The sequence below is a fragment of the Necator americanus genome, chromosome IV (assembly GCF_031761385.1).
Source record: "Necator americanus strain Aroian chromosome IV, whole genome shotgun sequence".
NCBI lineage: Eukaryota > Metazoa > Nematoda > Chromadorea > Rhabditida > Ancylostomatidae > Necator > Necator americanus.
In genome coordinates, this window is record NC_087374.1 from 10,194,437 (window position 1) to 10,326,613 (window position 132,177).

The following is a 132,177-nucleotide window of genomic DNA, read 5'->3' on the forward strand; positions in this document are numbered from 1 at the left end:
CCAAGACCAAGAAGCATTTGATCTTCATTCTTGCAGGTAAGGATAATTAATTGCATGTTGTTCTTCTTTTCCATCTGTTTTCAATCATTTTCTCAGCCATGTAGCTGCTCTGTGAGAAAGAATCCGCTCTGGGTTGCACGATCTCTTCGTTCGTCTTGACTTCCTGTGGAGTTTCGGGGAATTCCAAACTTTCTCCTCGGAGCAAAATTGCCCTGGCCCAACAATGACCCCGTTTGTACTCATATCCGGACTGACTGTCACTATATTGACTGCCCGCTGTCACAATGAGGAGCGAACCAATTAGACTGTAGCCGGTGCGAGCGCGCGCAGGGTCCACCGAACCAACAATTGCTCCGTTCCCGCTGCAACACAATGGAAACTTCCTTAAACCTATGCGATCGCCGAATGCCATTCCGTCCCGAATAAATCTAGTCCGTCTTCTTTTCACTTTTCAACTGACCCCACTATTTATATGACTCGTTGCAAGTGCACGACCTAGAAATATGAGTAATTCCTTCCAGTCATGATCAAAAGCTACAGTAAATTTTCATATTCTCTGCGTTTAAAAATAAAGTATAGATTTTCTTATCTTTTTCTTTCTTCTCCTTTCTTCCGCCTTTGTTACCTTGTCTGATCTTTTTTCCCGATCAGAATAATGTTGCACGTGTTGGACTACGTACTGAGCTCGCACCCTTTGAACCGGACCATTTTTAGTGACAAAAAATATTCGCGCTATGTCATTTTCGAATTTTTGATCACCGGATTGGCTCTGAACGAAAATTGCTCTGACCTCGACGGCCGTTCCATGTAATCGTTCTTATGCTGATGAAACAAACATTGTCGTGGTGAATTTATGGGTCGTTCCGGCACACGGGAAGTCGGCTATTGTTCATCGCCGACGTAAGGATGATGAAGACCTTTCGAATAGTTCATGCTTTCATGTCATCACCTCCTGTTTTTAATTTCATTCATGTCATGGCTTATTGTCCACTCTTCACAGTTCATTTCTTCTTTAGTTTTAGGAACGACTGCGATAGCGTACATGGCTGAATTTGAAATTAAATTTCTGGAAGAATCTCTTTTTTTTTGTTAGCAGAGCGACAATAGCGCAGCTATATAGACCGTTGCGGCTTAATTAGCAAACTCTGAACGTTTCTATGAAAATTCCACTAGCATAATATAGCTCACTTATTCTTATCCATTATTTTAATCATTGTTTTGAATACGAACAAGCAAAATGTAAATAAATAAACAAGCGAGTAGTAAGACAAGATATGCAGTAGTTAAAGTTCTGTAAACTTTCCACCGCTTCTAATAAAGGTCACATTAAAATTTTTACACAAGTATAATGTACGAACAAGCGCCTTGTTTGAGTATTTGTTATCGTAATCAAAAAAACTACCGCATTTTTAACTGTGTACATACATATATGAACTCTGGTTTGGCGCCTTCCTATGTACCTACTGTCCTCCACTTCACATTTAATAGAAAAGTATTCCCATTTGAAATTTTGTAATTGATTGGAAACTATATTTTTTCCGACATTTCTGGTATTGCGACTTTTTTTGCATTTTGCATTTCTTGCATTTTTGCGAGATTCCGAAATTGTACACTTAGTCGCAATTGAGCGAACTACAAACAAAAGTACGCAGCAAATATGTGTCCTGTACCTTTGGGTGTTCATTGAACATTTAGTACCATTCAACTCTTTCAAAATTTCTAACTAAGTGAAATTGAAATTTGGTAGAGAAAATCTCTCTTTTTTTCTGGTCCCTCTACACGTACATACTCATTTGGTCTTGAGATTGAAGTCGATTTCTATGAATTTTTATAAATTCTATTGATTCTTTCTTTGAATTTTTCGTGATGCATACTACAACACCGCTACTAACTCGTGTCCCAAAATCCGTCGCGAACCGTCGGAATTCTTGGAAGTGGGCAAAATTAAATTTTGAAAACACCGGTGTTAGTAGCGGTGTTGTAGTAATACATTAGAAACCATTCTGTTCTAAACCCGACACTTCTAAGCTTAAGTAATGTTTAATTTTAATTTTTCCAATTTTTTTTTATGTTTCTCTAAGTTGTAATTGTAAGTACCAACAAATGTGTATTTTTATTTCTCCTTCGTGAGGCGGTGTCCACCCGAAGAACTCCGAGTTTGCAAACGCAACAATGGAATAGACGCATGGACTAAATACAACGAGTCTAAGAACTTTTCTGTTCCAAAGCACACACTTACTTATTGAAAGCATTTACGTTCGTTTTATTCACACAACTGGTTCTACGAACAAAAATGCATGATGCCGAGTGCACAATACTGCACAATACTTTGAAAGTTTTTGAATTCCACGATAATTCTCTAAATAACCGTTTTTTGGAGACGCACGAACAGCTCAAAAAGAATCCTAACTCAGAAAGTTAAGAAATAAGACTTTTAACAAAACGAGAGCAGAGAAATTAGATATTTTAGAATTTATTATTTATTTATTAATATTATTTATTATGATTATGATTATATTAGAACGTTATTATGATTATTATTTTTACGAATTATTTTAGAACGTAAAAGAGCTAAGCAAGTGTTATTTCCCAGTTTTTAAATAATTTGCGAAACTAAAAAAAAGTTCTCTCCATCCTATTTTTTTCTGTACGTCCGACGTGTTAATAGATTGGGCGAATTTCCTTTTGTTGTTTAACGACCGACAAAATTATAAAACTTAAGAACTTATCCTACTATAAAATAAGATTTTGAAGTACATAGATACAGTATCCCGTGTTTCTACTCTCACCCGTAGCTGTGTCTGGAAGTGTTTAAAAGCAACATTATTTATCAGAGGCCAACATTATTTATTTGAATATATTATAGTATATCTATATATGAAAAGAACTTAAGTAGTAAGAACACTTGACTCATATGTATTACTTGATAAACCCACACTGCCATCAAAATGCTATATTCTCTTATCTATTCAACTCGTTGTTTTTCTAGAGTTGTCATTAACCTTGACTTCAGGTTTTTCTCTCTCAGTTCCAACTCTTGGGAATCATTCCAGTTTCTCAGCTGAGTTTTTTTTCTCTCTCTTTTAACACGAATGTTTAACGCTTTCAAGAGTGCTTCGCTTTTCACTTGATGATTTCATCATTCTATTATTAAAACACCACTTATACTTTTTGCCAGTATTATCTGTTCTCGCAGTCTTTCAAAAAAAGAATCACTTCTTTTCAAGTTATTCGTCTCTTTTAGTCTGTTTCACTTCTCGCTTTCGTGCATGCCGTTTCCTTTTAAATCTTCAAAGATTGACAAGTTGTCTCATTTGAACAACATTTCCAGATGTATTCGTTGATTGCTTGGATAATTACGTTATTAACTCTGCTCACGGTTCACGGCAACGAATGGCCGACGCAACCATCTGGTAAGCAAGATACAACCATTTGAAAACAGTTTACAACCGTTCGAGAAGAAAAAATAAGTAACAGAATATTGGAGTGTTATTAGTAGTCTCTCTCGTTTTTTTTTTTGTTCCAAAACCTCAACGATTACGAATTCCAGTAAAACGCGTTGGCGCATCCCAAGTGGATTAATACCCCAATGACTTTATCCTTTATCCTTTATTAGTAGTTACTTTTATTTTTTCTTTCGTATTTTTTGTGATTAATGTTGGTTCATATTACTACCGGTACTGCTAATTGAAGCAGTAAACATTTATTACAAGTATTTGTGACGTTGAAGTTTATTTTTTATTTTAATTCCATTTATGTATGACAGTGTCATTGTTTAGGAGAATATTAAATTTGATATCCTGGGAAAGACCTTGCTATTCCAGAAATCTAAGCACAGAAAGCTCTTAACTCTTCCAGAAATGCATGAAGCACAAGCACAAGCATCTCGTCCACAGCGTTTAACAGTGACGAGTCCACATCCATTCATGCGACAAATCGGACCTCCTTCACTCGGTGGAAAACGAGTGATCACACCTGTACCGAAAGGTACGTTTGCTTTTTTCTGTATGCTCGTAGTGTTTTTAAACTTTTTAAAGGCATGCTTTTCAAAAAAAAAAGTTTAAAGTTTATAGTGTTTCTTCAGAAAGAGACAAAAAATCCTCCATTTACTTTCTTAGGTATTAAAGGCATCAAAATTTATGTCAACCCAGCAATAAATCAACATAGCACTTAAACATGTATTTTGAACGGCAGTTATGCACGTTTGTGAAAGAAATACACTCAAACTTTAGTGGTTCTAATTTTGAATTTCATAGCTGGTTGCAGAATTTCCACTGTGAGATGTTTCCATAGCTGCGTTGCACTTAATTGTCCCCTGAAAAGTTCAATTAAGGTATCGTAAACAACGCTGTCTTGTCACGTTTCGTTTGTCAAATGAGGTAATTTGATTTGTAAACATGATTTTCATCTGAAAAAAGTGTAATTTTAGTGTATTAAATGAAAAAGTGCACCTTTAAAAGGCCAGGAAGGAGTAGAACTTGTTTCCTCTACAATAGAAAGGAAAAATTGCTTAAACTCTTTTCTCTACTCAGAGAATACTCACGAAACTTTACGAGAGCATGACCTCAGAGCCATCATGTACCGCTCAGAGGAAAATCTCCCAAATTTAAAGGAAAATCTTCCTTTAAAGGCATCACCCCACAAATCCGAGGTGGTACGGACTTCAGGTGTAGTATTCTTATAAGGGATAGTAGATTATGGAGAGGAAGGTGATTCCGCCCATTTCTTCTTAATTGCCGTAAAAAACGGCCCGGAAGATGCGCGCGTGCACAAGGCTGGCGCGCTCCAGTCGAACTCGTTATAGAAAATAGCGCGCCGGAACGCCTGAAGCCGTATCTTCCGGGCCGTTTTTACGGCAATTAGTAAGAAACGGACAGAATCACCCCCGTCTCCATAATCTACGATGGCGTATACGAATACTCCACCTGAAATCCGTGCCACCTCAGATTCGTGGAGTGATGCCTTTAAAGTAATACGTGTTCCAGCCTCGTACAGCGATTCTGTGAAGATTATCACACCGATTCTACTGCGATTCAGAACATCTGCAGCGATAGACTGAAAAATACAGAAATTAACCACTTTGTCTCGCGCATGTCGCAAGATAAACGAATACTTCGGCGTTTACCTATAAACTAGCGCACATCACACTTGAAACTGCCGGAAATTTATCGTATTTTCTAAAATTGTTGAACGTTGTGAGATGTAGCTGAAGAGATTCGCATCATTCCTCTTTTCTCTCTATTTCTTCCAACAAATACTTTTGACTAATCTTGTCACAAACAGCGCAAATCTACAAATCGTAGTAAGTTGCTTTCCAATTTTGGAATTAATCCCATACACGTTCCGTAAGAATCTCTTCATAGCGTTGTGTGAGAACCTTTAAAAGGCCGTTCGTAGAATCTAGTGCTTTTTGTACTGGTACATATTTTGGTAATTTAATATAAAGTGCTGAAATCAACATTACTTCTAATGTAATTGTCAGTATTTTGACCTACCACTGACTAACTAACTCTAATTGGATAAAGTCAAATTGGTTTTTTGAATGTATGAATTGTTCAAATTCATACGAATCCTTTGAAAATTGGATACGAATTTGAAGTTGGAACCCTTGAAAACTAAATTAGTTCAACTCATTTTCGACTTTTTCATCTTAACATGTGATTTCTCAACAAGTGAGTTAATGAGGAAGCAGGTGATGTACGCTCGTAATTGTCGTTTGTAGTTCGAGCGTGTCAGCATTGGGTTTCCTTCTCAAATTTAACCATCTTCTGGATATCGGTCAATCGAAATAGACTGAAGTCGAATAGCGCTGATCATGGATCAAAATTTTTTGGCTAACCGGATGTGGTCACGTCAGCAAACACTTTATGAGTACCAATCAGAAAATCGAAAGCGACAAGTGTTGCATTTACTTCATCATTTATTTATTTATTTATTCATTTGTTCACTTATTATACTCAATGGCGTGTAACATGAACGTTATCTAATTATAATTATTATCAGAAAGCTATCAGAAAGAAAGAAAAAACAGGGGGAAAGCAAGAACAAATATACAGCAAGAATAAACATAAGGAAATACAATAAATAAATAGCGAAAAGAAAGAAAGAGTATACAGCGAACAGCGTCCCGTATACGATTCCAGCCTACGTTTTCGTTTTTCTATGTGCTAACGTTTTCTGAAATCTGAGGTATCGAGATATCTTCATTTTCACCCACATATCTTACATTTCAGGAACGTTCCAATAGATCGTAGAGCGGACTGCTTGTGTGTTCGCCGAAGGAGAAAAAAACATTTTTTCTTTTACTATATTTTGAAGACATGTATTCTGTTTTTAATCTTGCGGGTATTCCTAGAAATAAATAAGAAGTAGTTGTGTTTTTATGGAGATGTTCAACGTTACTTTTATTTGCAAAGAATTAATATAATGTGTAATTATTTCAATGAAGGTGGTACGGAAATCCTGACAACGCGATCAAACATAATTCGTTCAGTGAATGTTCTTTTAGCTCTCCCCGCACAAAAAACAAAACACCTAAACGGCAATTATTAGCAATTTTCCTCCCGAGATGACCGACTTTGCCATGGAGATGGATTACATTCTACTAAAACGTCGCAGGGAAAGTTATGGATAGGCGTTTGAAAAGGGTATTAGAGCGGTACGCTCACGAGACGGAGACAAGTTGAAGTTATAGCCCTTCCGCCTTTCTGAGTGAACAATCAGTTCTACTAAACTGAAAGTACTACTTAACTGAAGTATTCAATTATTCGCTCAAATGTTTGGTCATTCATTCCTCAATTTATTTTGTTACTATCCACAAAGAATATTTGGAAACTCGGAGGTGAACGAAACACAAGGGCTTAAAAAGAGCAGTTAGATCTAGGACAATTTAGTCGGAATAGTCAGCCACTGTATTTTTATTTAACTGACCCAAATGGTTGTTGCTGTTAGAAGAGATAGTAATATAAAGGGAATATGTGACTTCATACGATGAACTTAAAATATGGCTCGCCATTATCAGTCACGATCCAAGAAAACAACTAGGATTTACCAAGTCACCAATTTACGTAGTCGTACTATTCGGATCGCTCCCGCACCGTATTCAAAACATCCCGCGTAATGTACGGGAGTTGTAGCAGTGTGCCTAGTCGAGTAGATGAACAACGAATATGAGGTACATCACAACCCCCTGGCCACCCTCGTTCTATCTATGTACGTAAGTTCGTATGCAGGAAAAACGTGGAAATATCGGGGCAGTTGGCACAAGTTAGATGAGTCTGCATATATTTACCTTTGTAGAGGTCTTGTATAAGAAGTTGGTCCCAGAGGTACACCGTTCTCAGAACCAAATACATAGAACAAAAACACTATGTACCAAGACTTCCTGCGATCATGTTCTGGTCATTTCCTCTGTGGCTTTCATAAATCTCACTGTAAGGATAAAGGATAAAGTCACTGGCGTATCAATCCACTTGGGATGCGCCAACGCGTTTACTGGAATTCGTTACAGTTGACGTTTTGGAACGCATGTTGGCCTACACAATGACTTGCGGGGGCCAGCCGATGATCAAGTCAGTGTTTTTTTTTATCCTCTCAGACAAGTCTGGTACCAATTTATCGATCCCGAAAGGATGAAAGGCTTGGTTTGCATTACGTTGGTTTCGAACCCTCGACCGTGTGGCTACAAAGGACCTCTAACCGACTGCTCCACACTCGCCCTAAAATCTCACTGTAAGATGATTAAATTGACCACGGAACCTCGTAACAACTATATTCTGTGAAACGTAGAGTTTTAGGGGTAAAATGATTTTCTTCCCACAGAAAACAACCGATAAGGAAACAGGAATGTGACTCGTCGAAAACTTTCTATTGTATCAGGCAATGGATAATGTTGAATAGTGTACTCATCTTCAGTGAATTACAGTCGGATCAAAACGTCTTGGCCTTGGTGCAATTTTGTCAGTCGGCTGCTCTCGTGATTAGAAGATCGCAAGCTCCAGTGAGAACTGAGCAAAAATTGCACTATCTACACAACTGCAGTACAGTTTTCAGCCGATTCTATTTATTTACATGACCTATAATGACAATGCTCACTCTTCATTAACTATTATTCGTTTCCGTTTCTCTTCTCATGCAATCATCTCTCAAAAAAAAAAAATCCGCAAGAATGGGGCTGGGAAAGCCCAGGTCTACAACTTATACCTATATATACCGCTCAGTTAGTTGCCTGTGATGCGAACATATGAAACTACTCTGTTATTGTTCGTTCGTTGAGACTCACCATGCAGCTATTTCTAGTCCCTCTCTAGTCGATTCTTCTAAGGATATGACTGGTCGGTAGATACACAAATTTCGAAATAAATGATGCGGAATGAAAATGGGATGAACTTCATGAACATCACACTTCAGGAGGCGCCACTAAGGTACTCTCTACTTGCTACCATATGTCTTACACGTAGTAACGGTATCGGGATAGCACAGCGATTAAAAGAGTGTCGAATTAAACAAATGGACGCCAGGTTATTTGCTCGTCAGTTGAAATCGTAGCTTCCAATGGAGAAAGAAATTGTTCGTCCAGCTTTTTTGTCTTATCCTATCTTATCTTATCTTAGTTTTTCAAGTCCAACTTCCTTCAAGTTTACGCAGAATCTAACGCGGTGTTCGGTTACCTAGAAACCTTCAACTTCCTCCTCCGTTACCGCAATCGGATCAGTCTAAGAATCCTTCCGTCCTGTTTATTCCCCATCCTACATTCTTCCGATTTACATTGATTGCAGGACGAGAACTAATCGATGACACTATCAGTGAAATTAGTGGATGTCCAGACGCTAACAATAAAACCTGCTTTTGAAGGATAATTTGCCCAACAAATTGGTGTTTGGGAATTTTGGAGTGGCTGTGACAATAATGTCCTTCCACACCTCCGAAATCCCACCTAATAAATCTGAGATATCAAAGATAAGAGCAAAAGGAGAAATTAGATTAGCAGCACATCCCTTGTACATAATCGATGGAATCCCACTACATCCGTCAGTTACCGACCGCACCTAAAATATTGCTGATGATCAGAAGAATAAAATAGCGTGTTACTGCAATCCTGTTGGACAAGAGCTACACCAGCAGTTTCTGGAACGGTGAAATCTGGTAAAATGACACTGGTAGAGGTCATTGCTAGGGTTTTCTAATGCTCTAGTGACATCTCCAATAAAAGCAGTTCCTGGCTGATCCACGAAACCTGAAATTGGACTTCATAATATTCCCTAAGCATGGTTGAAATGGCATAGCGGTTATTCCACGCAAAGGTGGCGCTCTGGATGAAAAAGGTACGCTCTCACATGGAAGTCTATGTCACATCATACGTTATCGTATAATGGTTTGGAAGGGTGGGTGTAGCGTAGTCGCCGCTACGGTCACATAGTCGATGGATGAAACCATCGTAGCGCCAACGAAGCCATTCACGTTTTCGGGTTCGATAAGACTTGCTTGGGAGGAAAAGTAAAACACTGATCATCGGCTGGCGTCCGTAAGACACTCAGTATAACAACACACATTCCGAAACCCTATCACGAATTACAGTAGAAAGCGTTGGCGCATCCTTATTGGAATGATACCCCTTAAACTTTGTTCTTTCTTATCTTCATAAAGCATTACGTAAAGGATCGTTGAACTCCTCAAAAAAAAAACATTGTCTCTGAGAGATTAAATGTCTCTGTTGACGTAGGATATCTGAGGAAAGCGGGAGGAAACCGAAAGCTCAAATTTTTCTTTAAATCTTGAAACCTTCTCCACAGAATGTGAAACAGATGGCCAAACGAAGGGAGTATTGATCAAATAACGTAAACCAGCCAACACTCAAAAGATAATTGTTCCATGAACTGTGGCAGCAACAAAATTCGGCATAGGTATTAAAGGTGTTGGGTCCTAGTTCGATGTACTTCAAGGTAGGTAATACCGTGGCGGATGAGGATGGAAGAGCACCCAAAATTGTGAGAGCAATGTGTAGAAATGACGTCGAGATTTCTATCAGTCTAGGTAGGGAGATTTATAATCTGTACAAACCCAGTATAGCAGAAAATCGACGAAGCGATGGAAATGAGTTGAAGACTTTTGAGTTGATCAAGCTCCGAGCAAATTAAAGCTGTTAGGAATAGTTGTTTGATGATTTGCAACATTAAGATCGCCCAAAAGCTTCTCTACCTACCGGAAGTAACAGAACTGCTCAGTTGACAGCGTGCGAGTGTAAAACGAACCTCCGACAAATTATCAAGACAAAAAACCTAGGCAAAGTAAGTCAGCTTTCACATCAATGGCACAAGAAGAGTATTTGGAGGCCGACAAAAGTGGATCTGAACGCAAACGTCATCCCTTCCTCGCACTTGATACGAACGATGGAAATCACAAGGTAGATTACCGACAGTTTAGTAGTCCAAAATTTCAGCTGTTAGCCACGTTTTAGAGGTAAAATCCGAATACACTTGTATTGCGATAAACATTTTCGCACTTTAGATGAGCATGATTTTAATGTCGCAGAAACACTTAGCAGCTTCATATGTTTCCCGACTTGCTTCTCAAGTCAGAGACGCGCTATGAGTCGCCACCGTAGACAATCTTCTCCTTGCCAACATCCTCCTAGCTTTTGCTTCTATTACGTTTGCATGCATACTATCATAGTTCATACTCACGTTTCCTTGTTTCCCTTAATCAGGTGTCATTCTCCCGTGAACATAAACACTGAGAAAACCAGCACTACTACGTAGGTGGCCATTAGCAAGTGCTTGACGCCAGTAAAACGCTGAAATGGAAACTACTTCTACCAAGGGTAGGCAAGAAGGGTTTTTTTTATCGTCGGATAAGGTTTGACTGGACGATAGCTCATGTTCTACGCAAGCTAAATGTTCAATTCTTCCTGAAATTCTCCTATCTTCGCTGAAGGAGATGACCTATTTCCTAACTCAACGAGGCCGGCCTCAAGAAGGAAATATTTGTCATTCTCCGCAAAACCTTGTGTGCTTCAAAATCTTCAAAAAATTCCACTTTTACTCTTCGGATTGCATGATAGACATTTGCTTGTAACTGTACCACTGTTTCGTTCCGCACCACAGCTGATCGAACCTGCTGCTGACGTTTCGTAAGTTACTACTGTCTTACATATTTCGCGGTCCCTATCTCTCTACCCGAGTTATCCTGTGACAAAGGTACAGCTTGGCCTCTTGCAGTGCCAGAATTTTACAGACATGATTCGACATAAATTTTACCAGCAAGGCCGATAGATTACAAAAGAAGCTGTAAAAGCAGAATAAAAGAACTTTAAATCTAAAGGATTTATGATATAGGTGAAATATGAACAAGAGACGTTAAAAAGTTCAAGGTGGAGGTATTTCAAATAATTGATTAAATAAGAATCAGTTGGAGTGCCAGGGTTAGAAATGGAACGATGAAAACATCATTTGTATAAATGATAATGTCGAAAGACCTTTGGCCAACGTGAACGGCAGAGGAATCAGTAGTCCACAATGGAAGACTACGAATTCGGCAAGTGCGTTAGCTTTTCCGACATCGGTTTTGATAAAATCCCATTGTCAGTCCTCAACTCACTCCAACCTTCTTGCTATCTCACTAAACTCAACCCTTTCCATAACCTTCTTGCTAAAAGAATTAAAGGAACACAACAACAGACAGTTGTGTTTTCTTTTAATTCTTTTAACAAAAAGCTTATGGATTTTTTCACACATGCTTTCGACAAACGCCGCTCACGATATGCGAGGTATTTGTTCGTGTGATAGTCAAGATCTGCACAAATTTCCAACGGAGAGCGTTGTTCAAAGCGTTATCGAGTTTATAGAAAAGTCGATTCTTGTGATCAAATACTATAGATTTCGTACATGCGAAGGATGAGCAGGGGCACAATTCTTCTTAAACTTCAGCGGTACAAATTTGGCTAAACAGTAGTACACTACTTGGCAAAAACCTCAATTCATTTCTCCAACCACCTGATAGATGTCGAAAACTTTAAGCCAGTATACAAGAGAGAGAGATGTTTCCGTAAGTCAGAATAGTTTACACGACTTAAATCTGGCAAGGAGATTCTTCGGTGGTAAAACTGAACTTGAAAGTAACAATATTGTGATCAGAAGTGGCCAAGGGGTAGGGAAAGGGGGAGGGGGGAAATTTCAATATCACTGACAATTGATCTGGGAGGACGAGATCGATAATGGCATGCAGACGGTTAGGAGTTTCAATGTTATGGGATAGATCACAACTTTCCAATAAAGTTTCGAAGCGTTCAGTAGTGAAGTTGGTCTGTCTGTTCATGTCTACATTAAAGCCGCCCACCATTACGATTTTATGATTTTGGATGAAGAAAGGCAGAAAATAGCATCAAGCAATGTATAATCATCAGTCCTAGTTAAATCTGGGGGTCAATAGACAGCAACAAATTTGAGAGAATGAGGTGCGAAGGGAAAGAGGAGTTCAACGCACAACATATCAGCAGCCATTTGATGTTAAGTGGAATAGGAATCGCGTGAAATTTGTCATTAACAAGGCAGCAGATAACTCCACTCTTTTGAGGCGGCCTGTCTGAGCGAAACACGAAGTATGATAAATTTGCGATCACTTCAGATTCGGAAATTGTACAGCTAAGCAATGTTTCAGTAACAGCTAATACATCAGATTGGTGCAGACGAAGAAAGGAGTAAAAAAGTACAATTTGCTTACTATGCTGCGAGCTTTAAACAAAATACATTTTGCTTTGGAGAGCGGTACACGCTGGATTACAAGTTTCCCGTTACTGGTTTGCGGGGACCGGGGAAGTTCATTGATGTTAGTTAACGCATCTTTGTAAACCACCCACTCAAGCGTAGATGGCCGTTTGTTTCTTAGACGAACCTCGTGCTTCAACTCATAATTCCGTCTTCGTTCTGCCGCCAGTATGCTTTTGCGTATGAATATGTTTGAAAGACTGGTGCGGCGTAAAAGGTGACCTGACAGATCCTTAGTTCAGTAAAAACAAGAAGAGAGTACAACTTTAACGACTTGTTGCTGTTGAGCTTTCCCAACATATAAGCTTCGTATATATACTTCGGGCAGGCAGTCAACTTCAAGCGCATCAAGGACGTTGGCCACTCTTCGATGTCCTGCTTTTTCTTTCGGAGGTATATCATCAACTAACTCGGCCAAGCTGGTGATCACAATACAGGGGTCCTCTTTTTAGCTTCGATTCAATCAACCACTTCTTGTGTGATTTTAGTCTTCAAAGCAAGAGCCATCTTCCTTATGACAGGATCACTGCCTTTCCTTCCAAAATTTCGTTGATGATTTCAGCACAAGAGATGTCGATGTCAATCTGATCATTTTTCGATTGACAAACGACTTGAGATGTGATCATAGCTTCTTTCGTTTTGCGGGAAGAACTACGAAGGGTGCGCTGAGTAGATCCGGGCATGATAACGGTGATCAATAATGACGGGTTGTAACAGAAAAACAGAAATTGGGTGCGAGACGTAAACTGAAGCAACAATAGCATATATAATAACAAAATAGAAAAATAAACCGATACAGGCCTTATATACCAATCAGTACATGCAAGTCAAGCACCTTGTTCTCGGTTACAGTATTTCCTTTTTCATTCACTGCACTTTTTCTTCATTGTCGGTGTTCCTTCCACATATACTATTAAATGGCCATCCATGTCTTGGTGACACTAAGTACCGTACACTTCCACGTAGCTTTGGAGGATCGTTCGTTCCTTTCGGCACAGTCCAGAGTCCAGATCGATATCGGCCGCATTTTCTTGTTTGCCTCCGTACTTCTTGCGCTTCTTTCTAGGTTTTTTTTTGTTTTTTTGTACTTTTGCTATGCCACACGCAATTTCTTTTGTTCTTGAGATCTGTATGTTCTAGGTTGCGCCACACATAACTTGAGGACGTAAGTTCTTGCTTGTTTCACTTGTTTTTGCTTTTGTTTCTTTCTTTTTCATTTTCTATGTCTCTTCTTTGTTATTTTTCACGTTTGTCGTATTTGTTTCTGTTATAGATATCTATAATGTATTTGCATTGTTTGCATGCTACTGTGTTGCTTTTCATGTTTTACTTTTGAAATTTGGTTGGAAATTGCATTTCTTTTCGACCTAATGTTCTTTTTTTTGCTTCCTCGCCTTCCTTCCATTACTAATGAGCACATGGGAGTGGCTTTTTTTGGTAGTTTTTCTTAGCTTCAACCTAAGGGTTACAGTGCAAGGCTGAAGCTACACAGTTCACTTTTTTTCCTATTTTATTTTTTATTTGATTTTGTTCCCTTACTGTGCACTAGTCTATCTTCCTTTTATGAGCAATTTGGTGTGACATGCTGTCTTTCTTGCAATTGTTAATTCACAATTTTCTTCTCAGTTTCAAAGTTTTCAAATTGGTCTTCTTTTTTCAGGCGTTCCTTGATATTTCAGGCGCTCCTTGATATTTCGTCTGCTCCAACTCTGTTATTATGATCCTGTTAAAGCTGGTTACCGTCTGCCTGTCAATTTCTTTATCTAAGCCTTATCGGACGATAGCGGTGAGTTTTCTCTATACATAGCTAGTTTTAATGTGGAGCTCCATTTTGTATTATCGATTCTCCCTCATTGTGCCATGAGAATAAAGTCTTAGTGACTTACTACGTATTATTATATTATTACTATTGTTGATCTATTGGTACATAACACATTCATTGTGCTTTCATTTTCGCCGAGAAATTGACGCCCAAAGTTAAGCATCAAAAATTGGGTGTTTTCAGTTTTGAGCACATTAGCTTATAGAAACACAAGGAATCAAAAAGGAGATAGCATAAGGAGATAGAGGAGAAATTTCTCTACAAACTGGTACCAAAATTAATATTTCACATTGACGACTAGGGAGAAAAAAAGAGGACCTGATAATGGATACTTGTGATCATCTGTCATATTTGGGATCGACGTTTCAGCTAACTGTATAACCACAGGATAGATTTCGTAACGTAACTGTTATAGAGAGTCACCTCTCTATGATCAGTTTATCTCAAGATTTTCCTATGTATTTCATTGATCAATATGGGTGTTTCGCAGTGGCAGCTCTCTCATTTATCTAGTTTTAGTTCTGCTCATTTTGATTTCACTTACCTTATGCTCACCATTGTTGCCCATTACACGTATATGCGTGTATTTTATCGTGCCTCGTGTTTATTGTTAAATATATATATATATATATATATATAAAGGTTTAAATGCCCAAGTTCAAGTTTGAGGTGTGGTCGGCCCCAAGTGGCACAGAAGGTTCTCAGACGGAAAGACCCGCGTAGCAATAGCTGTTGGTACACATTATACCACTCCCCATCTTTCGGCTTAACTGTATCTTACAACTTCGGGATAGATTTTGTAACTGCAGCAGTGACATCACATTTATTCGTCCTCTAGTCACTAATTCCACCTTTAGCTGGTTGTGTTAGAACTACTGCTCCACAATTTCATATTATCGACATTCCTACATATTTTAACTTGAAGTGTTGATAAAAAAAAACAAACCGCATAAAATTGGCAAAACAAATTTTTATAGATAGGCAGAAACCCATTGTTTCACCACCGTCATGTTCATGTTGGTCATCTTAACTCTTCTTACTTCATTTTGATTATCAATTATGAACTAATGGCCTTGTCTATTATTCGTGGCTGTTACAAAATATATTTTTCCTTGATTTTTCCACAGTTAGAAATTATGCGTTGCTCAGAAACCCCAATACGGAGAAATCACGCCGTATACGAATGATCATCACTATGTGATTACAATGGCAATTCACTTCCTGGCAATGTTTTTTGCCATGCTAACTATTTATATTTTGAAAATAAGTCCCCAAACTACCTTGTCCAATCTCTTCCGATGTTCCGGCTGCTGATATGCTGAAACCATTTTAGAGGTACGCTCTACCTTTGATGCAGAGGCTCCTGTGGACGGTCAACACAGAAGTAAGACAGAGAAACAGCTCAGCTAACTTTTGGATCACAGCCAAAAGTCCCAAAATGAAGAAGGATGAGTACATTGCGATCACAAACGAACAAGCCCCATATCAAAATCTGTGCGGGTTTTGATCTACGGGGCAGGCTGTCAGGTCCCTATAAAAAAACCTTTGTGACTCGTAGTTGTGCTACGTGGTGGTCTGTTCCGTCACCAAGTTTAGCTAATGAGGTAAGCACTTGCCAATGTGTTGCTGTTTGAGTTTGCTTACCGTTTGGATGCTTTATGTAGGTAATAAGGCGCCTGAGAGAATAAGTCACTAATGGCGTTGATTTTTCCAGGCTCTGACGAAGGCGAAACGTTAGCTGTTAATAAATATCAATACCAATCTTGGCCACAGCTCAAGCAAATCAATAAAAAAAGCTAACGTTGCCATTAGTCCTTAGCGAAGGAGGAGAAATGCCTTGCGCGGACTCAAACTGGTGGTCTGACTTTCGGCAACAATAAGCCTCCTCATCTACACGGTAGGTTTTTTGAAATCATTTCCTGCTCTTTTTTGCTTTACTGATTTTATTCAGGTGCGCTTGCCCAGTCACTTATGGAGAGTCTCTAGAAAGATAAAGAACCCAGTTAACACATGGATAAATTTATTGCCATGTAACGTATACGTAAATAAATGATGTTTTTTTTCTATCTTAGTTGCATTGCCGGCTCGACCACAATAGCTAATATTGATAATACCTGAAAAACAGTTTGAAAAAAGTGATAAAAACAATTTTGTGATCTGCCAACTCTTAATTAACACGACCAATCTCCCTATCGTAGCCTAGTTACTTAGATTACTTAGATGCATTTGGATATTCTTTTTTTGGTGAACACTTTGAAGCTCATTTTTTTTTCCATTTCCTGCCACTCTGATTTATTTCGTTTACATGCTGCTGCCAGTTCTACTATGGAGAAGGTTCCAACGAATCGCATCACAACCTTTATTATCAAAACTTACGTAACGCAATTTTCAAAGATAACATTAACATTTCTCGTCAAAGCGGAAAAAAACCACATTTTGTTCGTTCTCCGTTTTGCGATATAGAATACGCGAGTTGTAGAATACCTTAAATAAACAACGTATTAACATGAACACACAAAGAGAAACTTGAAATAGCGCGGAACAAAGAAGATACTAAACAACAACTAGTTACTAAACAACAAGTAGTTATGGAACACAAACAATACAAAAGAATAATATGCGAGATATAACATAACATAATATAACAGCAAGCTAGCTCGAAAAGAAATGCAATATCCAACCAAATTTCAAAAGCAAAACGTGAAAAAGCAACACAGTAGTATAGAAACAATGCAAATACATTATAGATCTATATAACGAAATCAAATAAGACAACGGTAAAAAAAACCAAACAAGAGACATAGAAAATGAAAAAGAAAGAAACAAAAGCAAAAACAAGTGAAACAAGCAAGAACTTACGGCCTCAAGTTATGTGTGGCGCAACCTAGAACATACAGATCTCAAGAACAAAAGAAATTGCGTGTGGCATAGCAAAAGTACAAAAAAAAACAAAAAAGACTAGAAAGAAGCGTAAGAAGTACGGAGACAAACAAGAAAATGTGGACGATATCGATCCGGATGACTTCACTTCACCTTACTTGACAAATTCCCCGGAAAGACCGTTCGTAGGCAGATTAGAAGCCGCTTTGCTCCAACCGCGAGCGCTTGTGTTACTACACTCGTGCTTCGTGTCGTACTGACCCTACCATACTTCCTCCTAGCTTCAGAGCACTTAATCCGAACGTTAGCTAGTGTTTACATTTACGTTCACAAGACTCAAAACTGTCAGAATACGTACACTTGCACAAAGCGTGAGCACAAATATACATATACCACAGTAGAGCTGACTTTGGCCTAACCAGCAACATATTAACAAATACACGCCTACGGACGTATGGACAGTCTGAGCATAAGAGCGTATGCTCTACGATGGGGGGAGGTCGTTAGTTACGCGCTGCCGATTATCTCCAGCCAAATAAGTGCCTTCACAAGAGGCTGTAGGTAGGCCAGAGCAGGCATATCTTAGGCTAGCTGTGATCACTAAATCACGCCCATCCATCACTACATCACTGAGGTCATGTGCCGTATTTGCATTGCAATTACTTGGTAGAGTTGGTTTCTAGGAGAACTGAAAGAACAAGAAGAAAATAACGTAGCAACGTAGAAAATGAAAAAAAACATAGAAAATGAAAAATGAGGCAAAAAAGCACAAGATTTGTACAAGAACAAAACAACAGAAAACATAAATGAAGCTGAAAACGTTCCGAAATAAAACGTAGATTTGTGATTGAAAAAACTATATAGAATATATATATATATATATCGCATTTATACAGAGTATTTAATGCACTAAGATTCTACAATAATTTGTAAACGTTTCGATTTGTTTGTTTTACACAAATAAAACACTTATTTTCTATTTCTGGGATTTCGTGTGCAGTCGTTCGATGTATCTCTATACGTAAGCGAGCGATATTCTGCACAGAAGCAATACAGAGCTAACGTGCTCCTGCAAGGGATGTTTCGCATATTATTTGACGATGAAGGCCAAAGATGGACGATGTGATGGGCGGGCTATAAGGCAAACGCAGCGCAATGTTCTGGTGACGCTATTAACTGTTGCGCAACGCGATTGACGATCACCGTTGCCAGTCATTTCCCCTAAGGAGAGGTTCTCGCGGAGGCTACGGGTACCTAACGAAACGCACCCTCTACGTTGCCGTGCAGTCCCGGGGACGCCGGTTACCTCCAGCCCGAGGCAGCTCCTCCTCTCTTTGCACGCAGGACCTTGTTGCGTCCGAACCTTGCGACCTTTAGATGAAGCACAGAACTGAGTCGCGACAGTCACAATACATGGTTTGCTAAAATTCTAATCAGCGTAAAACTAGTTACAGTATACTTTATCTACAGCTTTAAGGCACTTCTTTTAATTCAGTATATTTACAGTTGACTTGTTTGGCTTAATCGGCGGGCTGATATTATCTCCTGGCGCGACTGCCCGCATATTCGTCGAGGTATGGCGTCCTTGAAACATAGCTCTGCACAACCTTCTCGACTTCAACGAGAGCTTCCACAGAATCAATTCATTCGCCACTATTCCATACCTTGCGAAACTTTACGTCTCGCCTGAACTGCTTATCGAACCCGTGAAATCTATCGTGATATCTTTAAACACTTGTTAAAGCACATAATACGACAAAGTAGAGAAGAATAGCGTTCAATTACAGAGAAGTGAGGAAAAAATGGAGAAATCTATATTTTGTTCAATTTAATGACAATGGAACGACGCCGATTCGATACCCACTGAGTAAAATTTCTGCAGAAGAGTTAGAAACTTGAAACCACTTCGAATAGATGAAGAATTTAATATTGCATAGTTCACAGCAGTCTAAAAATGGGTGTAATGGGATTCAACTATTTAAAAAAAAGCTCAGATTCTGCGCTCAGTGTTAGTTTCATTGTTGGATACAGGAGATCGCGAATAACTTTGTTGTAAGAGGACCAGAAGAAAAAATTCAGGAAGTTTTTCAGAGAAAAGAATTTGCTCTAAAAAGCAGTCATATTGCTGTTCCCCCCCCCCCCCATTTGCTAGTCCTTTTCGAATTTTGTTCGGACAAAATCTAATATTTCGAATGATACTTTAGAAAAAAACATTAGTTCTGATAATGAATGTTCCCTTTTAGATTTACACATCTATGACTGCTATTGCTATTTTTTGACCTAAGTAATGTGATGGAACAGATTTATCAACTTTTTCTGTCTCTACAATCAGGGTAAATTCTCTACTTCACTTTTCGAATATCAAGAAAATGGTATTTTTATTCTTATTTTTATTTAACAAAAGCTATATGAACTAGGCCTCAAATAACATCCTTGCTCTAGTCTCGCGAGGTCGTTAAAATTTTTATTCTTGTCTGGTTGTTGTTTGAGTTTGCCTTTTTTAGAGGATGAAATCATTTGCGATATATCCATGTTATCTCCTTTGTGGGATAAGTTTAAGGCTTATTTTGGTTCACAAAGGATCAAAATGAAATAGATTAGACTTATGCTACTGTTATCTAACCAAACTAAAGTGAGTAATCCAAGTTGAGCAAAATCCTTAAAGGCATCACCCGACGAATCTGGGGTGGTCCGGATTTCAGGTGGAGAGTTCCTATACGGGTCGTATATTATGGAGAGGATGGTGATTCCATCCATTTCTTCCTAACTGCTGTAAAAACGGCCCTGAAAATGCGGCGCGTGCACAAGGCTGGCGCGCTCCAGTCAAAGTCCTTGTAGAAAATAGCGCGCCGGAACGCTCGAAGTCGTATCTTCAGGACCGTTTTTTTACCGCAATTAGGAAGGAACAGACGGAATCACCTTTCTCTCCATAATCTACGACTCTGTATAGGCATAACCCGCTTGGAACCCGCACCACTCCAGATTTGTGGAGTGATGCCTTTAAAAATAAAAAAAAACGTTTCTGAATGAATGACTTATTCGTAAAGATCACGCTCGATTTCGTTCGTTTAGGTTGCAAAGAGGGCGGACACTCCGAAATTACAAACAAGAACAGCGATGACGACCTCGTGTGATGTTCAAGTCTTATGAGGAAATAAGTGGTTAAGGTTGAAAGTGGTACTACAATCTTCCTTCTGTTAGGTTCAGGCAAACCTAACAGAAGGAAGACTGTAGTACCACTTCCAACCTTAATCTCACAAAAAAAGTCTTCTTTTGAGAAAAGTCCTGGACCTCTCACGAATATTCAGAGCTAGAAGCGTTTTTTTTTCTTCTTCGCTTTGCTTCTCGCTTCTTTCATACAATCATTTGGATTTCATGGAGAATGTTATAGGCCATAACGGATCATACACCCACTAATTATCGATCGTTCAGTGTACCTAGGTAAATTAACTACTTGACGCTCGAGGAAAAAATGAATAGGACGAAGTCAGCAAATATCTGTGTGTTTTATGTGTAGAACTGAGACCATATGTAATGAGCGCTAGATCAATCTTTCATTCTTTTTACTCCTTCGGTGATCCCAACCACTTCCTTCGGTAGTCATTCATCGTAGCAATGTTTAAGGATCTCTTCAATTGTGATTTTTCGCTTATATATAGACAAGTAGCTTTATGAAAATTGACAGTGCTAATTTGTTTGTTGAGAACTAATCGACGTAACGTCTTTTTCTTTTTCTTCTAAAATGTAGTTTTTTTTTTAAAATGCCAGTCTTTTTCGCTCATGAGTTATTCGACTTCCGGAAAAATAGTGAGTTAGCAGAGGTCAGAAAACATTTGTGATTAAAATTCTTCTCCTGCATAAAAATTCTTGAAAAAAAAGTCACGAATGTCTATGAATGTCTACTTTATACTCATGTGCACCTATTTGTTCTTTGCGTACAAATATTAATGATGCTCAATCTTTTCCGCCTGTTTTGCCGTTTTGAAGCTGATGTGTCGCTCCTTAAATGAACCCCGTGGGACTTGTCAATCGCTTTGCCACACCATTTCTTCTTTCCCGTCCCGCTTTATTGCATTGAGATCGGCATAAGAATAACATCCTCTTCTCCTTTTCGCCGCTTTTTCCACAACCAATGACTTTTCAACTCCTGCCGACGCTCATCAAATTAATTAAAATGAAATTAACCATATTAATCGATCTAACGGCTTACCTCGCTATAAGAATTGAGGTACACCATTACCAACGAAGGTTCCTCAAAGTTACCCGCTCTTGCATCTATTTTTGATCATTTGAATGAAAACCTTGGTTAGAAAAACACGAAAATTCTTCAGGTATGTACGCTAATTTCTTTCTCTTCACATCTGGCCTTACTCGGAGATTCCTTTTTTTCTCGAAAACAATGTCAGATTTCTTTTGTAGTCTTCTTATCATTTACACGAAACCCTTGCTTAAAATCTATTTCATTTTTAGTCTTGTCATTTACATATATGACGTGAATCTAATCTTAGCCTTAATTTTTCTTGAATATGTTTGTTTCTAATTTTTGTGCAGCGATAAACTCACCGTTACAACGATGGAAAGGAGGACAATGATAAATTTAACATAAAAATAGAAAAATAAGATCAGGAAAGATAAGGCCTAATTCGTCTCCTATCGCACAAGTATGGGGAACGGTAAAGAGGGTTCCGGCGGGTTGTCCGCGAATGCCTCCGAGACATAAAGTGCCCAGTGGATATGCCGGCGGATACGCGAACATACCTCGGCGAGATCATGCTCCAGTCCTTCACAGAAAGGCAGACAACCGTCTAAGATGACTTCATAGAGACGCAAAGAACTGTGCAATTACAAGGAAATAAAAAGAAGTAATAATAAATACAAAGAAAAGCGCTGTGAGTTGTCGAAATTACTGAATAAGTCAAAGAATAGTAGAGTCGGATAGAAGTACATGGAATTTTGCATAGTGTTCTAATAAAGAAAGGGAGTCAGTTTGTCTTTATATTACTTTCAGAAAGTAAGTAAGAAAGAAATCTTATCAAATTTGAACTCTTTTTCTTCCTGTAAGTTCCAAGAAGTCAGATGGTCCCTTTGTAGGTTTTTTATATAAATTAGCTACAAAAAAGCTAGGGAGTCACAGGATAACAATAATTCTCATTACCGTTACTTTTGAAAGCTGGAATGTTCCGTTTTAACGAAAATTTTAACATACATAATTTGAAGCCATTAGATACATCCTTATCTCATATTTCACGTGAGGATTTCTCTTGCATCTGGTACGATTACAAGTTCACCTCACATCACAAAATTGCAGTGGATGTGTCTGATTCTCCAAAACAGTTTAGTAGATAGTGAATTATATCCTAGCCGGTGATGCAGCGTATGATTAGCTGTAGGTAAGCAGAGTCAGCTGCTTAGGTGCCAACAAAAGTGAATCTCTTTAGGATAGGCACCATCGCTAATTCCTCTGACGAGGCATGACCGGGGCATGCTCGAAATTCCGCCGGGACCCTCTTTACACGCACCCCACAAATATCGTAGCTAATAATTTTCGTTCCAGCTCAAAAAATCTCCTTTAAAAGTCTATCTACCCCTTATCGCAATGATACATGCATCACATAATTAAGCCATTGCGCTGGAGATAGAAGTAGTTATTTATTTTTGGATGTTTGGCACGGGGATTTACAAACGAAGGACAGTAGATAATCTATGTTGTGTAGCAGATCAATGTGTTATTCTAGTGAGCAGGTTAATAAAGGAGAAGTCCGTGAACGCACATGGATCACGATTCGTCTGTGCATTCGTAGTGCAATTTCTTGACGTTCTCCGGTCAACCTAACTTTCTCTCCTAAGACCTCTGTCTTTAGGTTGACTATCCGTGGCAATCACTACTTACGACCACACGTGATCGATTTTTATCCGCGTAAATGATCCGTCATAGTCGATGTAGGTGGCCTAGGAAATGATTAGAGCTAATGCCAGGTTTCCATTGATCGATACGATCCTTAGGGCACATAATAACTGAAATTCAACCTATCTGAAACTTAGTACTTAGAACTTAGTTCAATGATCGAGTGCATCCTAGTTATGCTAATTCCACCTGATAGCATATAACCCTCTCGACCTTGGTTGTCAGACTGCAATGTCAGACTAGAAAGCGCAGTCGAACATCGCTAGGCATGCGTTCGTCACCAAAAGCCACCCTATCAAACGCTTTTATCAGACCAGCGCAGTGTTCCCACGCACATTTCTATGATTTAGTGTTGTTTTGTGCAGAACTGCATACCTGCTCATGACACACCGTCAGCACATCGGTGATGTTTGCTCTCTACATCTACATTTCCTTATTCTCTAACGTTTTGTTTTGGCAGTAAGCTCCTTTTCTTTTTCTCTTTCTTATTTACTACAAAAATGTGTGCTACTGTGTGCCCTTTGAGCATACTTAAAACCGCTAACAAAATTTTCTTTACATTTCATAATTTGATTTCTGCTTGTCGTGAAAAATATCCCAAATTTTAGATTTTTAGCCTTTATTCATAGGTTCAAACATACTGATGTTTTCAAACATAGCACCTAACTGTTGATTTTTCAAAACAAAAAAAAGAGGGAAAGTCTTATAGATTTATTAGTTTTCGACTTATCCTGTATTCTCGATTGCTTCAATGTCTCTCAATGAACTTGCATAACTCCATGAGGATCTCACACAGTTCTCAAATTACTTATTATGTCCTGAATCACGGTGTATCCTTCCCAATGAAGATTGGGTTCATGTAATAAGAGTAAGTAGAAAATATAAGCGATTGTGTCAGAAAAACGATCGGCAAAGTCCAGTCACTCTCACCCTACTCTCTCGGTGTGTTCTCATGGGCTGAATAATTATCGCATTCCAATTACGATGCGTGAGAACCGTTGGAGAGTTAGTTTCGTTTGATCTCGCAAAAAAAATAGCACGGAGATCAATATTCCGCTAAAAAAGATTTCTTTAATTTCAAAAAAATCCTAACATTGTTATTAGCGGCTCGTGCAGAAATCGCCTATCGAAAACTTTCGAAGCTTCCTAGAAAGAGAATTCTTTTGAGGTCAATAAAATATAAGCCAATCTAATTTACGTTCCGTTCTTTTATTGAACTTAAATTGTAAATTAAATTAATTTAATAATTAGTAAAAATAATAAGCAAATTAATAAATAATTAAATAAAATTAATAAAATTTATATTAAATTAAAATCAATTTGAATTTATTTATCAGTCTCTTCCTATGAAGTATGCCATGGTTTACTATCTCTTCCCAGAGATGTATGAGTCACGAAAATCTTGCCCAGATCAGTTAAGATGCTAGGATTTTATAGCGCTCGCATAGGATTTCATAGGCTTTTCTCAAAAACTATTAGGCGCGTAAATATGCTGAAAATCAGCTTCTTACTGAATCGACAGAATCTTTCAGTTTAGGAGAAAAAATCTTGCAGGCAAAAAAAAACAGTTTTAAATCATTAATTAAGTACATAGCGGTTTTCAAAACTAACGCTGTAGCTCTTGTTGTCGCCAAATGGTCAACACAGCAACAGTCAACATATTGTCGTTATCAAATATTCCTGCTTTGAAGGAGCAATCCATTATCAGCGTTTTTAAAGTTACTGCAAAATGACAGCGTTACATTTTGGATTTTTACTTTTATTTTCTAGCGTTTGCATATATGATTTTTCTAAAAACACACGGAGCCTTTCTAGCACTGTTTTTTTTCATTATTTTTTTTCAGAATTTGTTCATAATATTGACAAAGTATTTGACTACAAGTTAAGCTACGTCCACTAACGTTTTACAAAGAAACACTTTTTTTAAAATGAAATTATTCGTTTCAAACATAATATCTCTCGTAAAAAAAGTAGCCATCACTCTCGATGCCCTCGGAGAAAAGAAGAATTAAGGCTAAACGTGATTCTGTCAAGATAGGTTTCAATTTATCATTTTATATTCCACATATTCGATGTGACCATAAAAAATATGCTCGAAAAAAGAAATTAGTGATTGAAACAATGTGCTATAGTTGACATAATCATAAGAGTAGATGTATTTTACCGCTAAAAACATTCATCGGCAGAGTACATCCTCTGTTATTAAATAAATTATTAAATAAATAAATATAAATAATTATAAATAATAAGAAATAAAATAAAAAGTTTGCTGTTAATTACTTCATCAAGCAACTATTTTTTTGCGAATAAATAAATAATAATATAATAACCGTGTAAATACCTATGGTGATCTTCATTTCATGTGTTCAATCCTCCGTAATTATACATATTTTAGTTACGTTAGAGTACATTTTTCACAACGAACAAATTTCGAAACCGAATTGATTGAAGAAGACGTTGCGTCTGAAATGTAAACGAATAACTCTAATAATAGAGTGAAACAACTAAGGATCGCGCCAAGAAATAATCATATGAAGTAAAAATTTCATTTTTTCTAAATTTGTTTTGCTACTTGTGTTATTATTATTTATATTATTATTTAATGTTTTTATAGCAGACAATAAATAAACTGAAGTAGTGAATAAACCAAGCCAAAAGTAGAAATTAAATAAAAAATTTGTTGTTAATTACCTCGTCAAGCAACTATTTTTTTTGTGAATAAATAAATAATAATATAATAACCGTGTAAATAGATAATAATTAAAGGATATGATTACGAACGCACAATATAAATCGCTAATGAATTGCGATTGATCGCAGTTTTTATTGTTACAAACTATTGCGACCTAAACGGACGACAAAAATCGGCTACTTTCAGGTCAGTGCGGAAGGTGTAACGCAATTGTGACGACCTTTATTGGTTCCAATTACTCAGCCATTTCAGAGGCAAAACAAAGAGATGCAATCGTTATCCCTTTTCAGGAATTGTCCTTTTGAATTGATTGCGAAGTAAAGGAACTGTGATTTTCATTTTTAAAAAAATGGAGATTTTTTCTCTTGGTCTGAAATAAAAATAAAAATTTCATCAATTTTTTATGACCTGATGAAATTTGATTTAACTTCTGAATTTAACTTCGAATTTCGTAACATTTCTCACACAAACAAGTAGTAATAATTCAAGCACCACACAATTTTTTCCAAGAAAATTTCAAACTTAATATTTTCAGCTGCTCTTACATTAAAGGTAGCACGGAAGTTAGACAGAATCTGTATTTTATTCTAAACTTTTCGAAAAGTAAGTTGAGCTTATTATTTTGATTTTTAAATTGTGTCAAAATACAGTAACCGCACAACAACCAATAATCGTGGTTTTCCTCCGCTTCAACATCCTTGCTAAGGAAAAGGTGCGCCAGAGCGCTTGAGTTACTCAGACAGGACAGTTCACCTCAATTAGCTGCCCTACTGGGTCATTTGAGTATTTCGACGAGCTAAACTACCGTGACAGTAATCGATCGTTGACCTCGTACAGGTTGGAGAGTTATTGATTGACTGTGCAGAGTGTTGCCCACGATAATCCAGATGAATTGGGCGAGCACATATGCCCTCGTTGTCCGTCCGATACTGTGTGTATGTGTGTGTGTGAGGCAGCGGCGGCAGGTGCGCTCGTTGTCCTCAGCCTGCTTGGACGACGCTGTCTTTTTCTGTCCAGTCTTCCTTTAGCCCTCTTAATTCGAATCAATTCATTCCTATCCCTAAAATTCTATGAACTACGAGATTATGAGCAAGGAAATTATTCCGCTGAATAGTAGATCATTATCTCGCCATCGACACATACTTATGATCCTTCACACTATGGTAGTTTTTTATGGACCTCCTCTCATTCCCTACAAAAACGTCATCGTAGATCTTCAAAGACGCCGATAATATGCATGAAATCGTCGTACGCACGACGTAGTGTTCCGCTTTACGAATCCACCCTCCGACAGAATCCTGGAACCACTCTGTTCCTTATTCTTTTACAGTGTCAATGTTGAGAATCGTATCTCTATCTAGGAATGTACTCTCACCTTCAAATTATAAGGATTTCTATAACTTGGTTTTCATATCATATAGAATACCTTTATTTACTTTATTTAGTTATTTTTACTTTTATAATATTTATTCAGACTATTTCTCTCTGGTCTGGCCTACTCTCCCAAAATTTCTCAATGTAGGTTAGAACTACATCCGTTTCGGAGCGGACTACTCTCCCAATCAGGCTATTTAACATGCTAGAATAAAAAGGATGAATTTCCTTTGAAGGGCAAATCAAGCGTTTGCATCTGGTTTCTGCGCTAAATTTGTCTTAAATCACGTACTTTTCTTACTTGATTTGATGACAAATACTAGCGCTTCTAAAGTACTTTTTTTTTGCAGATGAAAATCATTTCGAAGCAGATAAAAGAAGTAGTCGGACTAGTGATGGCGACTACTTGAGCTACTCTGCGAAAACTACTTTTTCATCGACCATGTTTGTGGAATCATCATCTTCTTTGCGTTTCCCTATACTGTCATCTCATCATATCCCGGTTTGAAACTCTTTTCGCTTTCTTCTCACTCTCGCTGCTTTCACTATATTTGTCTTTTCCAAATTCTGTGTCCCACACACCTTTCATGTTTCGATATCGCTGTTGTGTTCAGATCATATGTTTTTTGGTGTCACTCCTTTTCTTTCTCGTCCTCACTTTTCTTGACCATTTTCCTTTTCTCTCTGTCGCCCTTTCACTATCTTTGCTTTTTTTAAAGTGCGGATTCATTGCTTGATTGTCCCAATTCGCCGTCTTTCGCACATTCTTTACCCTTCTATATTAGACCACCTCTTTTCGTTTTCCTCTGCTCTCCTCTTCCTCTTCCCTTTTTCTGTCTCGGGTGGCAGTTGTCAAAGCTGGTTGTTTGCAGAGACCGCCGGGTCAGCGTGCACTGTTCCCTTTATGGTTGTTCCGATATGAGCCCTCGACAGTTTTTACGCCCCTCCTAGAACTGACCCGCGTGAATGGAATGAAGGACCTCCGCAGCCCTCTCCTAACATTAACATGCAGCTGACTCATTTTATGTCTTCGGAACGTTCCTTGAGCCATCACTATCATTTTGCATTTCTGTGAGCGTACAACACTTTTATGATTACGGTAGATCGGTTTTTCGTGATAGGTGTAGTGATCGAGATTTGATTGCTGTGTTCGGTTAGTTTTGGCGAGAACGACGCGCGAAGAGCGATCATCTCATGCAACCACTCGACGCACTATACGATGCACTCCACCGGCGCCGCCAGCTGGGCCCTGTCTGTTCTTCTTCGTGAGTCCAACACAGTTTTTGTCCTGCTACTTCTACTTCAGCTTCAACGAGAATCGCTGCTCATTTTTCATCACCTTTTCTCAATTAATAAAAAGTCTTCTTGACGTCAGCGAGATCGTTCATCAGATAACTCGCCTTTTTTTTCTGGAAATTTCTACATAAGATAAGGGACATTTCTTGCTAGTAAGGAAATAGTTTTTCTTTGAAAGCACTGTTTTCTGCCCGGATTCTTACCGTTCATCGCTCGCCAGGCACTCATCCGTATTGTGTCCGCGAATCTACACACTCTTCTCTGACCACTGATTCATAATGACACTTTGAGACATTGTTTAGACCATATAAACTCACTATTCGTTAAACGAATGGCTCAGATATTAGTCATAAATTTTTTTTCGATGAGCAGGTTCTCGTTCTACTGATTTAGTCACCGCATTTTTAAAGGTCTTACCCCATTTCATGTGCGAGAACGTCTACAAATAAGTGTTAACATGATTTATCCACGGTCCTGGTGTCCCTATCCAGAAAAAAAACCACTTCTTTTATTGTATCACAACCGAAATAATGTGAAATTTTCTGATTTATCACTACTTCATTCTGAGCAAAGGAGTACAGAGCATGCAACGAAAATTGAAGATACTGATTTCATTGCAATGTTTCACAACTGTTTCTTTTGTGGAGTATTTAATTCTATTTTTTAGGAACCCTTTTTCCCTTAATTCCTAATACTAAAACTATTACAGGTTGTTACAGTATTATTGCATTTATTGTCCTGCGTAACCACTAATCTTTGATCTACCGCCATAGCAACCATCCAGACAGAATTTTCCTGATCCAAAAGCTGTACGGCTGCCGAAAGAAAAGAGAACATGGGATTTGTCCTATCCTTGGAAAATTACCCTATTCAAAGTCGTTCACTTTTTGTAGAAAAATGTAATTTATGCATTTCAGACGCTGGTATTTTCTCAATTCTAATAGGAGTAGATTTTTCTTTTTTCAGATTTTGGTAAAACAGCATTGGTTATTTACATGAGAAATGCATTTAAAGGCATCACTCCACGAATCTGAGGTGGTACGGATTTCGGGTGGAGTATTCTTATAAGGATAACTCCGTCCATTTCTTCCTAACTGCCGTAAAAACCGGCCCGGAAAATACGGCTTCAGGCGTTCTGGCGCATTATTTTCCACAAGGAGTTCGACTTGAGCGCGCTAGCCTTGTGCTGCACCACATCTTCCGGGCCGTTTTTTTTACGCCGATTGGGAAGAAATTGACGGAATTACCCTCCTCTTCATAATCTACAATCCCTTATAAGAATACTCCACCTGAATCTGCACCACCTCAGATTTGTGGAGTGATGCCTTTAAACCACCATTGTGTTTTGAAAAAAAAATAGTTGGAGATTGAAAACCCAGAACTCCACATAACACTTGTTCTCACTCTTCTATACGTTTCTTCATCATCTACGCATGAACCGGGTGCATCGCGCGAAATTTTCTTCGGGCTTTTTTTCAACTTCGTAATAACCCTCTCATACTTTTTTTCGTTCGTCCCCGACTGTACCCACTGTAAACTTCTACTGCTCCATTTTCCTGCCTTTTTCTTTGTCACACTTAGGTAGGAATCTGGAGCAGTCACTCGTCGTGAAGGTCCAAGAGGTTGATTCCTACAGCGGGTGGATTTTTTCTTCAAGCTCAACTATCACTTCGGAATTGAATTATTCTCGTCTTTCTAATTTCTTCAACTTTTCAAAGAAAAGTTGTAAATGTTGGTCCTTTAAGTTGATAGTTTGAGAAACACTTTTTTATTTTTTAATTCTTGACGTAATTTTCAAGGGTTCGGCCTTAGTGAACTTTTGAGTATCAAAAATACAAAGTTTATGTAAATGTATGCGCATGTATGTGTGAATATGTGAAAGGAGTTGGATTCTGTACTTTTTTTCTACAGATCACATCCTTATACGATCAACCTCTTTTTTTGAAAAGGAAAAGTGCGGACGTCTGTTTGCATTATTTAGTAAGATTGATTGCGCTTTCTATCTTTTTTTTCTCTCGTTTCTTGATCGTTTTCTTCGGAAAGCCATTTCTTCTGTTCATTTTAACTTTTCTTAGATTGGATTTAGAGGACTGAATAGGGATGAATTTTCATTTATTCTATCCTTTTTTTACTTTACCTTTTCAGAGCAAAACAAACCGCAATCCTAATTCGTTTTAATTTTTTAAACTGCACCCATAGCGGTCGCTGAGTCGTTACTTCTTTTCCACTCGACCGCCGTCCACTTCTCGACGTTGTTCTCGGCCCAGCAGTGGTCAGCACTATCGTTTCGTGTTCATGCGTCGTGTGTCTGGGACCTAATCCAGCCTGTCCACACTCGATTCCTTGCAGCAGTCAGCAATAGATGTTTGCGTTGCATAACGCGCGTCGTTCTCCAACCGCCACCCGCCGTCGCTGCAAAAGAGACTCCATCCAGCGTCGCGGCGACGGACGATCCGTTTGAACAAATCGTGCTTGTATCCTCGCACTACACACAAAATCGACAAACGCTCTTCTCAAACAAATGCGCTGTTGTTCTGGCGATGGTTGATTCAGTGAATAGGCGACTAATTAAGATTCACAAGATGCTAATTTCTCGCAAATAATACGTTGCACTAAGGGTAATCACGCCAATTATTTTCTCCTTCGAAGAAAAAAATGGCTACTTCAATGTTTGCGGCAAAGTTTACACCAGGAATTATTTCAACGTTGAGCCAGTTTTTCGGATTTAAAGGACAAACATTCAATTATCACCGAAATTTTGTTACTCGGTTGGAAATTCTGCAAGAAATTCGCTATCAAGCTATTGTGGGTTTCTCATACCAAACGATTGTTTAGCGATTTCTTCCAGAAAAAAGAACTATTCAGGTTACGAGGTCAACTGCTAGCGATTACTAGATTGCTCGGAGCAAGGTCATCGACTTTTTCACATACATAACTGTCATTTCTTACCCACTTTACTCTTTCTCTGATTTCACTAAAAACGACGATTTTGGTTTTTCAGAATAGCGAAAAGTGAGTGAGGAATTGTCCAAAATCACACAGAGACATCAAAGAGATGTAACAATGAATACAGCAACATTTTCTGGAACACAGTAGTGCGTTGCAGTTCTAAGAACAATGCTCCCTTCGGTGGTTTCTGGCACGGATTCGGCAGAAAATAGCGGAAGTTGCGATTTTTCCCCCACCTCTTTTAAGAATTTTTAGAGAGAGGATGAAGTAGTTCACTTATTATCAGCGCTTCGAAAACCCCATATACTTTTGCCGTCAAATGTTTTCAACCACGCGACCGCAATTCGCTTTTGATTAGAGCACGGAAGAAAGGAGAAAGTGCTTAGCAGAAGCAAGCAGAAGACTATCGTGCGTTGCGACAGATGCGTCGCGGCCAATCGGGTGAGAAAATCCAACGTCAACTGCACATGAGTCATTTGTAGCTGCAATGCGAATGAGTACAGGAAAGAGGAAAACGAAGAAGAAAGAAGTGGAAGTGTCAACTTTCTGTCTATGATTACAGACTTTGCGCAGTTTCTAACCGGATAAAATGAAGGACGAATCAACTTCTGCCTCAGTTAATCACCTCACTACCTTCAGTCACTTTTATTTTGTGTCCTTAGAAGTGATTGAGTGCATTAACACCCAAAGGAAGGCCTCGCCTAAAGGCATCACCCCACGAATCTGGAGTGGTAGGGATTTCCGGTGGAATATTCGTATACGGGGTCATAGATTATGAGGAGGAGTATGATTCCGTTCATTTCTTCCTAATTGCCGTAGAAAACGGCCCGGAAGATACGGCTTCGAGCGTTCCGGCGCATTATTTTCTACAAGGAGTTCGATTGGAGCGCGCCAGCCCTGTGCGGCGCCGCATCTTCCGGGCTTTTTTTTACGGCAATTAGGAAGAAATGGACAGAATCAGACCTCTCTCTATAATCTACAATCGCGTATACGAATACTCCACCTGAAATCCGTACCACCTCAGATTCATTGGGGTGATGCCTTTAAATGGTAGCAATTTTTTTTTGCCTTTTTCTTACACAATGAACACAACGAAATAAGAAAGGGAAGATCAACGAATCCCCGTCTTTTCCTGAAAGAAAAATGTCAAGATGAAACCAATGAATCCGCCCTGTCCGGATCCCAATCGTAAATTTTTGAAGAAAATACCATGCAGAGACCGCAAACGGAGAAATTCTTGTATCCTACAAATATCTTTGATCAATAACAAGTCACCATTCTCTACGCAATAAAACTTATACAGTTCGGTCGGCGCATTATATCGTAAGCTACGAGACTCTGACCGCCAACTGCGAACGTATTATCGCAACGCAGTTAGTGTCTTGCTCCAGAACAACAGGACATGGTTGAGCGGTGGTCTCAAATGTTAAAGGCATCACCCCACGAATCTGATGTGGTACGGATTTCAAGTGGAGTATTCTTATACGATGTCTTAGATTATGGAGAGAAGGGTGATTCCGTCCATTTCTTCCTAATTGCCGTAAAAAACGGTCCGAAAGATGCGGCGCATGCACAAGGCTGGCGCGCTCCAATCGAACTCCTTGTAGAAGATTTGTGAGGTGATGCCTTTAAGTGTTGGTGTACTAGCACCGCGATGCGCCACAGCACAAGGATTGCGGAATGTGGACTGAATTTTGGGTACATAGAGGTACAGTTGAGTGGACAATTTAGGATTTTTGTTCTGCCTGCCCATTATTTCCGAAATGTGCGGCTGGGAATGTTGCAACGTTCTGTTTTCCATTGAAAACCATTTCATCTCAAGGAATTGCTCAATGATTCCTCCAATAGACAGATTTTTCCACTCACTAACACCCCAAACACTGCAAAAGCTGCTAAAAAGCTTACTCATTGACCGCATCCTTATCAGCTGTTAGTATAAACCACTGCGCTGATAAGCAAGGTCGATTTGTCAAGGGTTTATTGGCTTGCTCTGGTCACTCACCCCAATCTACTAGTCTGGCTGGACGCGATTATCCACGGCGCTAGGCGTAAAACGACAAGTGGTCAATATGCCCATAACTGCAGCGATACTACCTAAATTTGAGCCTCGTGATTGAGAACCGTACTTACCTTTGAGAATTCGCATGCGTCTATTAATTGTTAACCATTTCTATTTATGTTTAACGTTACGATCACTGAAATTACGTAAATAAATAAATAAATATGTGAATAATTGTGATGTTTTACGTAATTTCAGTGAATTACGTAATACGTAACGTAAAACATGTTGTTTACTCCAAATCACGATATCAGTTTGTTTACAATTATACACTTTGTGTGGTTTATTTGGATTTATGCTTTTCTCTGCCGAAATTTCTGTTCTGAGATTAAACGGTCATTTTGTTCTTTTTTTTTTGCTCTTTTTCATTACAATTCACTTTTTTACATTTTCTCTCGCATTACTCATTTTCTAGAAGTTACGTTCCTATTTTTTCAAGAACACTATCACTCCTACCATTATATGTTGCAGCACTAAGAGCAACATAACTACAGGAAAAAAATAATAGAAAAAACTGTAGATTTTCCCATTAATGAAAAAATAAGAACAGGTTGTGTACCTCTATATCTAAATAAATATATAAATAATTGTGATGTTTTGCGTAATTTCAGTGAAAGAGGCCGTAAACCGCTTCTCTTTCTAGCAAGTAGCTGAAATCATGTGTATTTACCTCACATAATCCAGAAGTAAACTTTCCAGACTCGTAAATAGATTGTTTTGTACTAATACTGAAGTCAGCATGTTATGAGCAAACGAATGCCGATGCGAATGCTTCAGCTGTGATGTTTACCGTGTGCTGACGTGCTCCCGAACCTTTTGCACATTCGCAGCTGATTAGACTCAGCTGAATCTGAACGCTGAACAACCTATGGGTGGTGGTTATACCAGAATTGAGGTCGAAACGGCCAGTTTTCTTATTCATGATGCTTCACTCTACTTTCTGCGTTTCATGCGTTTTTCATCCAATTCCGCTATCATATTCCACATTTTCAGGTTATGAGGTTAGAAGAAATCTTGGGTTTTCTCTAAAGAACAAGCGCTCCCCTGAACAAATGACACCTCCTTCTCTAAAATGTTCTTTTTCTTTCTAAAAACTGACATTTGTCAACTATAAGAAATTCTACTACATGAGATATGTTGACTTTGATATATGTATATATTTACATTTATATATACTCTGTATATTTTTATATATTTACACTTATAAAATGATTTAAAGGACGAAACTTCTCCTATAGTTATTTTCTTTGGAGAGAGTTTATCCATAGGTTTTCACAAAAACATTGCAGATACCCGTTTCCTATGAGGGTTTCTTCTGGAAGCGGTCCCAATGTATTCTTTAGAATTTCTATTTAAAAAATTTTTACTTGATGTTCAATACCGTTTCTTCGAATCCCAAGATCGATTCTGACGTAAAGCAAAAACATATGACGGAAAAAGTGGTTCGGTGACATATCGCAGTGGTTTTTGGCTGAAATCGCATTTTCCGCTCTTAAACCCATATGGGTTCCTGTGTCTGAACTATAATCGCTAGATTCCACTATCACCTTTCTAAGACCTAGAGGCACACCTATTCTGATTTTTTCAGTAATGGGAAAATTTCCAGTTTTTCATTTTTTTCCCCGTAGTTATGTATCTGTACTTACGTGATGGGTAAGCAGTTTACAAATAAAAAAATGATAGCTAAAAGTGAAAAGTAATCTTTTTCATTAAAATTACTAAATTATTATAATTAAATTAATAAAATTATTTAAACTTAAATTGTTATCAGTTTTTTGATAACGTTTTTTGATGACATCCTTTTGGAGGTTATTCCAATCTATATCATTCGGTTAATAAGTGCAAGAAAAACTATAATTCTTCGACAGACGGCACGAATCCACATCTTTTTCGCCGTCTGACGAAGAAGTGCGTTCTTATTGTAGTCCTATTTCGGGAATGTTTATTTTCGACCATTCAAAACGTCTTGTTCATGTGTTGTTCGATTAGAACATACCGTTTGAACTGTTATTTGAAACGGAAACCATCGACGGTCAATTAGTATTCCTTGAAGTTCGGATAATCATGTACATTTAGGCTTGCTCTTAAATCCAAGGATGTGAAGTGCTGAGAAATGGAATGTTTTAAAATTCAACTTTTATTTTTGATAATTCTATTTCTTATGCAGAGTTATTGTATTAGATGAGAGAAACAAGAAAGTAAAAAAAAGAAATTAGGGTGCGCTGCTGATGCTGAGTGGCTCTTCCTATGATTTCTGTTACATTCTCGACCAATTCCCAATTCTGTTCTATCCCTCGTTAAAAAATACCCCTCTCAGTTTCGTGCGATGCTAAAAATATATAAAGCACCTTCTGATCAGAAAGAGGAATCATGTAGTGTCAGTACAAAACGAGCTGCGCTAACACAAAATTCGTGCCTTCGAGGTGTTTTCGGGCATTATCTCCAAGTCCAAGCTGTTGTTTCCAGCGTGGTGCACCTCTTCCCGAAAATGGAAATGTTTATTTTCAAAAATTGCTCTCTTTGCGAAGTAGTCCCACTAGAATTTAGCATGGATTTCATTTCCGTTCTCCAATCTGACGAAAGAAACTGCGCTTGCTGTAACATTTCGGATGAGCCACAAACTTCGTAAACTCTTTGTTGCGTGAGAAAAACTGCGATAAACGCGTAGTCGATTGCGAATGTGTACTATTTCGCATCGTTTCCATGTGTTCTAGTATATCCCCACGATTCCTTGTCATAAACAATTTTCAAATTTTCTTTCGTATAGTCGGTAGAGAATGGCGTGGCTAAGAGAAAACTTTCGTGATGAGGAAACTCATGAGGAAACTAAACAGTTTGTTTTTGTAAGCGTATTAAATATTTTGCAAGATAGGAATGAAAATGGAAGTAAAAATAATGTAGTACAAAAAGTGGAAAGAGTGAAGGCAGTTATTGAGAAAATAATTATTTCAGAAGTTAGAGAACTCTTTCTTGTCATTTCGCAAGGAAATGCGTCAGGAACTGTTTTTTGAAGCCGTCGGTACTTAGGCTGATCTTGAATGCCGCGACGCATTCGCTGAAATTCCCAGTGTTCCGGCCGGTCACCCTATTTGTTCGAGGCTCCGCTTTCCTTTTTATTCCCTTCTACTTTTCAATGTTCGAAGTAACTCATGTAATTACGGTAGCATGGATTTAGATGTGTTATATTTATTCAAAATACACAAAGTTTTTTGTATCGCATCAGAAAAAAGTATTTGATTTCTAGCAATATGGTTTTTCTTTCTGCTAAAAATTTTAAGAAAGTTTAAAATAAAAAAATTAAAAATAATATATAAAACAGGTCTTAAAGAAATTTCATGTCCCGTAACCAGTAACTACTTGAGATTATGCTAACCTTTGTGAAAATATAAGTGCAGCAAGATCCGCATTCATTACAGACATTCATTGGGAAACGTTTTGTTTTCTGTACGTTTGCGTAAAGTTTCTGACTTCTCCCACATTTACTATGCATTTAGGCCGTCTAGTGCATAGGATTTATGCAGCTCCCCTTTTTGACTTATGCAATTGGAACAAGGGCAAAGTGGCAATGTGCACTTTTCAGTTCGCTAGAAATGTTTCTGGATTTTTCCATCTTCCAATTATGGAATAAATAATCCAGTAGTTGTATCTCGAGAAATTTTCTCACGTTCCTTCTACTTATTTTGAAATTCCTCCAAACCCTCTACGAGGAGGCAACATTCGAGAGCAAGAATTTTCAGTAGTCAACTTTCACAGGAATTTTGTTTTCATTTTTCTACGGAATGAAAATCCTTTTACTCGTTTAATGCTAACCTTATCAACTGCATAGCCCGCCAGCTCGATCATGCACCAGCTCCAGCTCCGCTGTAGCTGGTGCATGATCGAGCTGGAAATAAATGGTGTTTCCTTTCACATTTATACGAACTTGGTAAAACAACGGGAGAAATGGTATCGTCGCGACCAATCTCCTTACGAGGCACCTAATAACGTGCTAAAGTGAGACAGAGTCGGTAGCCTTTGGGTACTCCGCTCGCTTGCAGAAGCGGTGCGTATTTCGCCCTGTAGGAAGACGTAGACCGTTGTAAGTTGCCAAATAATCCAGTTGTTGTACTATGATTCCTGATACAGTACGGTATGCAGTTCACTTAGAAAAATCTTGCACATTAACCCGAGTATCCCCACCGATCACTACACCAAGTGGGTCTGGTCTGTAGATATACGTAAGACGTTAAAAGTTGCCTCGTAGGGGAGAAAGGTGCGACAAGATCGTCTCGCGCGTCATTTTTCTGAATGACCAGGGCGAACAACGTCAAGCAACATCCCTAACCCTATTTATTCGTGAAGAGTTTATCCAGTGATATGTGCTCGTCAAGGAGCTTACACCGATTTTGGATCGCTTTGAGAATAATCAAAGAATAGGATTTCCTAACTCTTTCCTTATTCCTTCGATTTGCGTCCCTCTCAAAAAAAAACTCGTTAAATTCGATTCTGGATAGAGAACGGGGTAAAATGGAGGCATACTGATGCTGAAGATATTTCCTAAAATCTCTGAGTAATTACAATGATTCAGTACGTCATGCAGTTCACTTAGAAAAATCTTGGACATTAGCCCGAGTATTCCCACCGATCTCTACACCAAATTATAAACTACACATGATATCCTTAAACAATTTGGAAAAATTTATTAATGAGTCCAATTTTTCGTATACATTTAATCAGATAAATCCAAGATTCGTACACGAGATGAGCTCAAAAATAAATATAATTGCGCTTCCGAATTCCATACCAATCCGTGCCATTCCGAAGCACATCGATTCAGTCATTTTCGATATCTTAATGAATCTCATCACGTTTGCACTCTCAGCCGAATGTGGCAATCGTTTCTCAAAAAGAAAAATTACCTAGCAACGGATTAGTTTGAAGAAGTTTTTCTTTATTCCGAGTCAAATACGAACATTTCGTTCATCACATAATTTCAATTTCCCCTTTCTATAGTTTGCAGCGAGCATTTATTAAATAATGGTCCAGTTTTTTCCCAATCGTTGTACCTGATAATTGTGAAAATTCTGCAGTGCTGCATTACCATCTACCGATTACTTTTTTTTACAACGTTTCAATGTGTTGTCAGTTCAATTTCTTTGTTTGATTTATCATGGTAACGGTAGTTTTGGCCATTACCTGTTTCACCTACCTACTGAAGCGTCGATTTCGATCTGTGCTATCATCCGACATTGAGAAATGGAATTATTTTATCCATTTGAGGAGAACAACAGCGAAGAAAAGCACGAAAAATGTCCCCTAATGACCGTTAAGACTCTAAGAGCATTAGGTTGACTAGCATTTCCTTCCTTACAGCAGAAGAAGCAAGTCGGAGCTAGTCTTAGGTCTTCATAGCAAGATTCTTTTAATGCTGGATAAAAGGATAAAGTGTCTGGCGTTAATCAATCCGCTTCGAATGCGACACCGACGGGTTCACCTCAATTCAAAATCGCTGGAGGTTTACGAACACGTAACTTCCAGCTATGGAATGACTTTCGGGAACTATAGATGGCAGACCTGACACATCTGCCTATAGAGACTATAGGCAGATGTATCAGGTCCATGTTTTTATCCTCCCAGAGAAGTTTGGTGCCAATCTATCGAACACCGAAGGGAAAAAAGGCTTGGTTTGTGAAATCGAACCTTCGATCGATCATGCACCAGCTACAGCGGAACCTCTTACCAACTGTGCTACACCGTCCCAGACTTTGATGGTGGAGGTGCTGGGAAATAGGATCGTTTTTACGTCAGTTAACATTTGGTTGTTTACTGATTCCATACGACAAAATTGCACTGTCCATTTTTCACAGTTGAAGTGAATTTTTTACTATTGTTTTACATAAGAATTAATTTAATTTTTTTTAAGAAAAAATTTAAATCAGTTAATTTAAATTAATTTATTTTTTTAGAATGAATTTAATTTTTATGATATAGCTGTTTGAAGTTTCATAACCAAAATCAGAAGAATTGAATATTAAGCGCTGCATGTTATTTGAATTTGAGAAACTAATGATGCAACAAAAGCTACAAAAAACACTTCTGGGGTTCTGTCCTAGATCATAAATGGATCATAAATACCAGCAAAGGTTTCCTAGATTCAAATGGGATAATTTTGATTTTTCATTCTGGAAAAAACCCGGGAACTTTTTAACTTTTGATATGTTAAAAAATGAGAGAGGTTTCTTTCCTCGGGAACGCAAATAATCATATAGTGAGTCTATGACGAAGTTCATGTGGTTCTTGGAAACTCAGTGACTTGGTTCAACAACCGCTTCGCCTTTATTGGACGGATTTCACCGATTGCTGGCATTTGTTCTGTCGTCTCTGTGATCTCCTTGCCGCTCCCAGCGATCCTGCTCGGTAAATATAACCAAATCAGTCGTTCAATACCGACTTGCGTCTCGAATCCTCGGTTGAACGCCTCGTTTTACGTTTCGATTTGGTATGTTGTGTGTGTATGTAGGAGCCAGCCGGCATCTGCCGTTCAATTGTTTGGATTTGTCATTTTTAACGTCTCACACCACCACCACCACGAATTTCACGCGATTCCACCGCTATCGCCGTTGTACTATCGCGGAACGGCTGGGCTGGGCCGGGCCGAGCCGTGTGCGGCCGATGCGCGACGACTTCTTTCTTCCACGATTTTATTGTAAACATTCCCGACGCCGTATACCATCATAACGTCGGCCGTCATGATATTATTCCGACCGAAGCTCCTTGGGTGGCTCTTATTATTTTGCTGGAGGAGGTTCTAGTAGTACTTCAGCCGAGCATCCTGTACTACTCCCAACTCTAAGCCTCTGAAAAGTACCTATGTGGTGTTTCTGGAGTACGATCGATGTCCCCTCTAACTGTTGGAGTGGGGAAAAAAAAAACTTCTGCTCGCTCCCAGACCACTGCGTCTTCCTGACTGTTTTTGATTAGTCATCCTGTGATGACAGCGAATGTGTCCTATTCTCTCACACATCCGCTCACATTGTTTTGTCCATCCTCAATGTAAACATGTTTTACCTTTTCGTTCCCTTTCTAGAAGCGTTCGTTCTATTTATAAGAAAGCAGGATATTGACTTTTTCGGATTTTCGACCTTTGCGCTCGACATGGACATGACTTACCAGCGCTCCTCTTGATATGCACTTGAGATGCGGAAGGGAATTCGTAGTTCTTCCCGGTCCGAAGGCTCTGAACTCATACTCTGTCAACTCCTAGTGACCGCAACGACTTCAACCAAACTGACCGCATTCGGAGTTTATTCGGGATCTGCGGATGGATAAGGCTTTTATTTACCCAGCGCTGAAAGAAGGCATCGATTGAGACGACGCAGGAGAAAAAGAGTGCGTAGGCATGTCAAGCAAAGAACGCACGTTGCGGCACATCGCGCGGCGGTCACCCGACTGAACATATTCGCCATCGACTAATTCTACTGATTGCATCGTCTTCCGCAGAAACTACAGCGATTGTTTGAGCAATACAATCGTTCTATTAATTGTTAACGTTTATCTAATCTCTTCATCTAATTGCTGTATTGCTGTGATTTTTTCGTCGCTGCACTTGTTACGGCATCCTGACGTCAGTCATTTTTAGTTGACTACTGTGTAATCAGAGGAAAAAAATTGTGTCGTCTAACTTTTTCTCTCCTCCAATTCCTATTGTTGATGTAGATATCTTTGATCAGATATTGATGGTACGAAATGGCAAGAACAATGCTCCATGCTTTGGATTCGATCTATAACGCACCACTAACACTGTCGCTCGGACTATTTCATCTGGAGGATCCGAATTTCTTCTCTACTTCATTCCCTTTATATTTCCTTCAGAAAAAAAGCTGTGAAAGAGTGATTGAGTCTTAATGAAGCGTTGCTCTACCAGACCTATGTGCTTGTTCTCAGGCGATCGCCTGAATCATTTGTTTGACAATCATTCCGGATAGGGTGGTAGTGCACTTTCAACGTTTTGCAGCCGTTTCTATTCACAGCGACGATCTATTCTCTGGAATTTTCTTTTGCATACCTTTCCCAGGGAAATCGACCATCGCACTTCTTTACTTCATAGATGATTGTCATGTCGATGAAATCAATCCATCAACAAATCAAATGATTATCGATCACTCTACATGTTTGCTCTGTAGGGTGGTGAATCCCTAAATGTGAACCATGTTGTAAGAAAACACGCGCCGAGGGCACGACTTATCAACCACTCCCAAATCCTACGTGAAATCATCCATCGCTTCCCGATGGCATCGAATCGTTCATCTGCCATCTGCGCGTGGCCGTCCTTCTCTTTCTTCCTTCTCCTGCGCTACGATAATCCTCTCCTGATCTACGAATCACGTGAACAGCTGCAAAAAACAGCGTAAAGTCGAAAATTCAATTTACAACACACATACAATGATCACTCTCATTGTATGCGCCCGTGTTGTTCCATGGTCGGCTTCCTTTCCTACTGAAAACAATTTACCTTCTTGATTTTCATGTCAACGACTTTTCTTTTCTGATGTTTTGACTAGAAATTGTGTTATCGTGTGCTTTGTTGAAAACTTCGTTCGTTTCGGTTGTTCCACTACATAGTTCTCCCTGAAAGCTAAACATTCATCTCCAGAACTCATCCCTCATCTACTCTCTTTTTCCATCTTTTTTCAGCATCTCTTCCTCTCATTCTATCAGCAAAACATTACAAACCACCTCACAAACCTTAAATCATATCCAGTCCTTTTCATGAATCATTACCAATTCTGTGCCTATTTTCCACTCCCAACAAAATTCGTTTCTTCCCAAAATTAGTTGGGCTGAAGAGAAAACTTCATCGGCTTCATCGATATGTTTGAATACGTCATAGCTTTTATTTGCTTTCCTTTTTTTAACTATTACTAATACATTCCGCTATGGATCTGCCCATAGCTTTTCCATTGGTTTGACGCTCCTATTTGCGCTGCGCTGCTGAAAAGATCTGCATGGTCGCTGAAGTAGTCTTGTTTTTGTTTTCCATACGAAAAGCATATTTCCGTCGAAATATGCTTTTCCAGGAATCTACACTTTACGTAGATAAAAAAGTACTTTTTACCTGCTTTTTGAGTAAATCAGATGTTTCTACTACTCGATTCATTTGAAGAACCGGATTTTCATTACGGTCTTTTCAAAATCAATGAAGAAATCAAGATATTCGTAAACATGACATCATTTTTCGATTCACACTTCAATTCATATGGTATTTCGGCGCTATAAAATATAAAAAAAAACTAAACTATGCGCGGGAAATTTCAACCAAAATAGTGATCTGTGTTTTCAAAGAAGTTTTTCGTCAAAACTCATAAATTTCTCTTTTTCAACTATTCACTATTTATCACTGCAAATTTGTTCGAATTAATTATTAATTTGATTCAATTCTTAGGGTTACGGCTATCTCTTAGGGTTGATTGATTACCTACGGTAAGTTATCGCTGTTATTTCAAAAAAGCTGTCTGTAACATAATTATCAGTGCACATTCTGTGCGCGTTCTATACGTGAAGGGCTGTTTTCGTCGTCGTCAGACAGCAAAGATGATTCATTTTGAAAAATAATTGATTGAGCACTTTGGTAGAGACATTTGATTTCAGTGGTAACCCTTTATCACTCTTGATTCTTTTTCTCTGTTAGAATAATTGGTAAGAAATCATAGAATTTTTCTGCAATGACTTTTCTGGAATTTTCCAAAACTTGAGGGCGGATATAGACTTCAACTTTTATGCCGTATGTGAATAGCCCTCTACCATAACCTCACGATTATAACCAATTATATCTTCCCAATAACTAGGTGGAAATAAACCCAGGGGTCATTTAATCCCAGGATGAGGTCTTAGATTCGTCAGCTAAGAGAACCTCGCAAACCTCTTTCTTCCAAAACTGCTAGAAAATTAAAGAAAAAGGACGTAGAAGTCGTCGTAACTCTGTTTTTCATTTGTAATCGAAAAGTTCTTTGCCTTTGGTGGGTATCTTCTGCAGCAACGGTTCTATAAGCAGAATTTCATCTTGTTTAATAATTTCTCGTATATGGTCGCCGCCAAATGTATCGAACCGAGCGACCGCGACGCGTCTGCCGCAATTCACGGGCTTTCTCTGCCCACTCCCCTTCTTCTATCTGCCCTGCTTCAATCGATCGTGCATTGAATGCATGCGGTTGAGTACAATCGGCGGCCTGCTATATCCATGATCTGGGATCTTTTCTTGCGGAAGTGAATTGCAACTATTACTTCTTCGTGAGCATTAAGGGAGTTGGGCGGTGAGCTACGATTACATTTTGGAGCAACCCATACAGCAAAGAAGTTTCCATTCATGGAGTAGACGACAATGCTAGCGGCTAAAATCATTAAGACCTAAGCTGCGGTTGAACTGAATGCAAGTGGAGAACGTCATTGACGGAAATTCTTTGTAATCCTTCCTGCATTTCTGTAAAATTGTCCGTTTTCTGCGAAGTGCTGAATGAGTTTGCGTTATAAAAATGAAAGATTCGGTAGTTCTCCACCTTTCCAACGAACATTTGTCTATGTAAGTGTACAACAATTACTCCTTATGCTACACCTTTCCTACAGCAGTTTAAAGTCAAAGCAGTTAACGTTTTTCCCCCTGCAAACTCACAAAGCGGTAACACTTTGTTCGTTTTGAAAAGAGCTTGAGAGCAATTATTCCGGTGTTACAAGTAAAATTACTGCCTTTCTAGTGGTGTCTAGTTTTTGCAAGCACTCTTTTAACCACACAACCACATAACTCAATGCTTTTTTTTCTCGGGATACTAACCCCATGAGATTCTCGACGTTTCTCTGGTAGATGATCTGCAACATGTTCTTTAGATGTTCCCCGTGGTGGATGTATGCACTCAGCACGCGCTTGCTGTGCTTGACCGTGGGGACTTCAAAAAAAAAAGAGTGGGATTACTTTCTTTGCTTTTGCAAACTTAATTTATTCGTCAATACAATCTGAATGTTATAAAAAACGTTAATTTATTTTATTTCGGCATTCTAACGGAAGATGTGTGTGATTATTTGGGATTTTTCGGTATTTTTATTATTTATTATTATTTTTTTGTTGGAAAGGAACATGGAAAAATACATGTTTTCAGATAGAATACTAATTCTTTCCAATTGCTTTTCAAATTGCTTACATCCAAGTGATATAGTGGGCAAGGACTCGAGAGAAATAAGGTTTGGCTTCGCCGATAAAAAAAGCGAAATGAATTCTGGAGTCTTCTGAATGTAAATAGAGGATGGCTGGCTTGTTTCAAGCTGAGCACAGGGTATCAGGACTGACTTCTCGATATTTTGTGCAATTCATCGTTTAAAATCCAGATCCAAATCCATATAAATATAAACATATATGGGATGCCTGAAACATCTTTAGGTTAAAATCTTTGTTTAAGATCTTAAATTAAAAGCAAGGACAACAAATTCAACAAGCCTTAGTCATCCCTCAATTTTTCTTCTCAGTTTTTATTTTCTTAAATTTAACATTTAAGGATGGACGCTCATTTCTCATCTATTTCCTCTTTTATTAATTTTTAATCGCATCAGTTAGGCATCGAAGACAATTTAATGGTTAGACGATGGTTTTACGAATATTCTCCTTTCGATCATAATAGTGATTTATTCTTGGCTTAGAAAGGACGAAGTTAATGGGACTTTTCTGGATTAAAACGTAAGAGAAGAATTTTATGCACTGACTTTTTCTTCGGATGCGCTGACCTTGACGATGAGCCAGCCAGCTCAGTTGTTACGACTATGCCTAATTTTCCTCTTAGATTAGCGCAGGCGTAGAAGGAAGTTCGTAGATTGCGCCATAAAAGCATCTGATGGGACACTTCCGTTCGAAGTGTTCGGCTCTTATCTACCGCCGCCACCGCCCAAACGCTTTAAGAACTCCATTTCAACCGTCGTTACGTCTTTTGGTTAACGCTGCCGGACGAAAATGACGACGAAAGTGTGTTACGCATAGTTTCTGGATCATTTATTCCTTTAACGTTTCTCTACAGAAAGTAATTCATTGTTGTGCATCTCGTAATGTGTTCTCGATGCCATTTCCATTTGTCCTGAAAGCTTTTTCTATGCCCCTCTAAATCACCATTAGAAGCGCGGCTATACAAATGGATCTATCGATTTTTCCATGCACTTTGTCAAATTTTCCGGCGTTTCGTTATCATTTCACTGTCCTCTTTTTGCTGAGCTTGGGCGGACATCATCTGATTCTTTTAGCTTGGAAAAGCTCTAACGAGCAACTGGTGCGTTTGGTTTAGCTCCAAGACATTCTTTCAGAGCTCCTACTATTATTTTTTCAAGTTTTTCTTTCCTTAGAGTTTGAACATGCAAATTATTGTACGAATAGTCGTGTAGTAAGCTTGAGTTTCCTTTAAATACTTCTTTTTTTGGTTCGAAGTAACACCAGTGATTTCTTCAAGATATTCACGTCTTAGTTACGCTGGAACTTAACGCTGCAGGAAGCAGCCGATTAGCAGCCTGCTTGAAATAGTAGTTTTCTATTTTTGTGGTTTTCTATCCACATATCTTTCTGGATCCCTCCAGATAAAGAAATTCGCATCGTAATTCACTACCAACTCGCAGCATTTCGCATGAATCTGAAGGGTTTTGTTCTTTTTGGGTTCATCTTATGAGGCGTTATCCTCCCATCCCCTTATTATTTAATAAATCTAAAGAGTAGAGTTTCGTAAAACAACACATTGAAGGCGATGCACAATTTCGTGTCAGGGACCAATACGAATTTCTAATTTTATACACGTGATAGTATCATGCACTCTTGGCCAGCTAATCTTGGATGTATTTAACGTCGACTTTAATCGTTTTTATAGGATTGTGGCATGTCAAATAGGGAATATTGTCCTTTAATTGTTCCGAACTTTATCCAGAGGGATTATTTCATATGCTGATCACGATAGCAGTACACTAATCATCGGAGATGCATTGATTTTCATGACATTGCTCGATGTGGTGGTGACGATCCAGGGTAAAAATGATGACGTCCACCAGCTCTCCCCCGTCTCACTCGTCGGGAAATGGACTGGAGAATTTTTCATTTTGCAAATTAGTTGAAAGTTTCCGCTGGAAATATATTAATGTCTACATTTTCTTCAGATTAAGTTTATTGAAATCTATTATTTATTATTTATTTTATTGAAATCCTCCTAAATATTTCACAGGTCAAATGGTATTTTTTTCAAATAAATAAATAATGGATTTTCCGAAGTCGATGTCCTTTTTCGTCGACTTCTGCCCTTTTTTTGCAGCGCTCCTCTCTGAAAAATTTTTTTGTGATTCTCACCACTTAATTCTTATAGCACAAACCACTTTTTTTGGATTTCTTAAAATTTTGCGCAAAATAATTATTTGTTTCATACCATGAAAAATCCAATCAATATATTTTTTAGGAGAGTCAGTTGCTGGTAATATTTATGCTATCCTACTTGTTTATTTTTTTCTCTTCCAGTTACAAGAGATTGGGAAACAAATTCCAGAAAGATTCTGGATGGGACAGCTGCCATATTTTATTGTAATACAAACTATCAAGATACGAAAGTACGTCACACTCGCTCTGCTGGCATTTTGGAGCCGAAAAAGAAAACACTCAGAAATTGATAAGATATTGTTACATGAAACCACTACAGTTTCACATTATTACTGTTTTCAAAGGCTCTTTCTCTAAAGAATTTTCTGGTTTCCATACGACATGTTTGAAAAATCACGTAAAAAATAAGGTCTATGGATAGGCTCTTGATTCAAGTAAGAAGTTTGTATGTACACTCGCATAGATCGTAGCGCCTTCAATCATGGAACGATCCAGATGTTCCGGCACTAGTTCGGACCGAAAAAGGTCGCGATCCTTGTACTGTGCTCCGTCGTCTGCGTAGATGCATGCGGTAGGACAATACCTTAAACCGACATGTAAATTATGCACTGCGGTGAATACGGTGCTGGTAAACTTTGTACGTGATCGTCGATGCCATATCGCAGCATAAACCAAAACATTTTGATTGAACTGGAGAAAGGAGCTCTAATTTTGGTTGACTTACGCTGAATAAATCAAAAACACAACTCTCGTCGTGTCACAATCCTCATGAGAGAAATAGGGCCATTCAAATCAAAAGCGAACGTCCGTCATAAAATGAACAAGCGACTTCTTTGTCAAAAAGTGATGTGTCAGCATTGTGACGAAGCCGTCCGCGGTCTTTCCTCTTTTTGTTTCCTTTTTTCCTTTCGCTTCACGTTGAAATCATTCGTGTCAGACCTCTGTCATGTCCGTTAGCACGGATTACCTCCAATTTTTTTGGTTCAGCTCTCGTTATTTGAAGTCGACATCGTGGAAGTTGGTCAGGAGGTAAGTAAGGAGAGACGGGGAGGTGTGGAATATTAAAAGCTGTATTTTTATGATGTAGTTCCGTGCGTGCATAACATCGGTGTCCTCGTCTCGATTCAAAGTTCAAAGTCGTTTCACTCCTCTTTTTTGAGTCTAGTACACCTGTTCTGTTAAGAACAATATGGACCGTAAGACAGAGTCACAAGTATTTGTCCCAACAGCCAAAGAAAAGGACTAGAGAAAAGATTCTCTAGCTCTTTTCTTTGGCTTTAAGTGAGACAATACAATGGGGGAACGACTACCTTACCCGACTTTTAGGCTTTCAACGAAATCTATAGTTTTTTTTATTGAGATATTGACAAATTTTAAATTACTAATTCACTTTCCATAAGATAAGAAAGCTGCATTTTGTTCAGCAATAGGAATGTTGCAATGTATACATCTATGCCCTGATTTCTCTTGGCTTTAGATCGTATAGCGATTGTTTCCTGGCACAATCTATATAGTTCTATAATCTATATAGTCATCTAATGTGTCCAACCAGGTGATCGCAACGTCTTTGCAAACGCACGCTCCTTCTCCCTTGACGTATGTTTTCTTCCTAAAGTGACGCAACTTTTTTCTTTTTTTTTTCATGAACGAAGAGTCCTTCAGTAGTCTCATGAGATGTGAAAAGATTTTAAAAGGCCGTGCCTCATGACAATGGGCGAAGTCAGGAGGAGGAGATGGTACGCAGCTTACCCTGCTGGTCTGACATAGACATACCATCGACATATCAAAAGGACATGAAGCTCGGTGCAAATGCGTAAGCGGCCGCGCTCGGAGCAGTGCATTGGGCGCCGGCGCGGTGATGATTCAGGAAGGACCCTTGCTAACACCGCTAATTGCCGTGGTTCGTAGTAGTCCCGGCTCGACACAAACCGCGCCGCTTTGAGCGCAGGGGCTCACGCAACGATACAGCGACGAGCAGAATCGCGACTCGAACTGGAATTCTGATCGAATCGCTTCTCAACGCATCTCACAGAAGCGATCCATGCAATCCAAAAAACACACCGGGAATCTGACTTCGTGAGAGAATCCGCGAGAAATGCTTGTAAAAGGATTGTAGAGGATTGTTGTGGGAGTCGGGGTGGTTCCGCTCATCTCTCCCTAATCCCCACACAAAAAACGGCCTCGGAACCACTTTGGTTATTACAAGGTAGGTTAGAACGCTCCTCTGTGCACACGTTCCAGTCCCTTTAGCAGCCTCTTCATTGGTTTCACTTGAAAATGCTGGTGAGAGGATATCACTGATCTTTGACCGCTTGTACTTGGATGCGGCGAGGCGACGACACGCAAGGTCAAAGACGAAAAAGACATCGTTCAAAACTGTTTTAAGATCGCCTTTCAAAAAACCTTGGTGAAGGATGATTCCGTCCATTTCTTCCTAATTGCTAATAAAAAAACCCATAAAAACGGCCCCGGAAGATGCGGCTTCAAGCGTTTCCGCGCGCTACTTTCTACAACCAGTTCGATTGGAGCGCGCCAGCGTTGTGCACGCACCGCATCTTCCGGGTCGTTTTTTTACGGCAATTAGGAAGAAATGGACAGAATCACCTCCATTCCCATAATCTACTATCCCGTATAAGAATACTCCACCTGAAATCCGTACCATCTCAAATTCGTTGGGTGATGCCTTTAACTTGCTGAAAACGGAAAAGAAAAGCAGCTCACGTCATATTGCTTCATAAATCAAAATTATGGAAGCAGCGGAGTAACAGGTCTGGATACGCCAGAAATTCTCCACAGTGTTGGTGGTGGTACGGGTTCTGAGTATTATTTTGGATTTGGTGACTATTCCCTTCTATCTATTGTTAGGATGAATTTATCCACGGTGAGTACGATTCAACCCATCAAAGCAACTTACTACTACTCGTGGCGTCGTTATGTCCGGACAAAGTGACATATTTCTCTTTTTTTGCTGCGAAAATGCGGTTGTTCCGCACTTTAAAGGAGTGTTTTCAATTTTTTATGATTTCGATTCAGCGACTTCAACGCTACGAGCATAAGAAAACAGCAACGCTTTATTAATTCTAGCTCTCTTCCTTCTCGAAACCGCAAATCTACGTTGGTCCGAAAGTGTTAAGATTAGATCAGGGATTACTAAGATGATGAAAGCATAGCTCAGAGTTACACAGCCGCCTCCACAGGAATTCTTTTGTACAAGCTGTGTGTCCGAAAAAGTAATGTAACAGCATTCGAGGGATGTGTGATGACGTTGTTTGTGTAGTCATTTTAATGTGGTTACACTAGTGGTTAACAAAGCGGTTAAGTCGGCCCTTCTTCACTACGCTCTGAAAAAAAAAACAACCGGTATCGATTAAGTTGCCTGAGAAGAACGTTCTCTCGATCGTTGGGAACGTTGCTTGACAGCTCATCTTCCGTTCATAGCGAAGATGATACATTTCGTTTTTTTCTGTTTTTTTTTCACTATCTAAACATTTTGGAGAAATAAATCTATCCGCTATAGGACGCTGATGCATTTCTCCATGCATTGATTATTTATCGCTTGATTCTTCTCTTCACGGCAGTGTTCGAGGAAATTTTCGATGTTGGATTCTTTACATTGGTGGTTGGAGTTCGATACGTAGTCTTCAACAATGACAAGACACAAAACACCACCTACAAATCTAGAAATCAGAGGTCTTAGTCCTCCCAACGAGGCAACTCATTACACCCTTGGGACTACCGAAATGGTGATGCGCATCGGTGGAGAATTACCTGACAAAGCAACTCCTTGAACCCGTATTGGTATGGAAACCCTATTCGACCTGTAGTTTATTACAACGCAAATTTGTGCACCCGTTCTGGTATGGAAACCCTTTAGGTCAGGTCTGGTCTGTTTATTTTCCAATTCTGTAGGCGTTAGCAGTTGCATCTTTGAAAAAAAGCGATGACTTCTGGTCGTTGCATTTGTAGAGGAATGTTTCTACTTTACACTGTTACACGCAGACAAAATACGCTCCGATGTCCTCTTAAGACTGAAGGAAAACAAACATCGGAAATTCCCCCTATCCTCATCTTTAGGGAACAGATTTGTAGAAGGAATTGTTGCAGTTCACAACCCTTCACTAATGAAACGGGTCGATCTGTATGCGCGCGCTAACAGATCACCGTGGAAGGCGAGTGATGCCGTAGTGCACAAGGTCAGGTGGCTCTCTGCCTAGATAATCATCAGTGGAAGGTCCAGAGCCGACATTTCCCTTTGCTATGATCGATCCTCATTCACATGGTTGCAATCCTTGTAGTGGTTGATGTTCAGCAGTTTCTCGTTCTTCTTACGATTACGACTGATCTGATGCTTAAATTTGAAACCTCAAAAACTTCTACTTTTATTAATTGCCACATTTTCATTGTCATCGTAGTACTGGAGACACGGACACAGGATCACAGTCCTCCTCACGGGAGAGGACTTCGGAATGCTCAAGGAAGATTTAGACGTGAAAAATCGCTAGGAAGGCACATAATCATCGACTTGAAGAATCCCTAATGAAACGACAATTGCCCGAGAAATGCTTTCGTTCAAAGCTGATACCAAGATACTCCAATATGGACAACTGCACACATAATAGGGTCGAAACGACTTGAATCAGGCGCAGTTGCGTAGGCGGTTGCGCTCGAAGCGCTGCGGTGGAGCGTAACAGTTGGGATCGTGCGAGAATCCTCGCTACCACCACCCACCTCTGCAGATCGCATGGTCCCAGCTCGATTCCCGCTGCGCTCCACCGCTCCGCTTCTAGCGCAACCGCTTACGCAACTGCACCGTGCTTCATGTGGTTTTGACCCGACTATAGTAGTCTGATTGTGCAAATGCACCGTTTCTCAACCGACCGTAATTTGGCGGTGGGGAGGAATCGAGACAAGGTAGGTAACATGAAGTATGCAAGCGTACACATTCGTGCATGATCGTTGAAAAATATGGAAAAAATGTTCGAAGAAAAAAATTCACTAGAACAATTCAGTAAACTAACTTTTAGTAACGGATGTTTGACATTTATCATTTATTGGATTCAAACTCATCAAACCGTAAGAAAAAAAGTAATGATGTTTCTCAGTGCAAGAAAAACACTTTAAATCTATAAGTTATTTATAGGGTAATTCGGACAACATGAAACTTAATTCCAAGAACGCCATGGAACATCCCCACTTCCTTTTCCACGACTTTAATTCCGAAATTTTCCATAGAAATTTATTTGTGGAATTTCTTTGCTCTGCTATCCATAGTGTAGCGCAAATAAATCTCTTTCTAACTTCCGTCGACTCATCCTCAATTAAAATTAGTTACGGTAATAATGTTTGTGTGCGTGCCGTTCCCATCAAGGTCACGAAATGAGGCCTTTGAGTGGCGTGGATTTTCTTCCAAATTTGGTTCAACACGGTGTTGCTTTTGAAATGCACATTTGTATTTGAATGAGTTCATTTCCTCTAACCGTACGCGAACGAACCGTTGAACTCCTTCATGTTATTGTGAGAACTATGCCGTTGACCATAATTTACTGTTTACTGTAGATGCTTCTTGTCGTTGTTGTCGTTGTTCTCCTCACATTCCTTGCGCAGCGTTGTAATTCATTCACGTTGTTTTCTTATTTTCACGCTCTTTTCTCTCCGTGTGGTAATTCTACAGTAATTTCAGTATCCTCAAATAGTCTGAGCCTTGCGCTCAGTCTTTATTCCGGTCGCTTGCTCATTAGCAGACGAAACACCGAGGTTTGCTCTCGAAAATACCGGTTAGTCCCTTAAATCAAAAATACGTGTCACTACACCACTTCAATGTTCTAATATATTTACTTTTAATTTCTCGAATCTTGACCGGCTCAAGTCCATTTTTTTGCTTTATTTCTTGTTCATCAACATTTGCTTGTGTAGTCTGCTTCTTCATTTTATTTATTTTTTTCAAATTATTATTTGTCAGCTACATTCTCAATAGTGGAGGGAATGTCGCTATGGACTTGAAAGTTCCATTGCGAAAGCTCTATATTTCAATTGGTTTAGAGTCTCTTTAAATTTTACTGCTTTAATGCTTCTTTTTTTTAGCAATGGCAGCTCTGGCGTCTTTTACTCGTAATAATCGTAATTACGGTCAGCAACCGATCGATAGCGTAGTTAACCCTCAAAGGGAGCGCAACGGATTGGATGCCAAGGCTAGCCAGTCAGTTTTTCTCTACTGCTTCTTATTTTATGCATCTTACGTTTTTCACATCAGTAAATTCGCAGCGACAGATATTTATTCGGGAATTTCCTCTTCACTTTTGCATGTTTTGGTCAGCGTAAAGTTTTTGCTTTTGCTACATTTGATCCACGTTTGTCCACCATATCTGTTTGTTTACGTAGAAATATCTAATACACAGTTGTAGTGAACGAGATGTTTTCTATGGAAAAGTGGTCTTTCGTATCTGTAAAATGCTATCCGTCATACCTTTGTTAATCTGGTGTAGCTATGAAAGCTATGAAATGTATCATATTGCAATTTTACGCGATCCTGAATCACTGATGTAGCTGGTTCAAATTGATCCTGATTACATCTACATCTTTAGTGTTTTATTTCTGATTACTGGTAAACTTTTTGGCCGAGTTCGTAGATTTTTTTTTGGAAATGAGTTCATTTTCGTAATTTGATAGAATTAAAATCTAAAGATTTATTTAAATTAAATTGGAATTAATTAAATTAAGATTTAATCCAAACTTGATCACGGTTCTACTCTTACCCGTCTATATGATGAGCGCTAAGTATGAACAACCCCTCAGACTGAAATTCTTATACACAAAGACTAGTCTTCCAGTGTACATGAGTTTCACCATTCCGACCACTCATTTCTTGGCTGGTGAACGTCTTGCAAAGTGAACATCTTGATGTAGTGTTGTTTGCAAATAATAAATGGCTGGTAATTGCTAAATCTAATGCACTATAGCATATGTTATGCCTCGTTGCTAGTTCGAAACAGTCGGAGAATGGGTTGCACTCGTATCGCTGAACATCTTAGTTTGAAAAAATAGATTTTATCAACAAGTCAACAGGTGGTGCCGAATAAAATCCCTTTCTTTTCGTTTTGTGATGACGAATCTGAATACAAACGCAGTGGAAGGTCTTGTATATCAAACTTTCCTTATCCATTCTTTTCTCATTTTTCTTTTATTCAATTTAGTATTCAGTGTTATTCAATTAGTTCCTTTCCATTGTTTCTTTCTCTTGTTGCCCGTTCAATTCACTTTCATTTCGTCGAATCCCTCTCATTAAGATCTATCTGGCACGGGGTTTGTATATTCATAATGTGGTAGTTGACGATAGGCCGACGGCCGAAACAGGATCTATTCATTCATTCGATGGTCGCTCACCAGCACTCACCACAGCCTCAGTTGTCATTCACCAGCCACCTGGTTCTACGCTGCATGAAATTATGTGAATAAGATTCCGTTTCCCATTATTATGGGCTAATGCACATCTATTCACTTTAGGTGCGAACGGTATGTGACTGATGTAGAGATATGTAGATTCGCGTTTCTTAGTGTAAATTTAATGCGGTGACAGTTCATTGCCAGTCGCGCGTCATATGAAAAATGCCGTCGGTGCTGCACAGTTTTAATCCGTCGCCCATTCTTCATATTAGTCAGCTGAGATGAATTCTTGTCCGTGTCTGGAAGCTCAACAAACTGTTCGAATTTTCGAAAAACTGTCTTTGTTTCATCACATTCATGTGTGGTCCCTTATACGTTTATTTTGTCTTTGTAATTCTGTGCTTCTACACATCTTGACTATTATAACTATGTTCCTTTCTTAATTCGTTTCTATTTTCAGTGTTCTACTACTTCAACATTTCTGTAGGATTCTAGACTGATAATATACTAGGTAAAAAGCGAACTGAACGTTTTCTTAGCAACTAGTCTAACAAATCGAACGTTTTAATTTTTGGTGATCTCAGCATGTTTTACAGTGCACCATTCCCACTCTAGCGAAACCAGGGAAGGTTTCATGAGATGTCGTAAGTATTGATTTATTGATTTTTAGTGATCATCTGATTTCATAGATTAACTTGCATCTGTCATTTCCATTTGTCTAGACTTTAAAACTTAAAACTTGGTATTCCTTGTTATTAGTGGTGAGTTTTCTCACCCTCTTCGTTCTTGTTTCTCGAAGATTCATTCATTCCTCTTGTTTTCCAATTCTGGATATTGGTGATATCTGCTGTAAACTAACAAAATCTGTTTTTTTTTCAGTGCTTCTTTTAGTTTACATTTCCTTTTATTTCATTTAATCTCAATTTTCTTACACATGCGAGAATGCCCGTTTGAATACGAAAGGGGACGTTACGAAAGCTTGCATCGTCCTCGTTCCGCCGGCGCCGTTCTAGTTCGAGCTAGTCACACTTTACTGTATCCCAATCGTGTTACATCATGAAAAACGTATTGCATTCCCAGGGTTGGACCCTCCCTGAAAGATGATTCACCTCATTTCACTCGTCTGCCATTGAAACGAACCTGTATTTCCACTTATTACATCGACTGAGTCATTATTACTTCAAAAACTGTAAAATTTTCTGCATGTTGAACTTTGGACTTTACAAAAATGCTTACTTGTGGATTACAACATGCTTATGAGCCCGGTTCGTTGTCTTCATATCGAGTACGTAAATGAAGGATTGCAGGTTTTCTTAGTCATGCGGTATATTTACTATATGAGTCAACAACGGTTTCGAAAATTCGGACATTTGCTTGAAGTTGTGCTTCTATTTTTGTTGAAATACTTACGTTAGATTCATTTTCTCTTAAATTCGTTACACATGCACAAGTACTCCTCTTGCGAAATTATTGTTAGTTATTTATCTTGCGAATTGTTACCGCATTGTTGAGCTGAGATACGAAACAATTTTTTCATTACGGATAGGATAGAATAAGTTCATCAACGTAAATTATGCAGACTCACTCGTGATATACTTCTAGAAAGCATCATTTCTGATTATTGACTTCTCTCTGACGTGTTCAGGAATCAACCGTAACAACGTAATAAACCGTATGTCTGAGGTCTTCGGTTTTTGTGGTATCAACTATTTTTTTAAGTAGTAAAGTAGTTTTTTGGAGTATAATGTCTCAGTTGTAGTACTGAGCAAAGTTTCAACGATTAATTATTAGTAATAATGGAGGCCAGAGCAGTTAAACGAAAATTTTATTTTTTTCTAGTGTTCTCAGTTTCGCGAGTGAGTTTTTGTCAACTACAAAATAAATGACACTACAGATTTTGTGAGAGGCCGTCCTCTTTCTTTTCCTCTGCTCAAACACAAAACTAACCCCGTTTCTAAGATTTTATCCCGGTTAGTTGATGATTCGAACCATGTTGAGCTGCGATTCAGTGGACTTTTCCTTTTTCCCGTTCCCGATCCTCTCCGCGTTCCTTGTTTCGACTCCAACAAAGAGTGGGCCTCCGATTTGTGCTGTGTGTTTAGTAGGTCCTATTTTGACCGACAACGCTTCAAGCTGTGGCCTATTTTTGGAGAGCGGTGGTCGTTGGTTCGGCGATTATTCACTCGATCACCCAGTGTCACACGCGAAACATTTTCCAAAGGTGCTTCGCCTTCAGCTTCCTTGTTGTTGAATTCGGTTCCGCTTTCCGATGGAGGTTCTACGTACAATGATGATATCTGTTTTCACAACCGGTCCGTATTTCGTGTATAGAACTTGTTGCTTGTTGTTGCTTGTTCGAATTTGGAGTCAAATCTTTTCTCCTGCTCGGTAATGTTGGTGTGGGATCAATGATGCCTGTGAGCGCTGCATGGATTACTTATTTGGCTACCCTTACTACTTCTCTTTCAGGGTTTTTTTTCATTCAATGAGTCAAAAGCGAATAAATCAGTGTCGATTATTTTTCCATGTGAACAGGAGAACTTATCACGTCAATATTATCAACCTTATTTGAATCTAGAATGACATCACAGGCAGTTTTCTATTGTTGACAGCCACCAAAAATCGTCATTTCATCTCCAGAATAAATCCACGGTTTTTTATCCGTCATAAAAGACGGAGTATTCTCATAGCTTTAGGTTAGGCTGCAGCAATCCAACATCTTTCTGGACTTATTGTGAAGTCCATCATTTATCAAGATTTCTTATACCCTTTGCTTTCCTTCGCTCATGCTAAGAAGTTCAGCTTGCATCGACCACGAACGCTCTCCATAAAAGAAATATGGAATGTCGAAAAATGGTTAAAGGAGCACTTCCCTTTCGTTTGATGTATTTCCGTCGATTTACCACTTTTTTCTTTTGAAACCGGATTTGAGAACAGGAGTTCGGATGTCGTTGTCTCTCTTCTCTTCTCTCAAGAATTTACTTTTCTGGTGGCGGTGTGTCCTGCTTGAATCGTTCTTAAACGGTGAGTCAGCATAATCTTTAGTTTTTTTTTTGTTTGGCAAAACTCCGAATTCCGAAAGTTAGTTTGTTATTACATTGGGTGTGCCTAGAATTTTTTGTACTCGAGCTCTTTCATTGGTCGTATCTGTTACTAGGTGTCAGCTGCGGTGCCGCACTGTTTTTACGTTCACATCCTTTCGTTCTTACGCTATCGTCAGCTACCGCCCGCGCTCGTTTGACCTTTGCTGGTACAGACGTTTTAACTTGTGAGTAGGGAGGACGACGTGCCAGTTATGTTCGCCCTTCAGATTCATATCTACAGAAAGTCTTCTCGTTTGTTTTGGCGAGTTGATCATGTTTATGGGGGTTATTGTTGACTCAGAATACCTTTCCGCGTCGTCAAACGAATACATTACCATTTTGGAATACCTCTCGCCGTATTCACGAAATGCTTCCTTTTATATATATTCATTTCTTCAGTAAGTTGTTGTTGGTTCACGATGATACAGTATTGAGTTACGCGCTCCACTCCTCTCGCCTTTGTTGAGTAGATGTGAAGGAGCTATCGTCGGACCACTTTTTACCGCGGCGCCAACGTATATGGACGTGAATTTCGTCATTCATATCTTTTGCTAATAAATGTTCTCTTTTTCATTGAATGAGATCGTCTGAAGAATCGCCTGCCTACTATTTCTGGGGAAATCTCCCTTTCAAATTAATTTACTCTCGACTATTTATCATCGATGAATTACGACTGTGCGTATGTTTGGCTTGTTATAAAGTAAACATTCACTAGTCTCGCATTTTGTATATTGCTCTTATTCTGCTAACCTTTGGCCTACTTGCGAAGAGTTTTCGACCCTTTCTTCAAAATCGGATAACCAGATAATTCTCGAGTTTGCATCTTGGGAAACTCATCAGGGAAAGATGTGTAAGTAATGTTTCATCATATGTAGTGCGACCATGGATCTTGAAAAGTTCGATCCTGCGATGCCCCTGCTCGAATTCGAGCATTTTGATCCATCACATAATTGTTTGAACACTCAGTTGATACATGTATGTATCCAAATCCAGGGAATTCCATATAGTTTACTACTTATGTTAGCGGACTGTTTTTTAAAATCACATTTCAGTGCACAGATGTTGAGATGAGAATGAGATGTGTCCACAATGTATCTTTGAAAATCTAACAATTACGCCCTGTTCTCCGCACACTCTTCGCTCGCACAAACGCTGTAAATGTAAACTGTGATGGATTGGGGTTAAATTGCAGGCTGCATTGCCTTCTTTCAGTTTCGAGTTAAAAACATGACATGACCTCGTTTCCGCGACTCTTCTTTCATGAAAAGAAGCGCTAACCTCGTTAATAGTTCGTTTTTATCGCAAATGTTTTCCAGCAAAGTGAGGCCATTGCCAGACATGTCCCCGTCTGGAAATCTCTTGACAGTCAGATCCATTATTCATCGGTTGTTCGTGACTGAAGTGCGAAAAATGAGCGAGCATCAGCAACTGGAGTGCGTTTTTGTTGTGGAGTTCATGTGCAAATTCCTCGTCAAATATTGAATGTGTGATGAAAGCTGGCTTCGTTTGTAAATAAACACTGACACTAGAGCTCGCAATTGTAGATGAAGTGACGCAGCAGTCGTCTCTGAATGGTGTTTTCGTTGGTCTGCTTTCTTCTTCTTCGCCGTTTTACGAGTCATGTCAAGCGTTTTAGTAGTGCCTATTTTGTAGTCTTAAAATTGTTTTTGTGGTTGTTTTGGGTAGTGACATTGTACGTCGCTAATGCATTCGAAAAACCATGCGCTGTGCTAAGATGCTTGAAATTTATTTTTGAAACTATCCCTTCATATTTTTTCTTTGTGCTTTTTGGCAGAAGTACCGCAGCACAGTAGCTTAGTACGGTAACACACTTAGAAATCATTCAGAAGGAAACTCGCATGTGGTGTACTATGAGTGTAGTCGAGTGGGTGGCTCTTAAGCACCGTAATTTTGTGTCATTTGTAGAATATTTGAACATGCGAGTTCTCAAGATTTAGTAGTCTTTTGGCTGTTTTTTTAAAATCAGGTTCTCTCTATTTTTAACACCATAAAAAAGATTTTTGATTTCGCCTTTGCGATCTTCTTGAGGTTTCTGGTAAAAACACTCGGTTACTGGGTGTTTTGAATATTCCAAACATTTGTTGATGCATTATTCATCACGTGAGCGCTGCTTGTTTGAAATCGTAGACCTTCTTACTGTTTTACAATTGTTCACTAGTTCTTCTGCTTGATTTCGTGCAATTTTTAGTGGTATGACGATGGGTGCCTCACAGTCACTTGTCGGGTTGGCTACGTTTGTGGTGTACAAGCACTTGGCATTGACGGGAGCACTCAATGACAGATTGCCATCTTCTGTTAGTTTGCTCAAGTACTCCGCTGTTGCAAAAGCTTTACCGTCGCTGAGCATTGGCCTTAACTTGCATGTCGCGTTGCATTCCTGTTTTGCACAGGTTCACCACTTAGAGAATCCACGTTCGTTAAAGGCATCACCCCACGAATCTGTGGTGGTACGGATTTCAGGTGGACTATTCGTATAAGGCAAGTCGATTATGGAGAGGGGGTGATTCCGTCCATTTCTTCCTAATTACCGTAAAAAACGGCCCAGAAGATGCGGCGCGTGCACAAGGCTGGCGCGCTCCAATCGAACTAGTGGAAGATAGCACGCCGGAACGCTCGAAGCCGTATCTTCAGGGCCGTTTTTTACGGCAATTAGGAAGAATTGGACGGAATCACCCTTCTCTCCATAGTCTCCCATCCCGTATACGAATACTCCACCTGAAATCTGCACCACCTCAGATTCGTGGGGTGATGCCTTAAAACGCTTTCTTATATCAGTGAGTCTTTTGATATCGACATGACCTCGAGCTTTGTGGACCTAGCCATGAATAGTCAGCTATTGAATCTGCTTTTACTGCGGTCACCTTTCCATAGATACTAATATTAGCTTTCACTCACTAAGTTTTCCTCCATTCGCGGCGTAATTTTCTTCTAAAACTGTATGTGCTAATATATAGTTGTTTGGACGTTGAAAAGTGGTTGTGTTATTGACGATTCTGTGGATTAATGTTTACGTTTATGGTGGTGTTTTTAATCCATCATGGTTCATTGACCGTTTACCGTGAAATCATGAATTTTGAAAACATGTTTTCTGCACAAACAGAAATTCTGTTCTAGCTTTTCCCATCTTCGCTATATCGCATAATTACCAGTACGATGGTATCGGTTCAATACAGTTATAGATTAGGCATAAGTTCAAAATTTAATGAGATCTAATCTTTTAACAGCTACTTGCATTGGTTTTGGGAAGGGAAAGAGAGTCGGGCATTTTCCCATGTTTCAAGAAGTTGGTCACGATCGCGCTGCAGAAATCCTCCCTAATTGTGGCCGTCTTCACAGAGTCTTGCTGGGAGACCCCTCCTATAGTTTCCAATGTGGGCCTGCTCCTCTGGTGGTGACCAACTACAGGTTTCCTCTTCTTTCAAATATTTTTCTTGTGGAGTCAAAGTAAAGATGCTTTGTTCGAACTCGAAATGTGCAGATTTTTTAGCCAGTTCAAATATATGTACAATGTAGTTGTGCTGTATCGAGCGTTATGACCTGACGTTTAAACACATCTGGTTCATTTCTTTTTAAATTTATTTTTAACATTTTCCCCTATTGTGTTGTATCGGAACATGACGTTTCGAAAGCAAAAAGGTCTGAATTGTATCCCCCATTTATAATTTAAAAAAAATGAAATATATTAATGACTGCATGATTGAAAGGCCATTACGAAAGTGTGGGGGAGGGTACTCAACGAAGGTGTGGGGAGGCCATTATGAAAGTGTGGTACTGGTCTAATCGAACTGTACTTTAGAGCCTAAAAAAGTTCCAAAGCACAAAATTCATCCTTAACTGTCAAATGCGGATCAGCGATGACTTGTTGATTAATGGATTATCTTCTAAAATGACAAAGTTTTGTCAATTAAGAACGGTCTTTGTGGTCTAAGAGGCGCTCTTAAGCACAATTCGGTTAGAACAGTGTTAAATGCCCCTCAACGAAATTTTATCGCTGGTTCTTTCTGAGTTCGATTGTTTCCGGATTTACTGGTTATATATATATATATATATATATATATATATATATATATATATTCTTAGGAAGCGTCTGTGATTTTCTTAGGAAGCAGATTCACTCTACATTGTGTAAGTCGTGTTGAGTTGATTGAATAAATTTCAGCGAATTTCTTGATTGAACAGCACGTCGCAGCCGCTCGTTATTTTACAGAATTTCCCGCACAGTCATCCGTGTAATGTAGCTTATAAGAAGGGCTATATATCAATGTCATATCTTCTTCTGAAATGTATTTTTTTCAAATCCCATTTCATGGGAAACGGTTCAGAGCGTTCGCGAACGTTGACGAATGCTCAGCGGAGGACCAAGCAAGCATTTAGTCAAAAATAGCCATCGCATTGTATGCTCATGATGTTTCCGAGTCCGCATCTATTTATAGTCGCTGTGTTCAGTCCAGTGACGCCCTTTGTTCGGTTCGAAAGTGATGTTTTGTGGTTGTTCCCTTCCACAAGGTCCCATTAGTTTTGTTCTATAAAAATCTAGGATTATAAATGGTGTTGCCTGCTGAATGTTTTCATATTAGCATTTAATTAATGCAGCAGTTTTCATGTAGAAAAAGGGATGGATGTTCGTTTTATTTTTATTCTGCTATTCATATTAGCTATCTCTGCAGCATTTGTTTTTTAAATGTTTGCAGCACTTTTTTTTTTAAAGTGCCGTCCTTTTATGGTTATCCTTCACGGTACTATGAGTTTAATTAGAAGGTGCTTTATTGGAAAGCGGAATGCCTTGGATAGGTACTTGTAAGCATTTCATCTGAATAGTTAGATTTCGTCATTCGCTTACTGGTAATAACTAAACTATTCTGAACCACATAGATCAAGAATAACTTCGATTCTTTTATCACTCGATTCGTACAGTATGCTTTCATTATCGCTGTTTTCCTCCCCAACACACACACACACACACATATTAGCTGATTTCTTTAAGTAAAATCTTCGCCAAAAAGTGTGAGACCTTGAAATTGATCATCCGATTTCGCCCTACTTTCATACATACTACCTATATATTTTCGCGTACCCCCATTTCTCAAAGATTTTGAGAATAGCTGGCGAATACGATTTCCTCTCCAAATCTGTCGCGGTTCTTGACCCATTGTCCGGTTTATCGGGTGTATTTTCCTCTCCGACCGCTTTCGTCGGTCGTCAATCTTTCGGCCCGGTATTCCGGCTTCGCAAACTCCATCAGCCGCCGGCGCCTCCTTTTCTTCAATTTTGGTCTGTTTACTTGCGGTTTTGCAGACTTGGCTAGATTCACGAGACGTCCAATACCTTGTTCTAGTTGTTTGCGAGACAGCTTTAGTTTTTCCTTCTCACAGCAAGCTCTGCCTCTGTTCTTAATTTTTCTTTAGCCACTGTAATTCCAGCTTCTGTTCCCGCTTCTCCTGTTCATTCTTATCTGTAAGATTTCTTGGTGCACTCGCATTGCGCTCACAACTGTTCTAAGAGGTACTGGAATTGCAGCTATTGCTTACTGCAGTTTGGCGCTGTAAAATAATTGACTTCCGCGTCATTCTGCATTATCATGCGTACATCCGTAGCCTCGGTGAGCTCTTGTTATTTCAGCCCTGATGTGTGTTGCTAGGACAAATTATGCAGCTCATTATGTGTGAATATGATGTGAAGTTTCCTCCTCCATGAGAAAATAACGGAAACAGCTTGCTTTGCGCCGAATGCACAGAATTGTGGAAACTAGCTTCTCCTGACTTTTTTTCTGGCTTCTTGCTACGTGTTTTCAAAAAAATCCATTGCATGTGTAAGTGAAGAGTTGGAAACGAAGCTTATATTAAATCTGAAAATAAATGTTCCAGATATCCAATGTATTGGGTATCAGTACCGATATATTTCCATTTTGAGTCTAACATAAGTAGAGATTTAAGGAAGATATCACTAAAACCCAAGCTCTTAATACTAGTAATTTGGCCAGTAATTTCCTTTAAAATTACTAAAAAAAAATAGGCATTTATAGTGGAATGTTTTGTCCTCTGTTTCGACGTTTTCAAGACGTTTTACAGTAGCAACCGTTGACGTATCATTTATGATCCTGTTCTCGTAATCTTTTTTTTTCTGAATTGCACTTTTTAATTCATTTGGTGGTTCGATGTGCTTTCGCAAAACGTCTTGGTTTCTATTGACGTTGAGACGAACCGGAGAATTTTTATGACTTCCATTAAAAATCTCAAACTTGTGTAGTGATGGTTTCGCGAATGTACCAGCAATGAGGTCGGTTTTTCTGTGTTCGGCGGCGATGTGGTCTCTTTTGCCATTGTAAACCGGAGTCGCTGTCCGGCAAATACGCTCCGTGGCCTCTCGACCGTCTGTCCCGTTCGACCATAGATAATTCGCGCCAGCGGAGTAATTGGATGGATACTAGGATAAATCTAATCAGTTCGAGAAGCCTACTAAAGAAATATCTATTCCTTTCAGCTTTCTATCAGATTATCCACAGTTCCCCTCAACGATCCTCTAATTTTGCTTTCTCTTTTATTATTTTAGCATCCATAGTTACGATACTAAAAGTTAAGTCTTCTTTCCATTCTCTTTCTAAAATAAGGCGCCCAAATCCCAAACCTATTAGAACTTTGGCTTCTCTTCACTTTTATATAGATAAACTGGATAGGCGAATCCAGTCATGTTTGAAAAAAAAAACCTATTCGTTGCAAATCTCTTTCGTTCCTATGCTAATAGCACTTTACACACGCTACACTAAGATTTCAGTAGAGTAAGATGTCGAAGTGTCACTTTAAGTGTAACGGAACCTATGTTTTGTTCATATCATTCTTGATCTTTAGCCGAAATATTCGCTGTAATCAGGTCACGTCCTTTGTGCAACTTGCAGCTGTTTGCGGATAATACTGTGGAAAGTTTTAAAGTGAACGCAAAAACGTTCTGCTGTTGCTTTTTAGTTATGCTCATCAAGAGGTCCCGTTTGAAAATGCACGAATGCTTAATTTAATTGCTACCTCGTCTTGCGTGGTTAAGGTGAATAAAACTGTGGATGTGACTAAATTTCATGTTGAAATTTTCTTGTAATTAGTCGCGTGTTTCATAAAGTTAGCCTAATTTATTTTAGTTTTTCTTTTTACTTGAACACTTGTTGGTGTTTACAAACTAGGAGAATGTGCTTCTTGTCTTTTACTGCTATTCTTGAACGACGTTGCCTCGAATCCTCTGGAGGGTGCTAACGAATCTCAAGAAGCTTATATTGCAATTGATATGGGATTGTTTAGTGTTGTATTCATTTCTAGAGCGTAAAGTTCGTTCCAGGTTTTTTCTTTTGATATAGAAATTCACTGGGGTGTAGGGATTTCGTTCGTTGTGGGGAAATCAGCATGGTCATTAACTTGAAGAGGTGTTCCAGATGTGCAAGGAAGTCTCGCAGTGAGGAGTTGTCTGTTTTTGGCATGACGATGAGCAAAAGATGCATGCAATAGAAAAAAAACATGGAAGTAAAAAAAAACACTTGTTCTGGACCATATATATCGTATAGTATTATCTTTGGAAATTTTGCTCTTAGCAAATAGCAGTCAATTTCGACCAATTCGATAATCCTGTGCTTTATAATGGATTAGATCACTGGAATTCGAATTGAATCCCCCGAACAGCATTGTTGTCTCGAATGTTTACAGTTGTGGCCTCGTTTCATGTTACTAGATTGTTAACACTCATTCACACCATATAAGCATTGTGTATGCGTCCCATTGAGGTTGCTGCAGCAGCAAACGAACATGTTTTACCTGCGGTATTGAAGGACACGGTGACGTTGCCGTAAACATTATTATGAGCCCCTATTACGCGTGATCGACGTCGATGTTATCGTGTACCATGTAGGTGTATCAGTAGCTATTGTGTTGGTTTTTTGCAAATTCGAGTTTTCTGGCACCTATTCATCCATAAGGGGTTCTTTTCGGAGTTTTTGCCATAGTCCAAATTGTTTTTTTGTTCCTCAAAGAAAAGTTCCCAAATAAATTTCCAGCTGTTGTTTTAGGTATTAAATTACGATTTGTATGAAAGCATCATAGCTATAAATCAACCATTGTTTCAAAAATACTATTCTTTGTTTCTAATTAGCGGTTAATTGGTTGGTTTTTTTTTATATTTGTATAGTGATGAGTGCGAACTTGCAATGGTCCTTGAACTTATAATCGCGGTTGGCACACAGCAAATCTAGGACCTCCTTTAAAAGCAGAAAAATGAATAATTTCACCTTAGGAATGCTGAATTTTATGCATGAAGCAAAGCATACAAAAAACACGCTTCAATGATTTTCTTAACTAACTTTTATCTGGGTGAGGAGTCCTTGCGTGAATTAATTCATTGTGTATGAGTTTTTTTTTGTCTGAATTGCAGGGTTTTTTTTTGTTTTTTGTGTTCGGCGGCGACTTTTTTCATTATTGGGAGCTTTTTTAGGTTTCGGAACTCAGCTCTGGAACTTTTTGAATATTAAGAAGAACATTTCCTAAAGTTTGAGTTGGAATATGACATTTTAATGTTGTTTCCATTTCTTTACTTTTAGAGATCTTATTACACAATTACTCAACAGATTTTACACGTCTCTTGTGCTTCTTCATATTTCAACGTTAGCTGCTGTGAGAGTATTGTGTATCTGGCCGAGCCTTATACGCTCTGCTGGCCAATCGACTTGTGGAGGAAATGCGATATGGGGCTAGAGCTGATTCGCAGACCTCCGCGGCGTTGCTATCACGCTTTGTAAAGCAGCCGTTGGGCAAAGGTTGACATCACTTGCTCGCATCTTAATAGTGGAACTTGCGAGCGAACACCACTTGCACAGCGTGCAGCAATGTTCACTGCTCTGCACTTTTATCTCAGAAAAGATGCACGTCGGCTTCTTTTTCTCACTGATTGCTTTTCACGCATTATGTAGGACCATAAATGCACTACCAATGAGTTTTCTCTTTCTTTTTTCAAACCAATTAATGCGAAACAAGTTAACGCAGTACAATTTGCTCTCCAAACTTATTTATAAGACTGGTTTTTCCATTAGTTAATTTTCAAATGATTCCTAATACACTGCCCAGTATTTAAAATTCTTCAATCATTTTATGGATGTTTTGTTTTTTGTTCATAGCGATCGGTATGGGATTAAGAGCGAGACGAAAGAAGTTTGTTCTCGAATGACAAGGAACGTACATCTATGGATTGTTCTAAACGTCCGCTAGCAATTCTACAGCTGAGAGATTCTCATTAATCAAGATCTGAACCTTCACTCACATTTCGCTTTCGTTCAAATTAATTCTGGAAGGTAAATTGCATTGCGAAGCCTTTTAGCAGGTTGTGAGCAGAAATGAAATCCCTTAAAGTCTTTTTTTAGAGAGGGTAGCATAGCTAGTGAAAGTTTCACTGAACCATCTTGACATCTTAGTTTTGAAAAGGGAGTAATCAGCTACACATTTGTAGTTGTTCGTGTTCACTAGTTTACCGGCACCTCTGCAATCCAACAGCAATGTTTCACACCACATCCTACTTTGCGAATGCGGCCTTCTGTCATTGTGCACTTCACCGTCGATTTATTGCTTTTTTGTTGCGCTTCGAACATCCTAACCTCGAACTGGACGATCTCGTTTTACGGCTTCCCCCGATTGCGGCGGGGGTTTCCCCGCGTCTTTTTTTTCACGGACTGCGGGTGCTTGAGGTATTCAATTACAAGTTGTGAGTTTTTGCTCTGCATGCATGCCTTAGTTGATTCAATTACGAATCCCTGTATAGCTTGTACGCTCGTTAACTTGTCAACCAGAACTTGCTGAAGGCGGTATATTTTGTGTCGAGGTGAATTTACTGATAAAAACAGATAGGTTTCTTTCTCCTTTGTTTTCCTCCTGATCTGTTGTATTCTATATTTCTCTCAGCGGAATGCTCTTTAGTTCTAATTGCCTCTTTGACTTCTCCTTTTTTGTCCTTACTCTTCTAGCAAATTCGTTTGCTTCTCCCGAAGATCTCCTTTTCTTTTTTTTATTCAATTTTAAAATAGTTTATTCTTTCTCCTTTCAATTAATTTAGAAGTAGCGGTTTTCAAAGCTGTTACGCTAAGCCAAATGTGCAGAGCTTTTCCACAAATAAATGAGAAGTGAATAGAGATATTGAATTGCTCATTTTGAGAAAATATTGTTTTAAAACTATGTGGTACGTTTTTGTTGTGTTTGTGAAAAATCAGCAAGTTTTGGTGCAAACAAGTTAGACAGCAGATCACTTCCATTTTGCATTTCCTTTTGATCAGTGATCGTTTAATGAACAGAACCAGTTAATTTGCGTACATCGAGGGCATGATCTTTTCCGATAGCTTGACATTCGCTCATTGGTGACCTTTTATCTATTCACCAACATTTGCTGTAAAAGCAAAGTGAAAGCGGTGTTAAAAGTTGAGCCATGTCAATATCGAGGCTTGGGCAAAGTGCATTTTGAAATGGGAGCTAGAAAAAAAGCAAAGGAAAAAGAAACAGCCGCAGGCTTTCAATGCAGGAACAAGTTCCATTAGATCGTTCATTAAGCTGGCTTGTTTAAAGACTTGCGCATCACCAAGGTTGTCGTGCCGTTGTACAGTGAACGACTTTCAGATTAGCTAAAAAAGTAAACGATTCGGGGCAAGTTCCATCAGAAGATACGCAAGGCATCCGAAGCTGCGTATGCAAAGTCTAGGAATGAAATGTTTGCGAGCAATGGTGCCATGTTGAAACAAACTTTGTGTGGAGAGAACACACGGTGCACGTTCCGATGTGGCACATTCGATAAATAGGGATGCAATGTTGTGCTTTTGTATGAGAAACACCGGTTGTGTACACAATTGTTATTATTGCAGCGGTAGTTCATTCTTAGCAACAGTTTCGCACGTAGAAAAATAAATTAGAATTTTATTATTACTATTTTTTTGCAGTTCATAGCAATAATCCTAAACTAATTAGTCTTTACCTATTAGATTGGCTATTTTCTGAAAAGTGCATTTGGAAAGCAGCCCTCAAATCTCAGATAACTCCTAGAACTTTCATTTCAAAACCGGCAGCAGTCTGCCAATCAAAGCAGGAAGCCAAGTTTCCACTCTGTTGACGCTCGTTGTCAGTTTTCGCAGACTTTCAGCCGTGTTGACCGTGTTCTCGCTAAGCATTTCACATTACATTCAAGTTTGCAGTTCACTCTTTTTCGAACGATGTTTGAGAACGACGCACAGTCGTCATTAGAGAAATGAAGATGATTCCGCCAGTTATTTCATTCTTTTGAGACGTCCACATCAAGACGATTACGTTCGTTTTCGCGAATCTTGAGTAACCGGTACACGCTCACCACCACTTTCCGCAGGCAAGGAGGTTATCACCATCAAATAGCCTATTGTGACCCAATCGTCACGCGGAACTTGTCTAACATTGCTCATAATCAACAAATGGGAGCTCGGATCATTTCAAAACTTCTAAAACGTCACTTTAAATATTATTTAATTGCATGATAGGACGGCAATTAAGAAAATTGTTGTGTTGTTAGCCGAAAAAAGCTTCATTTGAGGATTTTCACCACCATTAACGAAGTTAGCTTTTTTTTGTTCGTTCTTTGTTTGCGTTTGTTTAATTGATTGACATGTCGTAGGATGCATGATTCGCGGTGTGCCAGTTTTGCACTAAGACGAAGTAACAAATCTACTAAATGCACTCCCTCCTGCAGTGATTTTCATTTCCAGCTTCGTTTCCGCACCACCTTTTTCAGGTTTGCATTTACGTCCCAGGACAGTTTTAAAGGTCGCTCATCGCTTTTTTGGGCGTGCAGAGCTCCATTTCATGGAGCGAATGATTCCCACCGAAAAACCTGGTACTCAGGAAATGCTACTCATATTTCTCTGTATTGTAGTGTTGGATTAAGCAAACCTTCTGAATGCATTCTGAGTCGCAAAATATGTCCGAGAAGATCTCGGAAAATGCTTTTTTTTTTGTAGATGTCATAGAATCATGCTGTGTTAGGTATTATACTACATTAAACACTTCAATGAAATTTTATTGAAATGACTTTGAGGAATCAATTTTGTAAAATAAAAAAAAACTTTATACAGTTCTGAGCCAGCGCTGCAGGTTTTTCATACAGTCATACATTTAAGTTCATTCACCAAATTCAATCATTTTGTGAGAACTAAAGTGTCAACTATTGCAAAACATAGAAAAAAAGTTTTTTTTTGGATTTGAAGTACTAGAAAACTGTCCACTAATTCATTCTCCTAGCTTTAGAATTAAGAAATCGTCAAACGTAAACTGATTCCATGTTTGTATTATTTTTATATATCGTTAAAGACTCGAATGAAAGCGTTTCATAGCTCTAAAACTTGCAATATCCACCTTAGAAAAGAAAGCAAAAATTAAAGTGCCATTTCGGACTCACTTTATTTTGAGGAACTTTATGATTATGGGACGAACTCGATGTAAATGAAAACATATCATGCCTTCGATTGATTGTAATCCTCAAAAATGTATTTTGCTCTTAATTACAACTTTATGTTGATTTCAGCTAGCGTACACAAGTTGTTAGCTTTCAAATTCCAACTCTTATTTTTTCTTCGTTTGTCGTTATTTGCTAAATTAAAATTTAATTATCAGGTTAACTCTAAAAACTTTGAATTTGTTCGTCCTAGCATATAAGCGGGTTTTTAGTGGAATTTCAGAGTGATTTAGTCTGCATCGACCATCTTTTTTCTCCATTGCGAAAGCATTTTCGATGTTTGTCAGGCGGCAAGTCTATTCATCGGGGTTTTGCTTTTGTCCAGTACCGCATTTTGTTTAACGTATCGCACTTGGAGCATCGCCGCCGCCGTCACAGTTCCCCATGTTTGCCGACTATATGTGTGACCAGTGTGACGATGCGGAGTGCTCCAGCTCCAACTCAGTCACGGAACACGCTAGTACAGCGAGTCGCGGGTCGTGTGTAAGCCATCCGTCTCCGTTGACGTTGGCATCTGTGCTGTTGCCGAAAAACCTTTTATTGCTACAATTTTCGCATCCGTATTGTAAAAGGCGGAACTATTTGTGAAGGTGATTTCGTGGACGTCGTAGTGACTCCGACAACATCTGCTGTCGAATGGATTGCTAGTTGATTTCACGCAGATTTCCTTGTTTTTTTTGGAGGACCTAGTATTTTTTCACACTACCATCTCACGAAACTATACTATTCTGTTATCCAGTTATTCACCATGTATTATACACGGTTCGCTACTAACTAATCAGCAGTAATGCGTATTTTGGGCAGACGCCGGCTTACCATGCTGATGCTGCTGGCTGGACTGCTCTGACAGGTTTTAGGCATCACACCCTCCGCTTCATTCATACGCAACCACAGCTGAAGCCAAGTGCCTCATTTTTGCCTCGCCGCTTAGTTCTTGTTTTCCGTAAGAGAGCACTAATTAAATTCATCATTTTAGAATTTTGCTTGTGATTTTTTATTTGTGAGCAATGTCATTCACCTCCACCGTGGTGTTTTTTTTTTCAGGAATTTCGTTTGTTTCATGTTCTGAGTCTATTTTCTTAAGGCGCACTTCTCGATTCCTATTGAAATTTTATCTTTTCACGTTTGTGAAGTGTTAAATATATGTTTACACCTCTATAAAACTTGGGTTTATCGGCTTATTAGATAATCTACCAGCTCTCTACGGTACCAATATTCACTGACCATTCGCTCCTGTCTGTGTTTCTGGTTTCTCGATAATTGGTATGATTCATCTGTGAACCTGTATTTTCTCTGAAATGACGTGATCGTCGAACTCGTCCTAATTTCACATTTGACTTCTGAAATGGCGCGATGGAGATGCGCTTTCGATGCGCTGATAGACTAAGTGTTTACATTTCAGCGATTCGCCAGCGGCTCCAGGTCTCGTACGCCAGCTAGGTTTGAGTGGTATTGCAAACGGCGCCACAGCCACAAGTTTTTGTTCAAACGCATCTTCAGTTTCCGGTACGTTTTTTGCTAAAAGTAACTAGTTTCTAGCGAGAAATTGCGTCATAGTTCTTCTCTGCTACAGGAGGGGGCACTGCTGGTTTGACAGTCGTTCTACCGCAGTCATCGCGTTTTTCAACCTCATCACTACTGCACTCATTGCAAAGTCCTGCGTCATCAACATTCACTTCGTCAGGTCACCGGCAAACTGCAACGAATCGTTACGCTACCTCGTCTCATCTACCGCACTTCGATCGTCGTAAGTGAACTGTTTATCGCTTTTCATTTCTTATCAGTGATGCTGTGTATTCGTTCTCTTATTTGTGGTCTTTTTCTCTCTGTGTACTCTATTTCTGGCGTTCTTCTCTTTTATCGTGATTTTCCTCGATTGTGGACTTCATTCCTGGAATCTTTTATTTTCTTGGTAGTGACTTTTGGCTGCTGCATTTTTTCTTCACTGCTTCCAATGCTGTTCTCTTGATTCTTTCACAATCTTCACAACATCTGCTTATTTTTATGACTTATAAAGAGTTCTGTTTCATATCATTTGCAGATTTTGACGAATTGCCGGAGATATTTCTTTTAATAAGTTCCAGATGTTAGCCTAAAATAGCTATCATTTCCATAGTTACTGCGCGGAGTGCTTTCGTAGAAAATTTTTGACTTTTCCTTATCGTGTCAAATTCGTCGTTGAGTTTATGATTGCAATTTTTTCCATGGTGAATTTCTAGCAACAAACAGTAGGATGATTTCTTTCCATACTTATCTAAAGTGAACTAAGTAGTTGTGAAGAATTGAAGTCAAAAGTATGGAATGGGCGGCTTAAAGAATCTGATTTTACCAATTCTGGGGCTTTGATGTAAAGCCCGCTATGTTTTTGCACTAAGAACTTGCGCTTGTCATTTCATATGCGTATGTGGGTGTGAAATATATCCCTCAGAGAATAAAAAAGGGGAAACTGTCTTCCCGATTCTTGTTTAGCACCTGATCTGCACTTTCATTTTTCTCCACCGCAGAATTTGTTATTGTTATTGGCTTTGTTATAGTACGGCTTTATATATGTAACATTCTACTTCATCTTTTTGAATTACGCGCACAAGTGTAGCACTGAAAATACAGACGTTTGGATATTAATCGCGCTTTCTCAAAACCCATGCAGCCATTTCATAATGTGATTCCGGAATCTTACAATTACAGTATTTTTTGTCAACCGTTGCCACGTAACGCGGCGCCAGGCGTTCCTTGATGGGTTCCTATTGAGGTTCTTGCAATAGTTGGTAGACTCAGATGAACCAGGGACGTGTCGTCGTCACAGTAACGATTCGGTTCAACGTCCCATCTACAGTTCTCTTGGAGTCGTAGACGTTTTTTTCGTTCCTCGACCGAATTCAGATGGTAAAAAGACGCGGTCTAATCATTGTAGTCGACCTTCTAACCAGTACTTTCTCTCGGTTAAGTTCTTACTGCCATCAGCGCTCTTATTCCCCGTCTATACTTCCTATCATTACATTTTTTTCTCCGTTGCGATTATTCATTTTCTCATGATCGTTCAACATTTTTGCATTAAAATCTTGTGTTCTCGTTGTTTCACCCGAAGAGGAGCAGAAATATGTTTTCCTAAGGACTAGACTTCGTTCTGAGCGCACCATGGCCGGATTTCCTCTTATCCTCCGCACACTGCGTATCAAATTACGGCGCTGGTCCATCTCGTTTCCAGCTATCTACCATTCTAATTTATCGCCACTTTAACTGTAGAATCACCGTAACCGTGTGTGCATAGCTTAGATGTTTACTGTTGGGGTTTGATGATTTCATTGGTTCCACATACTTAGCGTACATCTTTCGTCCATATGTTGCTCGTTAGCGGGTGATTTGTACACAAAAGACGTATGCTGTACGAAATCCTTCCAGCTTTTATCCTAACCCCAGTTGTCCGAACAAGTTTTGCCGACTTTTATGCTTTCTTCTTCGCTAAAATTTTCCTTTTGTTACAGTCTATATTCAAAATTTGTTACTGGTTTTTTTTTTACTGCATCGTATTCTCAACAACGTCGTAACGGATATTCTCGAAAAAGGGAATCTTTTTGATCTAAATTGAAGACAAGTTGAGTGTACGTTTTTATGTTCATCCTTCCATTATCAACTTAAAAAATAAGACAAGTTTTGGGAGTTTGGTGAAAATAGAATACAATACGACAAGCTCTTCAATCCCTAAGACGCTCATGTTTGTCTTTTCTTTTCATCCTTTTTCTGCGTGACCTATCAACGTATTTAGACGATTGAGTGTTGCTTTTGGTATTTTCTTTTTTCTCCCTCTCTCCCTCAGTCGGGACTTCGTTAAATTTACACGGGTTGTGCGAAAAATTCCTACAAAGGTCAAACAAACAAGCAAAAAAATGTTCCAAAAACGGAAGGGAGGAGGGCACTACACTACGACCTTTAGAAAATTTCAAAGCAATGTTGTCGTTTTTTCAGTGGGGTTCTAGAAATTCTACGGTCCTAGATTTTTTTCTGCATCCACTCACAGTGTGCACACTTTTGTATTGTTACCCTATGGATTTTCGTAGTGCCAGAATGATATGTGGCTCGAAGTAGGGTATTTTATTTAGTAGGGTATTTTTACGTTATCACTCATCTCATCCTTTTTATTCCCTTAGCGAGATATTTGCCTGCTACACATCACTTCCTTGTCCACCCACCTCATATATCTTCTCCTTGGCAGCCCCTTTTCACGTGAGTTCTTTTTCAGGAATTCTTCCTTCTGATTACTGTATTTCAGCAATATTCGCTGGAAGTTGCACAATTGAATTTTTGATTGTGTAACCTTTTTCGAACATACTTTTTCGACCTTTCGAGATTAATGTTCCGCAATACATGCCTGTTGTGTGACTTAATTACTTTTTTAAGTTGCTATAGAGAAGATGTCATGGAGCTCCTTGTGGAGTGGGCCCCAGCAGCATTGATCAAAGCCTACAAACCGAATCTTTTTATTCACGGATTTCCATGTAGTTCAATAATTTTGAATCGACCCTTCATGATAGATTCAGAAATAGCGTGTAAACACCCCAATAGAGTAGTCTGATTTTTTTTCAATGGATATTCTTGATTGAAACATAACTAGATACTTACTTTACCCGTGTAAATTGTAATTTTTGGTGCTTCTACTGCAGTTGGTGGGTAAAGGTGTTGATCGGACAGTTGAGCTTATCTTGCTGGCGATTCTCCCATTCAAAGTGCACTTTCACATGATGTTTCTTCACACGAATGCATCGTCTTTGGCGCACGGATGACATTACCATAGAAGATGTGAAAGAAGTGATGCAGTACATTGGACCGCGTCGGCTGTCTCGTCTGCGCATCCTCGACTGACCTCCCGACCTGCCATCTGTCCTCTATTTGGACGTTGAGGCTGAAAGGTATCGATCCGCGCTAGGGCAAGCATTCTCCTTGTGTGGTGTATTGAATATGGCAGTAGAGCGGAGCTGCAGTTGCCACTTGCATTGCATCTATTACTTGATTGCTAAGCGCCTTCTGATTTTTTTCCTCGTAATTGGACGTTTCCGTGTTGCACTTTCCCTTTATCCTTTTTTTTTCTCGGGCAATTCATCTATGGTCTCATCGCAAATATTCCGCTTTTACTTCCAGATGTTTTCAGCGGTTAGTTTACTAGTCTTCACTTCGGGTGTGTGTGTGGGTGCGGTTTCCGCCACTTAGTGAAATGCTGTGGCGATGAGCTGCCGTATCTAGGTGATAGAGCCGTCTGTTTTGCGCTCTTCCGTCGTTTTTCCCTGCTTTTGCGTTCATAGCGAAGGTGTCACATTACTAATGATAACTCCAAGAACGGTGCCATGCTTCGATCGATGACTCCTACGTACCTCTTCATTTTGTCTTGTGCGTCTTCGTAAAATCAACTCTTCGATGATGATGAGGGGCTCGTCGCAATTAGGGGTACGCGCACAGAGAGAGAGGTCAGGGCGAACGGGGGAAGAATGGGCGAGTCGAGCGACGTACGATGCGCAACTGGCATCCAGCGCCCATGCGCAGCGTTCGATGCATTCATTTTGCGTTCATGCAACGGACGACCAACAAATGCGACGATCGATAAGCTGGTCAGCGAATTAGCGTCTTTAGATGAGACGATGATGAAGACGCCCTCAATCACTCGAAAATGCGGTGCTTATTTCCTTTTCCGGGTACTGCGGGTTCTTTGTATTACGATGTAATTTGGCTTTGTTGAACCTTAACATTTTCTTTCTTATATCAAATCATTCTCTTGATCTCGACAGTTTTTTTTGGCTGCATAATGTCGGTCACTTTTGTTCACTCACTGTCAAAAGAGGGCATCCTTCCGACAGTACAAACTGCCTTCTGAAGTTTCCCGGTTCTTTAAGCAGTTTTCACTCTGGAACATTTACATAAGAATAAGAACTCGGTATTTCATCTTCCTTTTTTCTTGCTCCTAACACTTTACAGTTTTATTTCATTTATTTTTGTGAAAAAATATATGAAATAATAGAAGGAAAAACTTGTAGCTTTTTGCCTTGAAAAATATTTTTTTGTGCTGCTACAAAAAGAAGGCATCCTTTTGATGATTCACTGTAATATTTCATTTTTAACGCATGCTCGAACAGGTGACTTCCGATCCGTTGCCGATGACGCCGTTTCTGATCGAGTTTTGATGATTGCCTTTGAGTAATCATTTATTCTGCATTTATTCTCCTACTGCTGCTCCAGCTCATTCATTCTTGTAACATACGCTTTTTTTCTCCTTTGACCTAAATTGGATGATTTTCTGGTATTTACTTGCCTCTATAGTCATCTCTCACCATTTATCCACCGTTCTTGAATAGATGTTTACTTGCTTCGCTTTGTTTGTTGCAAGTTATTCACACGAGCGAGCTTGCCTCCTGACCATCAGAGTTGTGGTTTTATGTATCGACATTTATTTATTTACGTATTTTACACCACTGAACCCGTAACTTCATTTGCCGTTACAGTACTTCTTCTATCAGAATTGTTACTGCCAGTCATTTGTCATCGAACTGATGCCCTTTGAAGCACTTAGAAGCACCTCAGAGCGCTTCCCCATAGGCGCGATTGCACAGGCTCCTTCCAACGCACCCCCATAATCCGGGTGGGCTGCAGTCAACCGTGTATTTCGGGGATACGAACACCCTTGATAGTTCGCAATATCATTTCGCTCGTCGGATCCTTCCCCTATGAATAATTCGGCTTGTAATGGTTTCCTCATAAACATTACACAGTGCTTAATTTGAAATAGTGAAAAGTGAAGAATATCCACATACAGAGTAAAGCATAGGAAAAACAGTGGTATGTGATCTGCTTTGAAGTATCTTTTTTCTCAAGTACAATCTTTAGATATCTTCCCTTTTCGAAGTCTTCTTTTCTTCATCTAAAATTAACCAAATTTTGAGTAGCACACACTAACTAAGGCACTCTACTAGTGTTTCATATTCGGAAGATTTGCTTTTTTATTTCGCTGCGGAGCCATGTGTATTAGCTAAGCTTGTTTTGATTCTTTTGACTCATGCTTATAGCAGTGGATAGCCATCGTTCGCATTAGTGCTGCTTGTCTAACGCTACACCCGGAAAACAGTTCCACCACTGCGTATTGGATCTCGTTTGTTCCTTCGAAAGTGTCTTTAGTGATGATTTATAGTTTTTTCCACCTAAAAAAAGTTCGGAAGTCACTAATAGCCTTAACGAAAAGTTCAACAAGGCGGTTTGATGATCGTGCTCTAAAGAGTCATTTTAATAAAATCTATGAAATTGACTATTCGAATGAGCCTTCACCCGAAATTTCCGATATTCGAGGAAGTCATGTACATTGTTCATTCACACATTCGAATAGTTGTGAACTATTGAAATAGCCAAACATTCGGTTCAATTTTTTTTCGTAAAGAAAGTACTGCCATGAAAGTTCTGATCTTTTTGTTTATGCTAGACAACTTGTCAAATCAATGATTTGATAAAGCTTTTGCTTTCGCTCCCAGTAACTTCTCCGTATCTCCACATTTACGCTATTTCCCGGAAAATTTTGTTCTGCTCTGAAAAGTAGATGTCTAAATCCTCTTGAAGTAAGTTGAAAGAATGTCTGCATTTGAACAAACTGCTTTTCGTTTTCTTCTGTTTTCACAGCGCTCACAGACGTTTCTGCGATGCACTACATAATTAAGCAGAACCTGCTGTCTCGAAAACCTTTTCTCCCAACTTTGAGTGCACTCAAAGTCTTATGTCTAATGCTTAGACATGGTCAATCACAAATTAAGCAGTTTATTCTTTTCTTGAATGTTCTACAGGTCCACAGCGCTTTGGTGCTTGTGCTAAGTGTGCCCCTTTCACATTTTCTCCTATAATATAAGCCGTCATTTAAATACTCGAATATATTCACAGTGGCTTCTCACTCTTCTTTTTACCCTCAGCTACACGGCTCTTTGGATCTTTTACTTCTCACTAGAAATTTTTAACAGCTTCCCCCCGTATAACTAAGATCTTTTTTGCTTTGTCCTTGATGCTGTTTGCAAAAGAACCTTTCTTTCGAACATAGATGTATTCGCTCGCGTTCTTTACCATGGATTCATTTCACTGTGACAAGTGAACACTTCTTTTTTGGAGCAACTTCCGTTGGCGCGAGCGAAATTTCGACTTAGAGGATTGCTTATTTCCTCATTTCCATTTCACCTAACGTTTTTTTTTAATTTTGTGACTCTTTATGTACGTAGAATAATGTACGTTGTTGTAGTCCAGCTACATTTCGTGAGGTTTCCTTTCCTGCTCGCTCAAAAGAGGAAAACATTTCTATCGAGTCTTACCGAAAACGGCTATTAGCTTTCTTCGACCGCTTTGCACATCAACACATCCATCCTGTTTGTCGTTTTGTTTGCTGTTGTCGTTGACGCGCATTTTTCTTTATCGACATCGTATAATTTGTTGTTTTTGGTGGGCCCAACCTCTCACGTGTCCAGTTCCCCTTTCTGAGATATATGATGAGCGCTATGATCTCAACTCTTTCTTGCTCTTTTTTGTCTTTCTTCTACCACCTTTGATGAAATACACTTAACGCATCTGATTCTTCTTCGCAAGCATTCGGTTTTCGCTTTTCGGATAAGAATGCTATGGATTTCCAGCCCCATACTCATACGTTGCTCCACACGGCCAATTTCTTCGTTCGTCAAAGACGATGATCGATGTTCTGGCCCCCATAAGGCCGAATGCCGCTGATGGTGCGGCTGCAAATCTACCTTCAACAGCTAGCAGTAGTGCAATCGGTACGTTTATTCAGTTGCTATTTTCATCACTCTTTTGTTTCTTCGCTTGCTATGCACGATTTTTTTCCTGAACTAAACTGGATAAATTAGATATTATTCAAGTTCAAATTCTAAGAGAACGCCGCTAATTTTTTTTCCAGTTCATTCTTGTGACCTGGCGCGACCTTCCGGTGTGTCTTTCATGTTTTTCCAAGCAATAGAAATGGAGAGGCCTATCAGCGCGTAGATCAAGTGCATTTTCTTTCTCGAGGATTTCTTCGACGATCCTTCAAATTTCCACCCAATTTTAATAATGGACTGAAAATCTTTTGGCGTACTTACGAGACTGTATTGGTAGATAAGCAGATAAGCAGATTTCTCCCTTAAAAGCTCAACTTCTGCAGGAAGGAATTTGTTCCTCAATTTTCCGTGGCAACTTCATCGTTGTTCCACCACTAGAGTCGTGATTGCCATCCCGTTCCCTTATTTCTTTTCTCATGACGCGCTTCTCTTGAAAAGGTTGTTATTGAAGGTCGGGCTGTCACTGTGATGTGCTCAATTTTTTTTCAGATCTTGTCTTGATGTATTTTTGTGAAAACTACTTAGTTTTGTCTAACAATTTTGGTTGGGAATTTTGAAGCACTTTTTTGTATCATATTTTAAACATAAAAATGTATGCACTATTCTTAGAAATTCAATAAACATCGGTCATTTATCACCATGCATGAAGTGTATAGAAAGAGCGCATGTTTTGAGTAATGGCTCGTTGACTCTACAAGAATTGCAAATTTATGTCATTGCACTTCGGTTTCGTAGCAACGATGGGCAGCTTCAAGTTGTGGACTAGTTTCCCGTTCCCATTTGTTTTTGTCATGCATCCGGAATATCGAACTTTTCTACCAGTCACCAGCATTCGAACGACTTTGTCCTACGCTCGACGAATGCGCATTGAGAGGTTCTCCAGCGAATTTGCTGAGGTTTTTATAGGTTGTAATCTTAGTTTTCTTTATTCCGAAAAAATCTAAGAACATATTTGGTTATGTCACACTGTTGTTGACTATACCTACCCGCAGGCAAGATGATGTTGTTTACTCCGTATTCTGAATGTACCCCCACAATCCTCTAAATTATGTTTCTAGGTATTCGTTATAGACGCATGTCGAGTTCTCACTTCTCTCGTCGCAGGGTGCAGCACGTACTGGTTTTGCTTCTTCTCGCTCCTCCCCTCATTCCTCCTCCTCGCTTGAAAACATTCAAGGAACGAAGTTATCGAAAAAGAGGGACGACAACAAAATTTGCACCGGTAGTGCTAGTTGTAGCGAAAGCAGGAATTGTGCAGCGCAATTTCTTGTAAGATTGCTCACCTCAGCCAGCTAAGCAGCTTTCTCGATGTCTGGTCGGACTTCGACTAAAGTCTCCGCTATCGGTCTGATAATAAGTCATCTACAGCTGAGATGCATTTTGAGTTGAGTCTGCAGCCTACTGTGTGGGTGGTCGGACAGCCTCCATCATGAGGGTCCAAGCAGGATTGAACCAATTAGGTTCCCAGTGAAACAAGACGTAAATGAAAGCGGTGTTGACTAAGCCCAGCTTCAGATGCCGATCCCTCTTTTGCTTTGATTTGCACTACTAGACAATATGCATAGTTCATCTTTCTGTGATCTCTGAAAGAAATTCAGTGCTGTAAGGAAGCGAACCTTTTTAGGATTAGATGTCGTGACTTTAGGTGGTGAAAGTGGTAAATAACACCGCCTTTGCTTAGAATGTAAAGGGGAGTATGCGTAACTGTTTCTAATCCGCTATGCAGAACCTGCTAATCGTAACCTGCTGTACTGCTGGATGAGCTTTCTCGGTTTTTTTTGTGTGAAAAATTTCTTACACATCACTCAGATCCACAGTATACCTGAAAGTAGATTTAATGCGGTGCAATTGACGACCAATTGCACGAGTACGTTTTAACCGAAGAATAAGAAACCGAAAAAATATTGAGCTTATTTTGTTCAGATAGTCAAAAAAGGTATTTTGAGTACTCGATGAATTCAGCAGTGACTGAATTTCTGTGCTAAATATGTTGCGACTCTTAACAACTACGTGATTTTCAATTTGTTTTTCACCTTTTGTTACACTGAGTGCACCAATATGTTCACTCGATAGATCGGTAAAATGTAAAATTTCCTCCAAACCTTGTTCTCGTCTTTGCTCCACTTAGCGTGCGATGCTGTGTTTTCATTTTTTCTTGCAAAAAATCAGATATCTGTTTCGAAAATTGGATCTACTTTGGCTTTAAAACATTATCCTTCACCGTGCATCGGAGTCATTTTAAATGTAGAAATAAAGTTGTTTCAACAGAGAAGGAGAATCGTGGAGGGGTGAGCCATGCGACCTTGCGAATGACCGCCGAATATTCCCTGCTCTTTTGATTACTACTTAAATGTATCGCGCGTCGTAGTTCGGGCAAGAAACGAGAAAAATAACAAAAGGACAAGACGAGAGCTATAGCTATTTTTTTTCCTTGAGACGATATTCTTCGGAGGTATCTTGCGTATACGAATAATAGCTCTGTGGATCGTTTTTTCTATGTGAGCAGACCTGCAACAGTGTTTTAAGGTATGTTCTCTTTGTTTGAAACCACTTCCCCTCAATGAATTGTGGCCGGTTTTTAACTTTTTTCGATCAATCTCAAGTCATTTCGATAATAGTAATGAATTATGAGTGTGGCTGAGGTCATCCTATTAAGGGTGGGCTCATCTCCTATAACTACAATTCGAATAGCATAAACACGCAGTCAGCTTTCCGTCGTTGTCGTGCTGCTATTCGATTAGCCTTCCTGGGAGTAGGCGGAGGACCAGTCAGTCAGTCAGTCAGTCAGTCAGCCCAGCCCAGCCTGCCGGCCATTAACCGGCACCCACCCGCCCTAATTCCACCACTACCACTGGTCGTTCATCCTCACAATCGTCTGCTTCGTCGTTCTACGTTGACCATCAACAATTCCAGTGAACGAACCGATTAGTGTTTCTGCTGTCAGCGCTTTCACTGTTGGACGTGCTGTTTTGTTCCCACCATCCGCAATCACTCACATACTATACCACACGAGTTGGCCGCGCGACTTTTCCGCCGGCTGCTCGCATAATTCGCGATGCGACGGAAAGCCAGAAATGTACGCTAGTCTTTTTGAACTCAGAGGTGAGCTTTCACTTTCTCTGAGGTGATTCTTCTGTACGGTGAACGTCTCTTGGGCATTATCTATTGTCTATCTATTCTCCGATGAAATTTCTTGCGGCATTATCCTCGATCGTTACCCTTTTCTCGGCTTCTACCCGCCGTCAAGAACCGTTATTTTAAGTTGTCCTCTGCATTGCAATGCAAATTGTGAGAATATTAGGGCGGCGAGCGAGGGCATTTACAAGAAGGGAAATGCACTAAGTTCCGAAGGGCTTGCATTCGGAACTTTTAGCGCAATGGAGCTGCTTTTATTCCTGAAAATCTACATCTTTCAATGTAGCCAAATATTTTTTTCCTAAAATACCCATTCAAGCTTCTTTTAAATCTCACAAGAAGAGTCATCTCTGGAATTTTTTTCGCTGCATTTTTTGAGTCATTCACCGACCACTGAACATACCAACGTATCTAAGTGTGTTAATATAAGTGTTTTTCCAGCTCTTCTGAGGTACAGTGGCAGCGAAAAATAATTATTTACGTTATATCACACCTCTTTTTTGGTGGATAGTGTTGCAATTGAGAATTTTCCTCCAATCCTGTTGCTGATTATTGGCAACTGCTGCGTTATCGTGCGAAATTTTATGGAATCGTGCAAAAGCCGGAATGGTTTGTACCGGTCATGCAGTAAAATGATACCCTTATTTTAATTATTTTTGTACAGTTTCAAATTTGGAGCCAAAATTGTTTTCGAGAGGAGTTGTGCTGTTGTCGTTTGTAACGGAGAAAACGGATAAGCACATTTCTTGCCCTTATTCTGTTGTGCAAAAAAAAGTTTCCAGCATACTCAGACTTTTTTTTTGGCCTCAACCGTCATGCAAACATCCCGAAAAATTGCTTCGGGAAATTTTTATATAATTTGCGCTTCTGAGCTGGAAATTGTTGATCTTGGTCTCTTTTTCTCCTGTAGTTCCTTATTTCTCAGTGAATGTTAGTGTGTCTAAGATTTCTTGATTATCTCGTAGTATCCTATGAGCTCGCAGCTTGGTCGGTGTGCCTAATCCGGGGCTCATCGTTATGGATTGCCCCACACACATACACACACGCACCCAGCGCCATCCTCTTCTCATTTCGAGCAAGCTCGTGATGCTCCTTGGGACCACGCGTTTGTGTATGCGTGTGTCTGTTGTGCACTGGCGTTAACTGCGGATTTTCCCCAAACTGACTATAAAAAGTATTGTTGTTATGGTGGACGAAACTGAGTTAGAGGGCAAAAGAATTAAGAAGAGAAGTTTAGTGGGAAGCCGAATAGTGAAAGCTCGGTCTCCACCGGCGTAATTCTTTGGGTCTAGGGTGCAGAAAGTAGTATCAACTGCTCGTGAAGTTGCTCTGCTCATCACTTTAAAATTTGCGACACACAATCCACACATCTCCTTCAATCATCATTTCAGGCTCATCAGTGTCCACGTCGTCTGCGGGCGCGGCGTCTATAGGCGCTAAGCATCTGTCCGCCAGCGTCTCCGCACTCAGCACCTTGCCTGATCAACGACATAAAATGACGAAAAGCCCCAGTGATGAATCGCTCAGGTAATCACGACGCCTGCAGAATTCCCAATCACCACTTATCGCTTAGCTAATCAGCAAATAAATTTGTATACTGATCAGCCGTGCATACGGGGCATTACTGGGCCGCTCTGTTATCCAACTTAGTTGTTTACCTAACACTATTTGGTTTATTGCTTCGACCAGTGAAGTCCTGTGTTCGGTCAAGTCTGCTTAGATTGCTCGGAATTTTCGTGACATGTGGGACCAACTGCGGACACAACTGTTTTACAGATCACATACTTCTTCGTCTGGCGGCAGTAATGGAGGGCATAATTCAAATAGCACAGGAAACAACTCGTCTGGAGGTGGAAATAAGGTCAGTCGGTCGTAATTGGTGCAGTTAATTGCCTCAGCATTTATACCTTCTCGATTAAGTTTTTTCTTCGCAACAAGGATTCAAGTTCTCTATGAATGCGTTGGTAAAATTGTTCATTTGACTGGATTTTCTCGTTCAAGCCGTCTAATACATTGGCGCCAATGCGATTTTCGCCTCTTACTAGATCGTAATGCGATTTCGTGGTCCTGTTAGTGGAAGGAGCGCTCGGCCCCATTCTTTGTTGGGGGTGTGCTGTTTTTTCGCGCTTTTTGTTACGAAGTGTGCACTAAAATTTTCTTTCGAGGGAATGTAATGTTGTATAGGATGTTAATGAGCGGGTTAGAGAGGATACCAGCTGCACTGATATTTTTCTCAAAAAATACCAGTTTTTAGGGTTTCCGACCAGAGGATGCGATTCAAACGTTCGGAGCAAAATTGTTACCGTACGAACAAAGTGAAATTTTCAACTATGTTCGTGTCTTCTTTGTTGGATCACAAGCAAAAAAGCGTGGAGGCGTTATTGGTGCGTCTTCTAGCGTTCAATTTCATTTTCACCTTCATCTTTTTTACGCTTTAATCCACCCTACTGTTCCGAAGTGCTACACTCTAAATTCAGGAGGTCCAAATAACTGCGGGTACGATGATGAGAATGGTAGCTATCAGTTGGTTGCACATGATCATATAGCGTATCGATACGAAATCCTCAAAGTTATCGGGAAAGGTTCATTCGGACAGGTTTGTTACCTTCCCTATTTCGTTGTTTCTCTGTTTTTCTTGTCATTCTTCCCATAACGTTTTGGTTTTTCTTGTTTTTGTGTTTCTGCTTGGTTTCTTTTCAACAAACGACGTATATGTCATTCAATTCACGCTAGCCAGTCAGTGCTTTCTGTTTTCGTCGCCGTTTTCCATTGGCATGGCGGCACTGGCTGGCTTGCGTACACGCGACAGCGTTGATTATGTTATTGGTGTGTGACCATAGCGAAGAATCGATCGCTGTGCTGCTTCAAGGCAGCTAATGTCTTCTTACAATCTATTCCAACATATATATGATGTAAGTGAGCAAATACGTTATCGTCGTCGGGTTTCACGAAGTGTGGCCTATTGCATAGGCTGGTAGACGACTAGCCAGCTGACGTCTGAGCACTAATTTATAATAAGCATTCTCATAAAGAAGCGGGAAAGAAGGAAACTGGATAACTAGTGCCAGTGTACGCTATAGCCGTGAGAAGGTAGGTTCTGAGCAGGGGATCTACAGCTTTTTTGGGACAGAACCTCATCCAAGAAGTGATTTCTTTTGTAAAATTACCGTTAGGGTAAGTAACAAAAGAAATCTGTCACCAGTTGCAAGGTGTGCCGAAAACCACAACAACAACCGCAACTGTGAATCTAATGCGTGATTTGCTCGTTTATTTGACTCAAAGTCCCCAAAAGTCATTTCAATTTTGATTGATAAGAGAAGAAGTGAAGAGAAGAAATGAGTTCTTGTGAATGTCCTTGAATTCCCATGTGGGCATGTACTTTACCAATATCCTTACAAATACATAAGGAATGTCCATTAGTACTGCATACTCTGTGTGCTCTGAATACGACGTAAACGTGAGATCTCATCGCTAAGCTTCTGTGATCGTCCTAGTTGCCATAGTCACTGGTTTTCACGAACAAAAATTCGTGCACTTTGTCACAACGTTTTTATAGGGCACACAAGAAAGGTATGTGGGTGACTATGGGGGTGAAACTGCTTTAGAGCTGTGATTCAGGGTTTCTTTCTTGAAGATATCAGATAAATATTTCCAGGAAATATCAGAGCTATTGTCATTTTAGCAAAGAAATTTCGAATAAGTTGTTTGAGAGGCAAGTCATCGTATTGTGACAGAAGTGCGAGGATCTATAGTTGTGTTTGTACTTGAATTAAACAGAGACTTCTCCATACCAAAAGGACACCTTACTTTACAATGCGACGGATTCTGGATCCCGTACTTGTTCCTTCAATGCATTGACTGCAGGATGATATGGCTTCAGGCTCTCAACGACACCTGTTTGCGCGAATTCTTCAACAACATCGTCGCACGATGTCTGGACAATATTAGTAAACACTTAAAAACGCGCAGCAGCCTAGACTAGTGCCGTATTGCTGTGCGTCTTTTCGGTCACGAAAAACAGTTTGTCGGTTCTCTGTCGAGAGCCCGCACCAGTGACGAAATAGCAGAGTTGTTGAATCGAACAGAATAAGAGTAAAGGGGAGGAGAAGAGCTTACTACTGCTCAAGGGATATTTCTCAATACGAATCAAATAATTAATCTTTTTAATCGTTCAATGAAAATCCATTTTGAAAATGTCCAGAATATTTCACGTTTTTGTGAAATTTTCTGATTTTTCGTACTTCATATTATCAGATTAGTCATTTATCATTGATGACTACTCGAGAATGTAAACATGTTTTTAAAAAAACTAGACAAATTCCTTGTACTTTTGCATCCCGGTGATCTCACCAACAAACTTTGGAAGTTTGCACGGAAAAATTATCTGGAACTGTCAACTGTAAATTAATGTCTAAATAAATGAATGTAATGCTTCGTTTGCACACTAGAACCACTAGAACCATTTTTGATATTGTTGCAGTACAAATGCTGTTGATGCCACTTCTCTCAAATTTCATGTAATTTTGCTTAATAGAATTATTGGAGATACTTCAAAAAAGTATAACTTTCAACTTTCGTTGTCTTTTTGTGGCACCCCTAACTTTATATCATCTTCATTTGTAATTTTTTAAAAATCTTTGACAGAATTCTTCTGGACGTCCAATCTTTGGGGCCTTATTAACGAAAACAATGTGAAGCTTTCGTAGGTGACCTGTTTTGATGTTGAAATGATATTGAAAAAAGTTTTCAAGCGTTGCCCCTGAGAGAAATTCGGTGTAGGAATTATACGCAGACCAGCAGTACAAAACAACGTAGAAACGGTGTTGTGGTGGAGAATTCTCGTCCACTGTGGAATAGTTATTCAGAACTGTCGTCACGTTCGCACTGTTGGAATGAAATTCGTGTTCGTATTCTCCTCAGCATCCTTTTTTTCATTTTTATGTAATTTGTTCGACTGCTGGAAACAAAATTACAATTCCTAATTTTTTTCTTACATTGCTGAACAGCAGATGTCGCTTTGCATCTTTTCGGGGCCCAGAAACTGCTGTTTGGTTTTCTCAGTTCCTTCCCGTCGGGATGATCGATGGATTAAGCATTGCATATATTTAAGTGACGGATGCACTTATAGTTTTTATTAGCAAACAAAACCTCATCTATGCTATTTATCAAATAGTTATCCATCAAATTTGACAAGAAGTGATATAACCGTGTTAATTCGGAGTTTGATGTAGATGAATATGTATGTCCGATGGCAGAATATTTACGTTAGCATGCTATCAGGGATGTATTCCAACTTTCTTGGAATAAATTTCCCTCACAAGTTTAACTGCCCCATAGGCCGTAAATTTTTTGCCCTTTTTGCTGAAAGGTGTGAATTACGACGAGTTGGTTCTACGTAAATTGAGTAAATTAAGTTTAAACACAATTCATTTTCCCAAAGAGGGGAAGATGTGAATATTCACTTCTAGAAGGCGTGAAAACTAAAACAATTTTTTTCTGAATTCTCAACATTTTTTTTCGAAGCTAAATTCGTGGAAAATGCTCTTATTCGAACGAATTTCAGGTGATAAAAGCTTATGATCACAAATACCAGCAATACGTCGCATTGAAACTGGTACGAAATGAGAAACGCTTCCATCGACAAGCCGATGAGGAGATTAGGATTTTGGTGAGAGCTTGAAGGGATTTCAAGGGAATTTTTGAACCATTAATGTAAAATTTCTGATTCAAATTTTTTTCTAGTTAATTTTTTTTGTTCAGGATCATTTGCGCCGACAGGATACTGACGGATCACATAACATTATCCATATGCTGGATTATTTCAATTTCCGAAACCACAAATGTATTACCTTTGAGCTGCTCAACATAAACTTGTATGAACTCATAAAAAAGAACAAGTTTCAAGGATTCAGCCTCATGGTGAGACCATTTTGTTTACAGTTCACTGGTTGCATTTATGGTTGTTGACATCATATATTATAGTTGGTACGCAAGTTTGCGTATTCAATGCTATTGTGTTTGGATTTGCTGCAACGGAATCGGCTGATCCATTGTGATCTGAAGCCAGAGAATGTGCTTCTGAAACAGCAAGGTCGAAGCGGTATCAAGGTGAGTTCTGGTTTTCTCTAGACGCTTTGTTTTTTTTTTTCACCGTTTCCCCCATAGCCTTTATGCGATATTCAATGTTATTGCCATTGTTATTTCTTAATTATGAGATGCTTTATCATTGATACTAATGACGTCATTGGAGAATGGAAGTTGAGGGTTTTTTCTTCCAAAAATTACCGTCAGCCGACACTAAAAACACTTCAAAACCTCTCAAAGCTTGATTTACTTCCGTATTTCACCCAGTGCTTCAAGAAATTATCTCTTCTAGATTGAAAAAGTATCACTACAGTGGAATTATACTCTTTTCAGATTGCAGAATTATTTAAAACACCCCTATTCTCTGTTGTTTTATAGCGTTTCGATAGTAAGCTATTTCAGGTTATTGACTTCGGCTCGTCATGTTTTGATGATCAACGTATTTACACTTACATTCAATCGCGGTTTTACAGGGCTCCAGAGGGTTGGTTCTGTTTTATATTTTTTCATTTCTCCTCCATTTTCCTAGATTTTCGTGTATATTGATTTTTTGATACTCTTCAGTGATCCTTGGCTCTAAATATGGCATGCCGATCGATATGTGGTCGCTCGGTTGTATTCTAGCCGAGCTCCTTACAGGCTATCCGCTCCTCCCTGGTGAGGACGAAAATGATCAGGTTAGTTCGTTCATCTCTTAGAATTTAGAATCCAGCCTCTGCAGTCTGTTTAACGCAAAATTTCATTTCCAAGAGTTTTTCCTTTCAGCTTGCCCTAATTATCGAGTTATTAGGAATGCCACCAAATAAGGTTTTGGAAAATGCTAAAAGAGCTCGTACATTCATATCATCTAAGGTGAGGAAAGCTCTTGATTTATTCGTTTTATTCGTACTACTATGCAATTCGCTTGTTTCTCGTCTTTTTCCCCTTAGTCTCTATTTTTTTTTCTTTTCAGGGATATCCTCGTTACTGCACTGCATCTGTCATGCCGGACGGCTCTGTCGTACTAAGTGGAGCTCGTAGTAAAAGAGGCAAAATGAGGGGTCCGCCAGGCAGTCGAAGTTGGAATACCGCTCTAAAGAATATGGTGTGTCGTTTGTCAACATCACATTTGTTTCTACTGTTTTGGAGGTATTTTTTCTAAACATGAAACTGAGGCATAATATTTCTTTTATATTCGACTCAAAAAAAGAGCAGATATGGTAGAGAATTTTTTTTTCTCACAAATCTCGTTCTATTTCTTGTCCCATTTTTGAATGACAGTAGATTCTTTTGAGTTGTAAAAAACGAAATGTTCTCATGCTCGGTAATGTTTTCGCTTTTTGCATCCAATTCATCAGTTCGGTATGCTAACGACATTCCCATATCCGTCTAGCAAAATATGTTTTGGCTCGAGAATAAATTGCCCTATCCATCTTTCACTGAAAATTTGTCAGCTAAACTGCAGCTTTTCACCCACATTAACCAATTTCTCGTCCAGATGACGCTTAGGATTGTAGCGGCTTTTGACTAGTGAAAATCATTTAAGCAGAGTGAATAATATTTGGAATTAGTTTAGATGTAAACGAAATTCAGCACGAGGAGCAACAGAGTTCTCCTAACTGATTTTGAGATTTAGTTTTGGTATTTTTTGCCCAGTTGCTTCTGAAGAATAATAATGGTGGGCAAAAGTAAAATTTAACTTGCCTAATTCTTAAACTAAGCTAAGTTATATTTTCCGAATTCTTCGTTTTTTGTTAGATTCGTTACAAAATTGCGGTCAAAATCGAAACCGTCAAAATACGTCACATGGTACTGCCAGAATTAAATATCCTGACAACCTACGTGGTCCAAAATTCTTCCTCGAAGTTGTACTTTTAGGGCGATGAACTCTTTATCGACTTCATGAAACGATGCCTTGACTGGGATCCGGAGACTCGAATGACTCCCGCTCAAGCGTTGAAGCATCAGTGGTTACGCCGACGTCTTCCCTGTCCTCCTCGTCGTGATGACGCCTCTGCTGACGCTGAAGGCGTGTAGTTGTTTCTGATTATCTGTTTTGATGATCAAAAGCTCTGACAATGCCCGTTTTAGGCATGACTCCATCTTTGATGACGGGTTCAACTAGTGCTCTACGCGCAGTTAGTTCTACCAATACTTCATCGTTTACACCTCAAAAGTTGGCGCATATTCTGACGTAATCAACGTCTGCATTCTGGGGTATTTTGGGTCTCAACCACCAAAGATTTTAACTACCCTGAAGGGTTACTACAAATCAGGTCGTCGACTTGTACCCCTTTCTTAGGGCGGCGAACGGTCCTCTATCAAATAGAGTGTTCCGTTCTCATTACCGCTTTCCTTATGAACAGGTTTACTATGCTATTTACGCTTGCGCGTGGAGCATAATGTCGCGTTTTTTTTCTTTTTGCTTCCGGGCCCCTCCTATTTATTGCACCCCGTACACTGATTCTCGACACTCGTGCTTTCTTCTCTTTTAGTCTTCAATTTTGGAAGAGGGCCGAACAGAGCGGCTCGCATGTATATAATTTCTTATAATCTGTCGTTCTCTGGTCGTCCCTATCTCAGTTTTGGATTATGGCGCATTTGGGACTATTTATCAGGGCCACCCTCATCCAAGGGTTGGTTAAACAACCCCGCTAGGCTCTGTTCGCTATTCCAAGTGCCCATTTCCCGTGTGAATGTTGTGTTAGTTGAATGGCTGGCGAGAACAGACGCGCCAGTTGCCGCCGCTTATGCGAGTTGCAATAACAGTGACGATCCTCTTTTCTCTGTAAGTTATGTGTTGTCGATTAAGCACATCATCTTTTTTATCTCGAAAGTACACTGCGCAAATTTCTTCAATTGTGATTTTATATGTGCTGCGTTCTAGCTTAGTAGCCTAATAGGTAGGCTAGGCACCGTTTCTATCCAGGTAGGAGGGTCTCGACACGAACGTGCTCTCTAAACTCTCTTTTCAAACATCCTAGATCGAAGAAACTCTCGATGTGTCTAGTTCACTGTCTCTTTTATGTTTTTTCTCTTTATTGAGGTCGCCCTCATACATTTCATGACAATGTTTGTATAGATAATTTCTCCCTCCTCATCATATTTTTTTCATTCATTCATTTGCGCGCGACTTCACTACAGTACGGTATTTATTTTGTTTATTTTGTATTGTGATTTTGTATTAAGTTGAGCCGATGCTCTCAAAGATGTGTGAACATTTTATGGCAATTAAATTTCAAATCTCAATACGTTTTTGTATCACAGAGCAAGGATTTCAATCCTGAGAAGGATCACAATATTCAAGCCCATAACTAGACATATACAATTCGAGTGTTCTAAAGGCACTTGCTCGTAATAGGAGCATGACACCATAAAAGAAATGGGATACATAAAATACCGAGTTCAAGAGAAATCCCAGATAATTTAGAAATAAAGTATGAAGAGATTATGCCTGAGTGATTGCTTGTCGAACGAGATTCAGTGTGTCTCGTCGTTTCTGCAATCGCATCATCTCGATTCCTCGTTCCGTCTCCGACGGTCCCACGGCAGCTGCTATTCGACGCCTTCTCAACGCTCCTAATTTCGCTTTCGCTCGCCATCGGACAATAACCATCAATACAGCGCTCAGCGTTCTGGAAATGCACAATTATGAATAGGCGGTGTATTTGAAAAGAAGGAAGTATTTTAGTAAGGAGCAGAGATTTGTTGAGAAAAACTGACACATTATAAATCCAATTCGATTTTCGTTTCTCTCGAATAGTAAGTAGGGTTAGGGACGACGTAGTCAGCAAGTGCGAAAAACAAAACGAGAAAAGAAACGAGGAAAAAACTAAGAAAAATCAGGTACAATCAGGCTGAGCAGTCTAATTGACGAAACAACTGACACTTTTAGTACTGATGAGACAAAAAGATGTAAGATAAGGTTAAGGTGATAAAGATCTGACGGCGTCGGAAGGTTCACCACATCCCATTGAGTTTCGGTGCCTGCTCCGCCATTTGACGCCCTCCCACCCTATCTTCTATTACTCGTACGAGTGTAAAAGGTTGTCTTGTCGAGTAGATTGATCAATGTATCAATTCCCGATTCATCTCGTTCTTTTCATCCGTAAAGTTTGTTTTCTTCTTTCGTTGTAATACCTACTATGCTATGTTCCGAAAATTGTGGAGATAGCCTAACGGGGAAAAATTCCTCGAATGCTCGCTTATACAGATCAATTTTATGAAAGAAAATCCGACAATCATCCGAGATCGTTAATGCTGTCATGGGGAAATGCACATCTCGTCATGAAGAAATCTTGCAAAAGGGATTTTCTGAACGTGCAATAAATCGAGAAAACGTGGAGAAAGGAAAATGTGAATTCAGAAGCTCCATGAAGTTCTCACACGTAGATGGTAAACAAAAAGTGCTGGCAAAAATTATTAGATTTCCACGTATATAAATGAAATGCACCTTCTGTCTGTGAAAAAAAAAGAATTGTAAACTCCAAAAATGGATCCCTCAGGTTAACTTCTTTCGCTGCTTTGTAAGTTTCCATGACAAAGCAGAATCAATTCTTCTTAGGATCTGTTGTTATGGTGTACTTTTAATGCGGCAACGGAACTTTTAACGCCATTAAAGTAGCTAACTTAGGTGAAAAAAGTCCAGGATAGATAGACAAAAGAACCTGAGGCAGTCACTAAGATTTTATTCTCATGGCACAAAGAGAGCGAATAGTGCGAATGAGGCAGTTTCACTCTATTTTTCTACTTAGATAAACTCCTATGGTCTTAATATTTCTGAAGAGATGGAGGCGAGAGTAATCAATCGAACAGGAACGAAGGAACTTACTCTACCAAAATTTGTAATGATAGGAAATCAGAGAGGTTTTGTCCAGTTATGTAATTTTTCTGAAATGCAGAAAAGTAATATTTCTGTCGCTGAATGAGAACTTGATTTCGAAGCGATCTAAAAAAACCTCATTTAATTCCATTAAATTAGATCTTAAGCTCAGCTCAGGATTTAATTCAATTGAAAATTTAATTAAAATTGCCGCATCAACTCTTCTCAGCAAAAAATGCTGGAATTTTTCAATTGAACAAGTGATATCTCAATCCTGGATGTCCTGATGAAGAATCTAAGCTAGGATCTATATAGAGGAGTTTGGAGAAATGGTGTTTAAAGTTCTTGACTAATATTTTTGAATACTTAGCAAAAAAAAACCATATTCGAGACGAAAAGTGGACCAATAAAACGTCATAAATTTTTTTTTGTTTCTTGGAATGACGCATTTCGAAATGAGCACATCATATTTCACTGAGAAATTCTCTAATAACGCGTCTCAACCCAACCATTCTGCTTCACGTCACGCATATTGCAGTATAGCGTATACCGGATACAACGAATTTCGATAACAGCTGACGTTAGGCGTGGATATCGCTCTATCCTCACGGAGTTCTTACTTCTTATTTTCTGAAGTATCCGGATGCTAATAATAAATGCGGGGTCATTCGAGGTTACAATCACAACCGGAAAATAAATATTACAACAAGTTCCAAGAAATTACGTGTAACTAAAGAGAAGCTTACTCTGCTGTGAGTTTTTTCTCGATCGTGTACGTCATGACATTCACACCAGCAAGACCATGTTCTCGTAGATCAGCACCGAGTTCCTCATCCAAACGTGAAAGTCGAAGTCCTATTGGAGAATGTTGAAGGATCTGGAGGAAAAAACCTCATCACTGATAGATCAACTCTAAGCTGGAAATCGATATGGCCTTCAAACGCTACTGTCATGGCTAAAACAACTATTTCTATAGAGCAAATAATCTAAAAACTACCCATTTTTCCCAAAGCCACGAACAAAAATCAATTCACTTTCATATTATAATGACCTCGCACATTTCTCTTCCTTCTTCTCTTTTTTCAGGAATTTTCGAGAAGATTCTTTTATGGAAAAGAACTTAGTTTCAAATGTTCACGGCCGTAATTTGAATGCAAAATTTCCACCTGTTCCGTCAGAGGACGTTTCGCTGCTGTTTTCCGCATAAATTTTTCTACAAAGTATTTTCTTTTTTTAGGATTTTACGCAGCACAACTTATTTGCATCAAATTTTTTCTTGTTATGGTTGCGATAATGAACACTGTTGATTTGTGTGATACCCCCTAGTCTCCAGTCGGGAATAGTTTGGATTTTTGGTAAACACGACAATCTACAAAATGTGTTCTTATGTATTTTTTTCCTTACTCTTTATTGTGTCTGCTTAAAGAACTGAAATGTATCAATAATAGATGCATTTGTTGTTCATTAAGGAATTATTCAAGGAAGGAGATGTGATTCTGAACGTTCCGCTGATAGAGAGTGCTCCTCATATTCTCTTTTTATAAAATTTTCTCATTTTACTTTCTTATGGGGGCTTACTGGAATTTTTACAAATGTTGACCTAATAAAAGTGTTTTCGAGAGGATTTTAAGAAGAAATAGCGTAGCTCAATTTCTTGCTTCTTTTTTTTCAGCGGCGAGTTAATGATCAAAATACGATACAATTCACTCCTGCGTTGAATATTTGTGGCTAAAAGTACGATTCATTCAATCTACCTATGACTGAATCATTATTTCAATGGTACAAAAGGTATAACGTATGAAGCAAATTTTTATTGTTATAAAAAATATTCCTTCGCTTTACAATGAGTTGAACGAGTGAGGGAGAGGAGGGGAGGATTTTTTTCGGTGAAATTGCACTTCTCATCGTCTTGCACCTTTATTTGTGCTAATTCACTACTTTCTCTTTAGCGAAAAAGTCGTGGGTATGACAATGATGTCAATTCTGTCGCCGAAATCTTCTTCTTAGTACAAGTGTAGAAGTACGAATAGACTGTTGCAGCTGTCTCATGAGACGCTCTTTCATTTATTTATGGTAATCGCGTATTATCATATTCAGACTACTCATTACTTTATTGTTAATAATACAATTACGTCAATCATGTACCCTTTAAAATCAATCTTTAAAGGCATCACCCCACGAATCTGGGGTGATGTGGGTTTCAGGTGGATTATGCCTATACGAGGTTGCAGATTGCGGAGGGTGATTACGTCCATTTCTTCCTAATTGCCGTAAAAAAAACGACCCGGAAGATGCTTCGCATGCACAAGGCTGGCGCGCTCCAATCGAACTCGTTGTAAAAAAGTAGTCCGCAGGAACGCTCGAAGTCCCGCATCTTCCGGGCCGTTTTTTACGGCAATCAGGAAGAAATGTACGGAATCACCCTTCTCTCCAGAATCTACGATCCCGTATACGAGCACTCCACCTGAAATCCGCACCACCGCAGATTCGTGGGGTGATTCCTTTAAGGGTACTGTCAAAAAATAATCTTACTTTTGAAACCAATCGAAAGGGGTGGGCGTAGGTCGAGCAAAAAAAAGTACTCCACAAATGTTAAATAATGAAACGGAGAGGATGTGATTCTGGCCGTTCCGTTGATTCAGAGTAGTCCTCATCTTCTTTTTTTATGAAATTTTCTAATTTTACTTTCTTAATGAGACTCAATGGCCGGTGCTTCGCTTCTCCTATTCCCAACTACTCGACTTTATCGTAATAAAATCCTTATTCCCTTCCTTATTCCTTCCAACCACTTGACAACCGCATTTTCGATGCATCTAATTTGATTTTGCGATAAGCCCGTAGTAGCACATTCTTCCCAATAAAATCCACTTTAGACAGCAGTTTTCCTTTTAGTTCAGATCTGAGGACTTCGTTGTGATCGCTAAGGCTGAAACTGAGCCACGATCCGGAAATAACCTTCAAAATCACAACAGCAAAATAGTAATGCTAGATTTGAAAAGAAAAACTACAGTACAAGAGTGTAAAATTGAACATCACTCATTAAAAGGTGAACAATATAGCGAACTTATTATGCAGAGCAATAGAGCCATCCCACATGAGTGAAAAACTCTCATAAAAGTCTACAAAAACTCTTTCCAACCTACTTACCGAGCAGTTTTTTTTATATTGGAAATTGCGTGCGGTGCCAGAGCTAATATATCTGAATATTTATGTACATGGGGAAATCTGCGAGTCAATGAGGTAAATTTTGAAAATCCATCATTTCAAACGAATTCTTTGTTATTATTGGAGTTCTCTCAGGTGAATCACTGAAACCAGCAAAATTCGAAAACAACGTAGTGATAGTAGGATTGCTGCTCCCGTCAACAGTGATACGGTAAACAAAAACTTGTAAATAATTACTATGCGGGTGGGTGAAGCGCAGTCAAAGTTCCGCTGTGCTGTGACTGCACGATCGGGTGATACCATAGTTCGAAACCGTCCTAGTGCCAACCAAGCTTTTCCTCCCTGCGAGGTCGATGAATTGGCACCAAACTTGTCTGGGAGGATAAAAACACTGCTCGAATACATCTGTCGGCTCCCGCATGTTATTTTATAGGTTAGATATGCTTTCGTAAAACTTAAACAATTCAGTATTGAAGTGAACCCCTTGGTGCATTAATTAACGTCAGGCTTATCCTTATCTTTTATCTTTTAATTGCAAAGAAATAGCTATTATTAATTAATTACTTTTCTTTAGAGTAAAAAATAAGGGCTAATCACTTTTGAGATACCTTCGACCGAAATTGCTCCTACGATTTTATGAATTCCATGAATACAGCCGAACCGATGGTGAGATATGCACTTTTCGTATGCATGAGCCGGCACTGGGGTGGTAATGGGCTCCTGCACGTACGTAGGTAAACTCGAACCACTCGTTCGGGGCAAAATGACTAGACTAATAGACTTACGTCGAGCTGTTTAATTTTCTTAATGTAAAAAGCGCTGCCTCATCGAAGGATGTGATTTTGAAAACGAAGAAAAAAATAAAAATAATGTTTCCTTTTCCATTGAAATAATATTCCATTCCAGAGTCATCCATCTATTTAAAATACAAATCACGGCATCGACGTCTACTAGCATTCGTCAACAAATTTCTAGTAACGAGTCCACCTCTAACAACTCTTTAAGTATGTGCATGCAGTAATATTTGTCTGAACCAATGTCGTCGTGCGGTGCTTTGGGGACCGAATGGATGTAAATACGCAACGGGACGTTGTTATTGACCACACCCTATGTTAGGGAAGAACCCGGAACTCAAGCAAAAAAACAACAACAACGAGTATTCGGATAGAGATTTGAATCTCAGAGTGACGTGTTATGGGATGCCGCCGTTTTATCCGGGAACGAAATATTGCCCTTCAAGGAATAATAAAATTTCAGAGGCAAGATGGGTTTTCTTGCATAGCACTCGTATGTTGATGGAATTGCTGGCTGTTCGTCAAGGAAAACAAGCTACTGGAAGTAATAGCTAGGAAACATTTATAGTCAACACATGTGGGGTCGAGAAAACTACACAACAATCGTAGAAGACGAACACGATGGTAGTAAATTTTATAGAATGTAGGTGGGTTTTTTGTTATGTTCACAGTTCATTTTCCTTTAAAATACTTTTCGGAAAACAGCAGAGAAAATCATAAATTGGACTAAATTCAGAAAGTAGTGTAAAAAATTGGATATATCGGAAAATATTGAGTTTGATAAAAATTAATTTTGCGATTTTAGATGACAGAAAAAAAGTTGTTGCAATTTTATAAATAAATTAGTAAATTTTAATTTCATTTCATAATTTTATTTCAAAATAAATTAGAGACAGGATTGACACTTTCTAGATCTACAAGCTCAGTGTCTCATATTCCATTTTGAGAGTATAATTGTAAAAAGAAAAAAAAAACTGGGTGCGAAACTTGGTTTCAGACGGATGAATACAGGCAAACTTCTGTGCCTGCACAATATTTTCCTGAAAGTTCTCAGATCTTACGTATACCGTTTGAAAGATTACGTCCGTGGCTATTACATTACACTCTGAAATCTATTTATTTACTTGTTTATTCATTTATTTACTTTGTTTTCTTTGCACTCTTGGGTTCTAGAACAGGGGGTTCTCGAGACTAAGTTCAAAATTAGGAAGGTGCAGCTATTATCGAGTAAATTTAATTTTAAATATTACATTTTGTAGTACTCGACTAGGGTGCAGTACGAAGTAAAGCAGTAAGCGTTCCTGCTCACGCTCTTTAGATGAGAATGGTCGAGATTTAAAGGTAATTCTTCAGAGGGAACATTAAACGTTTCAAAACTATCCGAAGTAGATTTTTTCAGGAACACTCGCCATTCGAAAGGAGCTTCGGAGTTGAAAATTCTCGACAAACTGGCGCTTCTATCGGCAGCTGGGATCGTTCATTGCAGCTACCAAGCAGTGTGATCAATCAAGCACTTTTGCCAAAGGAAAAGGGCAAATTTACCGGAATCCTTTTGTTCGAATTCAACCACAACATGAGCTTATGTACATGACACAGTTGCGACTGGCACTACCCACATTAAACAGATATTTTGAAAAAGTGAAACCGAATTCGTTATCTAAAAAAATCCGTCAAGCTTGCAAAATATGGACAACTGTAAAGCGATTTTCGAGAAGAATTTACGAACAAATCTGGACGGATATGAAAAAAAGAATATCCGAAAGAATAGAACGACAGCGGGATGCCCGGTGTGCGAGCGCTGCGGCAGAAAAACGATTTCTGCATCTCCGTCAAGGATAAAGTAGCGACTAGAACGATTTGACGTTGTATATCTCTCAAGAGGGAATGGTAACTCGAAGATGAGCTGCAACTTGTGAAGAAGTTTATAAACTACTTCTAGTTTTTCTTGAAAGGATGTGAACGTACAGACAATTGTGCTTCAAATTTGTTTGGTATTGCTGAATTTATTTACTTTTATTTTATTATTTTATTATTTATTAGTTTAGTTTATTTTATTTCCATTTCATTTATTTAACGATCACAGTATTTGTTACGCATAATTAAGTTCTTAATGGGTTAAAGGCATCACCCCACGAATCTGATGTGGTCCAGATTTCAGGTGGAGTATTCTTATAAGGGATAGTAGATTATGGAGAGGAGAGTGATTCCGTCCATTTCTTCCTAATTGACGTGAAAAACGGCCCGGAAGATGCGGCTCCGCACAAGGCTGGCGCGCTCCGGTCGAACTCCTTGTAGAAAATAGTGCGCCAGAACGCCCGAAGCCTTATCTTATGGGCCGTTTTTTACGGCAATTAGAAAGAAATGGACGGAATCACCTCATTCCTCATAATCTACTATCTCCTATACGAATACTCCACCTGAAATCCGTACCACCTCAGATTCGTGGAGTGATGCCTTTAAACTTGTTGCCCTAAACTTGGCAGAGACGCAGAGAATTTTTCATTGGATCGCCATAGAGAGATGACCTGAGATAAAATATAGCCGTTGGACAATTCGCTGGAATCAAATTGTGTCTGACTAGAAGAATTCATCGTAAGAATGTCTGAGAAGTGTCTTGCAGCTGTTATGTTGGAAGTTTCAAACGTGTTACACAACTAAAAAAAAACGCTGGTGAAGTCTTGTATTGCCACATAATAACTAAGATTGTCCTGATAAAAGGCAAAGATTACCTGACATTACTAAAATCGTAGAAAAATAATAAAGTTGTAGAAATTCAGCTCACTTTTGTTGATCGCCTAGATTATCTACAGTAGTAACGATCTCGGAGGTCTACACTTGTGGAGAGCCGATCGATTCTATCCACATAAGAACGCGCAGAGAATACGCACGTCTCTTCCGAAATCTTCTCGGCACAGTAAGCTTATAAGTGAGTGAGATGGTCCATCGCAACAATTATCCCATCAGTATCACCTACTGAAGTGTTTCGTGCCTTTTTTATTTTAAAAAAATAAAGTGAAAGTGCTGTTATCTACCTTACATACCTACCTTTTCAACAAACTGGAGTTCAATTTGCACAAACTCTATTCACACTATAGATGGTTCCGGAAAGAAAAAGCAGAAAAAGCCCTGCGGCGGGTGTAGTGTAGCGGTTAGAGGTTCAGCTGCCTGCACGATCGATCAGAGGTTAGAATCCTCAAAGTGCTCACCAAGTTTTTCATCCGAGGTTGATAAATTGGTAGTAGACTTGTCTGGGAGGATAAAAACACTGACTTGACCCATCGGCTAGCCACCGCAACTCATTGTATAGGCCAGCTACACGTTTTCTGGATTGAAGTGAACGAGGGGGCGCATCCCAAGCGGATTGATTAACGCCAGAAACTTTATCCTCTTACTTTATAGAAAATTCCGCTAATTTCATCCACCTTTATTTTTAATATTTTTTTAGCATTTTGAACCTTTGAATTTTTCAACTTAACAAAATAAAATAAGCGCTGTAGAACGGTCGGTAAGTGTTTCTGTTGATCCATGGTCGGTCGGAGGTTCGAAACCGCCTCATCCACCCTACGGGTTCGACAAATTGTTGCTGTCAACCTGTCTGGGACGATAAAACACTGACTTCGAATCGTTTGAGGTTAAAGAAAGGTGTCTAGCCTTTACATCGACTGGCGCCGCACGTCACTGTATAGGCTAGACACCGTTCATTAACCTCAAATGAGTCTGAATTGAAGTGAACGCGGTTGTGCATCCCAGGCTTAACGCCAGAGATTTTACTTTATTGTATTTTGCAGGAAAATTTACAGAATACGTTATGTTCTACTATTGGAGATTGTTTATTTTGTAAGCGTATTTTTTTATTAATGTATGGGCACACCGAAGCAAATTGTGTGAAATGCATGGTTAAATGATCTTAATGCCATTAAGGTAATTCTCTATGTACTATTCCAAAGTAATGCCCTTTAACGGATCCTACTGAAAAAGAATAGATCACCTATCTTTTCCTCAAACCACAACCATTCTGTTTTTCTCTTCTAATCCGTCAGAAAACCCCGATTCGAAGGGTTTGAAAATCATTTGATCTCTTTCTCTCTGGATAACATAAGTACAGCACATAGAAATTCTGCACTTTTCGCACGACATTACCCGGTAAGCAGGTGATCCTAATAATTCTAGGTCTAGATCTGTTCAATGACCAAGATATACCAGGATGTTTGCCTTGACCTTTAGTGGAACATCTGTCTTATGCTGTTTTTCCATCCCGTTCCACTTCAACAATTCGTCGTGAAAATTAATACAATTTCTGAGATAAACAAGGTCATATCGTAGAAAGAACTGACTATTGAATCTAAATTTGAAGAATGTCCTTGCTTGAAAATAGTGTTAAACTCACAAAAAGGATAAGAAAAGCGCAAGATCCACTGAAAAACGCGATCGCTCCTAGCGCCGCAAGTTGATAAAGTAGCAATGTCACTCCACCACCGTATAACACGCCAGACAGGTCGTTCTCGTTTGTTACCTGAAAATAACGGGGGTGATTCCAAAATAGGATGAAGGGGATTCAAAAGTAGATATATGTGCTGTTTTAAAAATTATAACGAGTTCTTACTAAAACTATTTACTGCACAATTTAAATTTTTGTTGAAATCTCAACTACATATTATTACCACTTTAATATACTATAAGTTTGTTTCTGAATCTTTTATTTATGAATGAAAATTTTTCCAGATGATCCCGTCCGAATTCGATAATCCTATTATTTTTTCTATTAAAAACTTTAAAAAAAACTTTTGCCTCACCACATATTACTGAATTTTCTAGTTAAGAGGGTTGATTCATTATTGCATTTGTTTCATAGAAATCAAAGAAATGAGGTAAGAAATGTGGTGAAATACTTTATTAGAGTAATTTTTTATTTTTTATTCATTATTTAATTTGCGGGTGTGGCGCAGTCGGTTAGAGGTCCGTTATAGCCACACAGTCGAGGGTGCGAAACCGCCCTAATGCTCACCAAATCTCTCAACTCTCCAGGGTCGATAAATTGGTACCATACTTGTCTGAGAGGGGCGAATCACTGACTTGGATCGGCTAGCCCCCGTAAGCCATTGTATAGGCAAGTTACACGTTCGTAAACCTCAACCGATTCTGGATTGAAGTGAACGTGTGGGCGCATCCCAAGCGGATTGATTTACGCAGGACCCTTGGTCCTTTACTTTTATCTTCTCAGACAAGTCTGGAACTCCGGAGGGCCGAAAGGCGATTTGCAGTCAGAGCCGAACCTCTTACTGACTGAATTCTAGGTGCTTAGATCAAAAAACACATCCTACTACTTAACGAGGCTATATCACATTCGGTGGTTAACTATCCTTTTCGGCTCGGCTTGGCATTTGAGTTATTTGGTTCTGGCTTCTTCACAGATACTCATCTCCAAATTAGAATAATGATGATGAGAACAAAAAGTGGAAGCTTCAACTAAACCAGGATATATGTGGGTGATAAGAAGCTCCAAAAGAGTCTGAAACCTCCATTCTCGAGCAGTGGAACTAAGCTAGACGTTTAAAGTCGTAAATGAATCTCCTAAAATTGTAAAATGAAAAATAAATCGCAAACGACTGATATAGATGGATAACTTTATAAATACTTTATAAATAGAGTTCAGGTTGTAGATTACGGAATTTAGCGTGGCTTCGCCCAACTTCCCCTAAAAGTCGTATAAAGGCTTCGTAAGAAAGGCGTTTTTTTTTCCTATGAAGTACGTTAGAATACGTCCCCTTGTACACGCTCCACTTTTCTCATTCATTGGTTCCACTTGAATTGACTGGTGAGGAGACGCTATTGATCTCCGTCAACCGCTCGCCAGTGGATGCGGCGCGTGCGTAGTGTGTTACAGTAGTGTGTTGTGTTGTGTTTTTGTTAGTGCGTTACAAATCACCTCGCAGGAAAAAAACGACGTCTTCTACGCTTGTTTTTTTTTTCTACGACGATTAGGGAAAATTGAGTGGAGCCACTTTAGGCTCCGTAATGCACAACCATACGAACTCTACGGGTTTCCTGGGAGGTTTCGGTACTACGTCAATTTTGTGATACGCTCCCTATGAACATGCCTGATGGTCAGCAAGTCCAAAATCTCTACATATGAAGATGGCCGGACTGATCATTCCCCAAACAGAACCAACGACATGGACCGGCACTACTCCTACTGGATCATCTATCTGAAAAAAAACAAGCTTTGAAATGATGTGACTGTCCCAGACCATGCTTCTCTGCATGACCTGCTCTCTTCATACAAACTCACTTGAGCTTTTTCCAGCAATGGATAAATCACCAACGCCATAGCTGATCCGACAGCTCCAACAACTGTCGCTTGCCAGGGTGTATAGAATAAGCAACCAGCTGCAAAACGGCTATACTATCTTAACCTAGTGGTTTCTGGAGCTAGTGATAGAGCACTCTCGCTTGATTGTGTCAAAATATTCGTGAGAAATGATACTGACCTGTGCTCGATACCAGAGAAGCTAGCATTCCGTCGATCAACATATCGACCTGAATTTTTTTCGTTGTATATCGCGAAATTAAAATCGTCATCATTCCGCCACCAGCAGATGCCATAACTGTACCAACGGCCGACCTGAAATAAATCAGCAGTTTGTGTTATGGCATAAAAATAAGATGGATCTCTAATCAGAATAAACGCCATCTGAGAAAAAAAATTAAATCCTCGCAAAGAGATCCGGTATTGTAGTTAAATTCGCTATAATGGAACCTCTGATAGACAATATAGGGTTTGAGGTGTAGATCAAGAGTATGAGCGTGGCGGCCCTCAATTGAGCGGGGTCATACTCATACCAGTACCTTACATCCTGAACTCTACATTTCCTGACAAAGACCTTAACATCGTTAGTTTCGTGATCTATTGCCGAATGCGAAAACAAGGGCATTTGGTAAGATGCTTCTGGAAGGTGTTTGAGCTAAGTCCTTTCTTTTTTGGGTTATGGGTTATGAGTATAGCAATCCGAACGGGTTTCAGCTCACTATATAAATAACATTTCTTCCAAATAAAATATGCTTCTGCTGTTCGTGGATCTTTTCAGCGTAAGCTAACCCTGTAGTGATGACACATGAGTTGTGATCTCCGGGAACAACAGGACGTAAATCTTGCTCGCGTAATACATCTGACATTTTTATATGCGGAAACGTGGGATGAAGGAGGATGATATTTTATCCGACGGCGACTGTAACAACTCGGGATTGAGCACGGTTCTCGGAGAAATTAATAAAGGATAAGGGATTAAGTGTCTGGCGTTAATCAATCCGCTTAGAATTACTGCGGGGGTTAGCCGCTGTGTCACGTCAGTGTTTTATCCTCCCAGACAAGTCTGGATCTAATTCATTGAGCCCGGAGGGATGAAAGGCTTAGTGAGCACTAGGGACGGGAGTAAGTGATATACTTGGTTTTCTATCTTCATCGGAGGTAGTGCTATTAAATAACCACAAAAATGAAGTAAGGTTACACCTAAAAAACGGGATATATCCATGAGTCTAATCCGTATCCGTATAAGCTCTAACGTAAAGTAATCCTATACATGTAGATACAGTAATCCTATACGTTAGAGCTAAACATCGTCTGCGAAATGCTTATACGGGTGTGAGCATGCACTTTTCGCTTTACTTCCTGTCAATGGTCTAACGTTAAGATTTTGTTTTGAGTCCAACCTCAGCATGCCGTACTAAATGCGTACAACTTCCATTTAAATCTTTGACTGAAGCGAAATAATTATTCCTAATTTTCTGAGTACTCCTTCGAATCTCGGCGAGATCTGCTTTCCTAAGGCCACGAAGGAAAGTCTCCTTCCTATCACAGATCCAGTTTTTGGTTCAAAGGGTTGTTATGTTATGGGGGGGAGGATTCTTCCGCATTATAACAGTGTAGGTTATATAGCTTGTACGTTCCCAATGCGTACTCTCAAACGCTGGATTGCGTTTAGTTAAGACAAGGCCACCACGAGCAGATAGCAATCAAACTTGTATACGCGGCCTCCTCCTAAGATACAAGTCCACCTTCGAGCACAAATTGTTGGTGAAGGCATGGATTAAGGGCTGCATACCACGAAATGGAAGGTGTGGCGATATCTTCATGAATAATTAGAGTTAGAGGTGTAGTTCGTAGAAATGAGAAATAGTCACGATCAACTTCCTTTAATTACCCAGAAAAAAAAGGCGCTAGAGCCAGCCTTCTCGCACCGAGTTCCCCTCAAGATCTGGGACGGAGTACGCGCCGACCCCATGATTGAGTGGGTAGACAGCTCAACAGACCATTGATTGTCCGCCCGCTTGTGGACGAGGTGCGTATATCTGGTCTCGCAAACGTTTCATGCGGCGTTTTTCTGGATAGTTAGGGGGAATGGAGCGTGATCGCGCACGTAATCGTGAACTATATTCTCAGCATTATGTATTAGCGGAGCTACTCAGATACCCTCGATTTCATAGTATGCAGGTGTAGATATGCTGTCTTTAGCTGGACTGTCCAATCTTTCTACAACAACAAGAAGGAAATCCGCTACTATGAAAAATATTTTCTGATTTATCTTTTCTTGTCATGCCAACGGGGTTTGGTGAAACTTCATTATTGGTCTGACGTTTCGAGAACCTCGTTTCTATCAAAGGCCTGAGGATCGTTCGAAATCTTTGATGCTATGCATATGCCATCAAACACCTCTCCCTCCCTCCTAGCCAAGTCACGATATCTTTCTAAATACACCACGCACGAACTCCAAAAAAGGGAACAAACTGGTCAATCTCACCGACTGCCGCCCCTGGTCAACAACCGGGTTTTTATACATTGTCATTTGAGGCTAATGAGGTAATATCGTAAGGTTCATTACGAAGAAGGTTCTTAATAACTCTAACAAATTACTCATTTGCATTGTATGTTTTGGACAGTTCGGTTCCTTTTCGTACCACAAAGAATAAAGTCGATAACGAGATCATTTTCCAACATTTCTTCATTATTCCTTTGTGTTTAATTTACAAATATATTTCCGACCTTAAGTTAGAACTGTATACATACATTCGCATCTATCGGTGTAGTAGACTAAAACTAACGCTCTTGACTTGATACCTGTGCTTTTGATCTTTCTGATATTGGTTGCGCCTACAATATTTTTTGACTTCACGCCTAATTTATGCACTTAATTCACAATTTAGCTGTTCTAGAAGGCGGAATGCCAAAAATGGGTTTGTTTGCATATCATTCCTACTTGCGGTCCATCATTATTTTTGGGATTCTGTGCTATAGGAGCAACCTTTCACCAACACAAGAGCGTGGAAGTAAAAATTTGATCAAGGGCTTCAAAGTAAATAGCAAACTAACCTCGCTCCCTCCGTCCACTGTCGTCGTGACACAGAATAGTTCGACGCAGTGTTAAATGCCAGCCAACCCCACCAGATCATAAGGAATCCTTTAAAAAATTATTTACTTTTATTTAAAAAAACAAATTTGAGTCCACTTCTTCATAATAATGTCGAAGCTCTTTTTTTCAAGCCTTCATGTCGACTATACGTTTCAAAGGTGATCGTTCCGTAAAAGAGGTATATTACAACGTATGTTATATGTGCAATAGCTTTACGTGTACCTAAGATAGCCTTGGTAGGGTCGCTTATCTGCCGAGCCCTTTTATCCATAAAACGATATTGACGTGGTCTTAGGTAGAGAGTCGCAACAAGACCCGAAATTCCACCAACGAGGTGGACCTGAACACCTCATATCGTATGTCGTTCCTCTAAAGTAATGAACTTGTACAACTTACCGCGCTACAGCCTGCCGAATCCACGACACCCATCGCTCGGAACACGCCACTTCGGTGCCATACCCAATGTCCAGCCACTGAGTGCACCAACGTGATGAAGAACGAAACGAAACAATGGGACTGCAGATGAATTCGTTCCGCCATGCCTGCTGTAAACCACAAGTATCAAGATACTTTTACAAACGCATTAATTGAAATGGTTGCTGTAGTTAGTCACGGTGGCAACATAACTGGAATGAAGTCAATGTCCTTAAAATCTTAGGCAAAACTAGTACCAGCTTATCTTCTCTAAAGAGATGAAGTGCTTGTTTGGTCCTGTTTAGCCGGTGTTAAACTGCTGACCGTGCTCTGGTACGATATCCGAAGTAGAATCTTTGGACACTAATTGGTCATTCCGTATAAGGTGATAGACAGTAAATGAGGATTACGGTAGCTAACTTCTGCTGCAAATTTCAAACATGAATCAGACTCAACACGTGTCAAGTGCTACTACAAATAATCGGTTAGATAAGAGACACGCAGCTGCAACACCATCTGTAACACCATCAACACCATTTGCATATATAAATGACGCATGCAGGCTGAAATCAGTTAGATGGTGACTTGCGCGGACTCGAAGCTCTTTGTCTCCGGTCATATTCGTCTGAAGTGCGCATATTCTGCTTGATCGATCTTCTTTGTATCAATATATTATTCATATATTGTGCATTACTTGTTTAACATATGTTGCAGTTATCCTTTGCACTCGATCTTCACTTAATCGCCTTTTCGTGTTATTGTATCACTTATTCCTGATCTTGAACATACAGCTTTAACCTTCTTCGTGTCTTATGTTTGTAACGATTTGGTTAACGTAGATAAAGTTTAATTACCCAAGTTTAAGATACCGCGTGGGAATCAAAGCGTTCTCCGCCGGGCAACATTACATTCCGCTTTGTTTAAGTGTTCAATTGTTTTTAAAGTCATTTTTGATTGATCTGCAATTGATATTCTCGCTGTAATAGTATAATTGCTTTTGATAAGATTCCCCTCCACCAAGTAGTTAAGGTAACTGCTTCGAAGTGCTTTTATAAGAATTGAGCGAAAAAGTAACGTTTGAATTGCGGAGGGATCGGAAGGCTGAAAGATGCATTTGAACGCGATGAAACCTGAGATCAACTCACTCAGTAATTCGGGTTGATGGACTCGAGATAAGAGGAGTGCCAAATCCAGATTTTAAACTTTTTTCCATAGATAGCAAACGCCGAAACAAGGTTGTTTTGTTTCTAAGCCGATTTTCTTATGGAACTTTGTTAGGTTCCATAAGTGAGGAAATCGATTTAGTTGATCTTTGTTGCAGCCAAATGGAGAGCTGGTAGTTTCGTTCCTGCTCAAGACTTCTCCAGTCGGTCCGACGACGGGGATATTGCTGCTTGTTTCTTCCTACTGTAGCATTCCCACTCCCAATCACTATATAGGAGGCACTCAGCGCTCTGCGTTGGTGTGCTACTTTGCTGCCGTACTGCATCCACCATTCTTGAGTTGCGCATTCCGTCTTTTGAACTTGAATTCACATTTAAATTTGAATCTCGTTCTTGTGCGGTTTCGAAATTAGGCACCTAGCGCTGGTCAACCGCGCTCCTAAGAAATTGTATACCGCCATACATAAGATCATCTAGGGGTGCCGAACATTCAGCTGAACGCCATAGCCTGCCTCTTTTTTTTATCACATATTGTGTGGTTGTATTATTTGCAATACATGGTACATAGTCATTGTTGTTGTGTAGTCATGTAGCTACATTGTAACATTGCGCTTTAAGGATTAACCATATGTTATTTCTACTGTTGTACTGCGGAATAGGTGGGTTCCGAAGGTGCCTGCTGATTCGCGGCGTGGGGTAGGTAGGGCTGGTTCGATAGCCTCGAAGAGAGAGTCGGGGAGGGGGTGAGAACGTCATAAGCCCGCATAGGTCCAAAGGGGCTTGGGCGCCAGCAATTGGTTTATTCCCTCCGAACTCATACGCTCGAGTCCGGATCACACTCACCGATGGCTGCCACCTTTTCTAGGTGCGAACAAGAAACACGAAAGAAAAGATTCATGTGGAAGCAACGTCACGCACTACTTCTCAGGCATTATACCTTAGTCATGTAGAAAAGAAAGACTAAGCAGCTTTAGATTACTTCAGAATCTTGATTGAACATAGGGAAACGAGACAACAAAGACTCCCATTCATATCAATCCTGTGTTTTATCTAACTTTCGTTTTATTTCTATTTATTTCATTTATTTATTGACATCACCTGCAGGTGTGCCATAAACAAAAAAAACAAGATGGAACAGAGCTCACTAGAATTTCGCCTGAATTTTACACAACAAGATTGGCCCTGTAAAGCATGAGGAGCGATGGTTTGGCGGGTCATTCTCCTACTACAGAAGATGAGAACGCGAGATCCTTTTCCCAGACCCAGAACGCTACGGTAGATAAACCTATACCAGGGTTATTGCAATTCATTCTATTCTACCAATCTATAGACTGAAAAAACACGTAGAAAAATAAAGCGTTGTATCGTGCAGGGAAACGGAAATCTCCTCCGTATAACATAACACGTCGTCCTACTTTTTAATCTCGGAGAACAATTTGCCTAAATCTAATTTGGTTTCTATGTATTTTTTATTCACTTTCTTCAACAGCAATACAATTTGCAAAAGTTTTTCCCAAATTGCTTTTACAAATTCACTTTTTCTGTGACTTTCTTTCTTTGTCATTACTTATAGCTAACTGAATTTAACAAATTGATTACGCTGGGAAATTACCGATGGTATTTATTGTGCATGGTATTTATTATTTGCGTTGCGTATAGAATGGCAATGACAATGTATACAATACTTTCTCTGTGTTTCCTTTAAAAAGAGTACCTAGCTATATATAGCGAATTAAATTGTACTCTGAGTAATATTTTCCATTAGCAGCAAATTAAATTAAAAAAGGCTGGTGGGACAGCGGAGATATCAAAAAAACTTAACTTTCACTAATATTCCTCTCTTGCGCAGGTGTTTGTTAGGACGCAACAGAGATTAAATGAAAAGTCCCTGTATATCGACAAAGAATTACATATATAATATTTTATAAATAACAATAAAACTAATAACTATAAACCATTTAGGTTCCTTATTTCGGGTTAAGCATTCAGGAAAGAAAAGGTTCATAGTGAAATAAGCTAAGCATCCTTAAAGGCATCACCCCACGAATCTGAGGTGGTACGGATTTCAGGTGGGGTATTCGTATACGGGATAGTAGATAATGGAGAGGGGGGTGATTCCGTCCATTTCTTCCTAATTGCTGTAAAACACGGCCCGGAGGATACGGCTTCGAGTGTTCTGTTGTGCTATTTTCTACAACGGGTTCGATTGTAGAGCGCCAGCCTTGTGCACACATCGCATCTTCCGGGCCGTTTTTTACGGCAATTAGGAAGAAATGGACGGAATCACCTCCCTCTCCATAATCTACTATGCCGTATACAAATACTCCACCTGAAATCCTTACCACCTCAGATTCGTTGGGTGATGCCTTTAAATGCACCTCGGGAAAGCAAGCGACAGTTATTTTGACAACTCTCTGCAAAGAGCGAAACAAACCTATTGGTATGTTTTTTATGTTTTGTATTTTACTTCGAAAAGATTATTCCTAACTGAACCTACAATATACTAGCTAAGTCAGGAATCCATCTAAAAACCTAGATTAGACAATGAAATAATTTTAAAAAGATGTCGAAACTAACCTGAAACAATTGTTGATGTTGTAGTGGCGAAGCTCATCTGGAACAGGAACAATGCATACGATGTGCCAGGCTGGAAGTGAAAGACTTTTAACGGTAATAACACCAAAGGCCATTATTTCTCATATAAACACCTTGTCAGAGGCAGACATGTCCTCCCGTTCTGGGTCGAAGAAATAGTCGCCAACGCCAATAAATGGATTTGTGTTGCTTTCGCCAAATGTGAACCCGTACCCAAACATCCAGTAGGCGAGACCTAGAAAAGGAGTTTGAAAGGGTGAGGGAGTACAATATTTCGAAGAAGGCATATGCCCTACTTAAACAGTACAACCACAAAAAGAGGTGTTCGCCTGTCCTCAACACTCCCAACGGAGTGGCTGTCGGAAACCCTGCCCATCTGAAGGGAACATTCCAAGACCGTGTGGAACTGACAAACGCCATCAATCCCTGAACTCTAGCATGCCCAACGACGAACGTACACTGCAGACAACGAGGAACCAGCGACCGTGTCGGAAGTTCTGGTCTGTGCCCAAAAAATGAAAATCTGACGGAGACGACAGGATTAGCGCAGAAATGCTGAAATATCTTCCTCAAATCTGAGATACGTGAAATGACAATGATCATCCGTTCAATATGGATGGACGAAAGGATACCTGACTCGTGGAGACACTGTATCATAATTCCCCTCAACAAGAAGTTATCCGTCACGGACACTAGGAGTTATCGAGGAATCTCCTTGTTGCGTGTTATGTACAAGGTCATCCTATCAAACATCGCGAAGAAACCACTCGTGATGAACAAGCCGGCTTTCGTGCTGGTCGATGTACGACTGACCAAGTGTTCATTGTCTGGAGGGTGATCGAAATGTGGAAGAAGCATCTGAAGCTTATGCAGTTAGCCTTCCTAGACTCCGAAGGGACTCTCACCTCTTCTCACCGAGGCCGTCTTTGCAATGCGCTTCGCTCCGATAGTTTTCCCGGAAAGCTCGTTCGCCTAATCGAACCGAATCGACTTCAACAGAAAAACAACTGCTGCTTTACGAACAACAGCCGGATTTACTCCATCGTTCAAAGTGGAAACTGAAGTAAGGCAAGGGTCCGTCGCGGGACCTTTCTTGTTCAACTTTGCCGTCGATGATGCGAAGAACAATTGAGCAATGTCTCGTTGATGTGGTTCTTGCACTATTTGGAAGTCCCTCGAACGATATACTGTGCGCCGACGATGTTGTGATATTCGCTTCAAGCTGCGTGAACTTGCAACGTCTTGTCGATCTTGCGCCAAAATTGCCTCTGAATAACGCAAGCAGATGCGGGTCTCCACGAGACCCTCAGCAGGAATCAGGTCGAACGGACTAAACTCGTAGGCAAGTTCTGTCATTCGGGTTGCAAATTGAAGAGCCATGACAGCTACGAGAAAGATACTCAGCAGAGACGGCCACTTCTGCATTCAACTCTTTAACGAAATGCCTGTGGTCGATCCCCATTGTCAACAAAGTCGAGCTGCGAGTCAACTTTTCCGCTATTCGCCCTATCATGATGTACGGATAGGAGATTAGAGCACCCCCGTCAACGGTGATGGAGCTCTACTGGATGGAAAGGAGGCTGTTTAGAAGGATGCTTTGCTGCTTTTGAAAAATGGTGTACCATTACCAAGAGCTTTATGCAGACGTTGTGTGCCGGCGCGAGAAAAGCACCAACATCTTTCCTGCCCTCTAAAGTAGCTGCAAAAAAGCGTCTTTGCTTCCTTTGTCACATTATAAGGAGACTATCGGATCCCCTTGTCCAAGTTGCCCTCAGGATGTTCCCAAACCTAAACTGAAGAAAGCCACGCGGACATAAAAGGAAGTTAAGGAAGGAGGTAGTGAAGAAAGACAAGAAAGACCTAAAGAAACTTGGCGTCGACAAGCAGTTCAGGCGAGACGTAGAATGTGGAACAATGAAGGATACACAGATTTTGTGCGAGCTCTAGCTGAAGATCGAACAGGATGTGCTCTCTTATGTGTTCAAGCGAAGGACGAAATGCGGATAAGCTGCGTTGAACCATAACATCCGCCCGTCGTTTAAGTCAAGTAGGTCAAGTTGGGTTAACTATTAATATTGGCTTTCTTTTGTAACAAAATAGAATGTTTTGGTAATAATCTTAATCGATAGAGACTTACGTGATCTAAAAGTAGGGTATTTAACTTTTTTATGCCTATATACTTTCTGTTCTTTTCAGCTCATAAAAATGCTGCAGTTTTGACACCCGCTTTTTGTGTTTAGTCGAGGTGTCAAACCTACAGAAGATGCTTTGTGAAGTGTATGGCGCACCAGCGATGGCCTAGAGGACGTATTGGTATCGTATGGGTATCTAAATTGGCATAAGGCATTCAAAGAGGACAGTTTCGACCTCGAAGATATGCGTCGCAATGTTAAACGTTAAAACGAAAATTGTAAATAACAACAGAGAATAGATTATTGATTGCTTCGTGGTTCACTTCTTGCTTATTTCTGTGGAAACCTAAGCGTCAAAAAACACCAGAATTTATGGTCCACTTTTTGGCTAAGCAGCCTCTGTTTAGGAGCCAAAACATCTCGGAAACCTTCTGTAAGTTTCGTTGCTATGATTCTTTTCATTTCAATACCAAACCAGCTCGAAAATATTCCAAAGGAGACATTACGTGTTTTATTGTTTTTAAATTTACGTTTGTGTGTGAACTGTGGTGGTATACAAGTGAGAAGAACAAGAAATAATCCTGTGTACATAAAAACCTAATCCTGATGAATGAGGTTATGTATACTCTAGAGGTTTATCAAAGGAACGCACAGCTGTTAGAGATATGCACGTATGCACGCAAAGAACTGTCAACTTTAATTCTCTTTCCTCATTCCTCTTTCTTTTTCTCTTCTCTTTTTTTATCTATCTATCTTTTCTTTCAATCGAGTGACCGCTTTTCAAAACGTTGGGAAAGTGAAACCGCTGTAGACTAAATCAATATACAATAAGGAAAACGAAATAAAAACAATTTTTCTACACTGTATTTTTCCAACGAGTAATGCTCCTTAGGAAACTGGCCGATTTTCTTCAGTTTCCAGTGCTGAAGCCGCATCGACATATTCTCACTTGTAATCCTCCTAGCTCGAGGGTTGCCTGGGATAAGATACGGCTTCCTCTGCCTATATCATTTAATTATATAGTGCACCACTTCATTTAATGTTATGATGCTTGTAATTTCGTTATTGCTAATCCATCTGAAAAAGAATCAGGAACATAAGTGCTTAAAAGTGTTTTAGGCACTGGACATTGCACATGGACTTCGAGCCATGTGCATACTTCTACTTAAAGATTTAAAGAATCACCTCTTTTAATTAAAAAATTAAATTCTTTTTACTTGAGACAAAAAACGAACGATTAAATCCAATTGGTTAAATCCTACTGGGAATTTCGGATATCTAAAAGCTGTGAAATTCCATACAACTCTAATATATAGTTTTTTTTTAGTTTGATGTCATAGATACAAAATCTTCAAAATCTTTGTCTGATGCTCTTTAGCCTTCTGTAGCTTTTTCAATCATCAAGTTGTAATACTCTGCAACAGATTTATCTACATTTTAACTTGGTAAATTTTGATATTTCACTTCTTTCTTAACGTTCCTACTTTGTAAAGAGCGAAAAATCATCTTGAATCAGAAAGCGAAAAGTGAAAATTTGCTTTTGTTTAGGGATATTTTTACACCTGCCTAGTGGCGAAACCTGTTTAGTTCTACACTGCGGTAATCTTAAGTGATTATATAAATAGTTTAGCCATTTATTATTCTATGCACATCAAGAAGTGAAATTTTCAAAAGAGGGAATCTTTACCTAAAAATAATGTAATTTCGTCCACGAATGTGGTACTAGTAGTGATAACAATAAAATCAGTGCATATTCTGTTAGTAAAATAAAAATTTTAAAATCAGAATGCGCATCCTTTCAGTTTCCATTCATTTTTTCTTTCATGGATCGCTGCCATTCTCTAAGATCATTATAACCCTCTCCAACATTTTATAAATTATTTTTTCACGCCTCATCATGGTAGAAAGACCCTACTTCTAATGCAATACTGAGTAACAAGCGATGAAAGATGTGGAAGTACGGAAAAGGCAAATTATGTTCTACAGCTCTGCATTGGAGTGGAAAAAAGACAATCAAGTGAAACGTTCTGTCACTGTTCAAAAACACTGGAAACCCTTACCTCCGAATATGACGTCGATAACGTTTTTCACCATCACATTAACCTCGTCCTTTGAAGAAACCCGTCCAGATTCGAGCAGTCCGAAACCTTGAACGGATTTTTTTTTCGTGAGGTTAAATCAATGGAACGAGGTCAGTGCTGCTAGGTGAGTTGGCCGACCTGCAGTCATAGTGAAGATAGTGAAGCTTGATGCGGTCATCCATACACCATCATCTTGAACTTCAGGATTATGGGGTTTTGTCGCCATAAATAACCCGTAGAATAAATGGTGTTACTGTAATGAATAGCGTTAACCTTGACAACCTTTTCTAACATTTTCACCTTTAATTGCGGAAATTGAGGAAGTATTTATCTCGGTTCAAGACTTTAATCTTTCTTTAGGTATAAAAACATAAACGATTTATTCTTAAGCTTTCCACAATAAAATTATGGAAAATTAAATTATGGAAAAGTGGTGTACGGATTGAGAAAAGATGGAGTGAAATAATGAACCGATCAATATGTCAGTAGAAAGGAACAGAATAGTCAAATATCCAGGTCAAAATACTGTATCTGCATATATCTGCACCTGTATTTACATACGCCTAATAATCAAGACATGAAAGAAAAACAGAGAAGAAAACAGAGAAAGCTCCCAAACGGTTATTAAAGCGTTTACGGAAAGAAGAACTTCAGAATGACCGTAAAATGCTCTTAATAATGTTTGCATCCACAAGGTTTTGCACCGTTTTTGTTTTAAAAGTCTAAAAAATTGTAGCGCTATCCTTTTATGAGTTTCTCAAGTAAGAATGATGTAAGAAACGCCGTTTTAAGTTGTTTTTAGGGTCGAAGAAATGCTTTCCACTAGGATTTTGTGCCTGCAACTCGCTATTGCTAAAGATTTTCCTCCGAAAACATTTAGGATGTTCACGAAATAAGTCTCCAGCCGATGGTTACGATGGTCTGTTATGTCTTTTTAGTCCTTCACTATACTATGAGCTTACAGTTTTTTTTTCTGAAAGTGCATCCTCAATACGGAGTTAAAACACGATATGTCCGTTCCCGTCTGGCGTCTATTTTTGCCGAAAAATCGCTTTCACTCCCTAATTACAACCGTTCTGAGTTCGTATGTGGAACAGGCGGAAACGGACACATGGTGAACATATGAGCCCCCACAGGGACAAAACGGATTCAGTTCAAAGCGGTCTTTAATGAGTAGTGTGTGTGTGTGTGTGTGTGTGTGTGTGTGTGTGTGTGTGTGTGTGTGTGTGTGTGTGTGTGTGTGTGTGTGTGTGTGTGTGTGTGTGTGTGTGTGTGTGTGTGTGTGTGTGTGTGTATCTGTGTATCTGTGTATCTGTGTATCTGTGTATCTGTGTATCTGTGTATCTGTGTGTGTTATCAGTAGATGTGTTCGCTTCTGGATACTAAAAAAAAACTCCATTTTGCCTAGGTGTAAGGAAAGTAACCGTAGCCGCTATGTCACATTAGCTGCTCCATTAAAAATCAGAAATCAAAAATCAAAATCATCCAGATTTTCCAGTAGAGAAATGATCAGGATCAAGTGAGAAATGACGCGATGCTAACGCTACGAACATTCGTGAACCAGTTAGTGTTTTTGAGACCACAGATATCTTCAATAAGAACTAATCAAGCTAATTTACATCTCAATTGCTCCCTGATCTCCCTTAATTTTTTTTTAATTCGGGGCAAGAATTATTTTCTCCTTTTTTAGTATTTCTTGATTCAATTCTTGGCTATTTTCCTCAAACTCTTGAGTTAACGTTCACAAAAATGTTGACATTTTATTCCGCGATATCCTGATTGGTCGTTAGTGATACGAGTTCAAATCTTGAACAATTGAACAACCAATAAAACGATCCACACTCGTTCCTTGTAGCATTTTTTGACAAAACTTGGAGCAGGACTGGCTATGGTGCACGCTTTCATCATTTTTCTACTTAAAACGACACCCTATAGTTTATGCAGAGCATGGAGTAAACAAATAAATAAAAATGTGACGGGGGTTCAGTTTATATGTTCCCCAGATGAAATATTAGAGCGCATAATTAGTATTGATCTAAGTGAGGTGGTACCGCTAAAATCTCGAAAACAACTTTGTGGAAGCTTCAACAGTAATGTTTTAATAATAATTAACTTAACTTGCTTTAGCATTTAACAGTATTATAAAGACTTTGATAATTGAACAACATTAGACCATTAGATTCAATGTAACCTGCACTTTTCTACATTTCATACCATCGTATCGATCGCGGTAGGAATTTCAGGTGAAGTATTCGAATATAGGATCGTATGCGAATATTATAGAGAGGGGTGATTTTGTCCATTTCTTCCTAATTGCCATAAAAAACGGCCCGGAAGATACGGCTTCGGGCGTTGCTGCGCGCTATTTTCTACAACGAGTTTGATTGGAGCGCACCTGCCGTGTACACGCCCCACATCTTCCGGGCCATTTTTTTGCGGTAATTAGGAAGAAATGGAGGGAATCACCTCCCTCTCCGTAGTCTACCATCCCGTATACGAATATTCCACCTGAAATCCGTACCATTTCAGATTCGTGGGGTGATGCCTTTGACCTGAAACTACGGAATGGTTGGTTATTCCAGATCAAGCCATTCTAAAATATTGTTTTACCAAACATTCCTCTTCTAAGAAATCAAGCATTCATTGATTCAGTTCGGCGAAAAAATCGTGTTCAAAAATATTAGCAATGTTAGAAAGTGGGAAAATGTGAAAAGGTGGTAGAGGTACATCAGGGAGGGTTCACGTCATCCTTGGGACTCCTCACGTATCGAAAAAAATCGCACGAAAACTAGCCAGATATGGATGGACTTCCTAATGAAATGCGTAGTAAAAATGATTAAACCAACGAGTAACGTCTTTTGAGAACGATTATGAGGTGTCTCATCTCAATTTTAAAGTGAAATGTGCAACTTATGAACTCTAGGATACATTAGCGAAATGAATAGCCTTAAGCTTCGGATATGAATCAAACATTATCTTGACTTATTTTATTTTTATGTGATTACGGTTAAAACATCTGCAATAGCTGTTTTGTTTACGTATATATGTGCACACTTAGCCTTTTTAATTCGCCTTTGATTTTTCATTAGAAAACAGTCTTTCCCATTCAAACTACCTCGCGTGGCTTCGACAATTCGCCAACCGCCGTAGATGTTTGGCCGGGGGATCCTACCTCATTCGCCTTATTCTTCCGACATGATACCCTTTGAGAACCATTTGTGCTGAGCTCTAAGGAACTCGATCAAGGAAAAACGATCCAAGGACTTTGATGAGGTGAAGTTTGGGCCAGAGTTCATGTTTGGGTCCCTGCCTCCAGGTTTTAAGGGAAGGAGATCCGTTCCTTCCCTGAGTAATGGAGACGCGCTGTTGCTGTATATGGAGAACAAATCACACCAATGTGCTTAACTTGTTCATGTAAAAGTAAATAAACAAAATCGATACTGAAGAATATTTCAAAGATACTTTTCCCAACAAACCAGTACTTTTCGAAGGAAATATTAAGAATGTCTCTACTAACGATTTCCATTAAGTTTTGTGTGAAGCGAATTGAACGAGAAGGTGTTTGAGATGATTTAGAGAGTAGGAAGTTAAAAAAATGTGCTTTAAAAGATTTTCGAGGTAAAAGAAGGAAAAAAGGCTGGTATGAAATTATGAAGCACAGGAAGAAGCGTGCAGCGCTAAAGTTATGGCGTAGGCTCTTTGTACAAGAGCTGTTTAATGATGATGACATGAATGAAGTAATTTACGAGCATAGGACTGCGTAAACATCTGTGATAACTCATTTTTACATTCTCAGTTTCATTCGTTTACAGATTACCAATTTTTTCGATGTGAAATTCGGCCGTGCTTATAGGTACAATGAGAGAAATAAATAATACAGGGAATAACTTTGTTTTATATCTAATTTTGTTCTGAGGTTTTGCGAGTAATCATCTTTGCGAACTAAATTCCATTCGTTTTTTTTACAGCATACTTATAGAATGCCTTCAATTATAAAGATGAAAGACAAAAGATAAAGCCACTGGCGTATCAATCCACTGGGGATGCGCCAACGCGTTTTACTGGAATTCATAATCGGTGAGGTTTTGGAACGCGTGTTGGCCTATACGATGACTTGCCTTCAATTATAGCAAGTAAAAATGGGATCAGAGACTAATGTTAGAGCAGTTACTTGACCTATTACACTTACAAATGTAACTGTCAACTCTAAAATGAGTTATGTAAGAGCAAATAGATCATAGTCCATCTTTGTTTTCCGATCAAAACCATTTGGACTTAAAAGAAAAGTTGGTATCCTCTAGAGCTGCATAATGCAAATAAGTCGCGATTCATATAAATCCGTGCTCAAAAAAAAGTAAAGTAAAATACGCCCGAAAAAAAGGAAAATTAATCCGAGTGATTATCGTCTTTTACAAAATTACCAATTCTTAAGCAAAAAGAATTGACGTGAATGCTCACAGCCGCACATTGAGACCCTGCTAGCTAACTTCACTAGTATACGTACGGTAATATCTCACCGAGACGGGACCTGTTAGAGCGAAGAGATTCCAGCTCACTATTGTTCTTTGTCAGACGTTTACACTTTTGACATTGTTCTTTAATACAATAAATAAGCTCTTAGCCTTATCTCCCCAATAATAACTAAGATGTATATCCATAAGAATCTTTACAAAACAGAGATGAGATTAAAAAGGAGAAGAAAATAAAAGAATGTTCACTCAGAATAAAATTCACTTGAATCCACGATAGTCTTACCGTAATGGGACTGTCCACCTTTAAATGCTCCATATTTCATAATTAAGAATAGTTGTAGTTAGAAAAGCGAGATAAACACTTACTGTGGCCTGCGCAGACATAAGTCGACAGCTACGTACAACGGTCAGGTTGTTAGGTCTAACGGATTTTTGGAAAGAAGTCCTCCGGTAAAAATTTGCGTAAATTTTGCAGTAACTTTGGAATTCCAACAAGAATTTTATAGACAAAAGAAAATCGCTTTTGAGAGTGCATGGAATTTCTTTCTTCACCCCTTCAAAGTCATTTGGAACTATTAATGGAGACTTTGAGTGAGGAAATAGATGAAATAAAATGAGGGTAATTAAAACATGGATCGCGTCCATATGGAAAGCACCGTAAATCGCTTCTTTGAGTTCTGCAAAGGATACCGCACTCGCAGGAATGTTGGCTATTATGCAGGAAAAGCGCCTTTTTAGTTAAAAGTACATAAAAGAAAGATTGGAGAGTATAGAGAGGCTAACAAGAGGTAGCGAAAAATTTCACCGTTCATATAATTTATAGCATGGGATCCGGGGGCTAAAAGCGATCCGAAATGTCGTTCTCACGTAACTAACTGCTTTTGTCATGCAGTAATGGACTTTTTCCTTTGAGTTGCATTGAAAGGAAGGATTGTTTCGTACTACAGCATGTATTTCTCACATGTTAATTTATTCTTTATAAAAATTAGGCTCTAAACAATGTCCCAGGAGCACGATGTCGTGAGAAATTGCTTCAAAATGAGCAGAGCGCAGCAATCAAAGGATCAAACAACCTAGCAAAGGCTTGTCCTTACTACAAATCCACATCGCATACCAGGAATTCCGTCAGCTCTGCTCTTACTCACAGAAATCTGGCATGTTAAGCTATTTCCCTCCACTTTGTGTTACTCAGGTGGACTCAAATGCTATCTATTTGTAAGTACCTGGAAAAATTGTGTTATATTTTTAGATAACAAACAATTTATGAAATTACATGCATGTAAATCTTCTGTATATGGAAAGCACATAAAAAATAAGAAGTTCAACGTTGACCGTAACCGCAGAAGATAATACGAAGGTAAAGTGCAGAAGTGTTCTCTACCGAAATAGTTGAGATAATTTTGAGAAAAAAAGTGCTAAAACAACTGCAAATTTCAAATTTTCTTTGGTGAAAAAATACATACATTAGCATATAAGCAACTGTATTTATTCACAGAAGCCTCTACTCAGGAATTATATTCTACGAAGCTTTATCATTGGAAATAAAGAAGCTTGTTCAGAAATTCCTTTGATGAAAAAATAACGAAAACGAGGAAACGCACTGATTCAGAGGAAATTCAACCAAGAAGTACGCACTAATATTTCCAATTCCCGAAAACCAAGAAGCCTGCAACTCTTCTTGCATGGTCGTTACTTTTGTCGCAGTCAAAGCGATTAATCATACAAAATAGTGCCAATAATTGTAGGATGTGAGGGGAAGCACGGTTTACTCTTTGGCGTAGGCACCGTAGCAAATTTGAATGTCCACATGCTATAAAACTGAATCTCGACCACCATCCGATTGCAATTATCCAACTTAGGGATCCTTCAACAATTTCAGGAGTTTCAGGCAATATTTTAGTAGGATGCTTCAGGAGCTGATGAGATTTACCCTAAATTCTAACTCTGAACTAGTCAACAACGGATCAACAGTGAAGAATTTTGTGGAGAAGTGGAGGGAAACTGCTGTTATGTGTTGCTGTAAATGTTACGCAGATAAAAAGCATTTGTTCATTCAAAATAGACTGAGAAAGAGAAAAAAAAACTTCTGCTTATGTACTCATTCGACTGGAAAATGGAAAGTAAGCTATAAGGATGAAAAAAGAAGTGCTGAACTCGATGAACTTGAACCGAAAGCAAAAAAAAATTGCTTTCAAGCAACTTTTCTGCAGTTGCTGCTGAGACGTTGGCTGCCGTTTGATCGCCATTTGCGTGATTAGTCGGCTTAGTCAGCTTATCGCTTCGGGATAGGGATCGTAACCGTGTTTGGATGCAGAAGAAGAAGCCTCAGATCCAGCTAATGAGCAGTGATGGTAGCGTAGAAGAGGAGCAGCGTAGCCGTTTGCATGGAAACAACACTGCGATTAACAGCACATGGTGACGGGCACGTTCGCCAGCAAACCGAGAGGCTTCACCACCTCACTCAAACAATCGCGCACTTCGAGATCCACATCTCGTTTTAAACACTCGACAAAGCAATATCGAAATATAATTCGCCTTCATCTTTTCAATGTTCTTTGATCTTTTTTAAAAAAAGTTTGGATTTAAAAGAAATTTCTTGGAGGATTTCACTTCTTATTTCTTCTTCTCTGGCTTTCTGATGTTAAAATCTAAAAAAAGACTACTTTTTAAGATCATGTGCAAAGTTGGGGTAGAACAAATGAGCATAATGTAGAGATAGCAGATAAGAAGAGTGTAGAAATAGAAACAGAAGAAAAAGGAGTGGACATAGTTAAAATAGACTAGATAAATATAATATTAAAAATAGGCATTATAATATAAATTGTGGCGCTATCATGATCATGATATATAAAAACGAGCTTAGTCCATGTGTGTGTGTGTGTGTGTGTGTGTGTGTGTGTGTGTGTGTGTGTGTGTGTGTGTGTGTGTGTGTGTGTGTGTGTGTGTGTGTGTGTGTGTGTGTGTGTGTGTGTGTGTGTGTGTGTGTGTGTGTGTTTGTGTGTTTGTTTGGAAATTCGAAAAAGGGGGTGCGAAGGGTCCATCTCACGTCGGAGTTGTGCGCCGGGGTCTGATAACTACAAAATTGGCTGCGACGGGTCCCTCGGCGTCGGATTGGTGCACCGGCGCCAGATAGCTGTAGTGTGGGGTGGGACGGATCTCGCGGCATCGAAATGGTGCGCAATAACTTCGTGTGCATGTCGCAAAAGGTAAATGGGATTTTTCACAGCCGTGACCACTGTGCGCGTTGCTTTTCACCTCTATGTCTCCTCTGGGCGTCTTTCTCCTTCCACATTTGCCTTAGGTTGGTATAATGCCTTCCTCAGAAAGTAGAAGCACGAATGAAACCGGCTGTTTAAGTAGTTGACACCTGTTTACATGATTTGACCAGGAACACTATCTTTATCAGTACAATGCTGTTTTTGCCGTCATTTTATGTCAAAACATCATTCTTTGATAACTGTTCGAGGGAAACAGGAGGAAAACCCAAATTTCGAGTAATGCTTTCAAATTGTATCTACATTATATTGGTATCGACGGAGTGTTTGAAGCTGAAGTTTGAATATTCTCCAAATGTAGAACTGACGCGTTTAGAAAGAAAATTATGAAATATTTTGTCTTTGTTTATAGTAAAAAAGAAAGAAGAAAACATTGTTAGAAAAGCGGAATTCTGATTTCACAGAAAATGTCACTAATTTTTGATTAATTGATCAGTGAAGGCGAGCGAAGAGAACACCACTAAAAAGTGTGAGATCTGGCTTTAGCCAGACATTCAGACCGGTAAAATATAAGCAAAAAATACCACTGTATGCAAATAGTAATAATAAACATAGAAATGGCATATGAAAATAAGCAGCTGCAATTATTGATCTCAAGAAGTGAGGAACCGAAGAGTAGTGTGGTTTTTTTTGTTAAAAAAATTAATTGAACCAGAGAGCTACCTCATGAATTCACTTTAATTCAACAGTTCGCGATTTCAATCACCAATTCCTCTTTCCTTAAAACTTTGAAAATTCGGCACTGAAAAATAGATTTTTGTTTTCTTATTTAGCCAGCAGCTTCAGCAAGTTCTTGCTGAAAATTTATTTATGACTCCACATTTTGACGCTGTCTTAGGTAAGGTAGGTAGGTGATTTACGAGAACCTCGCTGTCAAAACAAGATAATATAAGTCCAATTTCTACTTTCATAAGGAGAAGTCACTAAGAGTCCCCTATGTAAATCCAGGACAATCGACGATTCTAGAACAATTTACATTAGAGATCGGTCGTCTCTCTCAGTTTCAAACAACACTCTCTGGATAGGAATGACCTTATATTTAGGTGATCCTGAGAAGTTTTGTCGTTTTAGGGTAAGAATTTTTCCACAATTTTCACTGTCTAATTAGTCCTACAAGCAACAATTCAACGATCTTTTTTGAGCTCCGTCTGTTATAACTGACATCGATTCCAGCACAAGAAGCAGCAAGAAGAAAATTCTGATTTTTGGGAATTTAACTCACATCATCAACTCTTCACAAAGCTACACTAAGAGGGCAACAACACCATCGTAATTGTGTGAGAGTCCCGAAATTTCTGGATGTCCGGCTAGTGATCTGCTTTGATTTGATTTTTATTTGATTGCATTGAACAGAAACATGCATTCGGAATGATTCAAATCAGATGGAGAAAAAATTATACCTTAGAGTTCAATGTTTGAGCAATGTCTGGTAATTTAAATACACTTTTTAAAAATCAAAGGATTTGGCAACGAATATGTTGCAGGAATTATAAAAATTCAGTGTTGTTGTTTTCAGTAGCAGTGGTAGAGCGAATTTGTTGTGATGGAAACATATTCTTGGTTAAAGTTCTTGCAAGTTCGCCTTCTCCGGAACCTGACAGAGACAAATCCTGTTCAACCTGAATAAACGTTTCATCCACCCAGCAAAGAAAACTGGGAAAAAGTAACAGAATTTTTTCTCTGTTAGGCGGAAGGAAAAAGATCGTATACAGAATATTCATCATGTCGAAGTTTATTGAAAACCGAACGTGACGACTATGACCATTGCTTTGCACCTCACCATCTGTATGACCTCCTTTTTGAGGTAAGAGGGACTTCAAAAACAAAAAAAAACTTTTCCCACATGACCTAGTGTGGTCAAACCAGAATGTATATACGAAGACCGAGCTGTTGAGGTGGTCCGATGTGTATAACTTTGAGAAACTCAGGGGAATACAAAAGAGAGTGGAGAACAGTTCCGTGCTTAGGATTGAAGTCAACAACTATAAGCAAAATAAATAGATTAAAATTTGTCTTCTTTAGTGAAACAGAGAGTCCTAAAATGTTTGCAAATTCTGAGGTTTCAACGCTGTACTACTCACAGTAGTCTTCTACTAACTACTGTATTATCCTTGACATAATTTTAGTAATAGAATTAAAATCGGTTTAAAAAAGATTCTTGGGATTAATTTTTTTTATTTTCTATTCATTTTTAATTCGCACAATTCAACATCAAATTAAATTATTAAATATTAAATATATATTAAAGTTGCTTTAAAAAGGAGTTTTTTCTTTGCTCTCATAGGAACTACTATTACATTCATTAGAAAACGAGCGAAAAGGATTTTTCAATCACTAATACTATATAAGAACAAGCCTACAGTAGTAATTTAATGTTGAACTGTGCGAGTTAAAAAAAAAACGAATAGAAATCTTATAAAATTAATTGCAAAAATTAAATGATTGGAAGAGTTGGACCTTTTGTTTATTGGTTGTATGCACAGCAAAGCAGATTTGATCAAAAATCACTCCATTTTAAGGGATCCCTTGGGACAGAGAAGACAGAAAAGCAAGCGTCCGAGGTTCTTCCTTAAAAAGTATGATCATTCTACGGGAACTGAGCACTAAATTTGGACAGAACAGAAACTGAACTCACGAGCTTTCGCACAGAGATATTTCTTTTTTTTTTTTTTTTTTTTTTTTTTTTTTTTTTAATTTTTTTTTGGGAAGGGAAAAAAGGGAAAAAAAAAGGAAAAGGGTGTTGATTAAACCAACCGCTATCACCATTCGTACCTTTCTAATAAAATTCGCAAATAATTTCCATCAGCTGTTCTGCGAGAAAAAAAAACTCAATTTCCCAGAACTCATCTCATTTCTCAGACAAAAAAGTTATTAGTTATTATGCAACCGAAAGGAATAAAACAAAGAACACATGCGATTGTCGGAAGAAAGGTTCACGCGTACTTTCAGAGAACGTCACTAAATTAGATTGAAATTCTGATGTTGGATAGAATATTGTTCAAAAATATTAGAACCGGCTTATTAGCCTATTAGCTTATTAGCACCACAGGACAAGCATACGCTTACTGTAGTCACTTGAAATGAATTGATTTACTGCCTCATACCACATTCTGTGGCTAACTCTCTTACATTACGTTCTATAGGCTATAATCCAACAGCTAGTGGAAGTACAGTAGCTAGGGCGTAAGACTATGAAAAATGTCGTTATAAAAGAAAAAATGAGTCTTAACCTTTATTACGTCCATGTCAGGCTGTGTAACGACTTGCACTTAATGGCTTAGATATTTTTGAAAACCCTGCATGATTAAATTAGTGAATGAGTCTTTAAAAAACACAGGGAAAAAACGAAAAAAAGGGGAGATGGAGGTAAAAAGTGTATACGACTCACAGCTTGGCGTATTCCTTGGCGTTGACAAATAAGTTTACGGCAATAAATGTAGAGTTAGAAGTGGAAATAGAGAGGGAGACGAAGAGACGCAAGAACAGGAGCAGATATTTGAAAAAAAGGTAGAGACAAAAACAGATTGAAAAAATAGAGTTACGAATGGGGATATAGGTGGACCAAGGAGTAAATTCATGAAGAAAGCGAGGAGGATGCATCTGGAGATAGAAGTGAAAGCAGAGGAAAAGTTAGAGGAAGAGATTTGGATATAGCATCAAGGACGAATACGTGAATGGAGTCTTCACATACTTCTGCCCACTGAAAATTGATCTAGAAATTTTCTTTCAATTTTGTTTGCCCTCACAAAGACCGCCTTCACATATATGGTTGTCGTGGAAACGTTCGAGATCACTGGCTCCATAATAGTAGGTGCACTGAGAGTTGGTGATTGACACTAGTGCGAAAACGGAAATGCCCTTAGGAAAAGAGAACCAGCCGAAAAACACCAGACCTTCATTGCCTAATCAATAAAAACTCTTTTAAAAAATATGAGGGACAATCTAATGGCTTCCACGCTTTCTGCCTGAGAAGAATTTCGCTTACGGAAGAAATAGGAACGGAAGGAATGCGGTGGTAGGGCTCTACATAAAATAAGTGGGACTTTGAGTGACGAAAACTTCCTCTACCTTGGAAAATAAATGGAAACAATTCATTTGGAAGGACGCCTCAGAAGAAAAAGGAGAGCAGTTTTCAAGCAAGGTAGAGGAACTTTTCGCTACTCAAAGTCCCACTTTTTTATGTAGAGCCCTACCACTGCATTCCTTCCGTTCCTATTTCTTCCGTAAGCAAAATTCTCTTGAAACAGAAAGCATGGAAGGCCTTAAATTCGATAATCCTTACAGTGAAGGAAAATCGTTGTTCTCGTTGTTCAACGTGCTCTCTTTTGCAGAAAAAAAAAACAGATTCTCGCGCAGAACACGATTGAGCTACGCCGTCGCTTTTTTTCTGTTCCTGTTCCTCGGAATTATGTCGGAGAAATGGCTCTGTGTGTCAAATGTTTTCTTATTCGGTAATAACCACTCATAGCTTTCTCATACCTTACGAAAAGGTATCAATCACGTAATAGAGGTGGGACCAACACCATTATTACTGCCTTCAGGGGTTTTATGTAGCGTAAACGTGTCAAGCAAGGCCACAAGTAACCGGATTGAAGCCGGATTTTATAAAGTAAATGAAGCTTTCAATGGATGGGTTAAAAAGTCTAGCGAAGTAGATGTTAGAATTCCCTTTATTTTAAACGCTCCTCTTCTTTTCCTCTCCCCTCTTTGAAGTTGATGCTCGAATAGCGGGGCTAAAGAAAAAGAACAAAAAAAAGGTCTTCAAAATGCTTTATTTTCACTCTTAAAAAAGTTGTTTTAAAGTGAAATTATTAAAAAGAAAAACAGAGGCTAAAATTGAAGTGCTAGATCCTTTTGCCTCCGCCTAGACGATCCACTTCAGATTAGCCTCCCGTGAGATTTGAGATGACAATTAAAGGTATCACCCCACGAATCTGAGGTGGTACGGATTTCAGGTGGAATATTCGTATACGGGATCGTAGATTATGGAGAGATTGGTGATTTCGTCTATTTCTTCCTAATTCCCGTAAAAAACGGCCCGGAAGATGCGGCGCGTGCACAAGGGTTGTGCGCTCCAGTCGAACTCCTTGTAGAAAATAGTGCGCCAGAACGCCCGAAGCCGTATCTTCCGGGCCGTTCTTTTAAAGCAATTAGGAAGAAATTAACGGAATCACCCCCTCTCCATAATCTACGACCCCGTATACGAATACTCCACCTGAAATTCGTATCACCTCAGATTCGTGGGGTGATGCCTTTAAAGCAACCTTGAGGAACACTAAAATGAACCAGTGCAATCAATAAAACCTAAAAGCAAGTTCCCATGTGAATAGTGTCAAATTGGAATTAATTGAGGACAAGAACAACTCTACTGTGTAATAAGATTTCACGATTTCACGATTTCAGATTTCTTCATTAGTCATCCACAATCTCTGCTCTCTGCTGCTCTAAACAGAAGATATTTACAGTCATCGAGCAAACGTACAGTAACTCACAACGCCTACATGTGCTAATGTTTTCCGTATGTTGTGGTTAATAGACAAGATGAGAAAACAAACACTTTTTTGGAAGTCTGTAATTCTTGTTTACAGCTTGAATTCTCGTCCATTCCTTCAACTCAGCAGTTTTGTCCAAGTAGATAAATATGTGATAACGTCGAAAAACTTACTTCTACCATCACTCTGATTGTATTGTTGACTATAATTGTGTTGTTTTAATTGTATTCTACTCCGAATTAAAGAGAAAAACATCAAATATTCAGAACGCGTCTTTCACGTCATCTTACAATATTATATTGTTAACTGGTAACGTTTGCAATACTCCTGATTAAGATATGAAATACTTTTCCTCCTTCCTGTCTTCCTGTGATGTGTGTTATGAGGTGCCCGAGTGAAAACAATTATTAAACTCACAGCAAGTGTTAATGCGTTCATCTTAGCCAACACTGATTTCGTTCTCGGAGACACGCACTGTGCCTTGTTGTATACTGCGTTGTTCTGCTGCCTCAGCTTCGACGGAACCAAAATCGCCAATATGCTGGTCAGCTCTTTTCAAGAAATGCTGCTGTGCTCTTGATTTCCGAAACAATAATTTGGTGGGCGACTGTACCAGCGTTAGAAAAACCTCCATGCTTTCATACGAAAAGTGCCTCGTGTTTTTTCTTTTTCTTTACAACGTAAAAATGCATGGAAATGGTTCACATTGTGTGTTAAGACTCTTGCCGAGGCCGCGATGTCGAAGGATGGGTAAGAAATCCCCAATTTCTTCAAATACTCTTATAAAAAAAGTCTATTGAGATTCTCTGTTCATTTTGGAAGCCACTAAAAAAAAAGAATCTTTTGACCGCATCACTCGAGCTGAACTTTTTTTTTTTGAGGACGTGGTGAGGAGGGGGGAGGTGAGAAAGGCAGGAGTGACCGGTAACTTTCAATGCAATTCAATGTTCAATGTAAGTCCATCTACGACCTGTCCACAGTGACAGGTGGGTCTTTTTTTTACAACGATGATTCACAAACACAATATTCAGGGTATTAAAGATTCAGTCATCTGCCGGATCGAGCAGTTTTTAATCTTCCGCCGCTTTCAACGTTATTTAACTTTTTCTTTTAATCGTCTAACGTTAAGTCTTATTCGTTTTATTTTAACGTCTAAAAATCGCTCTACTTCTCAATCTACTTTATGTTACCTGTCCTCCTCATGGAAAAGTTCATGTTTATCCCGTGGTACGTGTGTTCAGCATGTTCGTACCGTTCGTGCGTACTTACTATATCCGTAGTATACCACGATTTATGTGATTAGGATTTACGGAAGAGTACATACACGTGTATAATAAATGTGGACTTATTTGTATATACTTGTACTGTACTATACTGCACTGTTTACTACTATTTTACTATTTTACTGTACTTTTACTGTACTGTTTCACTTACTTATTCTCTATACGTTCAGAAGTCTTCTGCCAATTTAGTTTTATTCATAATTCTTGGCGTCTTCCAGAAATGTTAAATATTTTTTCTATGACCTGAATTTGACTGCGATTTGATTTTCTATAAAGTTAAGTTAAAGGATAAAGTTTCTGGCGTTAATCAATCTGCTTGGGATGCGCCCCACGTTCACTTCAATTCAGAATCGTTTGAGGTTTACGAACGTGTAACTTGCCTATACAATGACTTGCGGTGGCTAGCCGATGTGTCAAGTCAGTGCTTTTATCCTCCCAGACAAGTCTGGTACCAATTTATCGACCCCGGAGGGATGAAAGGCTTGGTGAGCACTAGGGCGGATTCGAACCTCCGATCGATCCTGCAGGAAGCGGAACCTCTAACCGCTACACCACACCCGCCCCTTGATTTGATTTGCTATAACTTGATCTTTGGAAGCGATTTGTTTTTTCTTTACAGTGCCCCATCATTTCATGTCACCACCATCTTCCTTAAATTCCCCACTGAAAAACATTTCTGGTTCATACTGTACATGTGTGTTCAGTTGTGTTTATACCGTTCATATTTATTTCCGAGTTACATGTAACACTATGTGTGTGCTCAGGAATAAACGTGCATGTACACAACAGCGTTTGTTTGTACGATGCATTCTAGAAACCGAGAACTATTCGACCGTAAATGTGCAGAAAGAAAAATTTCATAGACGATATGATGTGCGATGAGAAGAATGTGTGGGCGTGTAGATGATATGGTCAGCGCCAAATCTATTTGTCAAATTTGAACGCGACGTATGATCTGGAATACATGTCCCTTAGCTGCTTAAAGGCAGCGCATCACGAAATTGAAGGGGTACGGAAACCTCGGGTGAAGTATGGAATTCGGGCCGTGAATTGAAACTGAAGTGAGCGTGGTGACGCTCAATTCTCCATTGTCTTCCTAAAAGACGACACGAGAAACGCCTTAGTTCCCACGATTTACGTCATAGCGCGTACGTTCGTACACTCTCTGGTTCCCTTAACAGCCTATTCATTGTGTTTACTTGAATACAGTGGTGAGGAGACCTCATCAGTTTTCGACCGCTCGCTCGTGGTCGCGGCGCGTGCACAAGGCTGGCGCATTGAGTCTGATTTCGTAGGAAAAAACCTCGTCTTCCGCGCTGCTTTTTTTAGGATGTTTTTTTAGGGAGAATTATGTGTGACGACGTTCGTTTCTTTAAAGGCAGCATACCAGAACCTGAAGTGGTGCGGATTTCAGGTGGAGTATCCGTATACAGGATCGTAGATTATGGAGATGGGGATAGTTCCGCTCATCTCTCCCTGCATCACTGCAAACAGCCGCCTCCAGAATGCTGTTTTGTACGACGCTATCTATTGCAACGCTCCACCCCTTGGCGCCGCTTCCGCCGTGCGATTCGTCGAAAATCAATTCGGATTGCCCCTATAGGCAGAAAGGGACACTACGCTTGCAAGGGTGGCGCGTTGCAATAGAAGGAATCGTAAAAAACAGCATTCAGGGGCCGGCTGCTTGCAGTGATTCAGGCAGAGATGAGCGGAACCACGTCGGTCTCCATAATCTACGACCCCGTATACGGAAACTCCACCTGAAATCAGTACCACACCAGATTCGTGGTATGGTGCCTTTAATTTACAACCTAAACCCAACGTCTTCCCTGGGGTTTCCGCAGCAAGCCATTCTCGTGGCTGAAGACACAGTCTCTGTGTTCCTTTCCACGTGCTTCCAACCAAAAGTGCATATTGCTTGTTTTAAAACATTCATTGCCTACTCTATGTGATTGATTATACATTTCCTATTAATTCGTTAAACGCGGAAAGTTCACCTAACCTAAAATGCACCTCAAGTTTCACGAACAATTTTATTTGCTTTTCTTCTAGTTTTTAGAAACATTATTAGTCGTAGTCGATCGTACGAAGCGAATGAGTCACCTGGACACTGTCAACAGTATTTATAGAGCAACCAGCTGTTAATACGACAATGTGATTCTGGTGGTGGCACGAGTTTTCTCTCCTTTAAAAGGGTGTTCGTACGTCATCTCTCATTTTATGAACGTTTAGCCTTTTTTCTCTACTAACTCATTTTATAACGTTTATGAGGATTGGTTCTTCCAGTTCTTTTTATTTGAGATTTAATTCATCGTATTTATTACCATTCTTATCTCTACTTCAAACTTTCCGTTATATTCGGATCATTCTGAGCAAAAAAAAAAGTCGAGATTTAGTAAGAGAGTATTGCGTCGTCTTTATTCACATGGATATTCCATTGGTGATCCCACGGAATAAAACAGTGCACAACAAGGAATGCAGGAAATATACTAACTTTTCTCGTTGCTGGATCTTCTATTGTTTATTAGTATTCATTCCTTGCCTCTTACTCTGGCACGCCTTTGAGCATAATAAATAAATGATTAAATAAATAAATAAAAATACTAAACGAAAACACGTGCGGGACCTCAGAAGTTCCCAGGATAATTTCACAATCTTCCCGGCTTTTTTTTGTTTTTGTTCAGCATCGGGTTCAATCGGGTCAAAACGATATGAAGCACGGAGCAGTTGCGTAAGCGGTTGCGCTCGAAGTGGTGCGGTGGAGCGTAGCGGTTAGGATCGAGTGAGGACTCCTCCTAAACACTGTTCATGGCTGCAGTTCTCGATGGTCCCACCTCGATTCTAACCGCTATCTCCACCGCACCGCTTCGATCGTAACCGCTTGCGCAACTGCACTGTGTTTCATGTCGTTTTGACCCGACTATAACTCCATTTCCAATGTCCAAATGACTGTGGCTTAATGAAACTGTTTGGCCGAATGTATGGAATTTT

The 132,177-nt window shown here is 39.3% G+C and overlaps 4 protein-coding genes across 7 annotated transcripts; 3 read left to right on the forward strand and 1 right to left on the reverse strand.

Moving 5' to 3' along the window:
* Positions 1 to 3,331: 3,331 nt before the first annotated feature.
* RB195_000823 (uncharacterized protein) lies at positions 3,332 to 6,247 on the forward strand (the record flags this gene model as incomplete). The annotated part of the gene is made up of 3 exons (XM_013447493.2): positions 3,332 to 3,413; positions 3,859 to 3,987; positions 6,234 to 6,247. 3 exons carry the CDS (start codon positions 3,332 to 3,334, stop codon positions 6,245 to 6,247), a joined length of 225 nt encoding a protein of 74 aa, XP_013302947.2.
* An 8,231-nt stretch (positions 6,248 to 14,478) lies between these two features.
* On the forward strand, positions 14,479 to 16,569 carry RB195_000824 (uncharacterized protein; the record flags this gene model as incomplete). Its single annotated transcript, XM_064197356.1, has 4 exons — positions 14,479 to 14,547; positions 15,917 to 15,967; positions 16,396 to 16,480; positions 16,535 to 16,569. The coding sequence occupies 4 exons, from the start codon at positions 14,479 to 14,481 to the stop codon at positions 16,567 to 16,569; spliced, it is 240 nt and encodes a 79-aa protein (XP_064053237.1).
* Positions 16,570 to 51,952: 35,383 nt separating this feature from the next.
* Positions 51,953 to 90,292, forward strand: RB195_000825 (uncharacterized protein; the record flags this gene model as incomplete). Of its 2 annotated transcripts, XM_064197357.1 has the most annotated exons (20): positions 51,953 to 52,006; positions 52,236 to 52,365; positions 52,807 to 52,869; positions 53,177 to 53,291; positions 71,462 to 71,565; positions 71,633 to 71,806; positions 78,696 to 78,836; positions 83,423 to 83,558; positions 83,808 to 83,892; positions 84,286 to 84,415; positions 84,509 to 84,627; positions 87,595 to 87,699; positions 87,792 to 87,950; positions 88,014 to 88,139; positions 88,518 to 88,599; positions 88,680 to 88,792; positions 88,881 to 88,967; positions 89,068 to 89,199; positions 89,973 to 90,123; positions 90,186 to 90,292. In XM_064197357.1, 20 exons carry the CDS (start codon positions 51,953 to 51,955, stop codon positions 90,290 to 90,292), a joined length of 2,313 nt encoding a protein of 770 aa, XP_064053238.1. The 2 variants fall into 2 exon arrangements, with proteins under 2 accessions (XP_064053238.1, XP_013302942.2); XM_013447488.2 differs by lacking the exons at positions 51,953 to 52,006; positions 52,236 to 52,365; positions 52,807 to 52,869 and having other exon boundaries at positions 53,179 to 53,291.
* A 1,250-nt stretch (positions 90,293 to 91,542) lies between these two features.
* On the reverse strand, positions 91,543 to 114,890 carry RB195_000826 (uncharacterized protein; the record flags this gene model as incomplete). Of its 3 annotated transcripts, none has more annotated exons than XM_064197359.1 (14): positions 91,543 to 91,729; positions 93,663 to 93,793; positions 98,418 to 98,477; positions 101,263 to 101,388; positions 102,974 to 103,081; positions 103,165 to 103,262; positions 103,364 to 103,497; positions 106,240 to 106,327; positions 106,502 to 106,619; positions 106,676 to 106,824; positions 110,434 to 110,503; positions 110,565 to 110,686; positions 114,644 to 114,730; positions 114,803 to 114,890. In XM_064197359.1, 14 exons carry the CDS (start codon positions 114,888 to 114,890, stop codon positions 91,543 to 91,545), a joined length of 1,566 nt encoding a protein of 521 aa, XP_064053240.1. The 3 variants fall into 3 exon arrangements, with proteins under 3 accessions (XP_064053240.1, XP_064053241.1, XP_064053239.1); XM_064197360.1 differs by lacking the exon at positions 98,418 to 98,477 and adding an exon at positions 99,921 to 99,932; XM_064197358.1 differs by lacking the exon at positions 98,418 to 98,477.
* Positions 114,891 to 132,177: the final 17,287 nt, after the last annotated feature.